The following is a 126,171-nucleotide window of genomic DNA, read 5'->3' as shown; positions in this document are numbered from 1 at the left end:
TTCTGTGCAAAACCACTGTCTGTCTGTGCAGAACATTTGCTCTGTATACATACAAAATTAAAGCCTTTCACTTAAACATACACTGTTAATAAAGGAAATTATTTGGTACTTAAAGGAAATTATTTGGTACTTTCCTTTTAGAGTAGCTAACGCATCTGACTTTTTAGAAACAGAATCATAGAAACCAGCCAGCCAAAGTGATTACAACAGTAATAAAAAATCCGGTTATTTGTATGAACCTTCTGGCTCAGGTCATTTCATCTGGCATGCTTCTCAGCTGGATGGCGGCTGTGAAACAGGAAGGAAGCCTCCAAAGGTCCTCAGGGCCTCAGGACGTCACTGCTGCTTGTCCAGGCAACACAGCCTGCCACAGAGAGCGTGAAGCATCACAGAAAGCGTAAAACGTGGCATTTAACATTGCCTCCTGGCGCAGGCAGCCCCATGCCCAGCCGTGCCCAACACCTGTGTTGAAGGACAGCATCTGTGTTGGGCTGAAGGACCAGCGGGAACAGAGAACAAAGCAACAAAATGAGCAAAGGAAGAAAGCGAACAAGTCACCAGGACAAGTGTGCTCTCCAGAGAGTGCTACAGGCCCTCAAGTGTGAAGAATCTGGATTGCGAACTCGGGTAGCAGTTGGTAGCTGTCCTAGCATCAAAAGCTCAAAAAGTGACAAACGCAAAAGCAAGCTTTCAAAACTTTCCAGAGGAATAAGCAGCTCTGACATCCACACAATGCAAGCTGGTAGAAACCATTCTAAAAATAAAAACCCAGAAAAGTGGTCAAAGGCCTAGAACAGATCATGGAAGAATAGATGCTTGCTTTTTTTTTTTTTTTTTTCTTAAAGAAAATTGTGCCTCAGTGAGGTTTTGAGGGACTCAGCATGTAGGTAAGAGGCCTGGATTAATACAGCCTGCTTACATTTCCATAAGACATTTGAGAAGGTCCTTGTTAAAGTTTCTTAAAGAAATGAAATGACCGTGGGATGAGAAGAAGGGTCCACAGAGGCTAAATAACTGGTCAGAAGACAGAAATAAGTGGCCAGATTTCACAGTGGAAGTCACTCATGAGGTGCTGCAAAGACCCTTGCTCTTCACTATTTTCCAGAAGTGGTGTGAAAAAGGGTGACCAAGCTGAGTGACAACCATAAATACGTGTAGCATGAAAAATGAGTGATAAAAGTTTAAAATTTAGTCCTGATGCAATTACAGTAGTACTTGTGGAAAAAAAGCAATCCTAGCTTTATGTGCATCATACTGTCTAAGCAATCCAGAAATGAGATCTTATTTGTAATACTTTAATGACAGCGTTAGCTCAAGTGCTTATTAGTGGGCAGGAAGGCAACTGAATGTTAGGAATCTGTAGGAATTAAGAACAGAGCAAAGCAGCAAATAACTTAGTATCACTACACAAATGTCTGGGGCACCTGCATCTTGAATGCAGCACGAGTCACATCCCCCGGCCCCGTCCAGGAGGGGACACAGCAGCACAAGAACAGCACAGAAAGAACAAGAAAAGGAGTCAGTGTTGTAGAAGAGTTTTCATATGAGGAATGATTTCCTTGGATTTGGGCTTGGAAAAATAGAATGGACAACTAAAAGCAGACAGGGTAGAGGTTTAATAAGGGGAGAGCTGAGTGGAGAAGGGAACAATTTGTCCCTTTTGGAGACAGCATAGCACAGGAGGTGGCTCTTTACAGGGTGGACAGTCACCTCTGTAACTCCTGGTCTGAGGGGGCTGAGGATGCTCTGAGCTTACAGATGTTCTGCAAGCAACTGAAAAATTGTAAGGGGGAAAATGAGTTAAGGGTTAGTAAAGGTGAAAGCACCCCGCTGACTCCCACAAGAAAGCAATTTGAGATGTGGTGGTGGTGACCAAACACTGAACTGCCACAGCACCTGATGCTAGTTAGGAGCATCTGTCAGACGAGGTGGGGGGAAGAGAGCTGGGGCTGTTCAGCCTGGACAATTTTATCCCTGTGTGCAAACACCTGATGGGGATGCAGCAGTGCAGACGCCAGGCTCTTCTCAGCGGTGCCCGGCGAGAGGACCAGAAGCGACGGGCGCAAACCGCAACACGTCTCCATCCTTGGGGACACCCCAAGGCGCCTGGCACGGCCCGCAGCCCCCTGGTCCGGGCGGGGGGGGGCTGCCTGACCCCACCTCCTGCCGCCCCCTTCCCCACCCCCCGTCCTGGCAGGGCGGCCCAGCCCGCACCCGGGCACAGCCCCCCCGTCCCGTCGGGCGGAGCCGCGCGGGGCCGGGCCGGGCTGCGGGGGCGCTGCCGAGCCGTGCCGGGCGGAGCCGAGCCGTGCCGGGCGGAGCCGAGGTGTGCCGGGAGGAGCCGAGGCGAGGCGTGCGGGGCAGGGCCGTGCCGGGCCGTGCCGTGCCGTGCCGTGCCGTGCCGGGCCCGCCATGGCCATCGCGCACATCGCCACCGAGTACGTCTTCTCCGACTTCTTGCTGAAGGAGCCGCCGGAGACGCGCTACAAGGGGCTGCGGCTGGAGCTGGCGCTGGACAAGATCGTCACCTGCATCGCCGTGGGGCTGCCGCTGCTCCTTATCTCCCTCGCCTTCGCCCAGGAGGTCTCCATCGGTAACCCGCCCCCCCCCCCACCCAGCCCCCCCCTCCCCCGGCGCCCCGGAGCCTCCCGCGGCGGACAAAGGGCTCGGCGGGGCGGGGGGCAGCGGAGCGGTGCGGAGCGGAGCTCCGGGGCGGGAGACGCGGGGGAGGGGGCAGCGGTCGGTGGGGGCTCAGCTGCCAGCTGCCGGGAGGGGTTTCCACTCGGGGTAGGGCAAGAGGCGCCTTTTGGCCATGGGAAGCGCGCAAGAGGGAGAGCAGTTCGCTGGAGAGCATCCCTAGCAGCTGGCGGTGCCTCCCTGCAGTCTTGCCCAGGTATGCTGGGCATCCCGGCTGGCCTTTCCCGACCTTCCCGTTGCCCTCCTCCTCCTTGAAGCATTCCCTAACCGCTGTCATTCTCTAACACCTCCCGAGCAAGAGCCCTGTCAGCTCAGCTGGTGGCTGTGGTTCAGGGAGAGCGATGGAGCCATGCCGCTCTTTTGTTCCCCGATGCTGCTCAGCCTTGAGCGTGAGCGACCTGCCGAGCTCTTGCCTTGAGAACTGCCCCTGTGCTGCGGTTCCCGGCGCTCGGAGTATTTTGCAATCAGATCTCGCTGTCACTCAGCAGCTGTCAGGGATAGGTGCCAAGGAAACGGGGTCTCAGACCTCTGCGTTTGGACTTCGAGTGGCTCGGTTGTATAGCGATGTGAGGCGGGATGGGCAATGGAAGCGCTCTCCAAAGCTTTCCCCTGCTCTGCTGCGCTTCTGCAACTGTTTCAGTTCAACTTCTGGTGTGACTTGGTTGATGAAGCTATGCTTTATAGGACAAGGACCAAGTTTCCTAATTATTTTGCTATCTTTTTCTTTATTCCTCCATCCCCAAGTTACAGAAGTGCTTGTGCAGTACTCTAGTAGCCAGCCCTCTTCAGAGTCTGACGTGATGAGGAGATTTAAATCCAAATGATAAGGACTTGTAACTTGGGGACTCGCTTATAAAATCTATTTGCTTATAAGAATTGCACTGCATTTAAATACCACTATATGAAGGAAGATTTCAAAGGGGAATAAGCAGCATTGTCCATTTTGAGGCAGAGGTGCATCACAGGACTTCCACCCTTTCAGAAATAGTTTAATTTACTGCATGTGCCCGTTTATTGGCATTCAGTGTTGTATACCTGAGATACGTCATCTATAGGTTTGAGTCAAGCAAATGTCAAGACAGTGGAAGCTGGAATGTGACTGTGAATTGGTGAATCTGTGCAAAACCGTCATGAATATCGTTAATGAGATACCAGACTGCTTAAAAGATAAGATGCCCCAGACCGCTGTATTTACCACTAGCTACACACTTATTGCGGTAGGTGTGGGCTTGACCCAGAGCGCTGTGTCCTGCAATAACCATGCCGAGGAGTCAAGGATAACCAGGCTGGAAATGTCAAGACCAGATCCAAGCCCTGTGGCAGCTCTGATCAGTCAGAGACTGGATGGATACAGTAGTATTTCTATAATCTAACCTGCTGCTTTTAGTTTTAGATCTGCCACTGATATGTGCACATTTCTTCCTCTTAAAGCAATGAAAAAGAGGGCTTGCATTTCCATATCCTAACTCATATGTGGGCCCCTTAGTTCTTCTTCCTTCTACTTCAGCCTGGATCCAGTTTGAAACAATGCCTGTGTAACAAGGTCTCCTTTATGGGTATTTCTTTCATTCATTTTCCTTCCTTACGTAAAGCTCCAGCACGCAGTTGAATTGCAGAGTTTGGTAAAGTGTGAGTTAAGTTCTCATCTTTGCTAATCAAACATTGGGGCCCCAGTGCGTGCTATATATAACATATTTCAGCATTAAACTAATTCAAATTGAATCTCTAACTGCAGTAGATTCATAAAGCAAGAATTAAAATGCGTGCTACATCTTGCATGTGCTTTATTATGCTTATAATCCTGAGAACCTGTTAGAAGAAAACATGGGGTTTAAAACCAAGCTCTTCTATTTGAAAAATAAATATGAAAAAAAAGCATAAATATGAAAAATACTCCAGGCCTCCGGTATGAGTGAAACTACACCACGTGATTTCCATACAGAAAGTGATACTATATCAGCCGTGCTGCTGTTACGACTGTCGCCTGTTTCCCACACAGTCCCTGCGGCTTAGCAGGCTGCCTGCTTACGGGCGATCCCAGAGCTGCTCTGGGGGATAGAGAGGATCTTGGGGGCTGGATATGCCCGGTTCTGTGAGCACTAGTGTTCAGCCAGTGATAAAATAGAAAGCAAGGATTGGTTTCAAACACTTCCTGATGTAATTGTGCTTTGAAAAAGCTCAGGAGTGCTAAACCAAGAGAAAATGGTAGGGTCCATTTTAGGTCTGAGGAAGAGCAACTCAGAATGAGAAATGGTTGTGGAAGCGGTATGTGAGTCACAGCATGGAAATATCTCTACCTCTGGGTACAAAAATTGAACACCCTGTCAAAAAATGAATGCTCAGCTCCTATTTCTGTTGGGATAATTGCATTCTTCCCACCAAAAATTCTCTTGGCACCTCGAGCCATCACCTTCTTTTCCCGCTCTGCTTTCCTGTTTCGTTGCAGTGCAGTGTCAGATAACTGCAATTTTCTTCCTACATGCGTTTGCTGTTAATTGTGCAAAATGATAAAAACATTTATGAAGGCTGCAGAAGTTTTCTGAAGCCACTAAGCAACTTTTAGTTTTGATAGAAGTTTCAGGAAATAAATGAGATTCGTTGTGTATCGCAGAGGATTTCTCCGCCGGAGGCATGGAGAACCCAGCTGCTGCCACGCTCAGCCAGCGAGCACTGCCAAAACTCCTGGGGTTAATGTCTGCACTGCACTTCAGCATCCTTCAGGGGCAGGAGGAGAACTACTCTTAGTTTATTCCTGGTTTCATTTTAGAAACTCATGGGCAGTTGCAGGTTTGTGATGATTTTAAGCTGGTTCTGGTAGTGCTTAGTTGTGATTGAGCTGTTCTCTGCCAGCCCTGGGAAGCTTTGCTGCTTGAAATCCTGCACCTGTTATCTCTTTGCAGCTAGACCTTGTTTTATACAATTTTATGTAATTTTATGTAATTTCATATAATTTTATGTAATTTTATACTGGAAACTTGAAAATGGAAATAACAACAGGATTGTGAGGATTGTGTTGTATATGCTTATATTTCTTATGTTATGGCCTGGTATTATTTCCTTATATTATTTGGCAGTTCTTAGGGTAAATATACTACAGGTGATCAGGTAGTATGGTAACAGAAACCATATAAATATAGCTAAATCACCCATCCCTTGTATAAAGGAAAAAAAAAAAGACAAAAGGACACCCTCAGCAATGTATCAGCCACAAATTTTGTCTGTGTCATTTTTCCATGACCATGTTTTTTATAAGAATAGCTTTGAGCCAGGATTGAGATTCCAGTTTTATAAAATGTGCATGTGTGTATTGTGAGATATGCTTTCTTACTGTAAACAGCTTAGCTGAAAATGTAGATATTTATTACCAAGGCACTGCTTGTAGCAGGATACTGCAGCCCTGAGCAGGTACAGTCAGTTGAGCAGAGGGGAAATCGAAACAAGCTGCTTAATTTTGGCAGAGGCTTGATTCCAAGTTAGTTCTGGGAAAAATATCAGTGGCTGGCTTGGGTTGCAGCCGAAAGAAAACCAGATGTGAGAGCTGTCCACTCAACATCAAATATTTGCATCTTTTTCCGTAGGAAGGCAATTGGGAATTGCTCATACCTGCTTACATACATACATACATACAGCCGCTTACCCAGCGGCTGCTTCTCACCAAATGATGTCGTTTGACCTTCTGTATGCAGCAGCTTTCGGGTACCGTGAGGCTGTGCAGCGGGCAGCGTGTGCCGGCTGCGTTCACTGCAGCTTTGTGTGGGAGGTGATGGATGGGAAGGGAGACGAGGAGGGAGGGAGAGAGCTGGAGAGGGGAGAAGGGAATCTCGTGGTGGCCACCAGCAGTCCTTACGACAAGTTCAGTTTGGGCTTTGATTGTGCTTTGCTCATACATTGCTGGTATGAATTAATTCTCTTGGTTTAGCATCTCCGTTTATTTTATAATAAAGAAACACCTTGGAAACCCTCCCAGGATCCAGAAACTATCATATGCTAAGTAAGTCATCTAAGAAACTTGAGTATAATCAGCATGAAGGTCTGAGCAGTGCTACTGCTTTGTCAGTTGTGGCAGAATGGTGGGTTAGGAGGTGTCTGGCCATGCACCAACCCACAGCATCTGCCTGAATCTGTCAAAATTAAGATTTGCTGCACTAAAAAGAAGCCTTATTTCCCTCTGATGCATCTTACCTCTGTGCTGGAGGGTGCTCAAAGGTTGGTAAGTGGAGTCTTGCCCTATGCTCTACACACCACGGGGTTAATGTCCCCATTGACTACTTCGGGCTTTCGCAGTGGTGACAATCCTTGCTTGCCCTGCTCAATTGCCGAATTTCTGGGAGGGTTTTCTCCCCAATCTGTTTGGTTTAGTTCCCATCCCCCCAGTTGGCTGCCTGTGGGATTTGAGGTGCTTTGGCCAGCAGAAAACGCAGGGTGAAGGGTGTTAGTGGGGAAATCTGAGTGCTGCATCCCAACAGCTTCTGTGGGTGCCACGGAGGCAGCAGTACCCATCTGCAGCATCCCTTATTGCACGTCCAGCTGAGCCTGTATCTCTCTATACAGGTTAATCATGTTTCTCAAACAGTCATGACAATCAAATGTATAGAGAGGTTAAAAAAAAAAATTGTGAGACTAAATCACAACAAATATACAAAAAAATAGTCTTAACTCTTGAATTAGCCTCCTTTCCTCTCCTGCTACCCTGAGGCTGGCCCTCCCTGCTGATATCCCTCTCCCTTCACGTTCACAAGTTGCTGGGGAAGCTTTTGGGAAATAATCCTATCTTGTGACTTCCGTAAGGGCTGGGGGCTAAAGTTAAGTTGGGTGTAATTAGGCCAAAGACTATTACTATGGCAGCTGCTGGCTGAGAGCCAAACATCTCCAAGTGCAGCTGAAACAGGCTGTATGCTAATAGGTGACATTTGCACATTTTGCATTTAGTTCTGCAGGGTGCTCTGAAACCCGGGGCGTTAATGATAGGGCTGAGACAACAAGTGTGTGAGTAGCATCAGTCTGGAGCAGCCCGACAAACTCTGAACTTCAAAGCATCTTTCGTTAGAGGTGCAGACCCCAGGGGACAGCAGCATACGCTGTGCTGCTCTTTGGCATACAAGGAGCGCTCAGTAAATAGCAGAAGTTACCAACATCGCCAACAGGCCTGCCTGGGGAGCCAGGACAAACTTGTAAAAACATTTACTTTAATGTCAAGTCTAAATTGTCTTTGGGTGTACGTCTTCAGCTGTTGGCAAGAAGAGTTTTTTCTGTTTAACTTGTACAGAGCCAGGTTTACATTTCCTATCGAAATGATGGTAAGCTGCTTTTGGTGCCAGAATTAATTTAAAAAGCATGATGGCCCTCTGGTGTTGCCTGAGATTTGGGGTACCACCAATGTTGGCAGTGGAGCCAGATGGTCATCACTACTATTTTGAGATGTTTTTTGTAAAGGTGAAGGGAAACTTTTATTTTGTTTTCCTTAAATGTCACTGCTGGGAATTTAATTCACAAGTTTTTTCCCATGAATCAAAAAAACTATCACTTTGAAGACAATGCTTGATAAACACCCAGCTCTTTTCCCACTGCATGGTTTTGAGACTTCTCTGAGGGATAACTGGCAGCCCCGTGGAGAGGGAAAGATACTCACTGATTCCTCTAACCCTCTCTACTTAAACATTGCATCACCTGAGCTTCACGTTCTGCTACTACTCCACTGCCAAAGTAAACCTTGGGGAAAAGGTTCTTTTCTCCAGTGCACCCATTTGTGTGTCTCCGTACTTCCTTCTTAAACATCGTGTTTATTCTGTTTCACCCAACCTGCCACTGTGGTCCATGAGAAGCACCCATAAATCTAATAAAATCATTCCTTCTGGTCTGCTCTTAATGGATGTGCATACACCCACACATAGAGCTGCTACTTCTGTGGCATGCATTGGGACATCTTTTTTCATATTTGAAAATCTTTTTTAATGTTGGGGTTGAAGGATGTGCATTGGATGGTGCCTTGCAGTCTGTACATTGTGTATGTGTGCCTTGATTTTCTTGTTTGTGGGTTTTTCTTTAGTGGCTGCTAACGTGGATAATTCTTGCTTGATAAAATCAGGTGTTTGGGTATTGTGGCTAGTTCATTTTGCCTTGCGGAAAATTATAGGAGTAATTAATGGTTGCATTTTCATCCAAGCTTATGCAAATCTTTTTGCAGTGATTGTAGTGTATTAGAAACCAAATAATTACTTACTGAACATTTAATCCTGTCAACTGTAACCACCTGATCCTTGTTCAGGAAAAATACTTCAGCATATGATTAACATTGATTCTTGGAAGTACTGTCTGTTAGTTGTAGTTTCTTAATTAGATGTTTAAGTCAGAAGAGGGGTGTTGAGCCACTGGGGAGGAAACCAGTCCGGCTTGCTGGGTTTATGCTCTCTCTGGTAAGGGATGCAGCCAGAGGATGCTGAGCCCTCTGCTTGTCCCGCCTTGCACCCAGCAAGCAGCTGGATACTGAACAAGGACTCTCTCCTTCAGATTTGAGATTTTCCTTGGGATTCTGGGAGTTTGGTTTTGTAGGTAGGTTTCTTTTTTGGAAAGCATCTACAGGGGCATTAGGATGGGAATCGCAGAAGTGACTTGTATCCTGCTCATTTAACATCAATACCAAAATTTCTACTGCCATTTGGGCAAAAGGAGCCGGAGTAGGCCCACTGCTTGCATGTCAACTCTGAGAAGTCCCAGCTGGGATTGGGGCATCTTCTTTTAGACACCTGATGAGAGATCCTTCCCAAATGAGCGTGCAAGACTTAGGCAAAGTGGATGACAGGATGTTACCAAGGCACATGATCTCCACCTGTGGACAGCCCCATGCCAGTTTTTACAGTACTGTATAGGAGCTGCAGAGGAGCCAGTTGCAGAAGAAAAAGGTTCTCCTGGAACAGCCATGGAGGAAATAGCTGGGGGCTTGTTGGCAGAGCACACATGAAGATGTGCGGCAGCTGGGTGGGGTGACAGCTCGGCCTTGCAGCTCGCTGGCTGCCGTGACTCACACTTGCACTCAGCTGCATGCCTGCTGGTAATTCCTGCCCTCGGCGACCAGCTCCATCTGATAATCTTAGCACACTTGTAAAAGTTACGTTTTCTTACACATGGTTGCACATCTGTTGCTGCCTTAAGTTTCTGCAGCTCTTTTGAGTGGTGTCTCTTTAGGGCAGCCATAGTAAGCATCGTTTTTTTAATCCTTATTTGTTTGCAAAAGTGGAAGTCAAATCCCTATCACTCCATCTCCAAAGTTGGTTTAGTACCAGGGAATGATTTAAAAAAAACCCTGCGTTGCCAAGTGTAATGCTGACTTGGCCAAAGACTGTTGTGGCAACTGCTTAATGAATGCAGTCATTTATTGTTCCTCATCCTTCTCACTGTGTATTTTATCTCCCCGTTGTTGTTATGGGCTTGGCTGCTGCTTTTCTTTTTCCCCTTCTATTACGTGCGGGAGCAAAGGATGGGGAATGGCTTCATGTCACCAAGCCAGGAGGCTGTTCCTTTGGTAGCAGAGGACTATCAGCCTTTCATGAGCTAGCCCGGTGCACATGTGTGTGTGCACAGTGGGTCTGTGGAAGGTGTTTGGCCCTTTGCCTAATTTCTCCTCTAACAAAACCTAGAGATTTTCTTTTTCACTTCCTCCAGAATAGCACAACATGAATTAAATTATCTGTATAGATTTATTGCTATTATTCCTTTGGAGGAGAGAAAGAAGGAAAAAGAGATGGAAAACTGTGACCATTTTCAGATGCATTTAATAATCTGTGTTCTGTGCAGATTATGCACAAACTCTATTTGAGAGGTTATGCACAACCCCTCTATTTAAGCCTTAACATTGCCATGGTTAGTGCAAAGTTGTAATTTACATTAACAAGTGTTTACAACCAAGACTGCAATGAGTTAATTAAAAATCAGTGGAATAACTGGAGTGTCCTCAGCTTCTGCTTGATGTTGAGCTCTGTCTGCTTGGCTCCCAAGTCAAGTTGCCAAAGGTTTCCGACGTCCCCGCTGAAACCCCGTGGATCAGAAGAGCCAGGTTCACTGCTCTGCTGCGCCACTGGCGTGGCTGTAGCTATTCTGGTATGAAGTTGAGCACGTAACTCTTTGGAGAAGGAGGCTGGCTGCCTTTTTCATCACTAATTTTGGAGAAGGAGGCTGGCTGCCTTTTTCATCACCAATTTTCAGTGGTTTCCCATCACCCGTTAACGAGAATGAACACATGGAATGTGTTTCTTGTTGCAGAAACACAGACATGAATAGGACAAAGCATCTTTCTGAACACTCCTATTGCTCGCCCTTTGAAAGGGTCACTTGTGTGCTACTTCACACTGGGCACAGCCAGCAGCAGGAGGTTCGTTAAGTGATGAGAGCAGAACATAAATGGTTCCTGTACAGTGGAGAAGACACTCCAATTGCCTGCTCTTTTTTTTCTTTTTCTTCTTCTTTTTCTGTGTTTTTTTTTTTTTTTTTTTTTTTTCTGCAGTGTTTTATTTCTTGAGTTTCCATAGCTAATGGCAGTTCTCTGGAAAGCAGAAACTGCTGAAGCTTTGAGAGAGTGCAAGTGCTTGTCTGGTGCCAACTTTGCTAAATCACATGAGCTCTGGTCTGATAAACAGTAATTTGTTTTCCATAAGGGAGGCTTGTGACAGGTCAAACCATGTCATTATGATACTACAGCCTTAGAAATAATTATAATAGTGACTCATCAGGAAAGGCTTGTATTCATAATACTCTTTGACTATGCTACGTTGTAAAAAGGCTATATAAGTTACAAGGCAAATGTGGTCGGCTCCTGTTACAAAAGAAGTTCTTATTCTCTAAAAGCTAAACCAGCAAAAAGACACAAATGATACAATCTTATACAAAATACTTTTTCCCTATAAAGCACACAGCAATGCTGTTAGCCCTAATTCTGATGAATGTATAAAGAAAAAAACAAGTAGCAATGTTTCCCCCCTCTTGCTCTTTTGGTATTGGTGGTGTGTTAGAGGAAGCGTTGGAGGTTGCTCTTGGAAGAGGGATGTTCATGGCAGAGCCATCTCCACTTTGTGTAATCATTTGGTGAAACAGCTATCCTGTTTCAGCATTTAGGAAAGCCTGCTGGAAACGTGTGGGCTTTTTTTGCTTCAGTCCCAAAGCTTCAGAAAGAAAATCAAACCCCCTCATCCTGTTTTACTAGCTCTCATCCAAGGAACCACTGATACTCCACATCTAATAACCACTGTTCCTCACTGAGGTATGCTGTAGTAAGACTCAACTGGTGCCTGTAGCTGGACAGAGCAGAATTTGTCCCTAAGGCTGAGGCTGGCTAAATAGCTGCTCTTGCTGTTAATTAGTGTGCTGATCTTAATTTGAAGCTTCCAGGCAGCTGGAGAGGTGCTGGGAGTGAGCAGGGATGACGGTGGTACACCTGATCCTGGGCACAGCACGTCACTGCATTGGTGAGGAGGGGTCTGGCACCCTTTGGAGGTGTCCGGAGGCCAGAATTGCTCTGCCAGAGGTTACATGAGGAAATCCTTGCTTTCATGTGTGTAACTTCAACCCCTCAAAACTCCTGCGCAGTCTCAGAGGCAGAAGAAGTGGCAGCACCTTGGGCCAAACTGGCCCTTGCGAGGACTGCTGGGCTGCGGGAGTGGTGTTTGGGGGCTTGTTTCAATAAACGTGTCAGCGGTAGGTTGTGCATTTGGGAGACGCAGTGGCATGATGGTACGTGATGGAAGCTGTTTCCTCAGGAAACCAGCCTTATCTGATCACACTTTAAACCCTTTGGCCAAGCTGAGTGAAGTGCAAGCGAGAGAGATAGGTCTTGGAGGTCACGTTGCCCCCAAAATTTAAGAAAATAGGCCTAAAAGACAGGTGCTTCTAATATACTATCTCAATCCTTAGGAGACATCAGAGAGTCCCTGTGGGAGTTTAACCCTTTGAGTGCAGTGGGAATTCAGTGACTCTCATCCCTGCAGAGCTGCTGTGTTTCGTTCAAACGCTTAATCTAATAGCTTTGCATACCATGAAATCCCAAGTGTGAGCTTTTCTTCCTAAACTTGTTTTCTGGGTTTTTTTAATCATCTTCCGAGGACCTGATAACTTTTGCTTTGTTTCCCCAGGTGCTCAGATAAGCTGTTTTGCACCCAGCTCCTTCTCCTGGCGACAAGCTGCTTACGTGGACTCCTACTGCTGGGCAGCCGTGCAGCAGAAGCAACCATCCCAGAGCAACTTAGAAAACATTCCCCTGTGGCTGCATAAAGTATGTACAGATCTCCTTCTCCTGGAAAAATTGTCCCCACATAGAAGCCTGCCTTTACCTTGCTTTTCTTGCTCTTCTCTACTATAGTCCTTGGCTTTGGCTGAACTCCCTATTTTTAGAGAGAATGTTTTCTTTCCCTTACTTCCAAAGAGGGTAGTACTAGAGAAGGTATTTTCTGCTTTTAAAATAAAGGGTCTGTTGTGCTGTAATAACAAATATCACGAGATATCTGACACAAGAGTAGTGTTAGTGTTGCTGTGGAGCTGAGTGCCTCACTTGGCTTTAGCCAGGAACTATTTTAAAATCAGGATACAAGACACAACAGCTGCCCTAATGCTTGTATCAAAAGCTTATTTTAGGAAAATAGGATAGTAAAAACATTTCATATTTTTATTTTATTACACTTGGCCAGTTTTGCATGGAGAGAAACTCATGGCAGATGATAGGCATTTTGGGAGACGTGAAATTCATCACTGGTACCAACAGGCTTAACCCTGTTTTCAGTGTGCTCTTCTGGGCTTCCACAGTCTGTTCCCTTGCAAACTGGGAGCTGGGTAAAGCATCATCATACTGAATGCATAGTATGAGACTTATTTTATGGGTAAAAAGTGCAGTAGGTACTAAGATACTTGAGCTGGCTCAAAGCAGTTAGCTGAGCTTTGACAGGAGTTACAAACTCTTGAGCAAAAGCCATGCCAATGCCTGGAGCTGACTCAACTTGAGAGGCAGCGTTGCCCTGCCCAGGCAGTGCTGATGCCAAAGTAAGAAATGCTGTTGGAGCTTTGCAAATTTGGGGTGTTGTGTGCTGCCTTCCCCAGCCCTTTTATTACTTGCCCCAGCAAATAACTACCCTGGCACCTGGGAGCAGAGGAGAACTTGTTGTTAGAGGGAGCTCAGATCTGGGACCTGCAGCACCTGTATTTCTGGGTTTTGCTGGTGTATCCTGCGTACTTCAGCTTTTGTGATCCAGTCAGCTGGTGGTATCTCCTCTGAAAGACTTTTCAGGGCTGTCTCTGATTCGTTTGCTGACTCAAATCACTAGCTGTAAAGATTTACTACTGCCTTCTCCAGTTATCTCCACCTTGACCCAACGGTCTTGCATTTCATGAATATTAAAGCCAGACTTGTTGGTTTCTAGCCTAAACTCTTTCTTCTCAGTTAGGGCTCGACTTCACTTCAGCTAGACCTTCTGCAGAGGCCAGTCGGAGCTGCTGGGACATCTCACAATGCAGGCAGCTTGCATGGGTGGAAACTCCACCTGCAAACCTGGATACGTGTCTGCCTTTTTCTCTGGAGGGAATGAGTTCTTGTTACCTGATTTCTTTATGTTGAATTTTATGCCATAGTCACATGGTGATAGCTGTTAAGTCTCCTAGTTTGCCAGCCATGGCTAATAACTTCAGTAGTCATACTTTTATGATGCAACCCATGTTAATTTGCTGACTGGTGCTGTCTCAGGAATTGATGCAGGGCCCTTCTTCCCACAGTTCCTCCATGATAGCTTAGTGGTATCTGATGTTTCCTTGCAAATACCCTGCAGACTGGCTGCAAGAAGTTTGTCTGAACAGTTGAGTCAGAGCTTTTAGCAGATGCTGCAGATACTGTTTGGAGACTAGTATTAATTAATATCCTTCTACTGGTTGTTCATCAACTTCCATGCTTAACAAGTTTCTAGGGAAGGAGTCATGTTACAGCTATTAACACTGACCTTTGGTTCCCACTGTGATGGGAACATCTGAAGGTCTTTGGCTGTTGTTTGCATCCATGGCCAACAGCTGCCAGCTGGGTGGCTTGCCATGGAGAGCAATCACTTTTGCAGGAAAACAGGGCTTGGGTTGTCTCTTGGTGTTGGCTGTGCGCTGCAAGGTATGTACGACCTCATTGCCTTGCAGATTTTGGCTAGATAACCATTTTTTAAATGGCCAGAGCAGTGCCTTTGTGGGGCACAGTGATGTTAATGGACATAGGAGCCTTCCTAAACTCAGGTGAGAGGAGACTTGACTCCGCAGTGCGAGGGCAGGGATGCACGTAGAGGCGCAGCAAGGATCGTTAGGCCAAATTTTTCTTAAGATTAACACTTGAGGCTTTTTTCTGCTTTCTGAGCAGCATTGCATTTATTTGTAAAGCATCTCAGGTTCTTTCTAATACTCTGACTCACTTAGCATCTTGTTATATTGATGTGCTAGAAGGCCCCATAAGAAATGCTTAAGGAGGCATTAGATTATGGTTTGAGGGATTGAAGTTGTAGGCCCCAATTCCTGATCAAAACGGGTGCATTTCCTTATGGCATGCTCCCTGTGCTCTGTCAGAAGTGCTGTCAAAGGTTTGCATCCTAGGGCAGTGCTCATTGTGGTATGGAGTGGAAGTAGGACTGTGTAACTCTTGGTGAAGAAGCCAACTTGCACCAACTTGCCCTGCTTTTGTTCTCGGCATCTGGTTGCTCTGAAGGATTATCAAAAGCCAGGTTGCATTACAGAAAAACTGCAACCTTCCCATTTCCCTCCTATTTCAGAGTACAGGTTGTGCTGGATTTTTTTGGTTTTTCAGTCAGTAAAATGTGCGAACCACATGAAGTTCAACAAGGCCAAATGCAAGGTCCTGCACGTGGGTCGGCGCAATCCCAAGCACAATTATAGGCTGGGTGAGGAATGGATTGAGAGCAGCCCTGAGGAGAAGGACTTGGGGGTATTGATTGATGAGAAGCTCAACATGAGCCGACAGTGTGCGCTTGCAGCCCAGAAAGCCAGCCATGTCCTGGGCTGCATCACAAGAGGCGTGACCAGCAGGTCGAGGGAGGTGATCCTGCCCCTCTACTCCGCTCTTGTGAGACCCCACCTGGAGTACTGCGTCCAGCTCTGGGGGCCGCAGTACAGGAGAGACATGGAGCTGTTGGAGAGAGTCCAGAGGAGGCCACGAAGCTGATCAGAGGGCTGGAGCACCTCTCCTATGAGGACAGGCTGAGAGAGTTGGGGTTGTTCAGCCTGGAGAAAAGAAGGCTCCAGGGAGATCTAATTGCAGTTTACCAGTACCTGAAGGGGCCTACAGGAAAGCTGGTGAGGGACTGTTTATGAGGGAGTGTAGTGACAGGACAAGGGGTAATGGGTTTAAGCTGAAGGAGGGTGGATTTAGATTAGACGTTAGAAAGAAATTCTTTACTGTGAGAGTGGTGAGGCAGTGGAACAGGTTGCCCAGAGAGGTTGTGGAGGCCCCATCCCTGAAAGTGTTCAAGGCCAGGTTGGATGGGGCTTTGGGCAACGTGGTCTAGTGGAGGGTGTCCCTGCCCATGGCAGAGGGGGTTGGAACTAGATGATCTTTGTGGTCCCTTCCAACCCAACCCATTCTATGATTCTGTGATTCTATGAATTTTGGGCAATCCCCAGAGCTTGGGCACGTTTACCTGCTGTCCCTTCTGCTCTGGGAGATCTCTCCCAACACTTGAGTTTATCAGTTTGGAAACTTATTTTCAAGTGGAGAGGAGGAGTGTACTGCAACTTTCTGGGTTCCCTGCCTGTCTAGTGGTCTGTGCACTCCCAGAGGGTGCTCAGGGCCTCTTTCCTTGGAGAATAGGATTTTTGAAATTTCCAGTGATCCTGGAATAACTCTTCACACTGGATAACCCTTAGCAGAAAGCAAAATTAATTATGTACTCAAATGCACAATTCAAGAAACAAACTATCTGCAAATGGATAAATGGAAAGAAGCGACTATCGTAGGTCTTGCATATATTCCTAGTTTAATGATAAGATTTCCTCCTCTTTGTCAGTGAAAAAGCTGACAAAATGCTTATATGGTTGAGTCCTCTGACAGGACTCATCTTCAGGTTTGTCATTGCTGAAACTTAATCTGGTTGGGCTTCGCTCTTCTGTTGTCTCTGTTTTCTTCTGGGGTTTTCCATTCAGGCTTAATTCTTTCAAGAGGATTCTTGTATCTATCTGAAGTGGCAGAACAGAGACGTTGATTTCTAAAGATGAGTGGGAAAGAGAGATGGACAGTGCTAGATGTGGGATGGAAGAGTCATGGATTTGTTCCCTCTGTGCAGACAGTTTGCTTCTTGTCTCTAAAGATGAGTGCTCCACCTGACAACTTATTTTGATAAAAATTAGCTTGATCTTTAACTGGATTAGAAACAAGCTTTTGGCCATTGTGAGTGGGCAGTCCTTGCAGTCCAGTGGAAGAGGAGACTGCACTGTGAAGCCTTTTTAATCTGTAGTGCACAGAGAAATTTAAGTTTTTAAGTTTTATCAAAACAAAGTAAGTAACAGATGGGGTAAAAAAGGTCACGTATGGTTTGAGATTCACTTTCAGATCTGGAGGCAGGATAATATCTCAACCACATGGCAACCTTCAGAATGATGAGTCATTTGTAGCTCACTTTTCTGCCCTGAGAACCAATGAAACATCTCCCATCGACTCAAACAGGAATAGGATTTTGTCCAGAGGGAGCTTAATACCTTTGCTTCTGGAAACATGTTGCTGCTGTTAGCCTGTTTGGGGGCTGGTGCCTTTGCTTAGGGTCTTCAGAGTGGCATATAGAAATTTGGAACTGAAGAAACAGACACTTTGCCATTATCTTATTTTTTAATGAGGGAAGACACTTCAGTGCTTCCTTCTTTGTTGCCGTTCCAAGTATTTATCTGAATGTAGATGTTCACAAATTTTGTAAGACGAGTTGTTTTGAAAAACATGCATGCAGTTTATGCATGTAATCTGCATGAGAGGAGCAAATACAGGCACTTAAATAAATGGTCATGACTTCTAAATTGTTCAGTGTGTTAGATGATAGATAGATTTCTAGAGTTTGGACTGCATCCATGCAGTTTATTTTTCTTTTCCATTCATAGTAAGTAGTAGTGATTTAGAATTGCTCAACCTGTTTATGGTCAGTGATGTAAGAAAACAGCACACATCTATGAAGTGTAAGCGCTTTGATGTGCATAAACTATTTGCTTTGATGATAACATTTATAGCTGCTTTTGCAACTGTAGAACACAGGACTGAAAACAATGTGTTGTGCTGAGATGGAGGATCAGGGCTCTGCATTGTAACACTCCTGGACATCCTATTTCCTAAGCTCTCACTGTCCAGAAAGATCATGCTTTCTGTATTGCAGGGCTTGGTGGAGTGTTGTGCCACAGGCTACCAAACAGCCAGTGTCAGATCTGGTCCTCTTGTCTTTGCCCGATGGGATGTGTTGCTCTTGGTGTAACGTGAGACACAGAGAGGCACTAGTTCTGTCGTTCCCATTTGAGTTACTTGTTGCAGAGCAGTGATGGCTTTAGCCTGGAAGAAGAAATCCTTCTCTGCACAGATTTCTGCTCAGCTAAGGCTTGGATTTCAGTGTCTCATCGATACGGGTTAACAGGGGCTTTGGCCGTTTCTGGTGTTGTCAGACATGTCCTGCTCAGGTATCATGTGCTCTTGGCCTTCAGGAGGAGTAAGGGTATATAGCCTGTAATGTATGCAATGCTCAGAGATCTGTCAAGTGAAATGAGCTGCAGCAGTACAGAATGAGGGCTTCCTAGTGCTCTGCTTCCTTGGGACCTTGCTGTCCCACACAGCGTGCCATCCGACTAGGGGACAAGCAAGGCAGGTGAACCTGCTTCCATCATCTTTAGCTTTCAGGAGCTCAGCAATACATAGCTGAAAACATATAGGGAACTCTAGTTTGAGTCCCTGGTGCATGCACTACTAGTTTTGTCTGTCTCATGGTGAATACTGGTTATACAGTATCTATGCCTAGTACCTTCCAGGAACTTGGATTAGCCTAGCTGAAGCTCTGCCATTCTGTTTTTGAGTGGCGAACTCATTGGGTCTTTGTCCTTTTCTCCTTGCAGCTGGGTGGAATTGAAGGCTCGGGGCATCCAGGTTGAAGCACAGTGTTGTAGCCCTCAATATACTTTCACTAATCAAGTTCAGAAAGGAGCATTTTGCACCATAGGATATTGTATCTCTGCTAATGTATCTGTTCTAATCTGCTTTCAGAGGACCTTTCTTCAGTTATGCAATTACATACCATCTTAAATCCAACATTGTGAACTTGCCGTTGAAAAGGAACCTGATAATTAGACAGCAAAGGAAAATCTGAGTTTTACTTTTAGGGCAGTATCTTTCCCTGGCATATCTTTGACCATTTAGTTCTTGAAGTCGATGACACTTCCCACTTAACATAAATTCTACTAACTATCCAAGACTAAACTAGCATTTCCTTCTTGTGTATTTGGTGCCTTGGAAGTAAATACATAAACCATAAAAGAAAGGCATATGGCACATGCTTATCTGTGTTGAAATACCACGGAGTCCTCTTCTTGAAATACAAAGTCATTGTGTGTGACTGTAAAATGCAGTCAGATGAGCTGCATAATCCGAGTCTGTTGCTCTGAAACCTAGGACTTGTGCCAGATGACTTTGCATTTTCACTTCTGCTTGATGGTTCAAGGCCTTAAATTTTAATGATTCAGAACAATTTCCTAGTTATCTAAGCCTACTGTTAACAAATAGTCCAAGCGTATTTTTCATTTTTAAAAAAGCCAGAATCCGAGAAGGATGGAGTTGTGGATCAAGTGCTGTGGAAGGGCTGACAAATACAGCTTTTGTTTCCAAACAAAAAGAGCTGGACTAATGGTCACGCTGCTGCTCTGGTTTTGAGACCATTCAGAAAAGAGCTGCATAGTGTTTTCTCATGATGCCATAAGCTACAGCCTGGCAAGAGGATGCCCAATAAACATGTGGCAAATGTGCCTTTGCCCCAGTGGTGTGATGCTTCGAGGTGAAGAGGTAGTGGTGAAGGAGTCAGGGAGAGGAAGAGGTGCAAGGGAAGATGGCAGAGGCTGGTCTTCATTAGGCAACAGTCTGTGATGAGATGGGGGAGATAGATAGGTGGGATTGGAGGAGGTCTGGGGCAGAGCAACAGGGCTGATACCAATGTGCTACACAAGCACAGAATGTGCCCACAGAGGCTTTTTCTAGGTGTAAAGGAAGAGATGGGAACTGGGAGAATGGAGGTTTTGGGCTGTGACTCCAGTGTGTCAACTATCTTGCCTCTTGCAACATGTCTTATAGGCCTCAGGGTAAAGAGATCTCGGGGATTAATCGGATACTGCTGGTGGCATTTCCAGTTTTGAGGGTCAGAGAGGGAGTTCATAAATCCTCTGACGCCTGTAAAATTTCAAATGAGTGAGTAGTAAAGCCAACTGGTATAAACCAATGTGAGAAGCTTTGGCTGTTCCTTACTAATCAGATGTTTCTTTGTTGTTTCTTTCCACACCTCTAACCAGTGGAAGAGTGCGAAGAGGTGTATGACACAGAAGTAACTGAAGTCAAACAGGCTTTGCAGCAATCTTATACAAACTGGCATTGGTTAAGGCCTACGGAAAAGGCATTGCAGCAGCTTAGAGGAGCTTAGATAAGTTTAAGCTGTGTTCATAGATAGATAATTTCTATTTCTACATACTACAAAATTCAGAGGACTGAAAGAGCTTGGCTGTGAAACCATAAGATGAAGACATCCAGAACTTTGACCTGAGAGACCCAGTGGCATTGTCCAGAGATAAATATGAAGGACAGATTCTTGAGCTGTTGAGTTTGAGTGGATGAGACGTCTACAAAAACACACTGGACACGCCACAGCCTTACATCTCAATTGGAAAGGATAGATCTGGAAAAAAACCCGGATGGTCTGAGGTTATATCTGCTGTGCAGAATGAGGGAAGAAAGGAAGTAGTGAGGACAGAGTTCTGCACAGTTCCTGCAGGCTGCTGAGGGTGGGGGAAAGATCATGTCAAGGGTGCAGCAAGGAGAGCTGGGAGATGACACCCACTAAGGACGAGTTTTTGAGAGAATGAGCTTGCTCAGTTTGGTCAAAAGCAGTTAGCAGTTCAGAAAGAAGAGCAGCACCCATACCCAAGGGTTGTCTTGGCTGCTAGTGTGGGTAAGAGTTCTGGAGAGAAGAAATTCCTGGCGATGACTGTAGACAATCCATTCGGTGAGCATGGTTCAGTGGTGCAGATTGTATGGATTCAGTGGAAGTGCTGGACAGATTAGCAGCCCCCAGCAGTCCCCAGCAATTCCAGGAGATCAGAAGGAATCCCCTGGATTCCTCTGGCCTGTGAGGTCAGTCCTCTGCGGTGGAGAGGCCACAGCTACGATAGAGCAGTATGGAGTTGATGCTCGTTCCTTGCTGGTGAGAAAGAGCTACCTCTAGTGGGATGTACGGTATAATTACAGTCAACTCTGCTTTGCTAACTAGATTTCCGAAACAGTCTCATTACTGGTTAGCACATCCCTGCAGGATTTCCATTTCAGTTTTAAGGGTGAGCCTTTCTTGAAGTTTTCTTTCTTGAGGACTTTATCTAGAGACTGAAGTAGCAATTTTGGCCAAATTCAATTATATTGCTACTGATGAGAAATGGTTAAAGTATGAATTTATAAGAAGTGTTGCAAGAGAAAGCTGACCTTTAAATACAGCATTCTCTGTTTTCTGTGGCTATTTAGTGCTTTTCATGGCTTTGTCTTACTGTGTGTCCCAAATTTCTGATGTGACTCCTATGTAGAGAACGTGCATGTCCAGAATGGTGGTTCATATTATGGTCTCCCGTTGCTCCTGCAGTTCCTTTAAGAAGTCAGGTTTTATTTATGTGCTAATATGTTGTATGCATTCCTAGTATTAATAATAACATAGGATTTTGCTTTAATGGTTGGTCATATTAAAGGCAACTTTCCTGGATAAAATGTTCAATAACATCAAATTATTTATTTTATGCATACAAAACTTCAATCTCTCTTGATTAATGCAGATGCAAGTTAATGTGTTAATATTGGGTCCAGATTCTCATCTTGTTAACTATCTACAAATGTAAGTGGAGCTGTTCCGTTTGCACTGATTAATGACTTCAGTCCAAGTTTCCCCTAAAATTCTCCATTGGCTTTTTCAATGAATGTGTGTGTGCGTGGCTGTAACTTTTTAAGATGCCTTTAATCTGTTTCAGATTTGTTCACCACAACTAATGTAAAATTATGTAGGAACTGATGCTGGATTTGAGTGAAGTGTGCTTACTGTCAAAAGTTGAATGTAGTGAATTAGAGGTTAGCCAAATTTGCAATACATCTTGTTAACTGCTTGTCTAACTAGATCTTACATCACATCTCTGTAAGGGTAATGTTATGTATGAATGTACACCTTGCATGTAATGTCACAGTAGATAGGAATTGGCTTTTTTCCAGCAGCTGGAGGGAGTTAGAGATTAAATCTCATGGTGAAAAACTTCTACTCATTGATGACTGGAAGAAAGGTGGAGAAAGACTTCAAGCTGTTGTATTTTGTACCCGCTTCAGCCTTTTTCCTAAGCAATGGGGACTGCGTAAGGACTGACTTCTCAGCGCTGCATTAACACCAGACCATTCTGATGCCATGTGTTGGTTTCCATTTAGGTGTTATCTCAAAATATTTAAATACCCTTAAATATTACAACCATAGTTGCATCTTTTACAGTTTCTGTATGTCAGGCACTCTGAACAGACGTGTGTCTTTGCAGGCAGATGCAGCGCTGTGAAGGGTCTATTCATTAACCTCCTGACAGCTAATGGGGAGCAGGAGAGATTTTGCTGGTGTTCGGAGCATTTTAGCTGCCATGAACAGTGGGGGACAGAGTTATGTGACACTGTCCTCTTCTTCCAGTCAGCCTCTCTGATAGCTGCTTCGGTTGCCTTTGCTATTTTTCATTCCCCAGGTTAATGTTGCCTCTCTGTATTTCAACTCCAGCAGTGCAGCTCTGAATATGCAGTGAAAATGTTATCAGGATTGTGATACCTTTATCCTGCTTTTTTTTTTTTTTCTTTTTTGGCAAAGCTCTAAGCAGTAGTGAGGTTACTGGAGCTGTCTGAAAAGAGATGTTTGCTTCCTTGCATGTCCCTGATAACCACAGAAGTGGGTTTTAATAAAAGCATTTAAATAAAATTATAAGGAATTTAATAGGCTTATAGGGAATTTAATAGACTTATAGGGAATGATAGTGACTGACTGACTTATTTTATATACAGGTGGAGGCTAATCTGAATTTTTTTCTCCCTTCAGTTCTTTCCCTACATCCTTCTGCTTGTTGCTATCCTGCTGTATCTACCATGTTTGTTTTGGCGCTTCACCGCAGCACCTCACCTTTCTTCAGATCTGAAATTTATTATGGAAGAACTTGACAAAGCCTATAACAGGGCAATCAAAGCTGCTAATAGCATCCGCAGCGGAGACCCCAGGGATCCTGCTGACTTGGTTCCAGCTGTTAATGAGAACTTGACACAGAGGTAAGATGCTGAGGCTTGGTTTTCTTTGCTCTTTTCTTTAAGCTCTTAACAGATGTGACACCTGCAGTCTCTTAGAAATGCATTGCAAATGTTTGCACGGTAAGCTCACACACTTTTAAATTTGGTTTAAAAAAAAGAAGACATCTGAAATCATTGCCATGGGCACTTGGAGCTGGAACTTAAAACTTTCTTTTTTTGAAGAAAACATTTGATGAGCTCTTATTACCTGAGATGTCCTGATTTCTTTATTTGTAGTAGGTGTTAATTAGTTTTACCCACCACAGCATAAGAAAACAAGGACTGCTGCAGTTCTCGGTTCTCAATGGCTTGACAGTCTCTTACACACTGTGAGCAGCATCTGTTACTTGTCATCCCCTGTCCTTTAAGATCTAGATCTCAAAGCTTCTGTTTAAAGAAAAAAAATATCCCCAAACCCCAAACACTAAAACCAACAAAAGCACAAAAACCCCTTTCTGATTGAATTGGTTATCTGTTCTAACCCGGCCCAGTTACTGCTTCATCCTAGGTCAGGGTACCTGTTTGTCTTTGCATGTGGGGGTACAAGCAATGCAATGGGGACGTACGTCCGTTCTTTAAAATGTGGAGTTAGGTCTTGACAAGTAAAAAGCCTTCCAGTGTGCTATTACTGAAAAAGTACTTGGAAAGTCTGCTTTTTCTTGTGGATTTGCTTACTATACCTGTTTTTATTGGAAAAGAGCACAAATATTTTTTTGCCACGAGGGCAATACTTTTTTTCCATTTTCCAATGTTTGACCTCTTTTGTCTCTGAAGTGGCTTTTCTGTATTAGAGTGTCGATATTCTTAATTTATCTGCTATTCTGTGCTTTTTCTATTGATTTTGATAGAACTACCCTTGATTTACCCCAGTAAGAGGGAATCCAATCTTGTGTCTATTTTAGAGTACTAGGTTTCTTTGAAAATTTAGGTAGGTGAATGCTGCAGCATCTGATCTATGTCATCTGGTTTTTTTTCCTCTCTCTTTCAGTTTATGGGAAATATCTGAAAGCCACTTTAAATACCCAATTGTGGAGCAGTACCTGAAGACGAAGAAGAATTCCAAATGCTTAATAATTAAATACATTATCTGCCGTTTACTCACTCTAGTAATTATTTTCATTGCATGCCTCTACCTGGGCTACTACATTAGCCTCTCCTCTTTGAGTGATGAGTTTCTTTGCACTATCAAAACTGGGATCTTAAAGAATGACACAACTGTTCCAGAAATGGTTCAGTGCAAGCTTATTGCTGTTGGTGTCTTCAAGGTACTCAGCTATATTAACCTGCTAGTCTATCTTCTAGTGATGCCGCTGGTAGTGTATGCAATGTTTGTTCCGTGGAGGTGGAATTCAGGTATTCTCAAAGTGTATGAAATCCTGCCAACTTTCGATGTTCTGAAACTCAAGTCAAAGTGTTTTGATGACTTAAGCCTTTACCTCCTCTTTCTTGAGGAAAACGTGAGTGAACTTAAATCATTTAAATGCCTCAAAGTGCTGGAGAACATTGCAGTTTCTGAGAAGTTTGATGTTATGCAACTTTTGGTAAACCTTGGTACTATTAAGACAGATACCGTGGATGGGAAGCCAGGGACAGCTGTGTTGGCGAAGCCTGAAGAAACAACTACAGAAGAGCTGGGAAAAAATGCAACAGAGCTACAAGGTAAGGTGACCTGATCTCTCTTTAAAAAGAAAAATCAAAGAAAAAAACACCACAAACCCACCACATCCAAACCTGCTGGTACAGAGAGATAAAGAATCTATTAAACCAAAGCTTCATCCATGCAAAACAAAGCAGGTTTCTTCTAGGTGTGTACTCCTACCAAAAACATTTTAATATATTCTACAAGAAAATGGACCTGCTTAGACCTTGCTATGTTGTCAGCAGTATAACTGCTATAACTTCACATATGTGCCAGAAGATTGTGATGTTGTAAGTCAGTGGCACAGGCTAGATGCCAAAGCGTCTCTTACGTTGATGGTCCTTGCTGACATGTCTCTAGCAGAGAGGCTTCAGCTGTCTGAACTTGAACTCCCTAAGACCACCTGCACAGTAGAAGTACACTAGATTCGTCTACAGTAGGTTGCTTGAAGAAGCTCCAGTGAGAAAGCTGGTGATTTCAGGATTTTTTTTTTTCTTTTCAGAGGTTAGGTCAAAAGAGTAATAACTGCTGCTTCTGCTTTTCATTCAGGCTTTGACAGAAATCTTAGATTAATGTAAAAATAAGTCTTATGCTCAGAAATGCCACTGACAAGGGAACAGAAAATGACAAAAGAAGGGAAGTGGGACTGAGGCCAGTGAACATGCTCCTGTTCCTTCTTATGCAGAGAGAAGGATCGACTGTAAAGTGATTTTTGCCAAAATGGCTTGAGTTGGTCTGCATTAGTGAAGCTGTTCTCTGAATATTCCCAACTATTCCCAGACATGACCAGCTCTGAGCAATTGCTCTTATGTGAGATGTAGTCTTAGATTCTGTGCTAAAAAGTGTGGCATATCTTAAATGTGATTCCAATTCCCTCCTCAACTGCAGAATTAAAGAAGACAACCCAAATACCCAGGGAGAGGCATAAAGGAATGGAAGAGCTTTCTTCCCATTTGATGTGAGCATGGCTGCTGTCGTAGCTGTCCCCGCAAAAGCAGCAGGACACCAGTGCCTACATCCCCTAAATAAAGGAGTTGAGACTCTGTGGGCTAGTGCTTCACAAAGTCCTTCACTCCTGGAAGTGAAGATGCTTTCAAACATTTAGCAGCTGACCTGACAAGGCAAGCACAATGCTGAGGGCAAGAACTGTTTCAAAGGCAGGAAAAAAATTAAATCTACTTTCTCTTCAGAAAGCTATTCCCTGTGCTTAATCAAAAAGAAGCAGCAGCATCCAGAGGGTAGGTGTTCCTCTGTACTTTGGTCAAGCAGTTCTGGCAGGTTGAGGCTTGGAGGAGAAGTCAACTTATACAACAGGGGACTTCAGAACAAACAAGCAGAATTATTTTCAAACTAGAAGCAGCACTTCTGGCAGCCAGCTCTAGTACAGCAGTTTGGAGTAATTCTGACAGAAAAATAGTTTTCCTCTTAAATGTGTCTCTTTTTGAAATTACATGTAGGTGGGTTTTGGTAGGAGAATTTAAGAGTTCAAGGTCTCTGTCAAGGAGCTGAAAAAGCTAGTAGAAAATCTGCCTCATTTTTATATGAAAGCAGAACTTTCAAGACTGTTTTCATCTCACAAAAACACTTCAAGGTCTTGTTTTCCTCCAGAGCAGCACAAACTCACGTTTGAAACTGTTAAAATGCCTTGCAGAAAGCAGCTGCCATTTCACGACCAGCTCCAGCTGGTGCAAACCCTCTCCTTCTGCGTGGGTGCAGCTGCAGGCTGCACTGTCTGTCAGCAAAGCTTCACCCGTGACTCATTGTCTTTTTTCTATCGCTAGTGGCATCGGCATATTTTAATAAGTAACCGTGTTTAACAAACCAGTGGTAGATGCTCACCCAGCAGCTCCGGCACGGCGCAGGACAGCCAACCCCGTGGCGCTCTCTTGGTGGCAGTTCCTTTGTAAACGAGAATGTGTTGGGTGGTTTGATGGCCCTTTCAATTCTAAAGGCTTAATTTCTCTTTAGTTTTGACAGATCATGATGCAAGTGGCAACGTGAGTCCAAGAGAAGATAAAAAACTTCGCCAAAGACTGATCGATTCTACATGCTGATGCCTCCTGGCCGCAGCAGGCAGGAGCTTTGTACTGCAGGAGGGCTTCTGCTCCGCCTTCACTGCGCTCAACACAAGGTGCTGCTTTTTGAATGCAACCATCTTGATAGCCTACAATTCCTGGTTTACAGACTACTCGTTGTATAATAATCAGCAATCATGTACTTGAAAAAGCATGTTGTAGACTTTCATTATTTATTAAAAAAAAAACCAACCCCAACACACAACGAACAACAAGAACAAAAAATTTCTATCATGAGTAACAAGTGTCCTGCATTGAATGCAATCAAAGCTGGCAGCAGGGAAGAGCTGGCACTACACTGTACAGGGATGGGAAACATAACCCTGGAGATAGCAAAAAGAGATGGCCGCATTGTGTTCTGAAATGTTGCTCTGCTGGGAGCAACCATCTCAGTTCTGGGGTTTAAGTGACGCGTTTTGGGCCTCTCTGCCTAGAAAAGGGGTTTTTTTGTTTTAATGAATCTGGTTAATCTGTACCAGGTGGTGACTGGCCACTGGTATTGGTTGTGTCTTCACAGGAAAAGTAGAGGTTGCTCTGTTTGACCTGAGATGTCTTGGTTAGCCATCTCAACGGTGCTGTCTGGGATTAATTTACTCAGCACTGATGGAAGAGAAACTACAAACAGGCTTAGTATAAGGGGGTACTGTAAATGTTAGCAAATCTGAATTTTCTACATATTCATAAATTAAAAATAATGTCTTAACACTTTTTTTTTACAAAATGTAATAATATGTGAGCTAAATGTTAGTTTAATTTTTGTTTCTCAGTTTTGGTCTTAGTTACTAACAAATCCGCCCTGGAGTTTGGACTGAAGATCAGTGAAGTTGGTTCCATTTTTGTAATGGTTTGTAGAAGTTGTTTTGTAATGTTTGTATGTGTGGAATTTGTTTCAACATGTTTGTAGTATCAAATGCAATATTAGTTGTGCTGTCTTCCAAAACCCACTTGAGAAGACAGTCTTATTTGTGTTACAGTAGCGCCTGAGTGCCTCAGCAGAGCCAAGCACCTGGTAGCTGAAGTGAGGTAGATGTAAATATGATGAAAGGTTGTTCTCCCTGCACACTCTGTGACTTAATTTTAATTAAAGGTAAGATGCTGAAGTGGGTTGGAACAGACAAAAACGGGGAGTGTTTGGAAATTGGAAAACTGCCCTGGTTTGTTGTACTGTTTGGGGAGAGTATCATTCAGCTTTAATATCGTCCCCCCCGCCCAGGACCTCTACCTTCAATGAACATTAAAATGACCTTTGTCTTGAATTTTAGATACAAGGTGAGGTGGGTGGGGGTTTAATCACCACAGTGGCAGCATATATCTTTCACAGATGATACGTGCTCACTTGTTTTCCTGTATGGTCCATGTAACTGAAATGTCTTGCCTGTCACCTCTTCCAAGTTGTCTTTTTAGACAAAGTGGTACCTCTTTTATAGCTAGGTAGGACTTCCATTTTTTCAGTTCATCTGTGTCACCAGCTGTGGTGTTCTCGACTGTTAACGTTCTCCATGTGGCTGAGGATGAGGGGGGAAAAGTAATCAGCGTTACCACCTTTGCACAGAACTGTTTATATGCTGCAGCAGATTTCAAGGAGATAGTGCACCTACTTGAAGTTGGCAGCTGTTGTTGAACGAGTGGATTCCTCAGTGCTGCCATACTGTACTTTGTGCTAGTATTGCAAGAACTCTTTGGTTATTACATGGCTTTTGGCTAAGAAGCCTTATTGAAAAGAAAGTTGTTAAAGCCAAAGTATTTTGCTACCTCTACATAGGACAGTAGCACGGCTGCAATCCTAATGTCTGTTGCATTACCAGCAAGAAACAGGGCTTGTGTTGGATACTGGTGATCCAAGCTGCTCAATTTTACTGCCACACTTCTCCCAGCAAATCCCCAACCCCTCTAACATGTTCTAGATTGTTTCTGTCTGGCTGTGCCGATGTGTTGCTGGTAGTCCTTTAGATGTGGGTAATGCAGATGCACATTGTGCAGTGTGTGTTTTGAACAAGGAGCAATAGTGCAATACTAAAATGTTGTGATGTGGATGTGTTTGAACTGTGTAATGTGTAAGTAGAGTTCTTGGTCTTTAAAACTGAAAGCTCCTGAAAGCAACATGTCCATGTTTCATGTTGGATATGAACCTAACTTTTACTAATTCCCCTTTTGTATTTAAAAATATGACTTGCTGCAGTAAATCTCTTGTTGTCTTCTAAAGTGCTCAATAAAACATGTATCAGTTGTTCTTGGTTATTTAAATAAAATCAATTTTGTGAACTACAGCAGCATGACCGAAGGTTCCAGGAACAGTCACATGTTGCCGTCTGAAAACCCATAGTGCAATACATGTGGTCTGATGCTAAACCACAAGCAAACTTTTTGGCCAGTAGCTATAATTGTGTTCTTTTAATTTTTGTTCTCATAAAATTGTCAGTGCAACATGAATAGGTTCAAAATCTATTTAACCTTTTAAAACTATTGAGAAAACATCAGCATGTGATAAATAACATATCTAATGTGAGTTACTATCAAAAATTGACCACAGTCTCAGCATGTTTGAGCTTTTCAGCTGTATCTTGCTGGTTTAAGATGTGTTTCTGCAGCTGCCCAGCTCAGTTCTACTTCTGTTTTAGTGGCACTGCTCCTGCTGTATTTTACCATTTTCAGAAGATGAGCTAAATTCCAACTTAGATCTTAAGGAAAAAGAGTCCATCTTCAGCCTCTTCCTCACTACACTCTTTCTAGAAACAGCTACATCCATCTGTCTTTTTTTGAATACCCCAGAAAGTAAAATGGCAATGTTGAGATTCAGGTTTGGTCCATGCCATCCTTTGTCTGACCCCACTGTCTCCATCACTTGGATATTAATAGTCCTCCCAATGCAGGAGACTCACAACTAGCTCCTCTGCATGCTCTTTGCATGATAACATTGTTCAATGGCTCTTAGCTTTGCTACCTTGTGAGATTTAAAACTTGTGATATAAACTCCATTACAGAGAGAGAGTGAAATTGTTTATTCCGGTAGCAGATGGTGTGCCTCTGAAAGCAGCTGTACCCCGCTGCTTTTCCTCCTCTGGATGTTGTCAGTCACTTTCAGAATAAAGGGTATATTTTAGGTCCATATTTTGTTTCTCTTACTGGAAGCAGTGGGTGTTTTTTTAGTAGGAGTTTTGATGACAAGTTTAGGGCCCAAGCCTTTTAATGAGTCTACAAGCAAAGGATGTCCTGGGTGCACTTTGTGAACATGAAGATAGAAATCAGATCATGAGTGGTTTTCTGAAGGTGCAGGTGGTAAGAAGGATTTAACCCCTACCATACCACCACCATCTGCTGTATACAGTGGCTTCGGTCTGTCTGAGTGAAAACTTTCTAAGAAGGAAGCCACTTGGTGTCAACCTTTATTTTTCAATGAGGAATGTTGCTGATACGAATAATCAAAATTATACTGTTGTGCTCTATGGACTAATTAGTTATCTAACTTTATCATACCTGTATCAACTAGACTTCCTCAGTAGTGTGCACAAGCCACAGGAAGCTCATCGTTCATTATTCTTCACTGAGTTCCCATTAAGAAATGTAAGCTGATTTTATGATACTGGGTACTGATTTGATTTTTAGATCATCTGAAGGGAAAATGGCATTGAAGCCACACACGGCCACCTGCTCTAGAAGGGACAGCTGTAAAGCCAGGAGTGGTGTAGCTCAGCACCACTGCCTTGCCCACGGGCTGGATGGCGATGGGGGCACCAGCAGAAGCACAGAGACGTGCACAGGAGTGCGAGGAGGCTGAGCCACGTCGATGCGGGAGGATACTGAGCTGGATCACCGGTCTCTAACTGCTCTATTGAGCTTTGCGTGTGCGTGCCAAGGAAGTGAATGCACTGGGTTAATACCTGCTCAGAAGTCTGAAACTGGCCTTTTTGGTGACTATGTAAGCTGGCTGTGTGGCCCAAAATGGTGGGAGAGGACTAAGGAAAGAATTGGAGAAGTCTTGTGCAGATGCTTTGTCCCATGCTAACTGCTGTCAACTCGCATCACGTACAACTCTTGAACTTGCACAGTAATACGATTGCTTCCATGCCCAAGTTAAACCAAACTCCAGAGGCATCAAAAATCTGAATTGTCTGAATTGTTGTAAGGGATTTTATTAGTTATAATTGACCTTGATCCAAAGGAACTGTATATCATATATTCTTCTAACAGTGATGTTATAGAAATCTCTGCAGTATGCCTAAAAAGCAGATGTCTGCATTGACGGCTCCTGCTGTCATAGAAGTGCAGTATATTCTAATGTACTGAAGGAAATTAAGGGATAGTTTGGACTTTACATACACCAAAAGGATTTTGTCAACCTGCCTTTCAGGTTTTTTTTCTGTAGCTAGGCTTGTATTGTAGACTTGCTTTTGAAGGCTCATAGGAACAGCCTTGTCCAACTTGTTTCTAGCCAGTGGATCGAAGTATAAAACAATTATTGTATTTTAAAAGGTGAAGTATTATATCTGTCTTAAGGAAGTCTGTAATTCTGCTTTTAATGAAGTTCAGACTGTATTCCCCCTCAATAAGTGGTTGTCATCTCTACAAAGGTGTTTTCATGCCGCTACAACATTGCTTCAAGAACTGTATTGTTGCAAACAGAACAAGAGCAGATGAAAGAGTTCAACAGTATTCTCAATGTCTGTGTTGTGCTTAGGAGTATCTTGCTTTACTAAGGTTTGTATTGAAGTTCCTGGCATTTACTCCTGGAAAAAGAGTTAAAAGACATGCTAGGAGGATGTGAAGTGAGCCAAAGAATTAGACTCTCATTCAGGAGTATTCTTTGTACTCAGAGGCTTGAAAAAGTCTGTGGTTTGTTGTGTTTTTTTTCTGGTGGTACCAGGCAGATGAGGAAAGTACGTAGTACGGAGAAACACTACAGAAGGGACCTGCTAAATGAACCCACAACAACCATTTCTTGGCTTGGGAAGAAATTTTAGAAAATTATCTATCTGAAGATTTTATGTAACCTGTTCAGTCAGTGGCCAGCTCAGAAGACTTCTTGTCTCAGAGGGTGATGGGGTACAGTCAGCTAAGTGAATCAAAGAAGGTAAAATCCTGGTGGAAATCAGAAGGGTGACAGCTGAGGCGAGGAAGGACAACACTGGGGAAGAGAAGACTGAGCTTTTGTGGTGGTAGTATGTCCTAGATATGTGCAATTAGCAAAAGCCCTGGTCTATCAAATGGTCTAAATATAAAATGTGAAGATGCTATTTTTTCAGAAGTGCACCCAGCAGTAAGTAAATATCTGCGTTAAAATCAAGGCCAACAACACTCCCATGGCACCTCTCATTCACCACTGAAGACTCTTTTTCCCACAGACCCAGCACAGGCTTGCAGAGGAACCTGCCCTGAATTGAGCCCGATCCAGATGCTATGGGATCCTCAGATAGAAACTACTTCCAGAGTCTCACATGAGCACTTTTACCAAACACAGTTCTTATGGCCTATGTTCCAGCAAACAGCCTTACACAAGACATTGTAAGGACAGTCTGGGTGAAAATTCATCTGTCCTGGTATCTTGTCTTTCAGAGTGGTCAACAGTAGCTACCTAGGGGACAATAGTAGATATAGGTCAAGCAGCAGTAGCTAATGGCCAAGCATATAGCCATGCTTTCTCAGAATATTGTCATCACTTTGTTCAAGGACTTCCTGAATTGAAGGCTGTTATTAAACCTTTATATATGATAGTTACTGGTGGATTTTACTTCCAAGAATTTCTCCAGCCACTTTTGGAACCCACGAAAACTTTCAACACTCATAATTCCTAGCAGCAAGGAGCTCAACAGCTTGATTAAATGCCATGCAGAGAACTGTCTCCTTTGCTGTTTTCAGACTACCAGTTAACACTTTGGCTGTACTAAAATTACTCAACTCCAATGTCTACCAATTCAAATCAGTAGCATCAAGAAAATTAGTTGAGGTGACCTTTCCTCATGCTTTAACATTCCAGAACATGCTACTCAGATACCTGCAGATACTTTCTACCAACAGGAGTCTCTCACACCTTTACTGGGCCCAACTAACACTGATACACTAGCTTAGATGTTCCCAGCTGAAAAATGGACTGGGTTATTTCTTCATGGAGGTTTAATTATAACTCCCTGGTGGAACTCCCTCAGCAGAAATTTCTAAGAATTCAAAGTCAGTATTTCTGCAGTACGGTTACTAAATATTTTAACCTAATTTTATGGTTCCCAAAGACTGTTAAATTAAAGCTGAAATTAAAAAAAAAAAGGTTTGTACTTCATTCTAGCCAGCAGGGAAATACAGTCAGTAATCAGAGCCTTTCAGTGCTCTTTTAGCTTGAAGTCCTGTAAATGCTCACATTGTAATGCCAGCCTTCTTCGAAAACGGGCAATGTGGACTTCATTAGTAATTGGAGGGGGACTGTGTTTCACTAGTAGTTTTGTTTTCATTTATTAACTCTTCAGGGCTCCTCAAAACACACACATTATGTGTATGGACACACCAGCTACCAAAGAGCACAGCCAGACATGTCTAAGGCTCAATGTGAACCAACAGAAATTTAGGATTTAGATGCAGAAAAGCATTTGAATGTTTAGTATTTTTAGGGTTTTTTTCCCCAAAAAACTTTTGCAGCCTTCAGATCCCCTCAGAAAGGAATTCATATTGAAAACACAGTTCAATACAGAAAATACAGATTATTTGGTGACATAGGGATGAGACTTAGGAACTAGCAACTTGTGTCCAAGTGTGGTGGGGATCGAGGGCAGTTCAGACTATGCCTGGCTGAGGCATGAGCTTGTACTAACCACTAAATACCCAAATCACAGGCTTGCTAAACCCAAATCCTTTCTTTTTATTTTGTTACTTTGCTAGCATTTTGTGGGTGTGATTCTGTAGTCCCTGTACTGTTTGTTAGGTTAGATTTGCTGCCCCGCTTTTGAAGAGGGAGAACTGTAGGCAGCTATATTGGGTCTGGCTGGGATGGAGTTAATTTCCCCCACAGCAGCCCCACAGTGCTGTGCATTGGTAGCCAGCAAGGTGTTGGTAACACACCGGTGTTTTGGCTGCTGCTGAGCAGTGCTGGCACACACCAAGGCTGTGTCTCCAACATTCCCCCTCAGCAGTAGGCTGGGGGTGGGCAAGTGTTGGAGGCCAGGTTGGATGGGGCTTTGGGCAACCTGGTCTAGTAGAGGGTATCCCTGCCTGCAGCAGGGGGGGTTGGAACTAGATGATCTTTGAGGTCCCTTCCAACACAAACCATTCTATGATTCTATGATTCTATGATTCTATGATCTTGGGAGGGGACAGAGCCAGGACAGCTGACCCCAACTGACCAAAGGGATATTCCATACCATATGGCCTCTGCTGAGCAACAAAAGCTGGAAGAAAGGAGGAGGAAGGGGGGGCATTTGTTATTTACAATTTTTGTCTTCTGGAGCAACCACTACGTGTACTGAAGCCCTGCTTCCCTGGAAGTGGCCGGACATTGCCTGCTGATGGGAAGTAGAGAATAATCTTTTGCTTTTGCTTTGCTTCTGCACATGGCCTTTTGCTTTTGCTGTATTAAACTGCCTTTATCTTGACCCACAAGTCTGGGGTGGTTTTTTCCATCTTATTTTTCTCTTGTCCCTGTCCTGCTGAGGAGGGCAGTGATAGAGTGGCTTGGTGGGCACCTGGCATCCAGCTGAGGTTAAACCACCACAGGAGCAACAACTCCTGTGTGCTTGAGAGTTAAAGAGGAAGAAGATTAAGGAACTGTATGACTTTTCAGACTTAACAGACAGTGTTTCATTAGTATGCAGCAGAAATAGGCAGAGGATTATATGAAGAACTCACTTCAGAAAATTATCTTAATACAATCAGTGGGTGAAGAGGCACAGAAACATATAGAATCATAGAATGGTTTGGGTTGGAAGGGACCTCAGAGATCACCTAGTTCCAACCCCCCCTGCCATGGGCAGGGACACCCTCCACTAGACCACGTTGCCCAAAGCCCCATCCAACTGGGCCTTCAACACTTCCAGGGAGGGGACATCCACAACCTCTCTGGGCAACCTGTTCCAGTGCCTCACCACCCTCACAGTGAAGAATTTCTTCCTAATATCTGTTCTAAATCTCCCTCTCTCAGTAAAACAGTTATCCCTTGTCCTATCACTACACTCCCTGATAAAAAAGTCCATTCGCACTCCATCTTTCCTGTAGACCCCCTTTAAGTACTGGAAGGGTATGCAGTATATATTGCCAAACACAGCCCTAGAAAGTGCTTCCCACAAGTGTTATGTCTTTTCAGACCGGCATTGCTTCTTTCCTTGTTTTTACATATATCTGTAAAACCCTTATCTGCCTCTCACAGCAGCTCTGCAATACTTGTTCTCACTGGATTTTAAGACACTTTGCATGGGCTACCCAAGTAACATGATCCTCTGCTTTCTTGATGGAGGAAGAAGAGTTGAATGACTGGCCTAAGGGAGTAAGTTTAACAAGAGAAGAGTTTGGTCTCTGGGTATCTATTCCTGGGATCTGCAGTGTTTTTAGTTAACTAAGGGAGTACAGTCAAAACTAATGAAAACTGCTGTGTTTTATTTCAGAGGAAGGAAAAATGCCATTACTACTGCTTATTTGGTCTTTCTGTATACTAAAAAGAAAGGTCACATTTTTAAGACACTTTTCTATGATTCTGTGCTGCAGAAGTTAAGTTGATCCTTGTTGCTGCTTATGAATTTGGCTGTTCTTGAAGACTGGACCATTCACAAGTTCACAGTGCTCTGATGTACCCTTGCAACGCTTACTTGAACCCAGACAACTTGCATCTTTTAGAAGACACTAGGTTAGGCAATTACAAGTTCCGCAGGAAAATTATCATGGGATGTGATTAACATGCTGATGTATTCAGTCCTTTATCACCCTTTTGCAACATGTCCATATTGCATGCAACAGCTCGGAGCAGCACTGCACACAGCCTGGCACACTGGCTTCCTGCACACCAACGCTTGCAAAACAATCCCTGATCCACAGAAGGAAGTGGAGCCACTGGCTGAATAAAATAATGCTCAAAGACAAATGACAGATTCTGTCCCAGTGGCCAAGTCAGTGGGCCAGTTCAGTAAAGGCAGAGAGGAGACTGTGTCATGGAAGGGGAAGCAGAATCAGAGCTGTCTCTTTGGCATAAACTTTTCCAGAAATCTTTTCTTTGAGCACCACTTTGTACAGCCCACCTTAGCGTAGAACAAAAAAGAAAATCTAGCTGTCTGTTAGGGATAATTTGCATTTTATGGGTTTCTGTCCTGTAGGCTGGAAGGCTGGAAGCTCTGGAAGAGTGTTGGAAAAGAACAGAGACCTCCCATCTTGTACTTCAAGGTGTTCCCAAAAGTTTAATTTCATTTCTTTAATTACAAAAACTAGGAAACTCTTGTACTGCCCATTCTGACCCTGCCCTTTTATGAGGATTGACATACAGCAGGACTTGCCAGTTTTAAAAAACAGCCCTTGTAGTACTTGGCAAGTATTGACAAGTAACCTGCTGAATAGAGACGTGGGTGGTGAAAGTGCCTACCTCCAGAGCTAGGTACCCTGTTCCTGGCTCACTGCCGTGTCCCATGCCTGTCTGAGCCCTTCTCGAGTCCTACATCTGTCTCCCCAGACTCATACCATGCTCTCCATGTGGCTCAGGAGGAGCATCTGAGAGATGATGTTCAGTCCAGTAAGTCTGAGCAGGTTTTAGACAGTACAGAACAGGATTCCCATTGCTCACTGCAGTATTCAAACACTTCTCGAGCATTTTATAATAAAAAGAACAGGGATTTTTTCTTCCCTCCACGGTTCTTTCTCAGGCTTTTCTCAGTCAAGTCCCACTCTGAGGCTTGGACAGGATAAAAAACACAGCCAGAGCACCAGAAGTGTCCTGAGGCTACTGTTGCAGACTTTAGAGAGCTAATCCTCATTTTGCTAGAAAACAAAACCCACAGTCTGCCTTGAGGAGCTCAGGAATGTAATAAATATAAAACCAACAAAGTTCCTTCTCTTCGTCTTCACAGGCTATGAAAAAACACAGGAGGCAGCAGCGCAGATGTCTCATTACACTGAAGCGAGACTTGTGTCCTGGCTTTCTTTAGCATTCTCCAGGTGGAATCCAAAGATGAATACTGTCTGAGACTGAGGATCAGGAGACATCACCTCAAGTCTTGCCATATTCTCTTTGGTCTTTTCCATAGAAGTATCTGCTCTGAACCCAAAATATCCTCATCTGCACCTGCTTATAACACACCTCTCAGATGAACTTTACAGAGATCATGGAAATAAGGGTTAGGTCATACCGTTCACTCACAGCATCAAAGAAAATCTCAGTGTAGAGGGTGATGTCTTTGAAAGTGGATCCAATGAACTCCTTCAGATATCAGCATTTTTGCTAGTGTTGCCATATTGTTAACCACAATTTCTTGTTGGAAGAGAGCTCACTCATCCGGAAAACCAGAGGGAGTGGGTAGAAGTCTCACTTTCTTAGGAAATCAGGCTTCATTGAATCTCAGCACGGTCTCAGGCCTCCATGCTTTTGTATTCTGTTGCCTGAAAAACACAGAAAGCCTTAAACCTCCCCTCCACCTGTATGCATGCATCTAGGTCTCTTCAGATCAACAGCTTTTCCAGGACCTCGCACAGGTCTTTCTTTGATATCTGCTGACACAGAGACCCACATAGCCACAGGGTACCCAGGGGAGCACCTCATCTTGGTCATTTGAGAAGTGTTGGGCCTCCTCATGTTGACCCAAGACCCAGGAGAGCTGGTCAAACACCTCATTGCTTTTGAAGGAAGTCCATCACAACTGCCACAGCCATAACTGTCTGTTTGAGCCACAGAGAATAAAGGGACAAGTTCTTCTGCTGAGATTGAAGTTCCTCTTTTACACACATCATCCTGAAGAGAGAGATTTTTCCCCCTTCCTCTGGACAGAAGGTCTTTCTCTAGAGGAGAGAGAATGTCTCCCTGCTTTCATACCCTGGGATTGAGCTGCATCTCAGCATGAATTTCCCAGGCCCTCCTGGGCTTGTGGGCTCATGGAGGGATGAAAAGCTGGAATCCAGGCACACTGTCTACCAACCCACAGGGTTTTGATACTCCCATAGCAGTAGCAGCAGCAACTGTTTTCCAGCTTTAGATACTTTCTTAGACAAACTGTTTCCTGCCAAAGCACATCACAGGCCATTGCTATGTAAAAAAACAGATGGGCTCTGACCTCTCAGAGCTGCTGCCAAAGGCCCACATCAGCAGTTCTCACCTCTTCCTCTTCACAGATCAGACAGTGAACTGCCATAAAACTGGGCTTCCCTCATTCAAGGGAAGGAGTGTTGTTCCCATACTCTGAATGAAATATTTATGTCTTCTTAAAAACTGCATCAAAACATGGAGGGAAAGGTAATGCAAAATGTATGTGCCAGGGAGACTATCTGGCATTAGCAACTAATGTAGTCATCCCAAGCTACAGCACTATGCTCCTTAGGGTTTAATCACAGATCAGTTTTGAATTCAAGGCTAAGGTATGAAATGTCCTGAAATACCTTCATTAAAATGTTGAGCTGTTTCTTTCCTCCTCCTCTTCCTCCCCATTGTACCTTCTCCTGCCCCAAGGCTTGTTGCAGGAGGCTGGGTGGTAGATGGTCACCATGTCCTTCCAGATCACAGCGGCCTCCCAGGCTTCAGACATAGTCTCTATGTTGTCAAGAGAGTTCAGAGCAGTGAAAGATCAGGCAGCTATGACCTCATAGCCCTTTGATTCAGCGCTGAGCACCTCAGGGGCAGGGAAGAGTACCTTCTCCTGGTTGTCAGAGAATGTAACAGCAAAGCAAGAGGTGGAGGTTGCTGAACCATTGCTGGTAGCAAGTTTGCTGAAGGTAATGAAGACAAACTCCTCAGAGCTTTCCTCTGTGGGCTTCATATGTCACAAATGACATATTTGAAGTGATGGGCCAGAGAGAGAAGGATGTTACTAGAAGCTCATCTTAATTCTTTCACTACAACCTAAAAAGAAAGAAAAAAAACCCAAAACCTGCATGAAAAACAATGAACAGGAGAAAGCCTGAGGCAGCAGGTCAGGTGGAACTAGCCATCAGTGACTGCTTGACTTCAGCTTTTCATCTCCATGTCTGAGGTAACAGTGAGACAAGTCTCATCTCTCCTGAGAGACCCACCAGTTACAAATACTCCCTGAGCTGTTTAGCTGTCACCACTTTGACACTTCAGTGAAGGTAAGCAGTTCAGTAGTAATTAAAATGCCTGTTAATTTTCCCCATTTGTGGTTCTGTGGTATTCTCTTCCAAGAAGGTTCAGCCAACAAGGCCTCTGTAGAGGAGAGGTCAGCTGGGACATTTGGTGCAGCAGGGGAGGGACTGCCAGTTTACAGGCAGGTTACAAAAAGGGAATGTAATGCAATTGTCCATCATTTAGGAGCAACCGAAAATCTTTTTTTCCCTGCATGGGCCTTGAGTGCCCTTCAAGAAGGACTTGCTCCCTGCAGGCTCAAGATTTCTGATCTTGAAAAAAAACCCAAACAACCAAACACCCCAAACCAGGGCTTTTTTAATTCAAAGAAGACAGGGTCACCTGGGCTGTTCTCATGCCCCTTGAGGCTAATGTTATTAAGCTGCTGATATAAGCAATCTCTGCAGAGAGATGACAACAATTTGGAGAACAACAAATTAGGCCTGGGAGATATTCTGGCACATTTCTATTTGAAAATCTCAAATTGTCTTCCCCATTACTTTGAAGATGAAATTTGGTATAGAGTCAGGAATGGACTTTGGTTAAAGGCTCTGTTTTTAAGACTTCTAAAAAGATTATACTTTTCTTGTGCACAGGAAGGTCAGGGAAGCAGACAAAGAAATTCTATGGGGAAAAAATAACCTTTGCTGGATGAGGGCAAAATTACTTAAATAAATAGTCAGAGAAATGGAGAACTGGCTTGGAATGAGAAGCCAAAACTTAGAAGAAGACAATGCTTGCAGAAGAAGAAGACGGAAAATAGGGTATTAATTTCTTCAGACCACTTTCTTCAAAGTGCTTTTTGTAGCATTCAGTAACATTGAGGAAACATTTGCATATTCTGATACTCAACATTTTTTTTAGAATGCCTCCATTTGATGAAGTGGTGTTATCACCTCTATTTTGTAGAACAGGAATCGAGATAAAGAGAGAAGACCTAACACATCTTGTGTTCAGGATGCCTGGAGCCAAGAGTCTGAGAGCAATATGGTTCAAAAACATGCACAGAAGCTGTTGTCAATCTACATCTTGTGAGGAGTTGAGACACTTACTACCAGCTGCGCAACACAAGGCTGAGGGTGCAGAGGAGGCAGGACACTGTGTATGTGCTAGCGGCGGTGAGCAGCCCTCTTCCCACGCAGGCTGGCTCTCCTGCAGGATAGTTGCCCTAGAAGTCACGATGCTGAGGCTCTCCAAAGTGGAGAAAATCACTGGAAGGAAAGAAAAGGGCTGGGTGCAGACAATTCCAAACAATACCTCAGCCCTTCAGATTTGCTTTCCTTCCTGCAGTTGGATGCTTCTGGGTAGCGTTGATGCGCCCTTCGGGTGAATGCTGGTTAAAGTTATGTGGTGAAACCTGCAACTCTGCCTGTGGTTCCTCCAGGAACGTCTGCAACATCGTGGCTTTCACATGGCAGGTAAATCCTGGCATTCATTTAACTATTATTTCCTAAGGGATTTCTTGAAGTGTTTCAAGGATTGTTATCCGTGCCCACAAATGGTTTCCTTATTGTTTTATCATAGCCCTGTGAAGTGACTAACAGTTAGTCACCTCTCAGGAGAATATCTGGTTTGGCAAGTGTGCAGCCCATAGAGTTATTTGATCTAGCTAGTACAGCGATGGGGTACCAAGACTATAGCATCTGGAAATGCGATTGCTGGTGGTAAAGCTGTCCAAAGTAAGTTAGTTAGTTATTTCTCTCAGTGTTCCTCTAGAGGGAGATGCTCTTTGGGAAAGAACTGAGCAGGTTTGGGGGGTGAGGCTGAATTTGGGGAACTAAGCATGCTCTTTAGAGGAACATAATAGTGAAGATGATGGTAAATAGCTGGAGGAAGCAGAGATCTTCTGGACATCGTTGCAATTGTAAGGCAATCACATCACAGCCAACTGGATGGCAGGGTAAGAAGTTATCAAAGCATTAGATTGAAATTTGGCTTTTTTTTCCTCAAAATGGAATATTCAACTGAATAGACTAAATTACTAGAGCAATTTTAAAAAGTAATGACTTTATTAAACACTAAAAAAGTGCATTTCTGAAGATACACAATGTAATAAAAAGAATAATTTTATGGCTTTATATCATTAAATATTCACATATTCATTTGCTTCAAAACATTTTCATGTTATCAACCCTCCCCGGAAGGACACAGAATTCACATTATAACACTTGATTTATTCTTTTAGGTAGTAAAATTTGCATCCTCTCTTTTGTTTCTTCAGATTTTTTGATGTGAGTTGCCCCGGCCATTTACAAACTCTTTATATCATTGAGATTAACCAAACACCTTCATGTAAACAAAATTCCTTGCCTATGAATGCCCACCCAACTCGTGTCCCTGCTGAATTAGTCCTCTGAAGCCAGAGACTCGCTTCCTCACATAGGCCAGGGAAAGTGGTAGGTGCCTTTGAAAGCATTTGAATGGGTAATGAGTCCAGGGATGAAAATAGCCCGGGCTCACTGTATTTGTGCTACATTTTTAATTGCTTTGCTCTAGCACACTTAAAAACTTCATGTACCTAAAGCAACAGAAGTGAAATCTCTTAACCAGCAACAGAAGAATTGGGAGGTTTTTTTGTTTCCTTTTTCCTCTTACTTGCACTGAATTGGGACGTGAGAATTATGTGATGCTGCATGGTTCAGAACAATGCCTCTGTGCGAGGAGTCTGAGCTGCAGGATGAGAAACAGACCTGGGGGTACTTGTCTGTTTGACATCTAGGAATGTGTTTGCACTGCCGAATAGGAGTGCCAGGGACCCAGCTGAAGGTTTTGATCCCTGCTGTCCTCACTGTTCAAATGTTATCTCATTCCTGGGCCCTGTCTCAGGCTTTCTCGAAGATAAATTCTGGGCAAGCCTCTGGGAACAGTTCACTTCAAGAGCAGCTCCCAAAAAGCAGTAAGGATGAGACCATATCAGTCTGGTTCCCACCACCCTACATGTCCCTCCAACAAATCCCATCAAATTCTGCACCTTCAGAGACTCTGATGGCTTTTTGGACATCCGATACATGTTCTTAGCCTCATATTATTAAGAACTATTCTGGTGGCTTCTGGCAAACATCACATTACAGTGCTTTCAGCTGAAAAGCATACCAAAAATATAATTATGTCTTAATATCCCCATATCCCTGTGACCCTAGGACCTCAGAGTCAAGCACTGTCTACCATGGCATAGTTGGTCTGTTCTAGATGGAGCGAGCCCTACACACTGTGGAAACAAGTGAGTTGACATCTTAGAGCCGGGAATCATTTGTAGACCTTCAGTTATTCAGTTAGATAAAGTTCAGTATTTAGTTAGGACCTGTCTTGTCCTAAAAAGCCCTGCCTGCCAGATACGTCCTGCAGAGAAAAGGGACACCTAAGATGAGGCTGAGAGACTGATCTGAAAGAGGTGGAAATCTCCATGCATTTGTTTCATAGATAAAGGCAATTTTTCTTCTGGTCAGGACATTGCAGTGATGACCGGATTCATCCCTGCCTGTCTATCACTACTGTGTATCACTAAAAGCCTAAGGCAAGAGGTGGGAGGTTTGAATCCACTGTGACTCACAGTGGCTCACAGAAATCCCTGTGGGGGACTGTGGGGGGCACAATTCCCAGAAGAAGAAAGGATGGGCCAGAGATTTTCCCTGTTTCTGTTCCTCTAATGCTAGCCCAAACCTGCTCCCCAGCCCACTGTGTCGTTCCTGGGAAGGAGCAGGGGCTGCCCTTCTGCTGGGCTGTGCAGGATGGGGGGAGCAGGGGACAACCCCATCCTCATCCCCCTTCAGTAGTGGAAGGAAGATCAGGAAATAAGAGAGCAAGCTACCCGGTCGTGACGTACCAGACGCAGAGGCTGTGGGAAGGTACGAGCTCTCTCAGTTGAGCCTCGAGAGGTGTTGTGTGGGTGCCTCCACCGGTGCAGACTGTCACAGCCTGGTGGCTTCGACGCAAGGCTGGCAGACTGCATCACCAGCAGAGCTGGCTATGCTCTCTCACCAGCACTCAAGAGATTTATGAATAAGGCATTCGTGAATAATAGTTATTCTCAGTCTCCTGGGAAACTGCTATTCTAAAGCTCTGTGTGTCCACATACAGTTTCTAGGTCAGCCTATTTAGAGGGATAAGACATCCCTGAAGCTCCTGAAACACTTTTCCACTACCTGACACTTTATAGTAGCTGTTTATTGCTTCTTTTTAAGTCCATGAAGGTCTAATTTTCGTGGGAATACCTGCCCATAGCCCTGTGACGGCTGTGCTTGCAGCACGCAAGTATAGAAAACAGAGCTGAAACTCATCTGGTAAGTCCACACATGGGTCATGGCTCAGTGCTGTGCAGATGTACTTACTCCCATACACAGCTGTATAGCTTCATCCAACTGTTGCTGAGCTCAGCATGAGCTCCCAGCTCAGTAGCTTCACTGCACAAACGTAGCCTGCATCTTGGAGCAAGCTGGGGAGTCTCTGCTTTCACAGAGCAGACAAGTCCGTAGCTGGCAAGATGTTAGGGTGACACACTGTGGTGCATCAATGACTTCTGTGCAGGACATAGCCAGACTGTTTTAATCGTGGTCTACTCAAAATACATCAAAAAACATCTTGAAGTTTCACATTCAATATGCAAATGTTTAAGACTCTCAGTAATTGAATGATGGGGGTGAGTAGGTGCTCTCACTTTGTGCTACCAAAATGTAGACAATGGTATCAACCTTTTTTAAGTGCTTTGAGCTCTGGAGATAAAAATCACACTTGTATTAGCAAGTAGTGGCTAGTTAAATATATTCATTAAGGAAATTAGGAGGAGGTTTATAGTTATCAGAAAATTGTGATTTTGAAATCTCTGGAATCTCCCAGTATTTTTCCCATAAGAGCAGTCGAAGTAAAGACAGTTTGGAGATGGTGCTGGATACCCTTGGAAAATGCCTGTGAGGCAATGGCATTAACATTCCTGAAGTTTCAGGAAATTGCTCTATTTTTAGCAGCCCTCTTATCTCCATCAACTGAGAGGCGAATGTATTCATCCCACGCTGACAGGAGAAGGGGTGGGCTGCCCTGCAGGCAGAAACAATACCAGTCGAAGTTGAGGTTCATTCTTTCTGTGCAGGAGAAATCTGTCATCTTTTCCTTGGGTGCTTGAAGGAGTCTTGCCTTCCCTTTACGTATTATAGCAGAGGCTTTGACTGTGCTATGCACTGTCGGTTTTGCCTGTACTCTATGAAGTACCCCTCCAATGCATGCAGGTACAATGCTTCAGCTATTCGTTGCTTTCCTTTGGATGAGACAGTCTCTGATTTAGTTTACTGCTAATTATGGCAGGCATAACAAAGCACGTGTGAAGAAAAAAACCCTCCATTTATCTCCACTAAGGAGCTGGCCCTTGCCATTTTTTTCGTTGCAACAGAAACTCCTCTGTCACAAAAAAACCCCCCCAAAACCGAAAAACCCACGTAGTGGAATAAAGTTGTGGATTTTTCCTGCTGAGCACCACAATGTCTGATGGCAGTGGCAGCTCGTGCTCTACCGCTAAAAACTTTGAGGCTGACACAGAACTGGCCTGCTTCCCATGAAAGTATTGCAAGTGCACATTAAATACTGTGATGAAGAGTCTGGAGAAGGTTTGAATTCAAGGGTTTCATTGAGAAGACACTGTGAGTGGGGCCCTGCAAGCTTGCTCTGTTCAGTACCAAAGTGGATGATGGACTACTGAGCAGAAGTCATTTGAGAAGTGGCCTGAACTCAAGTAGGTGAAATTAAATAAGGAAATATGCAAAATAACAACTACATTTCGCAGGGATAAATTAAATGCAGAATAGTCAGCTAGGCATTAGGAGAAGATTTAAACTCACCAAATTAACTGTGATGCTTTTACAATAACCCCCCACCCCCCCACCCCCCCCAACTCACCCATCCAAATCCCCCCATCTCTGGACTTCGACAGGAGGAATGCCTGGTGCAAGGCACAGGAGATGGCTCTCCTGTTCCACTTGCGATGGGGCAGGGAATACCTGAAGTGTTCCGTTTTGGGCATCACTTCTCAGGAAAAATGCGTGCAGAAAGTAGAATCATACAATCATGGAATGGTTTGGGTTGGAAGAGACCTTTGATGATCATTTAGTTCAACACCCCTGTGATGGGCAGGGACATCTTTCACTATATCAGGTTGCTCAAAGCCCCATCCAACCTGACCTTGAGCACATCCAATGATGAGGCATCCACAACTTCTCTGGGAAACCTGTGCCAGTGCCTCATAATTCTCATCGTAAAAAATTGTCTGCCTTATGTCCAATCTAAATCAACCTTCTTTCTTTGAAGGCCATTACCCCTTGTCCTATCACTCCATGCTCTTGTAAACAGTCCCTCTCCAATTTTCCTGTAGGCCTCTTCAGGTACTGGAAGGTGCTATAAAGTCTCCCCAGAGCCTTCTCTTCTCTCAGTCTGTCTTCACAGGAGAGGTGCTCCAGCCCTCGGATATTTTTGTAGCCCTCCTCTGGACTCACTCCAACAGCTCCATGTCTTTCTTGTGCTGGGGACCCCAGAGCTGGACACAGTACTCCAGGTGGGAGTGTCATGAGAGTAGAGGAGGAGAATCACCTTCCTCAACCTGCTGGCCACCCTTCTTTTGATGCAGCCCAGGATATGGTTGGAATTAAAGGCTGCAAGCTCACATTTCTGGCTCATGTTCAATTTTACATCCACCAATACCCCCATGTCCTCCACAGGGCAGCTCTCCATCCCTTCATTCACCAGACTGTATTGATACTGGGGGTTGCCCTGACCCATGTGCAGGACCTTGCACTTGGTCTTGTTGAACTTCATAAGGTTCACATGGGCCCACTCCTCAAACCTGTCATGGTCCCTCTGGATGGCATCCCTTCCCTCTAGTGAATCAACTGTACCACTCTGCTTGGTGTCATCTGCAAATTTGCTGAGGGTGCACTCAATCCCACTGTCTATATGTCATTGATGAAGACATGAAATAGGATTGGTCTCAGTACCAATTTTTGTGGCATCTGCTGAATGCTGAGAAGATGATGTCAGCATCACTTTATTATCTACTTGTTCATTCCATGCTGAAGTGGCATTTGGCTTTCTAAATCAGTTTTTATGCTTTTTGAAAATCCTACACTTCTCTGCTCCCAAGTGGCAAAAACACAAGGGTGGTTATTACTTAGCAGAACTGTATTGAACATTTTATTCAGCCTAAACTTCAGGTTTAAAATGCACCTGAAAGTCCTTTTTAATATCCATGTTTGTCTTTTCTGATTCAAGTACTTAGTTATCATATCTCTTTCTCAGTCTTGAAATGATGGCACCTAACTCCTCTCCTTTGCATTTTTTAGCTACTCTTCTACTATAACACCTTTTTTAAGAAAGACTTTCCCTACCTGCTAAGAATCTGTAAGTGAAGTGCTGGTGTAAAAAACACAGCACCAGCCACATTGTCACTGGACCAAGGCTGGAGGAAGGCTGCCTGAGAAGAAGCTCAGGTGTTCAGCCTGTGGTAGGAGTTGCTTCTGCGGAGAAGAATGATCCCTTTGCAGCAGCTCCACAGGAGGACACCTAGACACCTGCACCCAGTAGTCTACACCTACTGAGCCACATGCTAAAGCAACTTCCCAAATCAGAAATGCCTGTGCATCCCTATCACCACAGCCACACTCCAGTTGACATCCAGAAGGCTGCTTCTGCTCCATCTGCTACTTCATCACATCATCTTATAGTTCCTGTACCAAAGAGTCATTTTACACCAGGGCTGGGAATTCCCTCCTTTCCATTTATACATCCAGATTTATCAGCTATGCAGACTCCCTGGGCTAGTGTGCTTCACATCTGTCACCCATGGTTTGCAATGGGTCACAGATGCTGTGACCTCTGCTGCTGATCTGCCAAGGCTCCTTCACAGCCAAGCTCCAACACATGGTCATTGCCCTACTCGCACCTGCCTTCCGCACAGTGCAGCTGCAGGCGATGCGGTTGGACCCCAACACAGGGTATACTAGAGGAGGCATGAATGCTAGGTATCAAGCAAATAGAGTGTCATAGAGATAAAAATAAATTATTATAATATAAATAAATAATAATAAATTCTATATTATTCTCAATAATAAATCTTTTCCAGTTGCCCTGTCTCTACAGTCTCAGCTACTGTATCTACACTCCAGGGAGGTTGTCTTCAGGGAGACAAACTGCTTTTTTTTTCCAGCCCAGGAAAGCCAAAGGCCCCAGACACTAGCGGTGCATGCAGCGAAACCTGGCAAAAGGGGAATTTGCGGCTAATCCAGTAGCTGCACCAGCACCAAGGGCTTCTCAGACAAAACCAACCATTCATAAGTCTTGTGATTCATTGCCAGCTTCCTCCCCTCAGGCCAGACATAGGGCAAGTGGCTGTGGGGCTTCAGGGAGCAGACTTGTGGTTCCCCTGTCCATCTTACATTTACATCTGGGGATAACCGCAGCATTTCAGTTAGCAAAGCTATAGATCTGTTTTACAGGAGTCACACGTTGTACTTTCGGTCTCCATCACGACTAGATATGTTTTTATGACACACTGGAAATGACGCAGAAGAGTCCAGCACTGAGTGACCACTGGATGCTCTGCACTGGCATCAACTGGTGCCCCTGGGATTCATAGGAAAGAGTAGTGTCAGCAAGCAATTCCCTTTCCCTTCCTTCCCTCCCTGACCTGTTTTCACTGGGTAATCCCAGATGGAGTTTATATTTCAGCAGTCAAAACCAAAGTAGAAGCAACTGATCTACAGGCAATTTAGTGATTTTTCATGATGATTAGGCTGAGAGGCTTAGAAAATGGCATCTGCCAGGGAAAGTTGGAAGAGCTCTGTTTTTTGTAGAAGAGAGTGGGGAGAAGTAAGAAAAGTCTTCTCAAAAGAAAAATAGTGAAAGACAGCTCTTCACAAAGGACATGAAAAAGAAGCCACCAAATTCATTTGCAAAGGTGACGATTTTGCTCAAATGCTTAGAAGAGGCTTTACTTGCAAAGCTCCAAAGCCCTGGACTGAGGCTACATTTTATCTTCACAGCACTGATGCTAAAAAGTGTCACAATAGCAGTAGTGGTGCCATGGACCACAGGCCTAGAGACAAGACCTTCAAGGGAGTGAGTGAGGGAGGGGAAATAGGGAGAGAATGAAAGCTGGAAGCTAAAAACTTCATCTGACATCAACAAGTGCAAGAAAGACTTCAAGGATTTGTTTTCCCCTGAGTGCTATTCAGAATAGCTCAAGCTGCCAAATACAGCCTGGCATCATCTTTGTTCCCTTTCAAGGTCTCTGCATAATTCTACATGAATAAAACACTAGTAACATTGTTAGAAACAGAGAGTTAACATTCATGAATTCATAGAACTGTACATTAATTTTCATAGGCCTGTTATGATATTTTTCAAGGAAATAGAAAAATAAGAAAACAGTATTGTCAATACAAATACTTTCACTTCTGAATAGAAAAAACACATCACTTTTTAAATCATTAACGTTTCAGAGTCAACTCAAGCTTTTGGAGATGCCAGCATTAACTTTACCTATATGACCTTAATTAAATTCCCTTATTCATATGCCAGATGATGCACTCTCTAAATGCAATTCATTTTTCCACAAAACTGTGCTCAGACTGTACAGATCTCCTGCAGCAAGCAGCTGTTCAGTGCCTTGCGTACTCTTTGTTATCCAGTAGACACCGCTCTGCCATGTTCGCAGTCTGCTCCAGAGGCTCCAGAGGAAACAACTGAGCCAGGTTTAAAAGAATGACCTACACTGATAACCAAGGACATGACTAATAGCAGTCAAACTGATGAACTCTGGGGAACATGCTCCCCCCGTGACCAGAGAGCTATGGTCTGGTAAAACTGTGAGCAGAAGACCTGTGGTGAGATGACAGGAGGATGGCTACAAGGTCACAGGACATCGCCTCTTCCTTCACCCCAACAGGAGGGCAGGCTGTATCTATAAAGACACTGAAAAGGAGGGGAAAAACCAGCAGACCTGGCCTAAGACTTACGGAAGCAGAAGCAGGCTAGATTTTGAGGGAAAAGATAACAATAATTATTGTTGACAATTAAAGAGTGTAAAACACCCATACAATATCTAGTTCATTGTTGTTAACAAAAAGAAACCCAAAAGACGTAACGAGGTAGCCAGCACCCCTTGAGCTCTGTGTCACACAGGAGTCAGCCTGGCCAGGCCACCTGGATGGACACACACATGCCTTGGTGCTTCTGAGGACGTGAATATGAGGGTGGGAGTGGGCAGAGCTGACTTGCTTAGAAAGTCAGATAAAACAAAATGACCTCCCCTTTCCATAACGTTTCATGTTTAGCTGATTCATTATATTCCCAGAGGGGAAAGAAAAGCTTCCCAATAGCATGATCGTTACCACACTCCAGAGCAACCACCCCCTTCTCACGCCAAAGTCCCCCACGGGCTTGTTCCTGCAGATCTGTTTTTCTAAGGCTAGCTACAAAACCACCTGTTTCAAAGCACTGCACAAGACCAAAATTCAAAAGGTAGCAAAAAGTCCAGCTGCAGCAGGTAAACACATACAAAAGGGAAAATGAAAGAAGATAATCTCCACCCTGTACACGTATCTCATTTTATCATCACTGAGACCATCCCTTCATACTCATCGAGGTGGCATCTGAATCAAGTTTATGCACTAATGGCTGTATTCACATTTTAAAAGAACCCTCTGGTCTGCAGCAGAGCTGGGGTAGAATGAAAAAAATACCCATGAAGCCTAGATATCCAATTTAAATTGCCCAGGATGTGATGCTTTTGGAATAGTTTGCATCATACTGCACTTTGTGTACTCAGAGCACAACCCCCATTGATTTCACCAGCACCGGTGAATGCAAAATATTTCTCCAGAATCCCAAATGAGATATGAAGAAAATTAAAAACAGATAATTAGGAAATGCTCATCAGAAATTGCCCTGTACCACGTTAAGTACATTATAGCACAGTGTATTATGTACAGTTTTCAATGGCACCATTTCTAGTGCTTTAACCATGTCCTTCTCTTGCACGCTTCTGTCCTCTTCTCTCTAAAACTTGTACCTCTGCTGGCCACCGGCCACTAGTTCATTCCTGGACAGGCTGTTAAGGCTCACTGTCCAATCTGCCTCTTCTTTTCTTTTTACCAGGTCCATCCCTCCTGTTCTCTGTAATTAAATCAAACAGCTTCAGCACTTCTTACACCCCATCTGTGCCCAGATCCAGGATTGGGAAGAGCCCGGAGGAGAAAGTTTTTCCACCCAGTGCAGGGGTGCAGGATCCAGAGCTGTAACTGCAGGAGCCCTGCTCAGACCCACCTGGAGCATTTGAGGATTTGGAGTTACAGCAAGGCTTTACATATGTAGCTGTTTGAAGGGTGATAACTGCACCCAAAGATGGTGAAGGGAAAGAATAATAATAACTGTTTTCTTCAGCTTCAGAAAGAACATCTTACTGAGTTCAGACCATGAGCCCCTGGTCCCAGACAAAGCTAAGTACAAGGATCCAGCTGCAGAATCCATTAGAACATACGTATGTGCTTGAAAACAACTGCACTGCATTCATTGAAAGGGGAAAAAAACCCTCTGGTGTAAAATATGGCTCACTCAAAATGACTCTGGCTTAGAAAAGCTGTATTAAAGCATTAGGTAGGCAGAGCATCACCTGAGTCTCACCTCTGCTGCCAGTCTGTCCATCAGCTCCATTTGACTATTAACCTGCAACCTCTCTCACACCAAAAGCTCCCTCAGATGGAGCTCCCAGTATGTCCAGCAAGCCCAGTAGGACCAATGTCTGTACAGCAGTCCTAGTGATTTCCCAGGAGTCCCCAGAATGATGGGAAGACAGCTGATGCAAGAGCTGTCATGTCAGCATGTCCTTCTCTGGAAGGGAAACTGAGAGACTTTTTGCCCTCAAAGTTTTAGGCCCTTTGGTGTCTGATCAGTCTTGTGCCTGAGGGATGCACAGAGTGTAAGCTCCTGCCTGTGTCTGATGATGATAAGTATCACAAATCAAAGACACCATTCAGACAAAACTCTGAAACAACTCTGAAAGCAATCATTCATGGGCAAGAAAGAAACTTTGGACATGTAACTCAACCGAGTCATCGTCAGACAACAAACAGAATAATCACAATTGAAGTAAGTATTTGTGCTTGAGTCTTTTAAGCTACAGACTCACTGGAAAAAAAGAAGAAAAAAAAAAAAGAAAAAAAGAAAAGATGAGGCAGAAAAAAATAAAGCATTAAAGAGTAAAAAGATGAATCCACAATGCAAAAGAAAAATTTCCCCTCTCCTCTTTGATAAGACTGACAACAGCAGAATGACACTTTGAAAATTCCTTGCTTTAGTTTTCAGAGGAGAGTCTCCCCGTGCTCACCCAGCTCTCCCCAGCCGGCAGGCGATGCTGACAGGACAGAGCCACCGCAGTGTTGGTCTGGCAGAAGCCACAAGAGGCATGTGGCCATTGCCAGGAGTGAAGATGCTTTGAAGGATCAGAGCAGAAGGTCTAGCTACTAGAAAAAATCTAACTTTCAGAAGTAGATTTCCAGGCAGACTTCCTCTCTCAAGTCATTTGTGACCAAACAGAGAAAGAATCCTACAAAATATTGGATACTACATGAAGATTTGAAATACTGCATTTCCCTAGAGGTAGAGTTGGTTTTTTTAAAAAAACAAGTAGACAGCATTTTCCATTCCTCGACCCAGGTGACTCTATAGGTAAACCCAGCCACAGCCCTGATAATTTGCTTCCCTGAGTGAAGAAAGGGTGCTTTTGGGAAGGGTCTCTTGATCTCTCACTCTCCTCCTTTCACCCCAGACAGGAATGCTCTTCTGTTCCTTACCAGCTTAAGCTGAGTAAAGCCATTCCAGAAATCCAACTAAACAAAGATTTTTATTAATGAATACAAAATAACAAATGTGTAGCCATCAAAATGGTTCTGTTCAATGTTTACAAAACCTGTGACAAAATTAAGGTAGGAAGAAGATGATGTGGGCTCCCTGTATCTCCTTTCCTCACACCATTCCATTTCCTTCTGTCCTGTCTCTGAGTATCTTCTTCCTCCTGCTGCCATCACACACTCCCTCCCCTCTCACCTTCCTCCTTACCGCTTTTCTTTGCTACCAGTGAGTGAACACTTGCTGCTAGAAACTGCACATAAACACGGACCATTTTTCTTTTCACTGAGGGAGCCAAGCTTGAATAGAGTGGGATGGGATGGGATGGGATGGGATGGGATGGGATGGGATGGGATGGGATAGAATAGAATAGAATAGAATAGAATAGAATAGAATAGAATAGAATGGAATGGAATGGAATGGAATGGAATGGAATGGAATGGAATGGAATGGAATGGAATGGAATAGGAGTATTTCAGTTGGAAGGGACCTACAATGATCACCTAGACCAACTGCCTGACCAGTTCAGGGCTGGCGTGTTGAAAATGTTAAGAGAGGAAATGGGACTCGGCTTAAGGGGTCAGAGCAGGCAGGAGGAAAGGTTTGATTCTGCGTATCAGTGACACAAAATACTGACTCATGGTGCCTTGAGAAGGGGTAGTAAAATAGCACTGGGTTGAAAGAGAGAGACTGAGAACACCTTGTGAAAAGAAAGCTAGCTGTGAGGAGTGGTAGGCATTTCAGTCTTTTTAAATACCCAGGTGTGAAAGACCTGCACAAGACTTAAAATGATTTCAGAAATCTAAATTTATTACAGGACATTGGAAAAAACATTTTTTCTTCTTTTTTTTTCCATTTATAGTCATTTATAAAAAGAAGATTTTTCTCGCTTCTCTGCTGGTTGTTGCAAGTTGAATGTGGAATGAGGCACCCTTGTGTGACATTCAAGCTAATTTCCACAGCACAGGGACAGTTATTGCTTTCCTGTGCAATATAGTTTTTAGAATGCCCATTTTTTTCATTATTCAAAAATCAGATTTTCTTCTGCTAAGAACATTAAGTTCTGCAAAGTACTCCAGACAGCTACAGTCACATGAATTTTCTTAGCCTCCCCAAGAAGGACACATGTCACTCATCTTTAAATGCACCAAAACTGTGCAATCACCAGAGGATATCTTGCAGAGAAATGTTCCACTTTTATTACTTGGTATCACGTATATCATCTCTTCTCTCAAAGTAGTTCATTTATGAACTGATTCCAGAGACCTAACATTTTAGTTGGGATGAAAAGTCTCAAATGTCTGATCTGAGAAGTAGCCAGGTGTTTTACAGGATAAGAGAGCAATATTTAAAGATAAATTAAAAAGTCAGACTGTGGGATCCTTTAGCTGCCACTTGACAATAATGCAGAGATGCTCTGATTGAATGTCCTAGTAGAAAGTCAGAGTAGTGTTTAATTACCTGTTCTCAAACTGTGGATGGTACATCTAACATTCTCAAAAATAGCTTTTTAGCATTTAGTTCTCTATTTGAAGAAAAGCTTTCTGAATATTCATGATTTTTATCTTAGGATAGAAAAAATTCTGTGTGATTTAGCACTGGTGGCAGATGCTAACAGGTTGGTGTTCGCCATCTACTTATGCAAAGAATAGGCATCTATTATTTTTCAACCCTACCTTAGGAAAAGTGCCTGCAATGTAAGAGACTGCTCTGTTTATCAATGTCCATCTTACCTTCCACCTCTCTGAGGGTATTTCCACCAAAAAATGGATTTGTGAATTATGTCTGTTCATTCATTCTGAGCAGATCTTGACCTGTCAGACCCCAGTTCAGAAGGGATGCCTTCCTACCCTGTTGCACCAGATCTAAGCCAGCAACCTAAAGGTCTACATCTCGACCTTTCCATGTTGCTATGAAGAGACTTAGGATAGGGGGAGGGAGGCCTGATGTGATTGGATTGTTGCTTTAGCGTTTAAATACCACACACACAGCCCCAGTGGGAAAAAGGCTTAATCATGCAGATAACAGCAGCATACATGCAGAGAAGTCCATCCTGCAAACCAAGCCAAAGTCAACTTGACAAAGAGAGTTCCTTCCTGGGAAGAGTTGCTTTCTCTTCTTTAGGGGCTCCATGCCATTACCATCAGCCTCCATCAAACATCCAGCACTTTGATGCTACCTCCTGCAGAACCTCCTTCTTGGTTTTATCACATGTAGTTGCACAGTCCCTAAGTAGGCCAGGGCTTCACACCTTCCCACCTTTTTAGCTCTAGCCAAATCTGTAGACTTCCCAGGGCCACTGTTTAGCTCACAGCTACTATTGGCTCAACTGCAGAGATGTCTGTCTTTCCCAACTGGATGTCGGAGGCTGATGGAAGGACGTGGGAGACCTGCAATCTCTTGAAGTTGCCATTTTCTGGCCAAGCCAGCCGATAGGATGGGACCGTGGAGGGAAGCCTCTGTTCTGCAGGTCCAGGAGGTTTTCTGCACACATTGAGCAAAGCCTTCAGTTCTGATCGGAAGTTGTCATTGAGCCAGCAGTAGATGAAGGGGTTGTAGCAGGTGCTGCTCATTGCGAACCAGTGAAAGGCGAAGTACAGGGCATTGTTGGTGTGGATGGTCTGGCTGGAGAGGAGGACAACATAGCAATTTAAGGGAAACCAGCAGACTCCGAAGAGGATGACAACAAGCATCAGCATCTTTATGGTCTTCTTATTCTTTTTGCGAAGAGCAAAGTACTGCTCAGTGGTGACGTCCCCGATGACATTGCGCAGCCAGAGTTTCTTGGCCACTGTCATGTAGGCAGCAGAGATGATCAGAAGGGGCAGGACATAGAGCAAAATGAAGGTTGTTAAGTCGAGGTACTTCCAAAAGAGGTCAGCAGGCTCGGGGAAATCCGGCAGACACAGGCACCGGGTAACCTCCTCACTGCAAGTGGAGATACCGGACAGGGAGTGAGAGCGAGTACAGCTGGGAACTGTGGGAGAGGTATCTCAGAAACCAGGAGGTAGGAGGGAGAGGGCTCCTGCCATAAAGCCTGGAGGCAGACCCTTCTTTTATGGACGTGTGTCGCAGTGAAGCGGAGCTCTGCTGTCCAAGGATCTGAGCCATGGAGCAGCCTGTGAGCAATATGGTGATAATGTCTCACGGGTATTCATGACTTTATGATAATTTTATGAAATTCATCAATTACAAAATTTCCAGCTGCACAGAAGCAGGTTTTTATTCTGTGTCCTTTGGCAAACAGAAACACAGTCTCTGCACACATTAAGGACCTTTCTGTCATTAAGGCACTTTCCAAACATCAAGGCTCATGACAGCATTTTATGGAACAAGCAGCTGAGACAGATTTCTTCGCTTTCCCAGGGATAAAGAGTAGATTAAAACCTGTTAGGTTTTAGGTTTTTCCCCATTTCTGGTCTGCCCAAAAAGGTCAGATTGGTACATCATGTAAAATATCAGTGTATAGAGATAGAGGGTCGAGGACAGATCCTCTAACATCTTAGCCTATTTCATGTGATTAGTGTGTCAGAATAAAGATAAAATAATTAAAAATACAAACAAGGACAGGATATCATCCATTGCAAAAGGAATCTGATGAAAATTATAGACTAGGTCCATATCTGGCTGACCTCAACATAAGCTTAGGACTTTCAATAGAAGATGCCAAAGTATGACCACTGAGAGACCACTCTCTCCAGGGAGACTGTGGAGGAAAGCAAAGCATGTCCTTACCTGTATTCAAAAGTAAAGAGTTTTTGGTAGATAGCATGTGGTAGGGAAAAACAAGTTGCCATGATCCAGATTACAGAGATGTAGAAAACACCTTTTGCAGTAGATATGCGAGGTTTCAGAGGGTGCATTATAACCTGTGCAAAATAAACCAATATTCAGGCTTATGATGGTTCAGAAAATAATTATATCATTTTTTCATATTATCTTCCAGCCTTAAATCTATTACTTAATGTGGAAATTCAGCATGCAAGCAGTACTGTCTTCACCCAGCTCCCACTGACTGCAAGCTGTACATGAAAGCCTGAACTTTTCCTCCATGGAAATAGCTACAGTCAGATCCCACTCCTACCCTCTCATTTCAGTATGTGCATCAAGGTGGGGAGAACTGAGTAGCAGTGGGTCTTGCAGACATGTTCATTTCCAGGTTCAATTTACTTAATAGCAAAAGAAAAAAAAAAGAGGAGAAAATAGTCTCAGACTTCAGTATCGGTGACCCAAAGAGCCAGGGGTTTGTGATTTAGCCAGATATCCCTGGGGATTGTCCTGATAAAATGCATTCCAGTGCATTTTCTGGAAACTTTTAGCTTTCTAGCAGAAAATGCCACCTGTACTGCTCTGTTTTGCGCAGTTGTTGGGTGACTCCAAACTGACAATACCTGACTGTCCCCAGGTTTGAGCCCATTATCAACAGCAAAGCACAGCTCTGCTCGTGACAAACGCCAGTGTGGTACAGTCAGCTCTCCAGTATTGGGGGTAACAAGGGGCGAGACATCCCAGAGCAACGGGGGACAGAGGTGTGGAAGCTGACCAGGATGTCCCTGCATCCATAACGCTGCTCCTCCACAGGCCAGACAAACCACCCCAGCGGAGGGTTGCCCACGTGAATTCCTATCAGGATCTTGGACTTTCTCCTCATTTGAGAGCTACTGGATTACCCACTGCAGAAAAGCTCCCGTTCTCCAGTTGGAAGCGATTGCAAGGTGATGGACATCTCCCATCTCCCACCTTGCTGTCGGCTGGCTACTTACTATTCCTTCCATCTGAGAGCAAGAACTGCTCCTTGTCAGCTCCCCACGCATCTTACATTAACCTGGGAGCTGAGAAGGAAAGGGCATGGGATCATCCTTTCTCATTTTAATTATGTCTTCCCAAGCTTTCCTGCTGCCTGCTTCAGAGCGCTCTCACCTGGTGCCTGTCCACGGCAATGGCTGTGAGGGTCAAGGCAGAGACGTGGAGGGAGCAGTACTGTGCAAACCTACTGACATGGCACATCCCCTTCCCGAATATCCAGGTACTGTTCACAAAACGAGCCTAAAAGCAGAATACCATTAGTTTTGTGCAAACCCCTCACCCCCACCACCTCCACATGCTTATAGATACCTGTGACACCTCTAACACATAATTCCTTGTGCTACAAACAAGGTATTTTTTAAATAGCAGATTCTTTGTATAAAATTTTCTGGCTGCTGAACCCTGAAGAGGCAGGCTGGTGCTGCTCAGTGGCCCAGCAATATCCTCCAGGACAACACAGCAGAGCAGGACCAAAGATGTTTGCTCTGTTTTATTCACACTGTGTCCTTCTACAGTCTGACTATTGAGTCACTACATCTGCTTGTCCCTTTCAAGCCCTCCTTAAAGCATAGGGCTGACCTGTACGTCTTATCTTACTTCAAAGCAAACTACAGCTTTTTAACACAGCTTGTAAAATGTTGGTGAGCATTAATCTTTTTTTCAAGAAGTTCATACTATTATCTCGGAAATCCTTCAGAGGAGGGAAAAAACCCCCAAAATCAAAACCCAGATACTACAAAGTACTAAGTAATCACTGTGAAGTTATTATTGTTCAAGTGCTATCAGGGACACTTTTAACAAATGGGTAATTTCAGATCTTCAGCTAGATAATGGAAATTAGAGAAGAAAAAGACACGTGGAGTTTCCCAAAGATAACTCCAATGACTGTAATTTGGACTGGACAGGTATCTGCAAGACATTCATGCACTGCCTATAGCGGAGTAAAGAAGAAAAGGCCACCAAAGTAACTGCAAAGCCTTTATGGCATCTCTGCCCCCATCTTACCAGTGTGAAAGGTGTGTTGAGGAGCGTGATCATGATGTCAGCTACAGCCAGGTTCACAATGAACAAGCTGGTGGCGGAGTGCATGCGCTTCGTCTTGATGACGACGTGACAGACCAGGACGTTGCCGAAGAGGGAGAAGACAATGATGAAGGAGTATGCCGTGATGAGCAGGGCTTTCACTGTGATGCTCTGCGACTCCGCTCCGTACTGGCTCCTGCCCACGAAGCTCTGCCAGTCAGCCAGGCTGTTGTTATCCCAGGAAAAGAAACCCGAGATGTTTGGGATTTTAAAGGGCTCCTCCAGACTCCCATTGAGTGGCAACTTTCCTGGGGTTGCAAAGGAGTTAACCAAGTCAGGGAGAGAGAGCCAGACAAAACAGGACAGCATCTCAAACGCTGCTCTGCTCCTCCAATTTGGAAACAGCTCATTTGCAAGGGAGCAGAGCTCACGCCGTGTGCCGGGAAAGCCGTCCTCCCCTCGCTGAGCCCAGGCGTGCTGGGGGGCTGCAAACACCGCGCACAAGCAACGGGAGCAGGCAGACGCTCCAGCCTCCCACAGCGGGCTCCTCTCCCACTCGGCTCGCCGTTACTTTTGCTCCTTCAGCCAGCTTTATACCCCCAGCCGAGCTCCGAGACGGGATCTTCTGCAGCCATTGGGCTGCATGACATTACTTCTGCTCTGACGTGCAGCTTTTCCACGCAGTCACACTCCCCCGGGCACTACTCCGAGATAAGATTGTGAGAAAGGCAAATCAATCTCTCTGGTCGTCACCATCCTTTTTCTCTACCAGTAGCCCAGCTCATGCAAATTCTGTGCTGTTTATAAATCAGCAGAACATATAGCAGCTCCACTGTCTTCCAGGACACAGTTCAAATTTAAGCTCAGTTTTAAAGGTCTGGTAGGCAAGTTTCAGCCTATTTCACAGCATGACACTTACTAACTAGCAGAAAATAGGAGAAGAACAGATGAACCGTGAATAACAAGCTGGCTTACTGTACTTAAAGTATTTTTCCAAAGACCTTTTTTTCCCCCTCAGAGAGACAGAGAAATACTTAAGCTTTGCCTTGGCAGGGATTTCCTCTTGGCCAAGGGAATAAAAAGCTTGATGTGAAACTGTGCTTTCTAGGCTTTGTAGAAATTCAGAGGTAGTTACAAAGAGGTGATTATATGGGACAGAGGATGGGAAGGGACATCCCAGACCAGTGAGTCCAGTATCCAAGGCAACAAGCAGCTGTATGCTGGACGCAAGCACTGGTGAGACAGCAACTTGCATGTTCCCTGTGCCTTCCCCCAAAAAACATACTAGGAAATTTCAGACATGTAGCAGGACACCAAGAGCCACAAGTCCTACACAGCACAGAAAGACGTGCCCGTCCGTGAGTGCACGTACAAGGCGCTGCCCCTCTGCTGGGGACAACTCTGCTTGGGTGGCTTTAACTCACCCCGGCCAGAGCAGTTTTTGTACAGAAAAGGCTTTATTTAATCATCAATTAAAAGACCATTATCTGAGAAGCTTATAATATAAAGCCAGTCGCTCACTGGTGAAATAACATTTCCAGAAAATGCTCGTGACTCCCCCAGTAAACCACTCAGACCACTTTCTTCTCACTGCAGCTCAGGGTTGAACACAGTTGCACAAGCAGCATGGCGAGCCCACAGTGCTCCTCTGCAAACTGCTGCCAGCATCAATTTCTCCCATAAATTGTCCAATTTGAGCTCTTTCAGTAGCTTGCCTGTCTCAGAGGAAGCTTTCCAGTGAACCTGCTGGAGCTGCTAATGTGGCAGTCACCTGTGACCAGAGAGAAGAAATCGGTGTCCAGCTCAGAAATGCTTGACCAGAGAGGATGTCCCCAATCTGATGCTGCCAGGAAAACAGAGAGTCTCACTACATAACCTAAAGGCCCAGGGAAATGGCATCAAACGGGACAGGGCAGCATTCTGGTGTGGGCTTGGGGTGAGAACAGAGTGGTTGGTGGCACACGTGCCCCTTCTCGCCAGGCTGCTCCAGCAGCTCCCAAGTCCCCCTCCCGTTCAGTGCTGCTGGCCAACGCATAAGGGTGTTCCATCTCCTGCCACTCCAGCTCTTATTCTTCCACATCTATCAGATCCTGTTCCTCTGCACTATAATCCATGTTCCAGAAAAAAAATACTAGTTTTGTCTATTTTCTCTTGATGTAACTCTGCATTTCTAGCAGGGTACCCTCGCATGCATAGCCAGATTCGTTGTTGCCTTCGAAGACGAGGTGCTTCCAGGAGAGCAGGAGGCCTTCTCCTCACCTCCTTAGCCAGGCTGAGGATTCCTGTGCTCCCCACATCACTTGCGTGCCCTTCTGGTTTAGTTTGCAATTAAACATATCCCAGTATGAACTATCTAAACAGCTCATCTACATGTGGGTGTTACTAGAGAACAGGCTGTAGTAGGTTTGTCAGCTGCAGATTTGGTACCTGCTCCTGCTGACTTCACCACACTCCACTATCCCCCAGGAACAGTGCAGGGAACAGCTGCACAGGAATGTCAGGATTTGCTACGCTGTACTTGGTTTTTGTAAAAGGTATCTATGAAATATTGTAGTTTACAAAGTGAAAAGTAGTTAGAAATTGTTTAAAATAAAGCTACACAGCTCATGAGTTCAGGTAATCAAAAAAGTCTTCAAAACCATCTGTGCAATAGAACTCAACAAAATTAGAATACATTAGAAAACAGGCCTGGTAAAAAAAAAAAAGGTTGTAAGAGGAATATAAAAAAAAAATGCAATTTGGAAGCATTCAAAAAAAGGAATAAAGCCTTTTTTTTTTTTCCTTTTTAAATACACAGCAGAGTGTGCATCCATCCCCCCACTATTTCCCTGGGAACAATCATAGAATCATAGAATGGTTTGGGTTGGAAGGGACCTCAAAGATCATCTAGTTCCAACCCCCCTGCCATGGGCAGGGACACCCTCCACTAGACCACGTTGCCCAAAGCCCCATCAATCAATCAATCAATCTTTCTTTCACTACTGCAGCTTTGTTGAATTTTTAAGCTTTCCTGGGGCAGGTGGATTAGAAGTTACCTGAGTGAGAAGTGACTTTTGGAAAACTATCCAGTGTGACCTCTGAGAAACAGTGTTGATTTTCTGAGCATCTTACCCTCCCGCCCTTGTATAACAAATCACATTAATGATTACAAGTATCTGTTTACTGTACAGATTTTCCACACACACCAGGTTACATTTTCCTCCCAAAGTGAAGGATGCCATCTTTATCTTCTCTACAAGACAATTCGAGAACTGCTCGAAGTCCCCTTAAGACCTTAATGAAACAACAAACTAGGTGATTTTGAAGCCTTGATAACAAAACAGGTTTAATTTGTTGCGGTGGGTTGACCTTAGAAGGTTGCCAGGTGCCCACCAAGCTGCTCCTTCCCCGTCCTCAGCAGGAGAAAATAAGATGAAAAACCTTAATAACAAGTGTTATTTCCATCCATCCGTCCCCCGCCACCTCTTTTCCCTCAGCTTTTATTGCTGAGCATGATGCCATATGGTATGGAATATCCCTTTGGTCAGTTGGGGTCAGCTGAGCCTACCGGCCCTTGCAGGGGTGTTGAAGAGACAGCCACATCGCTGGTGTGGTATCGACACCCTTCTAGCTACAAGCGCAGAGCACAGCACTGCATGGGCTGCTATGGGGAACGTTAACTCCACCCCAGCCAGAGCTACTACATACGGATAGCTACATAAAGCAGCAAAGTGTTTTAAACATTTCAATCCCTCAATTCAATGTAGTCCATACAACTGACATTCACAATTTACTTAACAGAAATAGTTTATTTAAAAAAAAATTCTAAACCCTCACCTTGAAGGGTATTTACAGCAGCTTTTTAATTTCATAGGTAATATTATAGCTTTGATGAAAGGAATTACAGCCCTTAGTGAAAGGAAAGAGCCAGACTACCAAATTATTTGCTGATACCTTAAGCGATAGCACTGCTTGGTAAGTTGCTACTAAGGTCTACAGTAGAAATTTGCAGGTCTTGATCATTTTATAGAAGTCTTCAGGAAACTCAAGGCTCATTTAGGTTCCCTGCTACAGCACACATGCAAAGTAACAACAGTCACGTTCAGTGAGAGCTAGAGAAACACAATTGCCCAATCCCATCTCTTTGAAGAAGAAAGTAAAACTGCAAAGGCATGGCTGCAGCTACTCAATATATCTAGTGCTTCTCTGACATGCTGGGGCATTAGCTGATGAACTCTTCTGGCCTTTTCTTTGATTAGCTCTAACACTTTAGATAAACACTTTTTGGGGAAAGAGGGAAGGAGGAATAGGTCTAGGTCTTAGCTCCTTCAACAGAAGGAGTGGTTCCCGCACTTTGAATACAATACTGTATTTTAAAAGCCTCATTTAGAGAATATTTGGAAAATGGTGATGACATTTTAGAAGGGTTACTGAAGCGTGCTGAGGAAGCAGATACCTGAAAAATGTCAGCTAACAAAAAGGTGTCCTGCCCATTACTGGCTCGATTGCTTTATTCTTCAAGCAGCATTCCTAGTGAAGCTGTAAGGTTCTAGCCCTTAACGCAGTGAATAAGATGTAAAAGTGAATAAGATGTAAAACTCAATCTGAAGTCTTTGGTAGCTCTTGAATTACAGAGCAGAATTCATTCCTACATACTATGGCATTTAATAACTGCAACAGTGGGTTTAGTTCTCCTAGTAAAGTTGAAAGTATTAGAACATTTTCCAGCTTCAATACTGAAAACTGTATTTTTGGGTCAAACTATTACTCTTCAGAGTTTTCAACTGTATCCGTGGAAAACTGCAAATAAGTACAAGTTTCATTATGCTGACCAAGTCCATGTCCATATCCATACTTGCATACTACTATGAATTTACTGCTTTAAAAAAATTCCAGCCGAAGAGATGGAGTTTTCTATAAAAGATATGATTATTATTTACATTATCATCCCAGAAAACAGGCTGTTAGAAGTTTCAGAAAGAACTTGCAGTTTCAGGCAGTACTTCAGAATATTAGACACTCTAGTCCAATGCATCAAGCAATGCAACACCCAATTTATACCAAATTTGGTTCCACTTAAAAAAACCCCAAACAACCCAAACCAAAAACATTTCATAGAAGTGAAAAATGAAGGCAAGCCATCATTTACAGAGATGTCACATACAGAATGCCTTGCAAACCGCTTTCCATTTTCTTCACTAACTTCCATGTTTCCCTCTTGTATAGCGAGCCAGAAATCACTTAGTTCTTCTTGATGTTGCAGTGCTTTTGAATGGATCAAATTCATCCTGCAATTTGTAAATTGATATGTATTACTAGCATGCATTCTGAGTCATAAAAAGTCAAGTCACCTTTACATTAAACTAGAAAGCCTGGTCACATTATTCCATGTTTTCTCACAGACCTGGTTTTGTTGGTTTTGATATGAGAGAGATTATCCATTGATCTAAAAGCCCAGATCATAAATGTGCAGAGAACAGAAACTGAGTTTAAGTCAATATGATCAGAACAGCTACTCTGAAACAAGGAACAATCTATATTTCAGGTGTGACCTAGGAGCAGCACATACCTCAATGAAGTTATGTCCACATACATATCACTCATCATAATTTACTGAGATTTGCAAGAACAAAAAAAATACTGTTTCTTTTTGCATGTTCAGGCAAACACGTAGTTTGGTATTTCAGACACAAAAAGAAGAGACAGCATAGTGGAGAGAGGGGACAAGAATTTAACATTTTCTTGTAAGTGGTCAACATCTGCCATTAAGGTGGGGATCCTGACCATACAAGACAGTCTGCTAGTCTGTGAAAACAAACTGCACAGTGCTCGACAGTATAATGTGTATTCTATTCAGTGCAAAACTATGAATAAAGTTCTACTTGTTTAATTAGGGAAGAAATAATTTCCTAGCAGTTCAGATACACACTGCCTGAACAGACATCTTAAACTTGAAGACAGTTTTAATTTTTTTTTTTAAAGTGTACACATAATTTGCAACAATAAAACAACAGTGTCCCAGAAAATAGCCATTTTTAAATGCAAAAAAATAAAATTCTTTTTTACTAGAATAAAATACATAAACAAATGAAAGGACATAGCCAAGCACTAGAAGAAAATATGTTTACTTTCTTCCCCAGGCAACATTGCACACTTTTCAGGAATGAAAAATAACTGATTAAGAATTGAAGGGGGAAAGGACTGGATATTTTTCTGAGGTCCCTTCTAGCCTTATTTTTGAGGATTATGTCTATATTCTAATTACATCTGGTTGCAATAATCTAGCCCTGTTAGTAAAAATTAAAAAAAAAAAAAAAAAAAGCAATTTTACTCTGAAATGCTTTATTGAAGTAACTGCAAAACAGTAAGCTACAGAAATTTACACAAAATAAGAGACCACTATAAACCATACCTCATCTGACTCAAAATCAACTCCTCTAGATGTCTGGCTTTGTGAACCTCTTTTACTAAGTGAAGATGTAGTTGACAACCTTCAAACATACAAAGAGAGGAAAAAAAAAAAAAGAAAAAAAGCATCAGTGTGTTCTCAATTACCAGACATTCCAATAACTTTCCCTTTCAACTGAGATTTGGACCACCAATACAGAGATTAAGAATGAACAGAAATAACAGTAAGCAGAACAATTCAAATCCTCAAACATATTAATTCTAAAACTCTGACCTAGCTTATCTCAATCAGTAGACCAATTTATTGTTATACAAAGATCATCCACATTAATAGGTAAAAATTTATGTAAATTCACTAAATAGTGTTATGATTTTCTTAAAAATCTGTTTTTTTCAGGTAGTGGATCAGATCCCTGGACTCTGCTGACTGCAAATCAGAAATAAGGCAGTCACGCTAGCATTCATGAAGTAAACACAGAATCACAGAATGGTTTGGGTTGGAAAGGACCTCAAAGATCATCTAGTTCCAACCTGCCATGGGCAGGGACACCCTCCACTAGACCACATTGCCCAAAGCCCCATCCAGCCTGGCCTTGAACACTTCCAGGGATGGGGCCTCCACAACTTCTCTGGGCAACCTGTTCCAGTGCCTCACCACTCTAACAGCGAAGACCACCTTCCTAACATCTAGTCTAAATCTACCCTCTTTTAGCTTAAGCCCATTACCCCTTGTCCTATCACTGCAGTCCCTGATAAACAGTCCTTCTTCATCTTTCCTGTAGGCCCCTTCAGGTACTGGAAGGTGCTCTAAGGTCTCCCCAGAGCCTTCTCTTCTCCAGGCTGAACAACCCCAACTCTCTCAGCCTGTCCTCATAGGAGAGGTGCTCCATACCGACCTTAAACATACCAACCTTTGATTTACTTTGGAAGAAGGAACAGTATAAATGTCTTCTAGATCGGAGTCATCATCTATAATATCCTGAAAAAATGATATAATTTATAAAGCTTTTTCACAGAATTTATTCTTACAGAGATATAGTACACTACTACAATATTATAGCAGAGAATTTTTTTTTTCAACTATATACCTTAGTTCTAACATACACATAACAGGGCTCCAGGCTAGAACCGTACAATGTGCAAATACAGCACAAGTTTTGCTCTTCAGACCTTTGATCTTGCAGAAACCCACAAAATACTCATGTATATACACTCTGTACCTTAGACTGAGGTCACAAAGAAAACATGGTCTTTGGTTTTTTCAGACCGACTCCATACCAGAAAAGGGTACAAAACATCTACCAATTAACATGCAGAAACCTATTATTGGAACAGATAGCTTGGGAACATCTAGTGGTTTAAGGTAATGTTTTGACCACAGATTTATTTGTCAAATCAGAGGACAGCAAAAGGCAGCGCAACTTCACTTGTGCAAGATGCTTCTTACCTCAGAGAAAGATTTAGATGAATTCAAGGAGGCCGTTGGTTTCAAAGACTTAAAGGCTAGAATAAAACAAATATAATATCTTCAAAGTGTTCACACAATAAAATGCATTTCCTCTTAGCATGCATTTCCTCTGCAAAATACCCTGTTAAAAAAAAACAAAACAAAAACACAAAACCAACCAACCAAAAACAACCACCAAGCAAAACCCCCCAAACCCAAACCAAAACGTAAATTAACCCTTTGCTAGAATCTGACAACCCAGGAATCTAACTCTCTGTGCAACAAATGGTGCTTCTCAGTCTGGCTGAAAAACCTTCAGTAACTAAGGTTAAGAGGAAGAGAAAAATATTACCAGAACTGGTATTCCTCTATGTCTGACAGTTTAGGCATTAACACAACTGCTAAAATTGATTTCTCTGCAGTATTTTATGTCATTTGCTGAGCAATTTAAAAATTAGGTAATTTGCTGATTAATTTAAAATTCACTTTACCTTTGGGTATTTTGTGCAGGATTCATGTATAGATTTGTCAGCAGTATTTTTTTAATACTCAGATTACCTACACTGTTTCCTCAGAGCCTGTCCTCTGTAGCAAGGCAGGGCTACTCTCACAGATGCAGTTTAAATCGCAGATAAGTTTCTATTCCCTAGTCAAACTGGTGTTTCTATAACTTGCTATAATATAAGACTAAATGGATTTACATTAAAGCTTACCATCTTGTAAACATCAGTCAAGTTTACACTCCTTATCCATTGAGGAATATTCTGCATAGGACAGATGCTATTAAGTCACATTCCTTCTATGTTTTTTTCTTAAGGAACTGCATACAGTCAGATATTCCCTATTTCCAGTTCTAGTCAGAAGCTCCTGACACATTTCACTTTACCCCACGACAGCAGGATATGACTATTCTTTTTCTCCCCTCCATTTTTCTTTCTCTCATCACTGTCAGTTATTCTATTTCATTAGAACCAAAAGAATCTCTCACATCTGAATTGGACTAAAGACAATTAAGGCACTTCATCATTAAATAAACACCTTCATTTCAATTTGAGAGAGCAGATTAGAGTAATGGACAGATTGAAGGCCTACCATCCATGATAGACATATTCTTGGCAGGCACAGATACAGGCTTGTAGGTTCTGCTGCTTGTAGCTGACTCTTGGCTAGTGCTTCCTGCAGGGATAATAAACAATACACAAATCTGTTCAGTGGTTATTTTTTTTGGTTTTTTTTAGCCCTTTAGTCTATCATTACTGAATGGGATGTCACTTAAAAGCCTACATTCCTCTTTACTCCTTCACTTTCTTCCTTGAATGAAAGCCCTCACATGCAGAAGAGCTGCTCTGGCTCAGATGTTCAAACCTCAGCAGACATGGCCTCTTAATACACACACCGCCCCCCCCCCCCCCGCTCTGATGGGATCACAGCACTGTTGGAGCACATGCTTATAGAACTAGTTTAAAGGCACTAATCAAATCAGTCTTAAGATGACAGCCTTTGTTTCAACTCATTCTGCTCTTAGACCTTTGGGCCTATTACTGAGACAACTCAAAGGAGTATATTACTGCAACTCCATCTTTTTATTTTTTTTTAATATATATATATCTATGTGTAATGCTATACTATATATACATACATATATATATATGAAGTACTGCTATCATTGTAAAATGCACAATCACACATAGCCAAGGAGCTATTTAATTCATTTTGCTTAGGAAACAGTCCCTGTTTTCTCAGTCACTAGGAACAATGAAGTCTCTTGTGAATTGGATTAGGATAGAGATAATCTGTACCTCTTCTCTATACTGATCAAATGCATTACCTTTGGCAGTAACAAAGGTTTATCCATGCATTTCATTGCACAGGCCTTCCCAATAACGCATCTTTTAAGAGTTTACTCTGTTTCCATAACTGGGAAGCAAGATATTTATTTTTTAATCACCCTGTGAAAAAGTCACAACTTAAGCCTTGTAAGGCAGTCAACTATATGCAACATGATACCAAAAATATTTGTGAATATTTTTTTTCCAGTAGGAGTCCTTAAGCAACAAATTTCCACTTGATGGAAGCATCAGAAGAGAGTCACCTTTTAAAGAAAAAAAGTCAGTAACTGCAGTACAAAGAACGTTAAGGTTTTCTTACCTCTTCCCCTTCGAGATGAACCCCTTGCTGCTGAATTTTGTCCTCTTGCAGCTCTTACCCTCCCTCTTGCCCGACCCCTTCCTCGGCTCAGTGTTGCAGGAAGACCATCATCTGAATCACCAGTGCTTTTCATCCCTGTATCCATGAACTCTTCATCGCTGGAGGCTGCGACAAGAACTGCATCCTCAGATCTGTGGGCTCTAGCCCTGGTCATTGCCTGAAATGGAACAAAAGATGAAATGCACCACTGTTAAATCCTAGTTGTGATACATATTTCTAAACCACTGAAGCTTAGAAGACCCAAATCCACAGCTTTATGGAAGACAAGGAAGTCTGTCAAAAGGCAGGGACGGTATTTAGTCTGTTTAATGTAGATGTGTACCTATAAAGTAGTTAGCTAAGTTCTCATAACAGAATGGAGCCAGTTAATATGATACGTTGTCAGTGGAGTTAGGTGAACAGTTCAGGTCATCCTGTGCCAGCTGTGTACATCTGCTCAAGGAAGCACCCTCTGGGCTCCACTGATGACAGTGGGTGCTTAAGACAACTAGTTCACATAAGATACCTCAGATTAGGAGAGCTGAATCTCACCCCAGGTGTCCTTTTTTCAATATTTCATTCCAGTCTCACAAAGGAGCACCAATGCCATCAGTGGTTGGCAATTCTCTTTGGAAAGACATATGCAACTGAGATATGGATCTCTGAGAGATATAAGACTCTAAGACTGCTGATGAGGACAATAGTACCTAAAGATTTACCAATAATACCAATTTGTTCCAGTAACATCACTCAGTACAGCCCATCCACACATCCACTGGCGATGAGATCATAAACAGTTTAAGATGACAGATCTCTGAAGGTCACCTGCCTGGTCGAACCTCAGTACAAAGCAAGAACAAATGAACATTCAGGTTCACAAATTTGCACAAGAGAGATCTCAAAAGCCAAATCGAGCAGTAGCTTAGGCACATATTATACCAACCAAAATTTCAAAATGACTTACTAATCTTCCCTAGGCAGACAGGGACATTTTGGCAAGGACAATGTTGAAGCATAGCTAAGTGACTTCATTCATACACAGAAGTCACCATTCCATTCTTCACCCTATGTTCAAAATTCAAAGGAGTTACCTCACGAACTTCCTCCTCTTCTTCTTCAGTATTCTTTTTTCTACTCTCCCTAAATTTTCGCACCTGAATAAAAAGAGTTCCCATCAAAATGATAGTTAATTTCATACAACAATCAAAACACAGTGAGAAGACTTGAGATCACTTGATTAAGTCTAGCTCATGCGAGAGGCAAAGAAAACTGCAAGAATAACTGAACAGTTTCTTTGGAGTCTTTTCATGCTGTCCTACAGTATAAGAATCTCAGATTCTACTAATAACTGGAGCTATACCACTGAGGATAAAAAGCAGCTTGGGCCATAATTAAAAGTAGGAGATACTACATTTGAGAGGAGGAGACTATACATAATTTGACAATAAGGGACAGTGAAATACGAATAACTGGAAAAGATGGGGTAGAGATGAAGAAGCAAGAAAGAAAATGACAATATTGAGAAGAGACAAACATTGCAATACATGTACAACTAAGAAAGCTCAACTTGTCAAGTGTGGAAAAAGGTATGATGGGTAAGAGGGAAGGAAGATACTAGTCCAAAAGACAAACAAACAAAAACCCACAAGTGGCACAGAAAGCCTTCAGGCATTGATTGTTTATGGTCTCTTTCAACTCCTAATGAATTAAAGCAATCAGCAAGGAAACAGGTAGATGCAACCTTTCTCCTCCCACCAAATTATTCTTTACACAGCGCACAGTTGAACTGCAGAACAACTTGTCATACAATGCTGGAATATTACAATTGAACCCATGGGCTCATGTGGAAGCTCAGCAGGTTGACAGAGAAGTCTATCAGGGGTTTCTAGATACACATGAAACAGGTTTCTCTCTGGGAGGCCCTGAGCTGCAAGCAGTCAGAACCTAGTGGAAGGAAAAGTTTCCTTTATGCTTGCCTTTTTCTTATACTCTTCCCTAAGCCAGTATGAAAAAGCTAAGAAGAAGTTATATCTGCCATCTTTCTCACAGTAGATATATATTGGAGTGACAGATCTTTTCTATGTGCAAATAAAGTGAGAATCAGTATAAGCATACCAAAACCTCATTTTCAATACAAGCTTTAAACTATGTATTTGAAACCTGATCACCATATTTATTAATTCCAGAAAATCACTAGAGGCGAGTGTCACACATGCTCCACACACAGGCAAGTCTATTAAACCAGGTTTGAGCACTGTTTTTTCTATTATCTGTCTTGACCTGTCCTAAGGAATTAACATTAACAAAATATTACCTCCTCGTCTATTTTTTCTTCCTCTGCATCAGTGCGACGCTCCTTAAGATACCTCTGTGTTTTTTCTAGTTGAAACTTCACCAACTCTTCTATGGCATCATTTTCCAGTTTGTCCACAAACTCCTGCACTGCTTCTCCCATTCCTCTTTCAGTTAGAAGTGAAAGCTGTACTTTCTTTATAATTGGGGAAAACACTTTGTTAAGAAGCATCTGCCATCAAAGCAAGCAAGTAATATTCCTGCTGTTTCATATAAATATTACATTGTTGGTTCCAAAACCCAAGATTACAATCAGAGAAAAGCCAAGCAATAAGCAAACATGTTTCTCATCATAATACAGTTGCAACCCTTTTGAAAGAAGAGTTTCATAAACCGTAAGGAAACTACAGTACTAGTCTTACTTAAAATAATTTGTCTGAAACGTATTGCTGAGAGGAGAAGAGAAGGTAAACTGTATTCTTTCCTAGTTCCCTTCCTTTTTTTAAACTGAAGTTAAGATCAACTTGCAGAGACATAAAAACACTATTAAAAACAGGCCCTGAGTTATTACAGATGCTAAATTACTTCGGTTTACTGTAAAATTCTAACATTAAAAAATGGCAGTTCCAGAGCAGGGCAAATTATGGTTATGAAGCATTAAGAGTTATTAAGCAGAAGTCTACTCTACTGAAATGCATTCTGCAAATACCAATAGTTCTCACACGTTCGTCAAGTAAGATGATATTCAAGATATTCTTCTACACTAAGATATTACTACAGACACTAATTAGTAAAAGTAGTAGATGCTACTGGTGGTGTTTCACAGCCATTCTCTTTGCTCTCCTTCCCAATACAGTAAAATGAGATGTTCTGAGAATGAAACCCCCATACAGACAGTAAGGTTTAAATAGCAATCCCTTTTGTCTGTAAACTACAGCACAGATAATTTCTTAGTAATAAGCATTATATATGCTTATTAATGATTTTTGATCCTTCTAGGTGTCCTTTAGAAACTGTTCTGAGGGTTGCATCGGAAGCATAAAACCTTTCCTGAAATAATGGTGTGCAGAGGAATAAGTTTTAGTTATTATAAAACAAAAGTTTACAAACAAAAAAAAAAGCATCTCAAAAGAGTGACTGATTGTAATGATGCAGAACATTCATGTTGACTTTCAGCAACTAAGCTTTCTTCCAAAGGAAAAAGAAAAAAAAAAAAAGCCTGCTAAAAGGACAAATAGCAGTGATTTACATTCTCAGGCCTCAGCTTACCAGCAACACTGGAACTGAACAGAGTCTGGTACTTGTTAGACATTTTTCATCTTTTTTTGAATATCCAACTACAGCCCTGTGCCACCTCAGGGTCCAAGGACTCTTTTGTTTCCCTAATCAGACAAGATCAGGTGTCTAGCAAAGCCTGAAGCACAAGCTATCTAAACGTTTAATATTGCTATCATAATTTTGGGGCACAATATGCTTTTTCCCTCCCTCTTTCTTCCACTACCAATGTTAACTTAAAACATATTATCCCTCTACTGCAAGACTTCCCAGAACATCAACGGATTCTTTCAGGTCTTTACAGATGCTGAGCTGCTGATGCCAGGCCTCAACTGCAGGGACCGGTAACCTAGCTGTTTACACAAGAATGTACAAACAAGTTGAGAAGATGGTGTAATGGGACAATTTTGCAGAATACGGGAGGAAAAGAGATTAAAAGTAAAATTTATTTTTCATAGAATAATAGAGCTGCTACCCCTCCCCATGAAATTTAGGGGTGGCATACATTTTAAGTAGTACCTATTTCTAAACTAGTCACCTGAGGTTCCCTATGATATTCAGAAGTCAAATAGCCCTTCCAGGGTATGATATATGCCATCTAATACTGACACCTAACATGGGTCTAAGGTTAGGACAGATGACATAATTTGGGGGATCTTTGCCTCAGGAACCCTCGTTCTCATGACTTTCTACAAAACATGTCCTGAAGTAGTTTCCGAAAGTTATGCTTGATCATCTAGACAAAGCATTTGGGCATCTGACTCACCGATTACCTCTGAGATGCTACTGCCCGGGTGCTGGGAAGGGGAAATAAACAGGTTTAATGAAAGGGTGGGGATACAGCAAACTACTGGGGGGGCTCTCTTCCTTCTCCCTGCTCTGCTTTAAATATAATATGGAATTGCACCATGTCTGAGAACACAAATATATTGCAAAGTAACAAGTTACTCCAAGTCAGCTGGTAACAGTAAATGGTAGTCTCACACAGACCCTATAATAAATTAGCTTCTCACTCAGAGCATTTTCCTCCTGTAAAAACATGACACACCATTTAGTACAGGGCAGTGAAGTTATCATAACGTTCTCAAACCAGCATGTCTTCATATAACAAGTAACTGAGACATACAGTTCACATAGGAATTCATATACAGTTATATAGGAAATAAATTAACTTCTTGGTGAATGTCAGAGTCTTTTCAGAGCACATTACTTCCATTAAGAAAAAAAAATAAAAAGATTATATTCCATTAAAAAATAATCATAAGAAGTAGAAAGATACCTTTTCCGCTGTCTGAAAATACTGCTTTACAAGGTCTTCCACCCTCAGTGTCATCCCCTCAGAAGCTGGTCTGCTAACCAGTTTTCCAAAATTAAGATCACTGTCTAGAATACAAAAGCACAGTGGCACTATCACCCAGGTTTGCAGCTTTTAATTATTACCATCCCACAAACAGTAATAGGAAAAAGGGGTAACAAAGGCCTCTTAAGAATTGTGGTCCTTTTTATATATAAAGGTTTTTTGTTCTAACCATAGAGTCTATTGTCTGGAAACACAGGTAAACATAAGGGATACAATAATTGTACAAGAGAAACTCCACCTCTACCAGATGCAAAGCGTTCTTCTAACTACCAAATATCTGGAATTATAAACTGAACACTACGTCCTGAAGGTTATTATACTTGAACTCTAGAAGATCACAAATGGAAGAAAACCAAAGGACCCATCAAAGCACATGGGTTGTTTTGGTTTTTTTTATAAGTAACTCTGTTACCACAGAAGTTTTCCTCCAAAGCATGCTGGTGGATTTTCAGTAGAAAATGTTCAGAGCTCATTATGGCTGCCCCTTGTTCTCAGGCAGCAAGGTTGGAATAACAGAAGAATGAAAGGGATAATTACTAAGGTTACCACGTACCACACAAAGCAATACAGAGTGACTACAGATTGCTTCCAGATATCCGCCACATGCAGGCACAAACCACCGTTTTGTTAGCTTTGTTATATAGGCAGCTATAACAAAAGAAACAGTAGCAACTTCTGAACTCATGAAGTCTTAACATCACCTGTACTGAACTGCAGCATTATGTGCACATGTACTGAAAAATTTGACTGCTTTATTAGCCACCTCCCTTGTATTAGAGGATATCTAATAAAGCAACACAAATATCCATGATATTCTTTTTACACTCCCTTCCTGAAGCTGAGATGAACGTTAAGTAAGAAAATTCAAATATACTGGTGAAACATGGTGACAGATGTGGTAGCTATCTTGTACTCCATGTTTATGAGATTACACAACTATTAAAAAAAACAATAAAGCAGAATAAACCAAAGTCAATACAGCGTAATTACAAAAACCTCACTAAAAGCAGGTTTTATTCATGAAAAATGATGTGAACTTTATAAAACTGACAGTGTAAGTAAAAATTGTCAATGGAATTGGAGTACTTACAGTGCACTAATGTGAAATATTAACAGTTATTTAGCACAGTATGTTCTTTTGCAAGCTGTATCTTCATTAGCAACTATTACAAATCCAGTATTTGGGTAACATCTATTAACCATTTATTAAAAATTCTAGGCACAGTGAGAAATGCTACAATAGGAACAGCTGTTATTTGTTTTGCACAAATGCTTGAATAGCGACATACCTGGAACAGACAAGCCAAGAGCACCTCATACACATGACTAATTAGGGCAAACAAAATACTGTCGTACATTCGGATTTTTTTTTTTTTTTAAAATATACAAACATCTCTCAAGCCCATCCCCTCCATTACTATTTTAGGTATGAACAAATTAATTACTACAGCAATAAAATTATAGAACAAAAGGAAAAAGTACAACACTCATCTCTCTTCCTGCAGAGTGCCCAAAACCAACCACCTCATTCTGAGAAGTCTCAGGAGTGAGATGTTTAATGTCTTCCATGGTAATTATCATAGAATCATGGGGTAACTCAGTCTGGTATGGGACTACATGTATTACCACAACTCAGTAAGGTTTGAGGTCAAAGAAAAAGGAATTATTTACAAATAACTGTCAGAAGATGTTATGCTGAATATCAGAATTTCAGACAAACCCAGAAATAGAACATAAATACTTGTGCCATATACACACTTAAATGAGACTATGCATCTTTACCCCTCCTATATCACATGAGATGGTAGACACCAAGCCTTTGCAAGTGCTGGGTAACAAATAAAGGAAGAAGAATGAAAACCAAGGCAAGCCAATGATGCCTTCCTCTATAATTACCATTTTTCTCTTTTTGTTCACGATGCCTGAAAAAGTGTATAATGTCTTTTGGGTTTGCCACCCTATCCACGTACTTCTGGCTAAAACGATGGATGCTGAATGGTTCAAAGCCACCCGTATAATCAACCTAAGAGAGGAAAGGAAAAATTTAAGGTGTAAAACAAACAGAAATAGAGAAGCCACACAAATCAAGATGAGTTTGTTACCCTTCAAAGGAAAAATTACAGTAAAAAATAAGACAATCTAAAATTAATGCTTTACCATACTAAGCAGAATAGTTAGTTGATAATAATAGGTAATAATAAAATCAACAGAATAGCTAATAACAGCCCAGATTCGTAACTTGTTCCTAACTTGCTTCATATAGCCTTCAGTACAGTTTCCATAAATTAGGTTAGGAACAAACACAGGATAACATGACTTAAGAAAAATTTCTCTGTAAATAGCCACTGCCGATGCCCTTACTCAGACCAGCAGTGAAGTACACTTAGCGCCAATCTCATCTTTTACCACAGAACGCTAGTTACACCACAGGTAAACAGGATCATTGTATGACGGTGATTTATATTTGATGAAATTTTATATATTATTTATACAAAAACCACAACTTTGCTTTGAAACTTTTCAGAGTGACCTTTCAAAATAAAGCAATCCAAACTGAACAATTTCTCACTCGTAATCTTATGAGAGGCTTCTCTGGCTGGCGTGGATTTCCCAAGCGTTCTCTTTCTGCATTGTCCAGCATCAATTCGACCTGTGAAGCAGAATTAGAAATTCAGCTCCACTTTGTTCTCTTACAGATGCCTGAACCTTTCAAGTATAACTTAAAATACATCCAGCTGCAGGGAAAAGCTACAAAAATAATTAATTATAGGATATGCTCTCATTCCTGAGCACACCTATGTACCAGTATCCAGCCAAAAGCTATAACAATGACTGAGAAAAAAGTCACAATGAAAGGCTTATCTTTCAGATATAGCGCAGTCCAGCAGTATCTACATCACTGATCACTCATATCATTTTACTTTATAGCCATTATCCTTTGCTAAATTTCAGTTCCAGGGAAAAGCAAGAAGAGACTTATACAGACCTAAGAACCAAGAGCAATTAATAAGCCTGGTTAGCTCCTCTGCCACTTCACGCCGCCCAGCTCTCAGGGTGTAGGTGCATGTATTCACGCTAGTTCCACAGTGCGCATCCAACACTGCCCCACTCTTACGTGGAAGTTTTTGTACAAAGACGATATGGACTCACATAAAGCCCACTTTAATAGGTCATTCCAGTCAAGGAATCTGGAAGCCAAGGAATCTGGAAGCCAAGGCTGCAGTGAATGTAATGGAATTAGCTTCCTATGGAAACAGAGCCCGAGTCCATCTCAAGTAATACGGGGCAAGACACAAGACTTCTCATCTTCCCGTTTCAAAACCAGTCACAGATCCCATTCCCTATTCCCTGTCCACACACTGTTATCCATATACTGTTAGCATGACAAGTTACCTTTTCCATGCAGAATGCTTGTATTGCCTGAGTTACTTTAGGATTGTCAGGATTAAAAAGATCTGGATGATCAGCTAGAACAACGTCCTCCATGTGGAAAGTCCGCACTGTCTCTAGAGCAATCTTCTGCATTTTCATTTTTTTCCCTTTAACATGCAGCAAACCAATGTGTCTAGAAGGAGAAAGGCAACCTACTAGAATATAAACTTAAATGAACCATGGTATAGACTTGTTTTAAATTCATGTTTACTTTTCAGGGACAAAAGTTTAAAAGCTACAGGAAGTTCTTGGATCTGTACTTCAGGGTTGGCCCTGCCACACTTCAGTTTTATTATATTCAGATTGTGCTCGTCCCATATACAAGCACATGTACACAGTTCCTTGTATTCCAATATACTGGGGTGTAACCAGTCTTGGATAAGTTCCATTTGCTTCAAATGTTAAGTAAAATAATGCTAAGTAAAACAAATGTTATTCTAGGCACATCTACTTCATTTGTTATGTCACACTCTGAAGCTACTCCACACTTTAACACAAGTCCATTCATGCCTAATAGAAGCATTTTTCCTTTCTCAACACACAGAAGACATAAGGCAAGGGATAAAGAAGAACAAAAAGAAAAGATCACATACTTCTTCACAGCTTCTCCAGGGGACAGAGATGTCACCACTGAACTTCCTGGCTGAGAAACGTAGAAACCTTGCTGTTCATTTTGGAATGGAGCTATTTTACACTCATGTTCATGTCCCCACACAACAAGATTAATAAAGTCATCTAAAAACTGCTCTGGAATGTAGTTGGTAGCTCCATGTTTGCTCCTGTTTAAGAAAAGAGAAAAATAATTAGAATGTGGACATTCACGGGTGGACAAGGGGACAGTGAAGGAGGAGAAAAACATCAGTGTGATTTAAAGTCATACAGAAATGCCAGAAAAAAATATCTGACATACATTTCATATCAGGTACTCTTCACATTTATTCCTTACACAATCATTTAAAGTGTTTGTTCAAACAAAAAGGCCACTTACACAGCTCATTCTTTACTGCTCCCCTCCTTTTATTTGGATCTCCCTGTTCTTCTTGCTTTGCTTGCAAGGTTTTGGGTTTTTTTCCTATAGGAATGCTTTTATAGCACCTCATAGCCTTTTGTTTTGTTTTTAAATGGTGGGGCAAAAAAACCCACTGAAATAAACAGGCACGGGGGACATCCCCCCCCCCCCCATCCCTTTCCAGAAGATAGAGGAGATGGAGGAGGAGTGAGGTCTTTCAGCCACCTGGACAGAGATGAGTACATAGGGTTATGTGAGCTACATTTGTTTACTTCTGCCTCACCGTTACTTGCACATGAGAATTGCACTCTTAATCAGGAAAAAGTGTAAGAAAGGATTTGGAAGAGAACTCTGCCTGTTCCTACTACCACTGCTGCGAGAAGTGTGTAGGCAGAAAGAATGCGTGCTACTGATCCTCTACTCAAGAGAAACTGTGAAGTATAGCATAGCAGTGCAGGTGAAGATATAGTACTTGTCAAATTATGGTTCAAACATGGATAGAAAATATAATATGAAGTTTAATGCTCTTTCAGCTCTAACAAGCAGATGAGATTTAATTATATGCATATTACACTACAAACCTTCCACTGCCCCTAAATGTAAGGGTTTAGGATGAGATTTCCTAACATTCCTAACTCATTTATTTCAACTCTTTTCCTTTGTGATTCTTCTGTAAGAAGAGCTGTAAAATAATGCTCTCATTTGGGAAAATCTTAAGAAACCAGCTACTCACAAGCACCAAGTAGCATAGCTGGCTTTCTCACCTATCCCTTTCAAGGCAGTTTAATGAAGTAACACAGTAAGTTCAAAAGTCACCATAATTTATTCAATACTGTTACCTATTTTGATGAATCACAAACAAGTTAAACCAACTGTCTTCATCTTCCTTTGGTCTCAGCATGGTTACTTGTTTATTGACAAACATACGATACAACCTTTCATCTGGAATAGCTCCTGGAGTGGACAAACCAAAACATTATGTCATTTTTGTGAGGTAAACCAACCCTTTATTTTATAGCATTTTTGTTGGCAACTCTTTTTTAATAGACCATGAAGAACATGACTTTGTGGCAAGATCAGATCTTCACTTCCACAACCTAAGAAGTCTGAGGCGTGATTATGAATTTGAACAGATCAAAGTAAAAAGTTGGAAATTTTACTAGAGAGACTTCTGAAAAAAGGGCATTTCAACAAGAAATCTACCTTTAAACAACTGCTAAACCCATTTGATTAACTACATCTGATTTGAAATCTCTTGCCAGTTTTCTGTGCCAAACAACTGACTACGGGCAGAATTAAAAATACTAGAAAAAGGGTTTTGTTTGTTGATGACAGAGTAAGAAGTATATTTTGTTGCAAGGTGGAATCTAAAAACAGATAGAACTGAACAGAGATGGAGTTCTTAAACATACTTTGAAATTCTCTACAAAATAAGAAAAAACATGAATTCTGCAAAGTCTGGGCTTTCCCACACAGCAGGAAAAAGTGTGCAGTACTTCTGAACTGTTTGTCACTGATTATTTCCTTGACGCTTTTAACAAGAAAAAAAACAACCCAAGCCACCCAGACCCATGGATGCATTGCAATAAAATCCCATTGGAGTTTACATATTTTGTATAAGAACAAGTGATCTCTAAATCAGAGAAAGTCAAGGGTATATAATCCTGGCACAAGCTCAAAGAAACATCTCATGAACATTTTTATGCAGCAACACCCGTACTTTAGAAAGTTGTTGTGTTTCCCAGTAACGATTTTAGGTACTAAAAATTCAAATACTTTTTGAAAACTTCCATACTGTGGTATTAGAACCCTTACTATGTATGAAATAAGCTTCATACACACCAGTGAGAATTTAAGAGTGTGATTGCCCCGACTCCATACACAGGCACTATCTATGGTTAACTTCAGCAGGGTTCATTTAAGACCAACAAAACTATAGAAACAAAGTTACTGAAGGGTTTGGTTTAAAATTAAAAAAAGGAAAGCGAAACTTGTCAGTGACAACGCAGCAGGAAGAGAACACTGACACTATCACAGAACTGATACGCTTTAATTTAGCATTGCTTAGACTTTCATGTTTGTTGCAGCCCTGTATGTTTGTTCAACTTGATTTAGACCTACTGAGTTCCAGTAACACATGAACGCAGTCTGACAGACTAATACTTACCCAAGCCATACAGAGCAATTTTTGTTCTACCCTTACGCAATAAAATGGGACTAATATCTAGTTTCTCCACAGAACTTGAACGTCCAAAGTGATTCAACAATCCTGCACAGCTTAAAATATCCAATGCACACAGTGCATCTGCCTGTAGAAAATATTAAGGAACAAATATAAAAAAAAATAACATAACATTTAGTATTTAAAAATCTAAGTGAAACAGTCTCAAAAGGGAGAGAGAATATATTTCCTTAAATAACTTCTGCAGTTGAAAAACCCTGCCACATATTAGCTTTTTTTCAGTACTCACAGGAAGAGAAGCAAATCCCTTTTCCTTACAAGTCTTGCTTCATTTGAACAACATGAAATTAAACATTACATCATTCAAAAAACAAAACAACTCCAAACAGCCAAAGTCTCCAAACTACTACAGAAAATTATCTGGTTCAGCTGAATACTGCATAGCAGGTCCAAAGTTAAACTTCTGTTGTTAAAACGCTCATCTCCATGATAAGCTGCTATTTGATATAAAATGCAAAATTATTAATTCAGCACACGTGCTCTGCTGCTTTCCAAATGTCTTTTTCCTGCTTACCTTTAGTTGTTGATTTTTAAACTAGCATTTCATCATTATTAGATTATCTTCCTTGAAAATATAAGGTGCATATCAATTGCATATGCAATCAAAGTAGCCAAATTCTCCTTCTTTAAGAAAAAAAGCTTTCAGTGTCTACAGATAGAATTTTAGAAACTTTCAGAAAGGCTGCCATTTCTTGGCATGAAAACTGATTCTGTTCTCTATGACAGAAATCTACGTAAATTAAGAATTTAAGCATAGTTCATATGGATGCCTTTACTTCTTTCCATTCTCTTTTTTAATGTCACACTTGTTGTCACTAATTAATAGAATTTCTTAAAATACGCAAAATATTTACGTGAAGAGTGGAGCAACTAACTAAAACTAGTCTATTCTCCAAGAACTGCATTTCTATACAAGTCTCTATTTCTATAATATAATTTTTGTAATATAATAGTATAGTAAAACAACAACAACAGTAATTACCCCCGTGGGATCATCATGATTGCCATGAATACTAAAAATTGGAATAGAAATATTGAGATTTCTATCCTGATAATTCACCCATGGAAACCTGAATAAGAAGAGGAAAAAAAAGTTAAACTATATCTGCAAATCTGTGGACAATTCCCAATATTCTCTTCAAGTTAACATCATCACAAATACATCATGACAGCAGCACAAATGAGTACTAAGCGGCTATGAATAAGCTTAAGCTGCACAGCATAAGATAATTTACTCGTAAACTGGAATAGCACTTCCCATTGGGAACAGGGTAGCAAAAAGATCCTATTTAAGAGCAAGCCGATGAGAAGAATTGTACAACATGTTGTGTGGTATGTGCAAGAGCAGCGGACTGGGCTGTGCCACGTTTGTTTACACACAAAGAACTGCTGATTTTACCACAGCAATTCATGCAAATTGGTTTACTTGCTTTGTACTTACAAGATAGAAACTGTAGATTATATAAATGTATCAAATGTCACAACATTCAGAAGTTTCTCAGAAAATTGTGTGCATTCCTTTATAGGCTTAGATTATAAAAGATGAGAGGTGAAGTGATGATGTAAACTGTCCCTAACAAACAGGCCTAAAACATCAGGGTTCCAGACACGGAGGATATAAATCATAAAAATCACAACACCTTCACCCAATACGCAAACCAAACTTTACACTGTAATTTGTAGGAACATACTTACTTGCTATAATGAAAATTAACTGCCTGATCACTCAAAATTTCAAACTGAACAGGACGATCGCCCATGCAGTATTTTCTCAGTGACTCCAAGCAAGAGTGTACTGTTTTTCTGGAAGGTTTGTTTTCATGAAAAAGGTCCCCACCTAATAAAACAAAGTCCACCTGTATGTAACAAAAAGCTCTATTATTTTAATACAACATTTTGTATTACCGTGAAAGAATCCTAAGCAAATTGTTTTAATTCTTTCATTTAAGGAGTTCCGTATCTCCTCATATCTGGAGTTCTAGGTGAAACAAGTTGGTAGTTGCAGACATGGTATTTCGTCTCCTCATGAAACAAACATTAACTAAATTATTCATTAAAACAAAACCAAACCCCAAAAGACCCATTTATGAAGAGCTCTACTTCATAAGAAAGAAAACAACTGAGACTGTCGAAAAAAAACAAAAAAAACCTGTTAAGTGTTTTAATAAGTGTCTCCAGATTGGTTCCCGAACATTTTATTTGACAGGCATGAAGAGATACTTTTCATTGCTGTGATACCTAGTGGGAAGAAACCAGTAGCTATTCCTACGTTACTTTGAAAAGGTACTAGTTGCAGTTTCTGTATATATTTAGCTTTTGAAAAGCATTAGGGAAAAAAACCCCAAACATCTTCATCAAAATTACAAATAATTTGACTAAGAAACATTCAATCCTTAAAGAAGAATCAACACTCTAAAAGTTTCTAACTTTTTTTCCTACTTTCTGAGTCGTCTGAAGACTTTGTGTCATTAGTCTCACTCTCCCCCATTATTTTCCCTTCTTGCAGTGACAAACCATCTCTAAATACCAACTGGAACTGGTGCAGGCAATCTGAAAATACCACTAATGCAACCAGGGTCATAATTTAGTAAGAACGCTCTCACAAAGGAATAGGCATTCCTTTTACTAAAACAAAAATGTAAGTGGTTGCAATAAATAGTTTAGCTTAGTCATTTAATTTGATATTACTAAAGATTGCACCAGGACTAAGCTTTAAAGCTTCTTGCAGATTGGAACGTATTTTCCATGGTTTCACTCCTTTACTTTCCAAAAAGCAGCACTTACTTCATTTTTTTGAGCATGGTCCAGAATTTCATTAAAAGTCACAAAAGTATCATTTGCACGCACTGGATCCTTCTCCAAATAGCCAAGATGAATATCGGTAGCAATAAGTATTTTAAAGGTATCTTCATCATCCCTGAATAAGACAGGAAAATTTGTGGGAGAGGGCAACATACTGTAGAATTTCAACACAGACTGTAATAAAGTAAGCTGTTCTGTCCAAAGCCATTCAATATACAGGAGATTTGTTATAAAACTTTATCAAAATACCATTCCTGTAGTACTCTCAAAACATTTCACTATTTTTATCATAAACAGCAATTCACCAAACCAACCAGTTGAAGATTTGGTTATCCCAATCAGCCTACTCTAGTAAAGGGCTGCAACCATCTCTCTGCAGTACCCGATGAAAAACTAAAGAATCCTTTGTATGTTTTCTGCCTTTATAAAAGACCTGGTGAACAAACATTAAATTTCTCTGTCTGCACTGGTAATCTACATATATACGCAAGTATGATGATCACAAGGACCTGAGGGAAAACACAAGTGATGATCTGAGCTGTTCTTAACTCGTTTCAAACATACAAGAGATTTGCTATCTGACGTGCCAGAACTGCACAGAACCACAGACAACTGGAGCTTACTGCGAGCTGAGGGTACTCATCTTCCTGCCAAGACTCCTCACAAAAAGGCTCTGGCCACAGCTTGGTAAGTCAGGTCAGGAAATCAGTTTCTATCTTCATAGACGCTACGTAAAGCCTGAGACAAAAACAGAAACGAATTAGGACGAAGGGAGCTGAACGATCAGCTACCCAGTCTGGTAACTGGCAGTCAGTCGTTGCAAACGGCCTCAAGATAAGGGGAGATCCGTGCCTGGTTCAACCATTTACTACGGCACAAGACGCCCGGACACCTGGCGGGGCGCCGCCCCCTCACAGCGGCCGCCCGGGGACGGAGCTCTGCTCCGGGCGCCTCCTCCCCGCCAGGCCCCCCAGAGGCATGCCAGGAACGCGCAACTTTCCGGCAACGGCCGCAAAACGTGACCGGGCAGGAGGCGGGGCGGATGGGCACGGCGGCACCGGCTCCCCGGGACGAGCACGACCGCCATCGGGTTCAGCTTCGGCGCAAGGTAACGGCGGCGGTAACCGGCCCGCTCCGCCTCAGGAGCGCGGGGCAGCAGCCAGCGCACGAAGCGCACCGGGGCGCTGCCCTGCCTAGAACGGGGGGGGGGGGGGGGGGGGGGGGGGGGGGGGAACGGGGACGAGGGAGGCCGCAACCCTCCGCCGGGGGCCGGCGGCCAAGCAGAAGCTGCGGCCTGGGGCCCGGCCCTCACCCCTCGACCCGCTCTCGCGAGAGCCGCCCCGCTCAAAGCGCGCGCGCTCGCTCACCGCCTGTCCCGCGGGGCCGCCGCGGTTGGTCAGCCGAGCGCCGCTCCCGACAGCCGCGGGCGTCACGTCCGCCGGCGGGCGCGGGCCGGAAGGACTCGTTGGGCGGGTGCTGGGCGGGCGGGCGGGCGTGCTTGGGCGGGTGGCCCCGCCCCGGCGGGTGGCTCCGCCCCTGGAGCGCTCCGTTGGCGGAGGCGGCAGGTGCGTTCTGCTGCGCGGCGGGTGGCGAGCGAAGCTGAGCGGGGTTGGGCGGGTGGCGAGTGCGGATGGGAGAGCGGAGGGACGGCGTGTGCTGGGACCGGCCGCCGGCAGCGAGCCCGGCAGCCTGCAGGCAGGGCCGCGGAGCGGGGGGGGCTGGTGCCGGCCTCAGCCTCGGGGCCGGGCTCTAGCTGGGCGGCAGTGGCGCCGCGGTGGGCGTTGAGGCCTTCCCGGGGTGGTGTGGCCTCCGCGGAGGGGAGCGAGGCCGGTGCTCCCGGGCCCGGCCCGGCCAGCCCTCGCTCGGGGCGTGAGGAGAGGGAGGGCGGTGAGGAGCGCGGGGCGGGGCAGAAACACTGCTTTGAAGGGGAGGGTTTTCTCCAAATCTTTTGTTTATAAAATGCGTGGTGTTTCGAGGGCACCCCACGCAACACCCGCTCAGTCTCGCACCGCGCGTCTGGCAGTGTTTTTCTTGCGGGGTAGTACCGGGGGATGCTGGCAGAGCTGGCACGGCCCGATTTAGAGAAGGAACGTGGAGTTTGTGCTTGAGTTTTGCTGTTCGCGGTGTCGCTGATGTGTGCATCATCCATCAGATGTTTTTATTGACAATTAGTGCACGGATAACAGTAAAAGTTGTTACAAATATCATTGTATATCCGCTACATACAGATGCTAACTGAAGATGAATAAAGACAAACAAATCGATGAAGATGATGATGACAGTGAGCAGTTTGAAGACTTTACGGAGAATTTTAACCAACTTGAATTGCTGGAGACACACAGGCATTTGATACCTGTAGGAACTCAGAGCTGTTGGTCAGGACAGTCTGATGATGACGATGATGAACAAGAAAGAAGTGAGGAATGGTATGAAATGCAAGAAAAAAAAATGGAAAAAAATCCAGAGAAATTGTTACTCTGGGCAGCTGAAAACAATCGGGTAAGGCATTTATTCTGTTCGTATGTATCACTGACGAGAATGTTATTTTGAGCAGATATCTACAGTTCCATCCACAAACACAAATTTTACCTGCCCTTCCCTTTATCTCTCTGAACTATTTTGATCTGGTTTTGCAAGCTGCTATATGTAAAACATCTCCCTTTGTAGCCCACAGACACTCAAATATCTATGGATCCATTAGCTTTCAGAACAAAAGCTTTGATTGTGGTTCAAAGGTAAAGTAACAGCACCCAAACTTCTGTAACCTGAAAGCATGCCAGGCTCTTTCTTCATGGCAAGTAAGCCTTTTAACTGGGCTGGAGAGGCTGTAACTGAAATTTTATGTTCTCAAAGGCTCCATATGCCTTTGAGAACATAATGGGTGACTTTTCCTATCTTTTTATGGGTGGAAGAAAAAAAAAAAGAGCTTTTTATTTTTGGAAGTGAGGTAGAGACGACCAAGATTCCTGTTACGTACTTATTACATAAGTGTAATTGTGTACATTTACATTCATTAGTTGCCTTTGTTACACACACAAGCTCCACCTACAGTTCTGTGGAGGTACTTACAGGCTTCACAATGAATGGGGAGAAGGTCTAAGGCAAGGGTACTCCTAAGGCATTGCAACTAAATGCTTAAAACAAAGTGGAGCAACTAGGTCTCTGTATTTTTGTACCAGACTGTTCATGTTGTATCTTTCTAAAAAACAAACCACCACCCCCCAAAAACCCCTCAAGTCACCCCACAAAAAAAAAAAACACCCCAGTAACAACGTAAGAATAACTGAGTTTATTTTAAAATTTCTTGTTGCACTTTGAGACTGACAGAAATTCTTTTCTCCTAAAACTTCAGAACAGTAAACCCCATACATCTTGTTTGTGGAGTTTTGTATTAAATTACCTGTTTTCCTTCGATAGCTGAGTACAGTGAAGAGGCTCCTTTCCGAAAAGCTGGCTCCAGTTAATGCCCGTGATGAAGATCAGTACACTCCGCTCCATCGAGCTGCCTACAGCGGGCATTTGGACATTGCACATGAATTGGTCGCCCAGGGAGCAGACGTTCACGCGCAGACCGTGGACGGCTGGACGCCTCTGCACAGCGCCTGTAAGTGGAACAATACAAATGTGGCCGCGTTTTTACTTCAGCAGGGCGCAGACATCAACGCGCAGACAAATGGTTTGCTGACACCGTTGCATATTGCTGCAGGAAACAAAAACAGTAGAGAAACCCTTGAACTCTTGCTGATGAATCGCTACGTGAAAGCAGACCTAAAAAACAACTTGGATGAAACGGCCCTTGACATTGCTAGGAGGACTGATATATATCACTACCTTTTTGAAATAGTAGAAGACTGCATAAATGCTGTGTCCCCTTAAAAGTTGTGGTTAAGCTTGTGAATGTGAGGTTGGCTGCCTCTCGTTTCTGTTCTGCATGCTCATCAGTGGTGGTCTGTCCCTTTGCAACAAGGTTTTCATTTAAGATATTTTAATATTCTCCTCAGGCAAAACCTCACTTCTTGCAACTTGGCTCAGTGGTCTCGCTCATACTTTGAAGTGTTATGACTTATTCAGGGTATTTAGAAAGTCTCAGTAATTTTGGTGAGTCTCCATTTAATGAGTGCAAATTTGGAGGGGCTTTTGTAATCGGTCTGTAATAAAGCAGGAGGGAAAACTGGAAGATTTACTTGGTATGAAAGAATTCTGGCTTGGTTCTGCAGAGTTTTTTACAGCTCACTTGAAAATTATTTTTTGAGAAATTTAACTTTTTGAAAATGCATGAAAGCTCAGAATGAATGTAACTTATTTGGGTGATACACAAAATGTTTAGTGATCCTGGTGTAAGGCGTATTATAAAATAAAATATTTAACCATAGGTATTTATTATCTTATTTTTAATTGAAAGCTCAATATCAATGTGATCACCTGTTCATAAAACAAAAGCATTATTCATAGGATGATAAAGTAGTTTTGGTTTATTTTTTTCCTGGCACTTTTCAAGGGAATTACTTTTTATGAAGATCCTGTTTACTTTTCCCTTGCAAATTAAGTTGAGGAGTAAAGTTTTGATGTCATGGATACATCATTAGTTAGAACGAGTAAACCTCAACTGTATGAGGATAAACAGCCAACATACCATTGTGTCTGATTTAGTTACAGCTAATTTAGTGCAGGACACACTCAACAATGTTTCTCTTCCACTTTTGAATCCCTGAAGGGAATTCCTCATTCCAACTCAAATATTGAGACATCAACATAGTTTAAAAACTGTACTACTATTTTTCCTCAAAATTCCTTAATTTCCAGACCATTCATTTATTTTCTTAATTGACACCTTTTTAACTTGTGATAGCTTGTATTACTAATCCCAGGCATTCACATCCGAGTTGGGCTTCCAAAAGTTCTGATGGATTTGGCTGCTGTCATTTAACCAAACTCAAGGCGGTGGGGTGTGTTGGTCGATTTGTTTCTTAAGACTTTGAGGTTATTAGCATGCACTTGAGTGCAGCTTCTCGCAGCAGTCGTGCCAGCTGGAATCTCACTGGTTTGCAGTGAGGACTTGGAACCCTTCATCTCAGGTGGTTTTATCAGGTCTTAGTACTGAGTACTATTTAGTGTAACTTAGCAGAAAAATATTAATTAATGGTATAAATTTTCACAGGAGACATCACATCCAAACTCTTTTCAGTGGTGCTCAGTGACAGGACAAGGGGCAATGGACACAAACTGGAACACGGGAAGTTCCATCTGAACATGGGAAAAAACTTCTTCACTTTGAGGGTGACCGAGCACTGGAACAGGCTGCCCAGAGAGGTTGTGTAGTCTCCTTCTCTGAAAATACTCAAAATCTGTCTGGACACCATCCTGTGCAACCTGCTCTGGGTGATCCTGCTTTAGCTGAGGGGTTGGACTAGAGGATCTCCAGAGGTCCCTTCCAACCCCTGCCGTTCTGTGATTCTGTGATAATTTGCTGCTTCTGGTTTTCAGTTCAAGTGAAAAATTCTATGATTTTTAGAGTTGATTTGAGAGTTGAATTTACCTGTGTTACTGTTCACATCAGCTGTATCAGTCTGCATCTCTCAATCTTTCAACTTCTTTTGGCAAATCAACATCTCTGGATTATTTAGCTATCTGTGAGACGCCCAGTAATGTACACTTCCTGTGTTTTTTTTCTTTCCACCACCTTGGTTCAAAGTGTAAGGTTCAAAGTGTAAGTTTCAGACAAAAATCACTACTAAATGCAAGTATTTAATGAGTAAGGATTTTTAAGTACCAGCGCAGTACCTCTCAAAACAATTACTCTGAGCAGATAGATCTTTTTTCATCAGTAGTGGTTTAGAAGGATACTGGTAGAACTTCAGCAATGCTGTCAGCCCAGCAGATGATCTGTACTGCACAGAATTAGTACGCTAATGTTTTGGGTTTGCATGGCAAGGTTTTCGTAGCAGGGGGACTACAGGGGTAGCTTCTGCGAAAAGCTTCCCCCATGTCTGATAGAGCCAATGCCAGCTGGCTTCAAGATGGACCTGCCACTGGCCAAGGCCAAGTCCATCAGCAATGGTGGTAGTGCTTCTGGGGTAACAGAGTTCAGAAGGGGAAAAAAACCCACCCGGAGCAATTGCAGCCAGAGAGGAGTAAGAAGATGAGAGGAACAACTCTGCAGACACCAAGGTCAGTGAAGAAGGAGGGGCAGGAGATGGTCCAGGCGCCAGAGCAGAGATTCCCCTGCAGCCTTGGAGAAGACCATGGTGAGGCAGGCTGTCCCCCTGCAGACCATGGAGGTCCATGGTGGAGCAGATATCCACCTGCAGCCCGTGGAGGACCCCACACCAGACCAGGTGGATGCCTGAAGGAGGCTGTGACTCCATGGGAAGCCTGCGCTGGAGCAGGCTCCTGGCAGGACCTGTGGCCCCATGGAGAGAGGAGCCCACGGTGGAACAGGTTTGCTGGCAGGACTTGTGACCCTGTGGGGGACCCACGCTGGAGCAGTCTGTTCCTGAAGGACTGCACCCCATGGGAGAGACCCCTGCCAGAGCAGTTCACGAAGAACTGCAGCCCATGGGAAGGACTCACGCTGGAGAGGTCCATGAAGGACTGTCTCCCGTGGGAGGGACCCCACGCTGGAGCAGGGGCAGAGTGTGAGGAGTCCTCCCCCTGAGGAGGAAGGAGCAGCAGAGACACCGTGTGATGAACCGACCACAACCCCCATTCCCTGTCCCCCTGTGCTGCTGAGGGGGGAGGAGGGAGAGAAATGGGGAGTGAAGGTGGGCCTGGGAAGAAGGGAGGGGTGGGGGGAGGTGTTTTAAGATTTGGTTTTATTTCTCATTACCCTACTCTGATTTGATTGGTAATAAATTAATTTTACCCAAGTGGAGTCTGTTTTGCCCATGACAGTAACAGGTGAGTGATCTCTCCCTGTCCTTATTTCGACCCAGGAGCCTTTTGTTATATTTTCTTTCCCCTGCCCAGCTGAGGAGGGCAGAGACAGAGCGACTTTGGGGGCACCTGGCCTCCAGCCTGGGTCAGCCCACCACAACTAAAGATTTTCCCACGGTAATGGCATGCTGCATCTTTGCCATCTGTAATTTAGGAATGGAGAAACTCGCTTCTCTGTGTGAATCAAATTGAACTGATAATTGAATGTAAGACCTGAGTACTGTTACTCAGTATGAGAGTTGTAACAAAACACTTGATTGTCCTGTGGAGATGCCTGAGTGACCCCGATTTCATTCCAGTCACCACTAACAGAGCTGAAGCACATTTGTAGCAGCAGCAGCAGCAGGGTTGGGGGAAGTAGGCCCACATTCAGTGCTCTGACTGAGCATCTGTGGAGGGCATCTTGTCATCCACGTTTCTAGAATGCCATATTCAGCACTTCTATTAGAAAATAGAAAACTGCCTCTGAACCATGAATGGTACAAGATAATTTTTAATGCTTAATATTTTGAAAGTTTGGTTTCAGGGCAGCTGTGGACGATGAATATGCCTTGAAATGCACGAAGGAAAAATACAGAAATGGATTACATCATGCATTTGTGTAACTAGACTTAGTTTGTATCTTATAAATTCTCACGACTGTATGCCAAGTCTTGATTTCAAGGAACCTACTGCAGGGCAAAGCTCCTGGCCAGGCGAGTGGGACAGCCTCCCTGTGTGCCCGCCGGCAGCATTATCTGCTGAGTGCTGCAATTTCCAGCTGCTCTTCTTTCCTGAAACTTTAACAGTGGCAAAACAAGGAGAGTCAAGTTGACTTCAGTCCTATAAACAACATCTCAAGATGCCTCATTTTATGAAAAGCGTTATTGAAACCAAGCTAGTACTTTTAAGTACTAGCAGATCTACGTCATCCATCCAGTTAAACTGGGCTCTTCTGTCTTTATTTCCATCAGTCCGCCATTGCCTCAGGCGAGGACAAAGCATCCTTTGACAAGGCAGGCCAGTGGCAACACCCCACAGGGGCACGAAACGTTCGTGCTGTGCGTGCCCGCTGCTGAGGGCGGTAACGCTGACTGACGCAGACCAGGAGCTGTTGATACCTAGTGCAGAACCATTAATGACACCTAGAGCTGGTGCCCTATGCCCTAAGCAGCCATGAGGTGGCCATGGCCTGCTGTCCCCTGGGGATGGCGGCTGGCCACACCCTGCCGCGGGGGTCCCCCCCGTTGCTAACCCTGGCCTGTGGAGGGGGTCAAACACCCCAGCAGTGACCTGAAATGGCGGACCCGCTCTGCCTCCTTAGCACAAGGCTGCGGGAGGAGGTGGGCTCCGTCCCTCAGGAACTCGCACTCCCGCCGAGGCGCAAGCCCGACACGGCGGAAGACGGGCAGAGCGGTGCCGCCCTCCTCTGCCCCGCCGAGGTGCCGGGTCTCGGCGCTGCCCGGCGCTCCGCTGCCGCCGTGCTGCCTCCTCCCGGCGGCGGGGCAAAACCGCACCGCCCCCGCGCCCGCCCCCGCTCCTGTGGCAACCGCCCCGCCCGGCTCCTACCTGTCCGGGCGCGGTGGCGGCCATGAGGGCGGCGAGCGGGGAGCAGCCGGCGGTGGCGGCCGAGGAGGCGGGCGGTGATGTCCGCGGCGAGGCGGCGGGAGGCGGGCAGCCCTGTGAGCGCGGTGGTCCCCCGGCCTGGCGGGGCCCGCCTCACGGCGCCCCGCCTGTTGCGGCCTCCGTTACCCTTCCCCCACCCGGTTCCCCCCCCCCCCCCGGCAGGGGGAGCTGAACCTTTCCCCCCCCAGCTCTCCACTGATCCCCCGTGGCCACCCCCAGCGCCACGCAGCCCACCACGGCAGGGGTGTGGGTAGTGCCCCGTTAAACAGGGACTCCCCTGCCGCCATCAGGTGCCCAAATCCCCTTCAGCTCCTTGGAGATCTCCTTCAGCAAGGACATCTCCTTGGAGACCTCCATGAGTGGCCCTGCCTTGGGCTGTTTGCCATGGGGAGAGCCCTTGGCCACATGTCCCCAGTGCTCAGGGGTGGCCTGGGCTCCCAGGTGGGAGAGCCCCCTCACCACACTGCAGCCCAACAGCACTCCCTTTTTGGATTTACACAACATGGTCCTGTTGTGAGGAATCACTTAATGTTGGGGAGCAGAGCCTGGCTGAATGAGTTCTCTTCAGTTGTGTTAAAGGCAGAAGTAGAGAGGCATAAAATGACATTACATTTGGCAAAGCAAGTTAACAGTCAGGGGGTTTAAAATAACGGGTTCTTTTGTAATGTGTTTTACTAACAGGGAAGAAATATGTACATGTTGAGCCATCTAGGAGAGTTAAAGAAATCCTTGAGGAAGAGCTTTGTTTTCAGAAAGAAGCATGCCATGTTAAACATCCAGCTGCAGGTAATCCTCCCTATCAGCAAATGGCAAGTGTTTGTCAGGGCAAATGAAATGTACGTTGTTCTGAGGAACTCTGGCAAAATTATTATTTAAAAAAAACCACCATCCCAGAACATCTATGTAATAGCCTGGGGAACATTTAGAAACAGAAGAATTGTGTATAGTTTTTACTACTTTTTTTAGTCTGAAATTACGGGACGTAGAGAACGTGGATAATTCCATATGATCTATCAGTTTAATAGAACTGAAACAAATGCCAAGCAGTAGGGAGGTTTTATTACCTTTGTCTTTGAAAGGAGTGCTGTAGCTATTAGAATACTTTGTCCCCGTCTGCTGTTCAAAACTGGAGTTGGTGTTGAAAAGAATGAGTTGAGGTAAGAATGATGGGGGTAAATAAAGGACAGGAAAACAGTGAAAACAATTAGAAAATTAATCTGTTTAGGCAGCTTAAAGGTTATGGAGAGATTTGATTACAAATGAAGAAATGGAAGTCTTCATTCTACAAATGAAGAAATGGAAGTCTAAGAAGGAACAAAATGTTCAGTCTAGCTAAACTATTAAAAGTTCTGAGAACTGGAGGTAAAAATGAGGTAAAAGATTGGAGTAGAAATAATTAGCAGTTTTTAACAAGAGATCTTAATGCTGGAACAATTTAACAAAGATCACTTAGATTCACCGTTTTTAATACTGCTTTAAATATTTTGCACTTAAACCCTTAGTCCGGGTCCAAGCTCATTTGGTAGTCTTGGTGTAGGAATGAGCCTGAAGCCATGTGACTTATGTAAGACAAAACTTACATCATGCTGGTGGTGTCTTGCAGCCATAAGATCTATTAATCTATTTGTAGAAAATTAATTTTCAGAAGCTTGTAATGTTTAAAGATAGATCATTTTATCTGGTTGACTATAAGGTCTTACTATAGGAACTTACTGCCTTTATCAGCCAAGCCGTTGGTTTTTATTAGGTACCTCTCTGTATAGTCCACTAAGTAAAGTTGCTTATTCTACAGCTTCCCTCATTAGTTTGTTCTAGTGGTTGGTGTATTAAAAAAAAAAAAGCCTGATTAATAATTTGGATTTGCATGATTCAGCTCCTTGGTTTTTTTGGATATATAATAGTGCCATTTTTAGTATCCAAGATTTTCTTCAAGAGAAGGTATATACATATATATATTTGGGTTTGGCTCTTTATGTTCTCTCAGCAATTGTTTAGCCTCTTTTAAAATGCATATACCAAATCTGATCATGGTATTTCGGTATTTGTATCACCAGTAGCTTGTAGAAAGAGAGAATCATCTACTTACCTTAGAGCTACATTAGAGCTAACTTTAGCACTAGGACCTTGAACTGTTTGTCAACTGTTACTCCTAAATCCATGATGCTTTTGCTCCACAATACACAGTTCCCATTCTGTAGCGTCACATTCTCTTTCATAGGGTAAAGCTATTGCTTGATTGTATTAAGCTGCATTTTGTTGGAACAAGCCCATCTCTCTCTCTATATATATATATATAAAAATTATATATATATTTTATATATATATATATAAAAAATACATATGCACTCTTCGCTGGGTAAAAAACTGGCTGGAAGGCCGAGCCCAGAGAGTTGTGGTGAACGAAGTTAAATCCAGTTGGTGGCCAGTCACAAGTGGTGTTCTCCAGGGCTCAGTCTTGGGGCCAGTCTTGTTTAATATCTTTATCAATGATCTGGATGAGGGGATTGAGTGTACCCTCAGTAAGTTTGCAGATGACACCAAATTGAGTGGGAGTGTCAATCTGCTAGAGTGTAGGAAGACTCTGCAGAGGGATCTGGACAGGCTAGATCGATGGGCCGAGGCCAACTGTATGAGGTTTAAAAAGGCCAAGTGCCGGGTCCTGCACTTGGGTCACAACAACCCCAGGCAGTGCTACAGGCTTGGGGAAGAGTGGCTGGAAAGCTACCTGGTGGAAAAGGACCTGGGTGTGCCGGTTGACAGTCGGCTGAACATGAGCCAGCAGTGTGCCCAGGTGGCCAAGAAGGCCAATATCATCCTGGCTTGTATCAAGAATAGTGTGGCCAGCAGGACCAGGGAAGTGATTGTGCCCCTGTACTTGGCTCTGGTGAGGCCACACTTCGAGTACAGTCTTCAGTTTTGGGCCCCTCACTACAAGAAGGACATTGAGGTGCTGGAGTGTGTCCAGAGAAGGGCAACAAAACTGGTCAAGGGACTGGAGCACAAGTCTTATGAGGAGCAGCTGAGGGAACTGGGGTGGTTTAGCCTGGAGAAGAGGAGGCTGAGGGGAGACCTTAATCGCTCTCTACAACTGTCTGAAAAGAGGTTGTAGTCAGGTGGGTGTTGGTCTCTTCTCCCAAGTAACTAGCAAAAGGACAAGAGGAAATGGTCTCAAGTTGCATGAGGGGAGGTTTAGATTGGATATTAGGAAAAATTTCTTCACCGAAATAGTGGTCAGGCATTGGAACAGGCTGCCCAGAGAGGTGGTGGAGTCACCATCCCTGGAGGTGTTCAGAAAACCTGTAGATGTGGCACTTCAGGACATGGTTTAGCAGACGTGGTATTGGGTTGACGATTGGACTTGATGATCTTAGAGGTCTTTTGCAACCTTAAAGATTCTATGATTCTATATTTACGTCTAAGTAATTTTTGCCTTTGTTTCCAAATTTGGAAAATTTTGAAAGAAGTCTTTATGTTTTCTCTCATGTAGGATTGAGATCCATGTCTAAACTCAATCAAAATGAATTTAAAACAGTTGGATTCACAGACAGAAATGTACAGAAGCTTGGTGATGTAATCAGTTTCCTGTCAGATGTAAAGACCATTTGAACCTGCAACTCCATTATTGTGATTAGCCTCCTTAAGCAATTACAGCACACACCTGCAAACGAACTACATATGTAGGCTCTGTTTATAGTAAATGGAGAGAAAAAGGCACTTTGAAAACATGATTCTTCTGACTTGTCCTAGATACCTACTGTTGCATGTGTCGTGCTCTAAAAGTGCTTGTTCTTTTCCCATTGACTGTAAAGAGGCTCTGGACAAGTAGCTGAATTGCAGATCTTAATACTGGTCTGCACCATCTGCTCTTGCGTCAAATGTTACTAAGAGCTGAATCCAACCACATTTCACTGCTTTCATCTGCCAATAGATCAAAATTGTCTGGAATATTTCAGTCTGATCGTATAAATGGATACTACCATATATGTTCTCATGATTTCTGGGGAGTCCCCCAATGAAATGTATGTTACAAAGGCTTAAAGTAGTAAAGATAATATAGAAACACTACAAAAATATTTGTCACAGGAGTGTATAATATGGATGTATAACAAGCTCAATGTATACATGTATAGCATAATATGTTATATGCATAGCATAACAATGCTATGTATAATAAGGTCAAATAGATGCTGGTGTAGAGATTATTCAGCAGGCACATAGTTTCTTTTCCATCTGTATACATCCAGAGAATGAGAGATGCTCTTAAGTGGCCTGAGCTCTGATAAAACAGCAGTAGTCAGGTTGGGTGGTTACTGATTTACACAGTTAAGATTATTAGAAAGTTTCTTGTTTAACATAAATTAGATGGTTAGTCAATTGTAACCTTTCCACAAAATAAATTAGCTTTTTTTGTTTTGTTTTGGTGATGTTTGCTTGGGTGGGGGTTTTTTTGCTTGTTTATTTGGGGTTTTTGGGGGGCTCGTTTGGTTCTTTTGGTTGTTATTGTTCTGCTATCTTTTTATGAGGGCATATGGCATTTCAGCATGACCAACAAATCATGCTGGATGCATCGATGATATTACTGCTGTTTCTTATTTCTTATAGATCAGCAGCATCCTGCTTCAGTTAGAAGCCTAGTAGTCATAAGCTGTTCTACAGACAGTAGAGAGCGTTGTACACCTTTAGCAATCTGAATTGCTCTCTGAAGATGTCAACCTCTTTTCATTAACTGTGGAGAAAGATTATAGTGTTCTGCTTAACTACTTCTAATTACTGTATAGACCAAAGGGACTGTCTCTTAAAAGTTACATTCATTCTAGAACAAGTTGAAGTAATTGGTTATAATGGTATTATTTTGACAAATTATTAACAGTGGCTCTGGAAGGAATTTGGAGTGTGAAAAAGAATTTCTCCATTGGAAGCCTGAAAACAGTGTCACAGAACAGAAACAGTTTACTTTTACAGCCTCAATTCTACTCAAGGCATGCAGGAATGAAAAGTAAGAGTCAATCATAAGAAAATTTAATGATAAAACTTCATTTTAGAATTGCAGGGTAATATTATTTTATAAATCCATAGACATCTCACAGGACTGTAGATATGTTTTGTTCAATGTTATTTTTTCATCAGATTACATATATGGTCTTATGGTAATCACCTCTGGGCATCTTTCTGCAGAGCTAACCCACCTTTTCCTTTAAGTAGCCAACAGACTTGAAATCTTTGCACCTATTTAGGACTGCTATGTGGAGTGACCTTATTTCATGTGCTGAAACCTTTTGTAAACATGTGGAATAATCACTTGTTTCCTGCTGATGAGTGATGAGCGTTGTTTTTGTGTCCATGATGAACCTTACTTGCCTTTCCTAACAACCAACCTTAACCAATTCAAATGTTTAAAAAAGCATATGTCCTCCCAACACACCTCCTGAAAAGAGGTCAATCTAGGTACCATTTCAGGCATTTTAGCATTTCCTGCAATGTTCAGCATGGATTTCTTTCTTTACAGACAGTGGAGCGTGGCTTTTGTGGAGCAGACCTCTTCCTTATGAGCTGGTAGATTTTAGCATAGTCTTCTCAGTGTGCCCACCTTCTCTCTTTCAGTGAAAAGTGTTAACTTTGTAGTGGAAGGTGAGAGCTTCCAATCCCAAGGAAACACAGAGTTCATTAACTTTGTAAAAGTAATATTGTTAGTGCCATGAGCTTCCAGAATATGTGAACTCAGCATATTTTGCTGTTAAATGAAGCTTTTCTCATGTTCTTGGGGCTAGTGGTTTAAAAATACAACTAGCTGCTCGACTAGCACCTCTTTCTTCTCGTCTTGATCTTGGGAGCTCTGGAGGTAGTGGAATCTGAGTTACAACAGCAGCATGAATTAAGTTAGTGTAAGAAGCGTTTAACCAGTACAGCCTTCTGCCATGGCTGCCTTTACTCTAGAAAGTACTTGTAGTACTTGTAGAAATGTTTTGATTACAGAGCAGGCCTAATCTATGCTAGGTATTAACTGCAGTCACTTCCGGTAATGTACTTAAGCCAAGAAAATTTTAACCACACCGTAGAAAATACAACCGAAGGATGCCTCAGAGCTTGGAGACATTGGCTGTGAACGCATGTACATGAGGCTTCTACGGAAGGCACAGAGAGTTTTCAAAGATCCTGATCTCCTCCATTTCCTGTTAAGATCTGTGAGAGAAGCACAGCTGTAAAACAAAACAGTTTATTCAAATTGATTGAAGTGTTGAAATGTATGGGATCTGTTGGTTTTCCTTTGGGAATTTAGATGTACTTTCCTTCCTAAGGACTACTGCTAGAGACAAGTGTTGCTCTTCTCACTAGCTATACTGCCTGTTCTGCAGCAGAATAGGCAGGTAACGTGAGAGGAGGGGTGGCAGAGAAGAAACAAGACAGAAGAAAAGCTGGAAGCAGTCTGGCTGCAGCTCCTATACTCACCAAACAATTTCCATTCACACCCCCTCTTCTGTGTAAGGATCTGGGGAAGAAATGAGGTGGTAATACACGAATTCAGAGATGGAGTAGGTACAGGTTATGGAAATGGACAGAAAAAGAGGAGGAGTTTCTAGAGAGAAGATGAGTCTAGTGTGTTTAGTGCCTGAAGGAAAGGATAGGAAAAGGAAGAAGCACAGACAAGGGGAATGAAAGAGGAGATACAGAACATAGTCAGGAATTCCTGAAGGAAACTGGAGAGAAGAGAACACAGTTCAGCAAAGCAGGGATACAAACTGAAAGAAATGAAGGCAAAAGATGTAGGAGAAATAAGTAGAAGAGACAAAAAGAAAAAAATATATGCCCATGTTGCTGAATTTACTGAAGTTAATGTATTTATTTTTGCTTCTCCCATTTACTGCCTTTCCCTAAAAGTGACTAGTGGTTTGAGGGGCTCACTCTGTGGTGTCTCATCCATCCTTACAGTGGATCTTGTTTTTTTACAGAGAGCTGAACTTCAGTGCTGTGAAGACCTCAGTCTGTTTTGATGTGTCAAATCAAACATCAAAAAGACTAGCTGCCTTTGGAAATGTAGATCAGTATTTCTAAGATTTTGAAGAAAGGTCTGCTTGGATAGGGAGCTATTTCCTCTTGTTGTTTTATTCATAGCCTCGTACTGCTTCTGTATCAGATATTGTAATAGCCAAATCTGATCCATATTTCAGCCAGTGATGAAGATGTCACAATCCAAAAGTTACAAAATGTTCTTGCTGACAAAAATTGTGCTACTCTGAAACATGACATTTTCATAGGTTTTTCTGTTCCAAAGTGATTCTAAGTTCCAGCAGAAGATTGTAATGTAATTGAAGAGATGCCTTAAAATGCCTTAGGCTGAAACCATTCATTACACTGAGCATTTCATAAGCCAAGAGTATATAGCTGATATCTAGCCTGGTTTAATAAAAGTTTATCATAAATAAGCCTGCAATGTCTCTATATAAGAATTATTGTAGAGTCAAAGAACCACAGAGGCAGCATGGAATCTGAAATAACCTGTCACTTAACTCTCACTCTTAACCGTTGTTACAGTGAGGTAATACCAAATGATCATTAGTTTGTTTTGTATTATCACACCACTTAGGAAACAAATGTGGATCCTTGTAGGTGCTGCATAAAACCAGAACAAAAGATAGCTTTGAAAGGTCATGGATGCTTGGAGGAGGTACCAGAGGAGGAGGAGGTACTCCTATTTGCTGCCCCAACGTGCTGTCTGGGGAGGTTTGTGGAGGGGCTGAGATCTGGGAGGATGTGGAGAGCATCCTGAGTCTTGTCTGGCCCTCAGACTTTTACTCCCTGCTGCTCTTCCACGTGGTCACCAACGATACTGCCATGGAGCGTATCAAGCATGACTTCGTTGTGTTACTGGAAAACGGCAAAATAATTCACTCTCTTAGACTTATTTTGAAGTTTTAGAAAGCAGGCATTCTTTATTGCAGCGCTGGGTGCACGGGGGATAACTCCACCTAACGTGCACACCCAAAAGACAAAACTAGCAAGTATTTATACTATGTTAATATACATATTCATTATATTTCCGAGCAGTGCTTATCACATTCATGGATTTTCTGGGAACTCGTTAGCATATGCTAATGTCTTTCGCCCATGTTTGTTGGCACCTCCGGGTGGTCCTCGGGGGTCTTCAGACTCAGTCCTGGTATCACATATACGTTATCCCTCAAGGCTGGTTTTGTGATCACCTTGTAACTTTCTTATCTTTGCGCATCTGTTCTTCCATGTTTAAAATGAGATTGTTCCAGAGCTTCTTATCTTAGAACTAATTATTTTCTAAGTTACAATGGTTTCCCTTTTGTTTGGTTACATCTATTGAGCAATGGCTCTAATTGCTTGAATTGATCTTAATATTTCAATATTCACAGGTATCAGTTGTTGTAGGGTGAGTCAAAGACATAGGCGTCCAGGTGGTTTTTCCTCAATCCTACTGGTGAGGGGATAGGGCTTGAGGAACAGAAGGATCCTGTAGATCAACTACTCTTTGCACAGCCGGTGCTGAAAATGGGAAGTTGGCTTTTATGACTATGGGATGTCCCCTCTTTGAGGACTAAGAACTGCTAGGAAGAGATGAGATTCATCTCCACAGGTGATGCAAAAGCTGTGTTTGTAGCTTATCTAGAAGGATCCCCGATTGTTTCCTAAGTGCTGTGATAGCACAAGAAATACATAGTAGTGATCATTTGCCTGGCTGACCTGGGGAGAACTATAAGAATGAGAGGAGATGACAACCCACCATCAAGTGAGGAGGTGGTGGAGCAGGTTGGTAGGCATGATATTTCCTGATCATGATACTTTCATGATTAACAATTAACTTAATGATCAGTCTTTGCCATATTTCTAGAATAACGGTAGCACGTTCTTTTCCAAATTAATACTACTTAGCACTTATCATAGTTTTCATTGCCAGAATCCTTCCCGGACATCCCTCCAGCACATTTGTGGGATAAACAAGTTTTACTGTCTTTCTAAAGGAGGGAATTGTAGAGTGAAAAAAATTAACTAGGACTGATGGATAATTTAAAATCAGAGTTGAAGAGTTCCTTATTCCCAGTGCTAACTCAGACTGGTAATTCACACCTTTCCTAAGGTGTGATCCTCAGAGGTGGAGATGGGATTTGTTTCTGGGGCCCTCAGAAGCAGATATCTTTCCAAGGCTACGTCTACATTATCAAGCAATGAGGCACAATAGGAGGGGATAAAATTATTAAAACAATTGGTATTGAGAGCTCCAAACTAGACTATATGTGGTTTAGGAGATTTACTTCAAACTAGAGCTAGTCTTGGCCCCTGGACTGAAAAGTCACCTTGATGATTGAGGTTCAAGGATGTCTGAAGACAAGCTCTAGCACAAACCCCCCTGACCTGGGAGATGCTCACTGGGTAAAATACATACAAAACTGGGATGAACGGCTGACACACCAAAAGGCTGCTCTGCCATTCAGTGAGATCTGGACAGACTAGAGAGCTGAGCAAAGAGGAACCAAATGAAATTCAACAAAGGCAAGTGTAGGGTCCTGCACCTAGGGAAGAACAACCCCAAGCACCAGTACAGGTCAGGGGTTGACCTGCTGGGAAGCAGCACTGCAGAGAAGGACCTGGGAGCCCTGGTGGACAACAAGCTCTCCATGACCAGCAATGGGCCCTCGTGGCCAAGAAGGCCAATGGCATTCTGGGGTGCATTAAGAAGAGCATGGCCAGCAGGTCAAGGGAGGTTATCCTCCCCCTCTACTCTGCCCTGGTGAGGCCACATTTGGAGTTCTGTGTCCAGTTCTGGGCTCCCCAGTTCAAGACAGACAGGGAACTACCAGAGAGAGTCCAGCGGAGGGCTACGGGGATGATGAGGGGACTAGAGCATCTCTTGTATGAGGAGAGACTGAGAGAGCTGGGGCTGTTTAGTCTGGAGAAGAGAAGACTGAGAGAGGATCTCATCAATACTTATAAATATCTAAAGGGTGGATGTCAAGAGGATGGGGCCAGACCCTTCTCAATGGTGCCCAGTGACAGGACAAGGGGCAACAAGCACAAACTGGAACACGGGAAGTTCCATCTCAACATGAGAAAAAACTTCTTCACTTTGAGGGTGACCGAGCACTGGAACGGGCTGCCCAGAGAGGTTGTGGAGTCTCCTTCTCTGGAGATATTCAAAACCCGCCTGGATGTGATTCTGTGATTCTGGATGATCCTGCTTTAGCATGGGGGTTGGACTAGGTGATCTCCAGAGGTCCCTTCCAACCCCCACCATTCTGTGATTCTGTGATACTGTGAAAATGAGAGCATCAGAGCTGGTTGCACATCACTGCTCCTGCCACTGTTGCTCTGTAAGATGCAGTCCAGTGCTCCAAAAACCAAGGAAGACTGAAATCCATGATAATTGCTAACAAATAGCCACAGAGCCAAATTCGGACTTGCTGGTATGCACACGCGTGTCAAAATATCTGAGGATGGTGTGGTTTTGGTAGGAAAGTTTTCTGCTCCAATTTGGCATTTGGTCTACAGTGGTGAACAATAAAGATGTGTGCTGCCATGGATGGTTGAAGAGCGTTCTGGGACAGGATCTTTACCCACAGTGTGCACAGCATATTTGTTCATGCCTGTGCTTTGACCTGGAAATGTCAGCTTTACAGTTTTAATCCAACCCTGCTCACAGCCACAAGCTGAACTGTAGCCAGGCAGAATATTTTAACATCATATTTGCCAAATGTGCAGTAATATCGGCTTGTCTGTCCAGAAGCTGTTCATCCAACAAGGCAGGCATCAACTTTCAACTGAATCTTTTATCTCTTGACATATATCAGAATTCTAAACTTCCAAGCAGAAAGATCATAATCCTGAATATGAAACACTGGGTAATCAAATTATAGGCATTTTAACTTTATGCTAAGATACCGCATGTGATTTATGCAGAATAGAACTTTTATCACTCTTTTTCATACAGGATTTAGGTTCTTTCTTAGCAAAAACTCACATGGAGATCATGAGGACTATTTATGAAGAAGAGATTTCAAAGTCATTCTTAGGGTTGTTTTGGTACCAGATAGCAGCCTGCTACTCTTTGAAGCTGATCATGTTTTCTTAGGATCAAAAACTCCACAGGGTTTCCCTGGTTGACAGAATGTCTGGCTTGATAGCTATGTCTGAAAATACAACCGCATCTTACAGTACCTTTCAAACTGTGTTTTCAAGAGAGTTGACAAATAACTTCAAAGACTTTTCTAGGCTTTAATACTTCTCAAGTGTGACAAAACAGAGTGAGTCAGAGTAGAAGAGGAAGCCAGCTGGGAAGCGAAAACATTTATTGCTGTTAGAAATGGCAAACGTTTAACCTTCAAATAAGCAAAATATTTTTTATTTTGCAACAGCTTCATTACTAACAGCCAGCGTTTTATTTTAAATTCCTATCAGCAACAGTGGAGCTCATTGTGGTTTCCACAGAGCAGTTAAACCACAGTTCCCCAGTTTGTGTATACAGTACCAAGAAGTCTGTGTGGTCCACGGAGCTATCTCCTGGGCTGGTTTGTCTCCAAAGCAGACAAAACCAGGTGTGTTTCCTCTGGAAGGTCTGCAGGCATCTGGTAACACTACTCAACTTTCATCGTGTTGTACTGCCCAGTGACATCTGTAGAGTTTTTCCCAAGTCAGAGTGAGAGGAGAGATAAATCCCTCACCTACACGTGGGTCTGAGGACACCTGACTTCTAACCCTCGTCCGGACAGTGAGGTCACTCCCTGTATCCCTCACTCTACAGCAACACACCACCTCTTGCTTGTAAGTTTACTACACCAAAATTTCTAGGAGGCTGCTAGACTCTTACTTGAAGACACACCTATCGTTACTTTCAGTAGTGACTACGATGAATATCTAACTAAAATATCTTTCTGTGCTATCATCTCCCACATTGTGAGGAGTTTGAAGAACACACAGCAATAGCAAAACAATTGGATCTGTAATTTGTAAAAATTCTAAAATATGCCTTGAAAATAGCCTTCATCATGCTGTAGATACAAATTCTATAAATACTTTTGAACTAGTGGACTCCTCAAAACGTGTAAATGTAAACATGTATTTTGTCTCCACAGAGGCAGGTGTAACATGAAAAGGAACTTACAGTGACAGTATTACTCATGGAAACATTTTAGGCTACTGTCCTCTCATCTGAATTGATCTAATTCTTATTTGCCGTAGTAAGACAAATAGGCTATAATACTGGATTTCCATGCTGTATGTATCATCACAACTTACTGTGGATTTCAGTAATAGCTTTCTTCAGTATGAAGTGTGGAGCTTTAGCTGATGGTGTGTTGATAAATATAGAAAGCCTTGTTTTGATCTCATGCTAAATAATTCGACAGATTTGTTCCCACATGACAATAGTCTTAAAATGGATGTCAGCTGAACATCATGCTGAAGATCACTGTGGGACTGCAAAAAATCAAAAGTAACTAGCCAACTCTTGCTATTGTTCTTCACAAGGAAAGAATACATATATATTTTCAAATTTGTCACTACTTGGCTTATAAAGACTTCCATGTTGAGTTGTCCTGAAACATTTCATAAACCCTGAATTAATGCCAACATTTTTGTTAACTTGACTGTTTGCAGGATCAGGCCTGGCATCATCAATGCAATTGGCCTTGCTTTGGAATTGGAATGGCTTAGCATCAAATCTTCAAGCAGCAGAAATGAAAACTTGACTAGACAAAGACTCCTCCAATGCTGACATTTAAATTCCTGAAGGAAAATAAGAACTGCCATTGCAGCTGATACGATCAAATTTATTGAGTGAATCAGAATTCCACAGAAGTCAATTGAGTTCTCCCGCTGACTTTTGTGGGTCCCAAATTTCTCACATTATCTGTAGAAATGGCTAAAATTACTAGCAGAAGAGCTTTGGGACCACTTTGAATCCTTAATTAAAGCAGACTAGGGACTGTGCTCATTTTAGGTAATGTTCATTGTATTGGTTAGATTCTGGATCGATTCTAGGTACAGCTCACGCCCTCAGAGGATTTAGCTCTCCCTTAGCAATGTATTTCTACATTTGTTTGCAGTTTTCTACTGCGGTAAAATAATTTCCCCAGACTCCCATTTTGTGACTAAAATCAGTGCTAGTTGTCAAGATAGGTCTTATGTTTATGGCTACTTACAGGTTTTTTGCTACTATTGTTTTTCTCACTATTTTGCAGACAATACTAAATTAGAAAGCAGGGTTGGCATCTTGGCTTGTACAACTTCAGTTCAGAGAGGCCTTGTTAAACTTGGAGTGAGCCAACAGAAACCTTGGGAAGTTCAGCAAGGAGGAAGAGCAAGTTTTGTGTGTGGAGCAGAAAACCCCCATGTGCTGGTACAGGCTGGGAACCGGCTGGCTGATAAAGAGCCATGCTGGAAAGGACCTGGGGGCTGCACGAAGGGCGTGTAGTGACAGGACATGGGGTACTAGCCTGAAGCTGAAAGAGGGTAGGTTTAGATTAGATATTAGGAAGAAATTCCTCCCTATGAGGGTGGCGAGGCACTGGAACAGGTTGCCCAGAGAGGTTGTGGATGCCCCATCCCTGGAAGTGTTCAAGGCCAGGTTGGATGGGGCTTTGGGCAACGTGGTCTAGTGGAGGGTGTCCCTGCCCATGGCAGGGAGTTGGAACTAGATGATCTTTGAGGTTCCTTCCAACCCAAACCATTCTATGATTCTATGATTCTATGCACACTAAGCTGAATGTGAGCTTTCCTCGAAAATAAAGCAAGCCATGTGCTGGGCAACATTAGAAGTACGTCCAGCAGGTTGAGGAAGGTAATTATCCCCCACTGGTGAAGCAGCACCTGGAATACTGTCTCCAGTTTCCAGCCTCCCAAGAAGGATGTTGAGAACATGGTCCAGTGGAAGGCTACCAAGATGATAAGAGACCCTACAGACCCTCAACAGAGGTTGAGGGAGGTGGTCTTGTTTAGTCATGTGATGAGGAGGTGATGGGATGTTTTAACGGGAGCCAGCAACTACCTGAAGGTAACTTATGAAGATGATGGAGCTGGACTCTTTTTGGATATAACAAGGGACAACAGACATAAATTACAGATTGGGGGGTTCAGGGCTGGACAATAGGAAAAAATTCTTGACCGAGAGGGTGGTGCAGCCCTAGGACAGGCTGCCAGAGATGTTGTGGAGTCTCTATCCTTGAATATTTTCAACACCTTGGTGCAGGTACAGCCAGAATCTAGGTGAGCACCTTGACTAGTGCTGGCAATGGTGCTCCTCTGAGTGGGAGGGTGGATTTGTGACCTCCAGAGATCCCTTCCAACCAACAGTGTACGTTGCAGCAGAGGCAGCAAGATACTATGACCACAGCTGTTGGCATTTCTTACATTTTATGAGTGCTTACAACATGGGCAACCGAAGCCTGCAAGCACTTTTAAGTACAATTAATAAGTTTATAGGTGCACATGACGTAGTTACTAATGTAATAACAACCTCACACACAACTGTTCTTTATTTTGGGGGGGTAAACAGGCTTGAATCACTTTTTTTACTAATAAAGAGACAAGTCACAGGGCCTTCACCTATGTGATGTGCAAAAGATATGCTGCAGTCCAAAGGGTCGGTGAGAATTTATGTCTGGTGGAACTCCGCTGCCTTCAGCAGATCTGTATGAGAGGACCTTGGATCTATAGCTGGTGTGAAAATGCATAGTGTCAGAGCTGGAAACTCTCCAGTGCTGTACAGTCTCTGAACTGTGTGAATCAATGATCTCTCAGTTCATTGAAGCAAGTTAGTTAGGAAAAAAGTTTTGAGCCTATATCTGATATACTTTTTCACACCAGCTCTGTGAAACATAGCTGGGAAAAGTAATTTTCTGGTAACTATAAGGTTTTGTAGTTTTTAAATAGCTGTGAGATTTAAAAATTTGAATGTAAGCATATGTGGTTCTAAGAAAGTTTTAAAAGGAGAAAAACCCATCATCTTCTTTAATTTCTTTTCTTTTAGTTTTCCAAATTGTTAATCCTTTTAGAGGTGCTTGAAACTCTTTGAATTTGGCAGGAATTCAAAGCTACTGTGGCTGCTTTTTTTTTTGGCTAAATAAATGATTTATTCAAACCCTCTCTCAACTTCACTCTCTAAATTCCAACTGTTTTAAAAGAAAATCCCCTGCCTCTTCCAAAGTACTTCTCTGCAAGGCCACCGAGTACAGCATGTAAACCATAGCTCAGCTGGTGTGGGAAAACCCTTTTGCCAGAGTTTAAAACCTCTGACTGTTTCAGGCGTGGACTGGAAGAGGTGAGAAGGCGCGTGGGAAGCAGCAGAGCGGTCCTGTTCTCACCTGGGCGAGAGGGCAGGAAGGCGTGACACCGCGTCGGCCTTCGTGGCGCATGTGGCAGGGCTCTCCTCCGCCCGTGGTCCTCTGCCCCACGCTCCCACCCGCGTTCACAGGGTGAGGGTGCTCCCTGCGAGCCGGCCTCACACCCCTCCTCGGGTGTGCCAGTGCCTGGGGCCCTTCCCGAGCGTGGAGACACAAATTCCCTCTGCAGCCCCGAGTCGGCGATGAGCAGCCGAGCGGGCTGGGGATTAAGGGCTGCCATTGCCTGCACCTGCCCGCCGCACCTCAGCGACCCCTGGGGCTGCCATCGCGGCACCCGCCGCACGGAGGAGAGAGGGCGATGCCCCGGAGCCCCGCCGGAGCCTGAGGACCGCTCTCCCGCGGGCCGAGCAGCGGCGGTCCCGCGGGCGGGGCAGGGCGGCACCCGGGGGCGGGCCGCAGCGGTGGGCGGGCGGCCGCGGGGCCGGGAGGCGGTGGAGTTACCGGCCGCCCGGGGAGGACTGGCTGGCATGACCGGGAGGGGCGGTGGCACCGGCACCTCCCCGCCGCCGGGGCAGGGGGCGGAGAGGCGGCGGCGGCAGCAGCAGCAGCAGCCGCAGCCCCAGCCGCAGCATGGGCTGGCCGGCCCCGCGGCTGCCCCGCGGCGGCCGCCAAGGGCAGAGCGGCGGCAGCGGGCGGCCCGGATGGAGCCGGGTCCGCGCCGCTGCCCTGTCGGGCGGCCCGGGGGCCCGCGGCGGTGGCGCCGGTGGCTGCGCGGGCGGCGGTGGGCTCTGGCGGCCGGGCTGCTGGCCGCCGCCGCCGCCCTCGCCCTTTACGCCCGCCTGCCGGAGCCGGCGGCGGCGCCGCGGGCCGCGGCGGGAGGCCGGGACGGCGGCGAGGTGAACGTGCTGCTGTGGTGGGAGCCCTTCGGCCGCCCGCGCCGTATGGCCGACTGCCGGCGGCGCTACAACATCACAGGCTGCCGCCTCAGCGCCGACCGGAGCCGCTACGACGAGGCGCAGGCGGTGCTCTTCCACCACCGCGATCTGGCGCAGCACGGCGCTGAGGGGCTGCCCCGCGGGCCCCAGCCGCGGCCCCCGCGGCAGCTCTGGGTGTGGATGAACTTCGAGTCGCCCTCGCACTCTCCCGGGCTGCGGGGACTGGCCGGTCTCTTCAACTGGACCATGTCCTACCGGCGGGACTCGGACGTCTTCGTGCCCTACGGGTACCTCTACGCCCCACCAGCGCCCCGGCCCTTCGTCCTGCCCCGCAAGACGCGGCTGGTGGCCTGGGTCATCAGCAACTGGAACGAGGAGCACGCCCGGGTGCGCTACTACCGCCAGCTGAAGGAGCATCTCGCCATTGACGTGTATGGGGCGCGGGGACTGGCGCTGGCCAAGGGCGGCGTGGTGGAGACCGTCTCGGCCTACAAGTTCTACCTGGCCTTCGAGAACTCCCAGCACACCGACTACATCACCGAGAAGCTCTGGAGAAACGCCTTCGCTGCCAGCGCCGTGCCCGTTGTCCTTGGCCCCCGCAGGGCCAACTATGAGCGCTTCATCCCCCCAGACTCCTTCATCCACGTCGACGACTTCCCCAGCCCCCAGCTGCTGGCCACCTACCTGAAATTCCTCGATAAAAGCAAACCCAACTACAGGAGGTATTTTGCCTGGAGGAAGAAGTACGAGGTCCACGTCACCTCGTTCTGGGATGAGCATTTCTGCAAGGTTTGCGAGGCTGTGAAGGCAGCCGGGAATCAAATCAAAACTGTACGAAATCTGGCCAGCTGGTTTGAAAGCTGATGTTCCTGGCAAGTGAGGCTTGTTTGGCCAGCCCATCCCAGCAGTGGACTGCGTCAAGACTTAACAAAGGATGAGTCTCACAGAGATTGTTAGCCGAGGTGGTATGCAGAAGGCTGTCATCAGCGAGAGAAGCATACAGGTACAGGTAAACAAGCTGTGAAAAGCCTACAAAAGGACCATTTTTATTAAAGTGCAAAATTATGAAAGTACAAAGAAACATCAGGCAAGATGATTCTTCAAGAGCAAAATTTCCAGAAGTCATACAGATCTGAAACCTTTACAGTTGTGCATAGCTCGACATAAATAACTGATGCCAAGTTCTTCAGCCGTACAGCTGAAACCAATTTTTTCGGCTATGACAGCTTCCTGGACTGTGAAACTTTCTTCTGCTTACAGGGGATACATGATCAGCGCTGGCTTTCTGTACTCTGAACACAGAAGTGAATATTTTTAACAGTGAATATTATGCGTGTGAAAGCTGTTTGCAAATTCTGAGCTGCAAGTGTTGAACGTAAGAATGTATCGATACAGTAGCACTTTTTAGCAATGTTCAAAATTGCACCAGCCAACTAATAATGCTTTGAGCCAATTAATAACGCCATTTAGGAAAAAGTGTGTGGAGAGAACTGGATCTGGGTGGAACAAACAACTCAGATGACGTAGAGTATTTCTTCCACTGCCTTCCAGAACCATAGGCATGTTTATCCTGTATGAAAGTGACAAGAGCTTTAAATACAGGAGAAGACAGACTGTAGAAAAAATGTTGGAACATTTCCACCCTCCCTTTATTCAGGAATTAGAAAATGTTTACAGGAGTCTGCATGTTTTTCTCTGCAAAATTACTGCCATAGGAAAAAGCAGGGGAAGGCTCAGAACTACAGGGTTTTTATTACTGTATGTGTACAGAAAGGCTAACTTATTTCTCTAGTATCATTAGGCAGTCCTATTGTGTAGTGATTGTTTTGGTTTATGGCACACATTTTTAAAAATTCTGCTGGATGATAGACTACTCAGAATGCTACTTTGCTGTTTGTAAGATCATAATTACAAAAAAAAAAAAAAAAAGCCCAAACTCAAGTTCCAAATCACTGCCTTTCAAAAAGAAAATTACTGTAGAGATTAAGATCTAGTCCGTTAGTAAAATACAGATTGTGTGAGGAAAGAATACGAAAAGGGAAAGATTTGCTATTTTTTTTCCCTTTCATTTTGAGGGGTTTTTCTGGCTCAGTTTTTTAATCAATAAATAGGTTCCTAAGATAAAACTTCCTTCTCTCAGTGCCTACCAGGAACATTTACAGTAGTTATTCCCTTTCAGACTCTGCCATTTTGCTGGAGTAAGGTCTTCCTAGTAGTCAGTGTATGGTTACTTTTTGGTTACGTGCAATCTTGCATGGTGAAATCCAGAAAGAAACTTCAATTGCAATTATAGATCCTCGGGAAGCTGAGCCCTCCCTGCCCTTTGCAACTATAAGATTTGGTTGCAAAAAATGATAACCTGCAAGAGTCCTGCACAAACGATTAAGGGATTCATCCTTAATCGGAGTTAGATAATCCATGGAGTTGCCCAGAGACTTCCCTCAGAAAAAAATCACAGGCACAGAACAGGTGGGAAAATAAGAAAATCAGTTGCAAATAAAAGATGGGCATCAGTACAGGTGAGTTTACCGGCATTTGTGAGTCATACTTAGGTTAGAAAAGAATTAGATTTGACTTGAGCAGTAAGGGATGTCAGGTAGGTGCTTTTAAGATTTATGAGCAGGGAGCCTCCTGTAATTTATTTTAAATTAGATGTTCTCCATGATTAGGTAATCGTGGAACCAAGGATTATTGATTATAAACATCATCATCATAATCATAGTAATAATGAAGTTCATTAATAATTTGCACAGATTTACCAGATCAGATCTTGCTGGCTCCTATGTTTATTCCCTTCTGCTTTTGTGCAGGCAAGGATGGCTGAAAGTACGTCACGAACATTTCTGTCGTTAATGCCAGAGCTGCCGGAGAAATTTTATTGGGAAAGGAGAGAAGACAGCGCGATGTGGAGTGTAGTAGGGATGGTCCCTAGTGCTACATTTTCACTTGAACACGTCTTAAGTGATTGTTTAAAGCAAAACCATGTTCTTCGTGGCACGCTCATCTGTTTCTCTACAAGTGGCCATTACTCCCATAAAATTGGTTTTGGTAATTTTAAAAATCTAGTTTAAGTATAGCATTAACAGTAATAGCTAAGTGTCAGGATAATAGAATCTGTCTCCCTTTGAATTATCCTTTTTTTTCTGTTTGGTTTTATTATAATTCATGTAAATATATACCAAATCTGATCTTAAAAGTCATGAGCAATCTTTGAAAACTAAGAATGCGCTACTTTTTATCAGTCTGCTGAAACTAATGTATTTTTTGAAGTTCTCCTAAATTTTTTAGCAATTTCTGAAAGTTTCCAGGCACACAGTTCTTCTGTGTAATCATTAGTAATGCTGCAAGCAGAAGATCAAGCTACAAGAGCATGGCAATTTCCAAAAATGGCAACTGATATTTTTTTCTCAGCCTCTCTAAGAAAAGCAGTTGAAATCTTTGATGAACTAGAGTTTTGTAAAATTCAGAAAAGAGCTATGCAATAATTAGAATACCTTGTTTGAGTAAGGTGGTCATAGTTGTGCTGCATTTGTAAGTTATGCATTGAGTATTTTCAAGAATTGTACAATGAAAACTGCAGTCTTGTAATAATTATTGCAGAGCACTTGCGTTGGGAGAGAAGAAACCTTTTCTTGTTTCATCGTTCTTCTGTGAGCGTTGCACACTTTTCCCTTTAGATTTGGGAGGAAATTCAGCCCTGGTCTACAGCTGCTGAAGTCAGTAGTACAGCATCTCTATAAATCTAGTTTGGTTTTTAGCTCATCCCCTCCAGCAGCTGATAGTTAGTGTACTGTTACGAGCTAAGGACTGGCTTTTGTGATTTACTCCGTAGAGCCCAAGTTCGATGATAAATAAAAAGTTTGCCTGAGCAAATTGGATTGTAGATCAGGTATCGAACTCCCAAAGATATTGCAGGGGATGTATGTAATCCATCTATAAAAATGAAGCAAATTTATTTTCTGTTTTAAGTAGAAAAATCTTTTTGAATACGTTTTGAAAAAGTGTTTTATGCCATGCCTTAAAATATTGGGGTGGAGGGAGAGAAAGGAAGATCGTTATCTTCTGTTTTTTATAAGGAGAAGAGTTAATGCTACTTTTTGATTATGGTATAAATGGAATAGAAAAGTATGTGATCCTTTAAATTACATATTGTATCTCAGGGAATTTTATACTGTAAGGTTTTGTAACCTTCATAGAATGAAGTAACTTTGTATTAATAATTTAGATTGACACTCAATAAAATTAAAGAAAGGAAGTAGCACAAAATGACCCTACTTTTTAATTTTGTCTTCTTTCTGTGATATGAAAGCTGTAGAAAACTGCTTTTTTAAAGAGAAATTATTTCTTTTCATGTTTGTTTAATCAATAGAAGTGGCTGATTGTTTTCAAAGTAGTCAGACCGTCTGAGGTTAGGAATGAAACCTGGCTGTGCCAGGAGAAAAATATTTTCATAAGAGATTCTGTGCTGAGTTATTTTCTGTATGAAAAGGAGCATTTATTGAAGTTGGATGTGTGTTCGAAAAATGTCATTTCAAACAAAACAAAACCCCAAACTTTCTCTTGACCTACAGAGAATTTGAATGTGGTTGGATTTTTTTTTCCCCTTTAAATTTCAAGATGAAATTGAGATTGTGTTTATTTTGATATTCAGCAGGTCGTGCTACAGCTAGCTTTTTAGCTGCAGATTTTTTCATGCTTGTTCATTGTTGTCTTCAACTGAGCAACAAAAGACGAAGGGCCCAACTTTTTTCCCTAAGCTTTTGTTAAAACTGATTGCAGCACAGGTGTTTGCTTACCTCTCTCTTTACTCATCTTCTGTACTGCTTGGTGCATAGTATGGAGAAATTTCAGCATTTCTGAAACTTTCTGCCCAGCCAGGATGGAGTAAGTGCTTACAGTCCTCGCTTCCCCCCCCCCAGGTGATTGATGTATCACCATCACATTTAACCTCTGTAAGTAGAGCTTAAACTGACTGTTTGCTCATGCCCGAGAGGGGAAACTTTTTTTTTTTGTTGTTGTTTTCCAGATGTGATTGAACTCTGGGTTGGGGAAACTGGTGGAAATATTTTTCTGCCAAACATTGAGTACTATTTATTCAAGCTTGTTTGGTGACTCTTATGAAGTGAGTTACACCTGATTAGTTTTAAACTCACTTGCACAGCTTTCTATCCAACAATCATATAAAATGGTATTTGTTTTAAGAGTGTAAGCAGTCCTTTGTAGGGAGCACAGAGCTGCCTCAATCTAAAATCTGTTGAAGAAAACACAATGACTTAATATGGATTTAAGTGGTATTTAACGAAAGATAAATCAGGATCCAAGTATAAAAGCCTATTTCTAATCAGTAAAAAAGGTCATTATTTGAATAAGTCAGTTGTTGCTTGTAACCAACTCTGTTTAACAAGTATGACCTGTGTGATTCTGTATTTTCTTCTGTATGGTCAGTTTAAAAACAATACTTGAGGCCAGAGTATCTATGTCTACTCTGTCTTCTGCAGATGTTTTGCTTTATGATCTTGAGCTAATTACTGAAGCCTAAATTGGGCACAGTGGTGGCTATTTGTGAGAGACTCACCCCAAAGAATATCTGAGAAGAGTAAGACAAAGCCTGTTTTTCATGAGTGCTTTGAGAGGTGCAGGGATTTGGCAGTGCTGGCGGTAAGGTGCTCAGTGTGTTCAGGAAGTGTCCCGAAACTACAAGCCCCTTTTAACTGGAAAATTCTCTCTTAAGGACTAAATACTTCTCCAAACCAGTAAAGTTCTTCAGTGATTTTAACTCCATGGAATTGTATAATTGCATTGATTTAAATTTTGCAAACAGAGTTAAAATTTGACTTTTTCAGTAACACTCAATATTTTAATAATATTATCTTGATAACTATCAAAAGATGGTCCAAAATTTGAAATTTGCATTTCTCTCTATTTATTAAACCATCTTTTGAACTTAATCAGCCCACGGGTTATTTATATGCATTATGGAAGACAATTCTGCATTTGCGTCCTTGAATTTGCCACAGGATAAAAAGACGCTCTGTGTATTTTGGATGACGGGAAGCTAAATGCAGGAAGAATCAGAGCACTAGCAATGTCCAAGTTGTGGCATACTGCAGCTCTGAGATGCTGTTTGCAAGAGCACCTGTGACTGGAAATTGGCCGTCTTGTTTATGAGCAGGAGGCAGAAAGATGATTACAAAAGAAAGTGTAGATTGTCATATTGTGAGTACGTTTTGGTGCATTTGTAATGCTGCCAAATAATTTTCTACCGTGTTAAAGATGGTAGATTTATTTGAAGCAAGCACAGCAAGACTACATGAAATGCAAACTTGGATTTAAAATGGAAAAATTATACAGAATTAAAAAAAAAAAAGGATAACTTGCAATTGCAGGAAAGCATGGATATACATTTTCAATACTTAACTGTGAACAAAGAGAGTTTTTTTGGAAATGCTGACTCCAGCCCCCATTGAAAACAGAGATTCGGTCATGCTTGTGCTCATGCTTACATTTGTTTCTGAGTAGGAATGGTCTCCCGAGATTAAGGCAGAGCTCTGAGCATTTTTATTTCCCTTCCGTTCCCAAACCTACATTTTGCTTGCCTTAATGCTGTTGTTCACATATTGCTCCTCAAATGTGCACAAGGCTTGTGGCTCTGATGGCTTCTTACTTTGGAGAAGCAGAGCTAAGAGAGAAGTTAACATACGGATGTTTGCTGAGAATTTTGGTTGGATTTTGCAGTAGTCCTGGGATAAATGCAAGTATGCAGTGGAGGCTAAAGACAAAATAGAGAAGCATGTTTTTATGGTAGTATTTTATCTGGGACCCCAGCCTGGAATCAAACATCTCATCAGATTTTAAGGCTGAGACTTTATGCTGGGAGTTTTTTGTTTATTGTTGAAGATTATTTTATCAGGTACCCCTGAAGATTCCCACTGCTGTATTATCTCAGAATCATAGAATCATAGAGATGGACTATGAACACAAAGACTTCATTCAGTATCTCTGTGCTGTGAAAAAATGGATTAGGTTAATTAAAGCATCATTCATGCTGGGTTCGGGCTCTGATAAAGCACTGTCGGGCATATTAATGAAAAAACACAGGTTCACCGCCCTGTTACAGTAACTGGTGAGGAATGTTGTCTGCACTGAACCTTTGGAGAAAAGCTAGAGCCTGCATGATGCTGAATTACTCTTCCTTGTAATTCAGTGTGGTTTTTATTCCAAATATGAAAACTGCTGCCATTATGTCAAACCTAGATTTTATCCTTAAACATAGATATTAAATGTATTCTACCAGTTACAAAATTACTTTAAAATAATGATAAGAATTTAAAAATATATTTCATGGATGTAACTGGAAAAAGGCATGTTGCTCTTGGATTTATAGCACTGAGCTAAGAGCCAGGAGGTTTTTGCTGTAGACGTTTCTGCTGTAGCTGTGGGCAAGTTATATGTGAATATAGCCCTGGGTCCTGTCTTCTGAGGACTTCACTGTAGGCCCTCTGGGACAGATCCTCACTTTTGCAAGAGCACGTTTGATTTCCAGAGATAGTCCAGGCTTACACAGCTGCAGTCAGCTGCTTCCATCCTGGGCTTTATCTGCCTGTTTCTACCTCTGCATGACAAAAAGAGGAGAACATGACTACCACCAGCTCCTCCGACTCTTCTTGCAATTTTCTGTCCCTTTACCATCCTTGTCCTGGACGATGCTATTTAGCACTGGGAAGGGTGAAGATGGAAACATCTATGGGAGCCAGCCTGTGTGCGAGCTCAAGAGAGAGTGTGAGCATGCAGAAGGTTAATGAACGGAAAGAGAAAGAGGGAGAGATCTCTTCCTAATCATGCTTCCCAACATACAACCTTCCTAAACCTTTGGAAGAAAGATGACTGAAGACAAGGGGAGGCACAGGCTACTTTCAGTCCTTTTTCACACCTGGAGACTTGGTAGTTTTTCTGGGATCATTGTAGGTGAGAAAATGCACCCCTTCTCCTGCCCCCTTCCCTCTCCTAGCCTGAGGTGGCCTCTGGTGAAACACAATTGAATATGAGCCTTCCAAAATGTTGTGGGAGGCAGTAATCCAACTGAAATTATGGCTGCTTGTCAGAAGGTAAGGTCCTTATGACAACATCACTAGGATTTCTGACACTGCTCTCAGTGGAACCAGGATTTCACTCAGGTTCTATCTGCCCTTAGTAATGGATTAAATTCATAGTTAAAAATTATGCTTTGTCCACAATGTAAAAAGTGAGCATTCTGCCGAGTTCTTGTCAAGTTATTAAGGTGACTTAATCCTACAAGTTATGACTGTTTTCTTTATTCTTGTCCTCGGTGCTGAATATTCAATCTTCAGTCAAACACCAACTATATCCTGTAGAGTCTGCTACAAGGAGAGGACTAGGATGGCCATGCTCAGCACGGGAAGGTGCAGGTGGTGGTTGGGGCACACTTGTCTATCAGCAGCAAAAGAAAGGAGGCAATTCACATAATAGAACCAGAAAAGGAATGGTTAGCCAGGGCAGGAATGGCAACTGAAGTGTTCACCTGGAGAGCCCCAAATGATATGAAAAAACAAAGAGTCTGTTTTGTTTATTTTGTTTTATTTTCATATTAACCTTATAGGGAAAGATGCTTCCTGGAACTCTGTTGATTCCAGCAGTCCCTTTGCAAGTAACCTCTCCCGTGGGAGGTATCTTTCTGCTTTGGAGTTGATGAATACCTAGAAATAAGAAGTCAAGCTCTCAACTGATGGAAACCAGCATGCTCACCTTTACCTCCTGAGAGGCTTCATTTCATTCTTGGGGTATTGTGTACCAAATATTTAAGTAGTCAGACAGCCACATTGAAGAAATAACTTCAGGTTTATAGAACATATAATTCCTTTGGTTTTAGTATTTAGTTTTCCCTTCAGATTCTTTGCCTGAAGTTGTATTGTAGTTTGTCCTTACAGTTTAGTCGTTTCTGTTTCTACTAATTAGAAAGTTACTAAAGTGAGGAGTAATTCAGAGGAGCTGGTGAGTTCTTAGTAAACAATTTTCTTCTGCACCTACTGATACAGAGGAGAGGAAATCTGGCCTCCTGCTCAGAGTCAAGGAGTGAGGAAGACCTGTGTTCTTATCTAGCTCTGCTTCATGGTGGGTTGCGGATCACTGAGAAGCAATAGTGGGTTACCATTAACAACTGGTTTGTCAGGAATCGTCCAAAGTCCAACGCACACTCCAAAACTCAGGTTGCTGACAAATCCTACCCGGCCCTTGCAGCAATGTACAGAGCCTCAGGGACATACCCCATGCCTGCTCTCTACTGGGTGGCAGCACCGGGACTGGTGGGACAGAGTGATGGGAGGACTCTGGTCTATGTTTCTGTCCACACACTACGTGGGCAGATGCTAAAGCTTGGGGCACCTTCTGTCCCTTCTGGACCACTGACTTAGGTCATTCTGGAGCAGCCTCCAAGGGCACCATTGCTGCAGGTAGTATGAATGAGTGGCAGACCTGGGCTTGACTCCATGTGTGAGATGATAGAAAAGATAAACAAATGTCACCAAAAATATATTTTCTTTAAGTTGCTGAAGTACTTTGAATCCCATTGCCTAAAGAATTTGAGGAATGCAAGGAACTTCACAACAAAACACACAAAGAGACCCTTTTGGTTACAGGCACAGACTTTTCCATAGCCTCAGAATGTTCCCATGCCTGCATAAACAAGCTGGAAAAGCCTCATGAGCTTTTTCCCATGTGCAGCAACCGGAAGAGAGCAGGAGAAAGCAAGGACATCACCAAGGCAGTAAAAGAAATGTGTTAGATGAAAAGCTCGCAGGAGCCTGGGAGGCTGATTAGCGGCCCTGGTGACCTGACCAGGGCAGGAGCTGGGAGGGTTTTCCTTTTTGATCTCACATCTGGGAATAATTTTACCCTGAGCATACAAGCGAGATATATGATCTACTCAGCCTCTAGGTTGAGTATCATCGGTAGAACCATCAGGGCACTGAACAACAAGTTAGGGTTGATTTCCAGTGTTTCAGAAGAAAGATGAATCTTGTTCCTTTGGTAGATGCCTGAGGCACAGGCCGCTTTCCTCCCACTGGTTACTGACTTGTGACATATTATGGGAAAAATCCTCTTCCCAACATCACCCCAAGGGCTGAAGTGATTTTAACCAACCTTTTTGTATAGCCAATGGTCTTACAACTCTACAAGCTCTCAACAACTGACCAACCTCTCCAACTGGCTAAGCTATGGACAGTGTCTGCTGGCTGTGGGACAGCTAGATACGTTGTTCAGGCACTTGGATAGACTTTTTACAGTTTTAAACTGTTTTCTCTGCTCCCGTTGCTCTAGTGATTGATGTGTCTCCCTGTGCACTTATCTGTCACATTTCTGCTGTGGGCCATCTTCCACATCTGCTCTCATTTCCCTCATAATGAACTGCTTGCCAGCTCAGCCGCTTGGGCAGGTTAGTCTGGTCTGGTGGGTTGTGTCAATGGGTGTGGTGGGTTGGCCCTGGCTGAGGGCCAGGTGCCCACCAGAGCTGCTCTATCACTGCCCTCATTCACTAGACAGGGGAGAAAAGGTATAACGAAAAGCTTGTGGGTCGAGATAAGGACAGGGAGAGATCACTCACTCATTATCATCACGAGCAAAACAGACTGAACTGAGAGAGGAAATTCATCTAATTTATTACCAAGCAAAACAGAGTAGAGGAGTGAGAAATAAAATCAACTCTTAAAACACCTCCCCCCACCCCTCCCATCTTCCCCGGGCTCAACTTCACTCCCGGCTTCAACCTCCTCCCCCTCAGCGGCACAGGGGGACAGGGAGTGGGGGTTACGATCAGTTCATCACACAGTGTTTCTGCCGCTTCTTCCTCCTCAGGGGGAGGACTCCTCTCATCGTTCCCCTGCTCCAGCATGGAGTCCCTCTCACAGGAGACAGTCCTTCACGAACCTCTCCAACGTGAGTCTCTCCCACGGGCTACGGTCCTTCACGAACTGCTCCAGCATGGTCTCTTCCATTGGTGCAGACCTTCAGGAACAGACTGCTCCAGCATGGGGTCCCCCACAGGGTCACAAGTCCTGCCAGCAAACCTGCTCCTGCGTGGGCTCCTCTCTCCACAGGTCCACAGGTCCTGCCAGGAGCTTGCTCCAGCGCGGGCTTCCCATGGGGCCACACCCTCCTTCAGGTGCCTCCACCTGCTCCGGTGTGGGGTCCTCCACAGGCTGCAGGTGGAATCTCTACACCCCCTCATCCTCCCTCCATGGGCTGCAGGGGGACAGCCTGCTTCACCATGGTCTTCACCACGGGCTGCAGGGGGATCTCTGCTCCGGCACCTTGAGCACCTCCTCCCCCTCCTTCTGCACTGACCTTGGTGTCTGCAGAGATTCTTACATCTTCTCCCTCCTCTCTCCAGCTGCAAAAGTTCTCCCTAACTGCCTTTTCTCTTTCTTAAATATGTCATCACAGAGGCGCTGATTGGCTCGGCCTTGGCCAGCAGCGGGTCCGTCTTGGAGCCGGCCGGCATTGGCTCTATCAGACACAGGGGAAGCTTCTAGCAGCTTCTCACAGAAGCCACCCCTGTAGCCCCCCTGCTACCAAAACCTTGCCACGCAAACCCAACACAACGGGAAAGTAGTATTGTGAAACAACAAGTGCATATGTAATTTTCTTTTTTGGTGGCCTTTTAAGATTGTGGATAGCCAGGCTGTGGAGTTACCACGTGGCTGGGAAGAGAAGGAAAGTGAGATGAAGAACTGACGATGTATCTATCTCCTTGCCTTACTCAAAGCTAATCACACCCAAGGAACAGAAGAGCAAGTGTTCCTAAGTGGCAAATTGAAGAAACCCTGTATTTGCACTGTAATGTTCCCCATGACAGTATCAGAAATGGGGATGGGGAAATCTCCATTTCTTTTTTCTAAATACCTGCTTCTCCACAAATTTAGGTTTGATCCTTGACTGCCTCAGAGCACTCCCTCATCTTGTACCTCTTCCCATAACTTGTTCACCTGTGTGATCCTGCTTAACTGCAGGGGCACCTGGACTGTTACAGCCTGCCCTTGGGGCCATCCACTTTCCTCTAGCAGATGCGCAGGGCCCAGAGGGGGCAGTGAGCTTTGTGCTGGGCACACCGACGGCTCAGGTCCCATCCTCACATCTACCCAGGGGAGGCAGAGACAGACCTGACAGTACGGTTCAGCTCTGTGAGATGCCTGCTCCTCCCAGGCATCCCTATGCCCCTGCGTCTTGTAGCTTGTCCTGAGCAGTGTTACTTGTGGGTACGCTGGCTCTGCACAGACACGCCGCGAGTACAATGGAAGATCATATCTTGGCCCCACATCCTTAATCAAGCCCATAAACCAAACCCACATATTAGCACAAATATCTCCAGATACACCCTTTACGAGGCGTTGGACACCTCAGAAAGACTATCATTTAGGCCATCTCCTGTTTTCCTACTCATGCATGACCTTGTGTATTTTACAAAGGCTACTTTAAGAAGGCAGGGTATTATACTGTCCAAAGAGAAAGTAGTTGCCTTTTTTTTTTTTTTCCTGATATTAACTGCTGGAGTATGTGCAGGCTGCCAAAAAAAAGATCTGACTGCTTGGGATATTGGTCAGCCACATGCTGATTGTATTGTTCTGTCAACATACACATCCCGTGGATTTCACAAGTGGTTTTGGAGTATATAGAGTGTTGTTAGCTCTTGTGGAAATTCCTACTTATTATCAGTCTAGGCCACATTTTATGCTAGGAAGCCAGCAATTTGAGCAAGACTTTTGAAAATACATAAACTTTTCTGTGTTGTGTCCATCTCTCTTGGTCTAGATTGAGATGAGTGTTTTAAATCATGCTGGAAGGGCACAATTTCTGCACTGGTGTACTGTGTTCTGCTGCTTTTGCATATCTAGCATGATCTAGCAGCTTTAAGACTGCCACAAAAATATGTGCAAATGAGCAAAGAAATAGAACTGATTTCATTGGTTCAGATGAAACTGTGCCTTTATAACCCTTAGGTTAAAACTTAAGAATGAAGAGGATAATTTCAAATGTTTTATCTGAAGTTACATAAATAAAAGGCAGCTTTGGGACTGGGAACCTGCTGTCTTGTGTTCAAGTGATTCTACCCTGTGATTACCCATTTTACTGGTCATCACTTTTTATGCTGGATGGCAGGTCCAAGGCAAGGTGGAGGTTATAAGGTTCTGTTCTTGCAAACTCATTTTTGCTGCTCTTCAGGTGAAACCACAGATCCTAACCAGTGCTTATGTATTCACAGCTTTACTGTGTCATATGGATGCATATGTTGATTCCCTATGCTTACCTCCTGGCTTTAATTTGAAATTTGTTACGAAAGAGCAACATGGATATAATTTCTACATTTTACAAATGTGAGTTTGCTGCAAGGTGCTTCAGCATCAAAGATGCCACAGTCAAAGCAGACTGCTATACCGTGAAGACTTGGACCCAGAAGGACTTGGGCATTTCACTTGATACTGAAATTAAACCTGATTTGCACATCTGTAGGAATCTGTATTTAGATTGGAAGCACTCGCTTCAAGTCCTGTCTCTGTCCATCCCTACTGCATTCACATCTTCTTAGGAAGACTGAAGTCCTCTCTTGGACTTGGCAATCTACATATACCTCTGCACATGTAAATGCTGAAGGAATATGGCCTGGGTGACCGACAGGTCTGTAACAGAACAAAAAGTATCTGGTTGGTTGTCTGGATCCTGAATCTGGCCCAGGACCTTACCACAGGGGAACACTGGCTTTGTTCTCACTGAGGGGTCCAACCACATTGTGCTTCCTGGATTCATCTTGTTTCTCATGCTCTTTACTGTACATTAAAGCCTTCTCTATTGATCCTTCTGAAATGCTACTGCTGGATCAAAGGAGAAGTATGCATTTGTTTTGGTAGCATCTCACCCATCTGGTTTTAACAGAGCAGGATAAGAAACATCAGCGAGGCAGTCTACTCTACTTAATTTTCAGGGTTGTCAATCATCTGATTTTACAGGTACTTCTCCAGTCTGCTAAAAGAAAACAAGATCAATTACATCTCAGGTTACTTGGTTTATATGATGAAAACTCTGCGTTAGCATCAAGCTAAAAGAATGCATTGCTTTAGTGAAAATGTCACACAAATTTATCTTTGCTTCAGCCTCCACAAATTCTGGTATAAAACATGAGAGAAGTATCTGTGGGGTTTTGAAGTCCTATAACCAGCCATGGCATCTTTCCTGGCCTTGATTCTTAGGACCATATTCTAGATATTTCATTGTCTTTTCAAGAGGCAACTTGTGCTAAGTGCTTGTTGTTGATAATAACAGGAATTCATTTTCTTCAAGCCATGAGGTTATATGGACATGCTATCCACACAGCTGGTGCAGAAGGGGACACCATCTCCTTGAAACTACTTCATTTGATTCTTGGACTTATTCCAGCTGCCCAGTGGAGTGGAAAGAGCTTCATCTGTGTCCCAGTGCAGCAAGGCAGGTCTACTTGCTGCCTCCCCGGGGTGTGACAAGGTCCTTGGGAACTCACAGGATCCAGGTGTGATCCTCTCTCTATGCCAGTTACACATTTTTCTGCCCTTGTATTATGGTAACAGCTCTCAAACTAGTCTCTGTAATTTATATAAAGCAATCCTTTTTTGTCCCATTGGAGAAACTGCTGGGAACTAGAACTTTTGTTCAAATGTAGTGACAGGACAAGGGGTAAGGGCCTTAAGCTGAAGCAGGGTAGATTTAGATTAGATATTAGGAAGAAATACTTCCCTGTGAGGGTGGTGAGGCACTGGAACAGGTTGCCCAGAGAAGCTGTGGATACCTCATCCCTGGAAGTGTTCAAGCCCAGGTTGGATGAGGCTTTGGGCAACGTGGTCTACTGGAGGGTGTCCCTGCCCATGGCAGGGGGGTTGGAACTAGATGATCTTTGAGGTCCCTTCCAACCCAAACCATTCTATGATTGTATGATTCTATTGTCCTGGTATCCTGGGATACAGATTCACCGTGATTTGTGTGAGAAGTGCCTCTTCATTAGCTAGTAACACAGAAATCATTCTTATCCCAAGCCAGATTGAAGTAGAATGCAAGTCAAGTACCTATTAATTTAAAACATCCTTTGAAACACTGAAGCAGCATATTTGTTCAAGTCACAAAAAGCACAGAAGAAGCAGCGTAGAAGGCAAACTAGCCGTATAGAGTCTCCTGTAAGGAGTAGTCCAGGAGGCACAAGTAGATTTCATCTTTTTCTGATGTCTTACATATTTCTAACTCATTGGAAATCATTATTGTCTGACTTTCCTGGAGATAGCAGTGGTCATTTCTAGGATAGATACCTTCCCTGCACTTAACCTCCTCCTTCAGTCAGTGACCCAGCGTGTGAATTGCGGTGGGGAGGGTCTCCACTCAGCCTGACACTGCAGATCTGTGTGCATGCTTGCAACTGTCCTTCACACAAAACTGTACTCAAAGTAGATAGATGTAGCTCATGATCAGTTCTTAGCTGTGTGCAGAGATGGTAGTAATTAATGGTGGTGGGGTGCCGGTGGGTTTGGGAGACCTGGCTCCTTCCCCCCAGGAACACCACAGTGGAGTAAGATGGGACTTTCCCAGACCATTCCTTGTTCTTATTTTCCCCTCACTTTGATCACAGTAAGCTGCAAAGAAGACTTCAGTTTGTAAATGGACCTAACCTTGTTTCCTTGGGGGATTGTGAGATATTTTTCCCCATTAATGAAGTGCTTTGAGATCTACAAAGAAAAAGCTACTAGGGTGGTATGAAGGAGCTGATGCTAGAGACTAAAGTAGTGCATGGCAGTCAAAAAAAGGGAAAAAATTGCTATATTAAAGGAGCGTAGATCTATGAACTCTGCTGGGATAAGCCATGGGCATCGTTGCTAAACTGAGGCTCTGGTGGGAGTTGTCACTGCTCCCTTGGCAGTGCAGTGCATGTTACCATGCTGCTCTCGATCCCCATCTCCATCCCACTCTCAATCCCCATGTCCATCTTCATCCCCATCTCCATCCCCAACCCCATCGCCTGCATTTTACCTTTGAGAGGAACTTCATGGCACAACGGAGATAGGAACGTCTCTTTCATGCCAGCACTTCCCCGTAAACTTGACTTAGTTCAGTTAAAGGTGTCTATTCACAAGGGAAATCTCTCCGGAGACTTTCTTGGTGTGTCATCCTACGTGTAAAATCTGCATTTGCCTACATGGCCACAGAAATTATCGTGGGAGACACAGCAATAGAACCGTTCCAATACTAACCAGAGTGACTGCACTGACATGGTGTTTGTTGTGAAAGCAGCAGAAAGTGAAATAAAGTCAAACTGTTCTTTCCATGCACATCATTTATATTGTATTAATTGACCAATATGTTTATGTACTCCCAGTGCTTTGCATCTCTTTGATCTTTGCAATTGCAGAAGTTACAGCACAAACAGAACAGGGTCTGCACAAAATGGTACTGCATTGTGTGCCTTTGTTTACAGTGAGCATGACCTCATGGATTGCATTTCGGATGGGTCTACAATACAAGAGCCTTGGCTGTGTCAAGAAGCTGATACCGTGGGATAACAATAGTAAAGCCACTTGCTCTGCTATTTTCAGGTGGGATGTCCTACAAAGGACATGTGGCAAAGTATTTAGGTAAACTTTGAGTCAGATTAAAAATGTAGTCAGAGTACATAACATCACAAATACATTATTGTGGGATTCTGGGCTGTAAAATAAGCTTTGCCTTTACAAGGTAGCTTTTCTTCAGTAGCTCAGGCTGACTCTTAACAGGAGCAATATATATCAGTATAGGTTTTTAGCAAAATTTTAGAGATTTTTTTCTTCAAACTAATAAAGCAAAGAAGCTCAAAGTGCCAGAGAAGCCCATAGCCCCAGAGTGGAAGACAGGTTTCTATTCTTCACCACTTAGATACAGCCTGTACAAAGGAGAGGTGTCAGTTTGTCATGTCTCATCGTGTTCTGATTTTCAGGAGGGAAATGAAGATTTTCAGTGACCTAATGTTCTACCCATCATCTGCTACGCTTCATTTGCCACCGCCAGGGACACACTCTGGCAATGGAGAATGTGTTTGTGTCCGCACACAGCAAAGGCCGTACGATCGGGGGCCATGGGGAAGAAGAGGTGCTGGATCAGATCAGTGGGCCATTGCCTCTGGGAGCAAACAGTGATGCAGCGAGCTGCTCAGTGCTGGTGGCAGCCATCGTCACCCAGCCTTGACCAGGCTACTACATATGTTGGCTAAAATTAAGTGATTCTTTTCATCTCTCAAGACGGTGTTTCCTATTCTCTTCAAAGTTTAATGGAGAATTAATTTGCTCTCCCATGCATGGGTAGAGTAAAACCTCAAAATAAGAAGTGAGCTAAAGTGGACAGAAGAAATTTGACCTATAAAGAACAATTTTTCTTAATCCTCAGGCCAGCTTTGGAGAGAAAAGTGCCCTGAAGAGTAACACATGTACTAGCTAATGAAACTTACTGCTGGCAATGTCCTTCTTTTATAGGAAGGGTGGGCTTCTAGCTCAAAGGCTACTGCCAATTTTAAATAAGACAGCATTGAACAAGAAGAATCACAGGCTCTTTGGTAGCCCATAGCAGGTCCTAAAGACCATTCTGGACATTTTGAGTATGAGTTAAAATCAACATCTTGGATTTTATCCGTAACTTGAAATGGTCAGTGTCTCCTAGAACAGAGGGGTCAAAGACACAAGCGAAATTCAATTACAGAAGTGAAATTCAGACCCATGGGATCACCTTGGGAAAAGTTTGGGAACCACCCTATATCTCAGTTGATCTGGCTTTCATACCATTGGCATTATTTGAGAGCAGTTTTCTGGCCTGGCTATGTTTTACCTTCTGTTACTGTGATCCAGTCCCAGTGTAAGATTAGCACAGATAAGTGAGACAAAGTCTGCATAGAAAAAGGCACAGTTGGAAAAATGCCTAGGTGCTCTGAACACTCCTCTTTCTCCAGGAGAAGGTCAGGCTATCGTAATACTTCTGTTTTGTTATGTACTTATATTACATTATCAGTGGCAGCTGAGTCCAATCAGCTGGGTGCACGGATATAGTTATCATTTTTGCTTCTGGTTCTTTTCCAGAAACGAGGTAGGTTATCTCAGTCCTCGCCAAGGCATTGCCAGGTGGCTCTCACCCAGGGCCAGGACTCACCTGAACACTGGATTCTTTGTTCCACTGCCCTTCCTCTGGTCAGACAAGGAGCAAATAATCAGATTGCTGTTCACTGGCAACCTGTTTTCCTTAGACTAAGATCGAAAGATTTGGCGACTGTTTTTTTTTTTTTTTAACAACCATACATGCAATTAACTGCATGAGTGTTCTATTCTAAATAGGATGCATGTCCATGGATACTCAGAAATATTGATTTCCTTTGTTTGGACAGCACTGCATTTTGCTTGTGAACTAGCAGCAGAATTGCTTTGCTTCTCGCTGTCACACCTGTGAAGAGGCTGGAGTGTGCATGCTCTTCAAAACTGAATGGTTCCTATTAAAAGCCAAACAATATGGGTCATTTCCTCTGAGTATCAATAAAGGCACTTTACTTGCTTATCAGTTCTCTAGCAGTGTAGCTGATATCTTGTATTTTACAGCCCTTTATGTTTTCTGTGTGTTAAGAGTTATAAGAAGAACAAAGAACTTGTCTAGAGCTGTCTGTGTCTCATCTCTGTTAACAACGTAATGAATGCACGTGTCGAAAAAGAAGCCACCCAGACTTCCTGAAACCTAAAATAAGAAAGAAAATGTCCTATTAACAGCAGCCTTTCAATACAGAGCTCAGCTTGTTCAATCATCCTTAAAAGCTCAACAACAGAGATGGTGGCAGGCTGTGGATGTTCTCAGATTTGAGTCATTTTGGTTTCAGGAGGTGAGGAACTGACTTCCAACCTCAGACTGTAAAATTCACCCTGGTAGCACCTGCCAGAGCTGCTGCAGGAGCGTGTTCCCTGCCATGACTGTACCAAGATGCCCCAGACATCTCAGATTTCAGGCATTTC

At 43.2% G+C, this 126,171-nt stretch overlaps 6 protein-coding genes across 10 annotated transcripts; 4 read left to right on the top strand and 2 right to left on the bottom strand.

Annotated features, from left to right (window-relative positions):
- Positions 1–2,323: 2,323 nt before the first annotated feature.
- Positions 2,324–29,247, top strand: PANX1 (pannexin 1). Of its 2 annotated transcripts, XM_075742382.1 has the most exons (5): positions 2,324–2,593; positions 12,816–12,955; positions 23,025–23,248; positions 24,255–24,925; positions 26,874–29,247. In XM_075742382.1, exons 1-5 carry the CDS (start codon positions 2,413–2,415, stop codon positions 26,957–26,959), a joined length of 1,302 nt encoding a protein of 433 aa, XP_075598497.1. In that variant the 5' UTR covers positions 2,324–2,412; the 3' UTR covers positions 26,960–29,247. The 2 variants fall into 2 exon arrangements, with proteins under 2 accessions (XP_075598497.1, XP_075598498.1); XM_075742383.1 differs by lacking the exons at positions 2,324–2,593; positions 12,816–12,955 and adding an exon at positions 14,706–14,821.
- Positions 29,248–52,593: 23,346 nt separating this feature from the next.
- GPR83 (G protein-coupled receptor 83) lies at positions 52,594–59,311 on the bottom strand. The gene is made up of 4 exons (XM_010303219.2): positions 57,915–59,311; positions 57,024–57,149; positions 55,839–55,972; positions 52,594–55,031 (listed from the first exon to the last, which is right to left on the bottom strand). The coding sequence occupies exons 1-4, from the start codon at positions 58,299–58,301 to the stop codon at positions 54,407–54,409; spliced, it is 1,272 nt and encodes a 423-aa protein (XP_010301521.2). The 5' UTR covers positions 58,302–59,311; the 3' UTR covers positions 52,594–54,406.
- Positions 59,312–61,700: 2,389 nt separating this feature from the next.
- On the bottom strand, positions 61,701–83,863 carry MRE11 (MRE11 double strand break repair nuclease). Of its 3 annotated transcripts, none has more exons than XM_075742376.1 (20): positions 83,733–83,863; positions 82,989–83,103; positions 82,348–82,480; positions 81,259–81,419; positions 80,546–80,633; positions 79,489–79,630; positions 78,161–78,275; positions 76,906–77,091; positions 76,274–76,445; positions 75,450–75,530; positions 74,777–74,903; positions 72,800–72,903; positions 70,268–70,441; positions 69,045–69,107; positions 67,915–68,131; positions 66,859–66,942; positions 65,767–65,822; positions 65,231–65,298; positions 64,324–64,402; positions 61,701–63,199 (listed from the first exon to the last, which is right to left on the bottom strand). In XM_075742376.1, the coding sequence occupies exons 2-20, from the start codon at positions 83,006–83,008 to the stop codon at positions 63,149–63,151; spliced, it is 2,121 nt and encodes a 706-aa protein (XP_075598491.1). In that variant the 5' UTR covers positions 83,009–83,103; positions 83,733–83,863; the 3' UTR covers positions 61,701–63,148. The 3 variants fall into 3 exon arrangements, with proteins under 3 accessions (XP_075598491.1, XP_075598494.1, XP_075598492.1); XM_075742377.1 differs by having other exon boundaries at positions 63,003–63,199; positions 81,259–81,400; positions 83,733–83,767; XM_075742379.1 differs by lacking the exons at positions 82,989–83,103; positions 83,733–83,863 and having other exon boundaries at positions 81,259–81,413; positions 82,341–82,478.
- ANKRD49 (ankyrin repeat domain 49) lies at positions 83,346–86,737 on the top strand. Of its 2 annotated transcripts, none has more exons than XM_075742381.1 (3): positions 83,346–83,473; positions 84,594–84,864; positions 85,783–86,385. In XM_075742381.1, exons 2-3 carry the CDS (start codon positions 84,607–84,609, stop codon positions 86,239–86,241), a joined length of 717 nt encoding a protein of 238 aa, XP_075598496.1. In that variant the 5' UTR covers positions 83,346–83,473; positions 84,594–84,606; the 3' UTR covers positions 86,242–86,385. The 2 variants fall into 2 exon arrangements, with proteins under 2 accessions (XP_075598496.1, XP_075598495.1); XM_075742380.1 differs by lacking the exon at positions 83,346–83,473 and adding an exon at positions 83,805–83,930 and having other exon boundaries at positions 85,783–86,737.
- A 4,119-nt stretch (positions 86,738–90,856) lies between these two features.
- Positions 90,857–98,731, top strand: C1H11orf97 (chromosome 1 C11orf97 homolog). Its single transcript, XM_075742974.1, has 4 exons — positions 90,857–90,959; positions 91,585–91,689; positions 95,774–95,899; positions 97,851–98,731. Exons 1-4 carry the CDS (start codon positions 90,869–90,871, stop codon positions 97,856–97,858), a joined length of 330 nt encoding a protein of 109 aa, XP_075599089.1. The 5' UTR covers positions 90,857–90,868; the 3' UTR covers positions 97,859–98,731.
- Positions 98,732–106,763: 8,032 nt separating this feature from the next.
- Positions 106,764–112,021, top strand: FUT4 (fucosyltransferase 4). Its single transcript, XM_075742375.1, has 2 exons — positions 106,764–109,653; positions 109,945–112,021. The coding sequence occupies exon 1, from the start codon at positions 106,901–106,903 to the stop codon at positions 107,996–107,998; it is 1,098 nt and encodes a 365-aa protein (XP_075598490.1). The 5' UTR covers positions 106,764–106,900; the 3' UTR covers positions 107,999–109,653; positions 109,945–112,021.
- Positions 112,022–126,171: the final 14,150 nt, after the last annotated feature.

The sequence above is a fragment of the Balearica regulorum genome, chromosome 1, assembly GCF_011004875.1.
Source record: "Balearica regulorum gibbericeps isolate bBalReg1 chromosome 1, bBalReg1.pri, whole genome shotgun sequence".
In the NCBI taxonomy this organism is placed as follows: Eukaryota; Metazoa; Chordata; class Aves; order Gruiformes; family Gruidae; genus Balearica; species Balearica regulorum.
The sequence above is the reverse complement of the archived record's forward strand: the minus strand, read 5'-3'. Positions and strand labels throughout refer to the sequence as shown.

What these genes read in the sequence shown, in the direction of transcription:
- C1H11orf97 (XM_075742974.1), top strand. Translation starts at nt 90,869, where the DNA reads ATGAGGGCGGCGAGCGGGGAGCAGCCGGCGGTGGCGGCCGAGGAGGCG. An exon ending in GGCGGGAGGCGGGCAGCCCT is followed by an intron (nt 90,960 to 91,584) that starts GTGAGCGCGGTG and finishes TTTTACTAACAG; the next exon opens with GGAAGAAATATGTACATGTT. An exon ending in TGTTAAACATCCAGCTGCAG is followed by an intron (nt 91,690 to 95,773) that starts GTAATCCTCCCT and finishes AATTATTAACAG; the next exon opens with TGGCTCTGGAAGGAATTTGG.
- FUT4 (XM_075742375.1), top strand. Translation starts at nt 106,901, where the DNA reads ATGGAGCCGGGTCCGCGCCGCTGCCCTGTCGGGCGGCCCGGGGGCCCG.
- ANKRD49 (XM_075742380.1), top strand. Translation starts at nt 84,607, where the DNA reads ATGAATAAAGACAAACAAATCGATGAAGATGATGATGACAGTGAGCAG. An exon ending in GGGCAGCTGAAAACAATCGG is followed by an intron (nt 84,865 to 85,782) that starts GTAAGGCATTTA and finishes TTCCTTCGATAG; the next exon opens with CTGAGTACAGTGAAGAGGCT.
- MRE11 (XM_075742376.1), bottom strand. Translation starts at nt 83,008, where the DNA reads ATGAGTACCCTCAGCTCGCA. An exon ending in ATCATGATGATCCCACGGGG is followed by an intron (nt 79,631 to 80,545) that starts GTAATTACTGTT and finishes TATTTTCTACAG; the next exon opens with GCAGATGCACTGTGTGCATT. An exon ending in TGAACAAAAAGAGAAAAATG is followed by an intron (nt 72,904 to 74,776) that starts GTAATTATAGAG and finishes TTTGTATTCTAG; the next exon opens with ACAGTGATCTTAATTTTGGA.
- GPR83 (XM_010303219.2), bottom strand. Translation starts at nt 58,301, where the DNA reads ATGCTGTCCTGTTTTGTCTGGCTCTCTCTCCCTGACTTGGTTAACTCC. An exon ending in TTGCCGTGGACAGGCACCAG is followed by an intron (nt 55,973 to 57,023) that starts GTGAGAGCGCTC and finishes TATTTTGCACAG; the next exon opens with GTTATAATGCACCCTCTGAA. An exon ending in CTCTTTACTTTTGAATACAG is followed by an intron (nt 55,032 to 55,838) that starts GTAAGGACATGC and finishes CTCCACTTGCAG; the next exon opens with TGAGGAGGTTACCCGGTGCC.
- PANX1 (XM_075742382.1), top strand. Translation starts at nt 2,413, where the DNA reads ATGGCCATCGCGCACATCGCCACCGAGTACGTCTTCTCCGACTTCTTG. An exon ending in CGCCCAGGAGGTCTCCATCG is followed by an intron (nt 2,594 to 12,815) that starts GTAACCCGCCCC and finishes TTGTTTCCCCAG; the next exon opens with GTGCTCAGATAAGCTGTTTT. An exon ending in AAATGCAACAGAGCTACAAG is followed by an intron (nt 24,926 to 26,873) that starts GTAAGGTGACCT and finishes ATTTCTCTTTAG; the next exon opens with TTTTGACAGATCATGATGCA.